The sequence below is a fragment of the Onychostoma macrolepis genome, chromosome 22, assembly GCF_012432095.1.
Source record: "Onychostoma macrolepis isolate SWU-2019 chromosome 22, ASM1243209v1, whole genome shotgun sequence".
Taxonomy (NCBI): Eukaryota; Metazoa; Chordata; class Actinopteri; order Cypriniformes; family Cyprinidae; genus Onychostoma; species Onychostoma macrolepis.
The window spans coordinates 35591965-35736143 of record NC_081176.1 but is presented as its reverse complement, the minus strand read 5'-3'; the positions used below and the strand labels follow the sequence as shown (position 1 = coordinate 35736143).

At 38.1% G+C, this 144179-nt stretch overlaps 3 protein-coding genes, 1 long non-coding RNA gene and 1 pseudogene across 13 annotated transcripts; 2 read left to right on the top strand and 3 right to left on the bottom strand.

The window, feature by feature from the left end:
• Positions 1-47911: 47911 nt before the first annotated feature.
• Positions 47912-49815, bottom strand: LOC131531073 (GTPase IMAP family member 7-like; annotated as a pseudogene).
• Positions 49816-59825: 10010 nt separating this feature from the next.
• LOC131529677 (GTPase IMAP family member 4-like) lies at positions 59826-73163 on the bottom strand. Of its 7 annotated transcripts, none has more exons than XM_058759497.1 (7): positions 71638-72362; positions 70131-71393; positions 69915-70022; positions 69029-69293; positions 66329-66389; positions 62395-62603; positions 62048-62095 (listed from the first exon to the last, which is right to left on the bottom strand). In XM_058759497.1, the coding sequence occupies exons 1-2, from the start codon at positions 72206-72208 to the stop codon at positions 70537-70539; spliced, it is 1428 nt and encodes a 475-aa protein (XP_058615480.1). In that variant the 5' UTR covers positions 72209-72362; the 3' UTR covers positions 62048-62095; positions 62395-62603; positions 66329-66389; positions 69029-69293; positions 69915-70022; positions 70131-70536. The 7 variants fall into 7 exon arrangements, 6 of the variants coding, with proteins under 6 accessions (XP_058615480.1, XP_058615484.1, XP_058615479.1 ...); XM_058759501.1 differs by having other exon boundaries at positions 69915-70017; XR_009268165.1 differs by lacking the exons at positions 69029-69293; positions 69915-70022; positions 70131-71393; positions 71638-72362 and adding exons at positions 59826-60173; positions 61068-61206; positions 61289-61463 and having other exon boundaries at positions 61906-62095; positions 66329-69020.
• A 7307-nt stretch (positions 73164-80470) lies between these two features.
• On the bottom strand, positions 80471-83731 carry LOC131529691 (uncharacterized). 3 transcript variants are annotated; one of them, XR_009268174.1, is made up of 5 exons: positions 83460-83731; positions 82910-83261; positions 82229-82312; positions 81789-81883; positions 80471-80563 (listed from the first exon to the last, which is right to left on the bottom strand). It is a non-coding gene; the product is annotated as an uncharacterized LOC131529691 (long non-coding RNA). The 3 variants fall into 3 exon arrangements; XR_009268173.1 differs by having other exon boundaries at positions 82910-83176; XR_009268172.1 differs by having other exon boundaries at positions 82910-83731.
• Positions 83732-83815: 84 nt separating this feature from the next.
• LOC131529679 (uncharacterized) lies at positions 83816-96174 on the top strand. 2 transcript variants are annotated; one of them, XM_058759502.1, is made up of 10 exons: positions 83816-83941; positions 89514-89704; positions 89839-89959; positions 90114-90250; positions 90363-90428; positions 90715-90798; positions 90928-91065; positions 91231-91451; positions 91843-92002; positions 95919-96174. In XM_058759502.1, the coding sequence occupies exons 2-10, from the start codon at positions 89515-89517 to the stop codon at positions 96053-96055; spliced, it is 1254 nt and encodes a 417-aa protein (XP_058615485.1). In that variant the 5' UTR covers positions 83816-83941; position 89514; the 3' UTR covers positions 96056-96174. The 2 variants fall into 2 exon arrangements, with proteins under 2 accessions (XP_058615485.1, XP_058615486.1); XM_058759503.1 differs by lacking the exon at positions 95919-96174 and adding an exon at positions 94524-94712.
• A 4753-nt stretch (positions 96175-100927) lies between these two features.
• On the top strand, positions 100928-104717 carry LOC131531072 (histidine-rich protein PFHRP-II-like). The gene is made up of 5 exons (XM_058761622.1): positions 100928-100965; positions 102426-102523; positions 103140-103156; positions 103277-104155; positions 104439-104717. Exons 1-5 carry the CDS (start codon positions 100928-100930, stop codon positions 104457-104459), a joined length of 1053 nt encoding a protein of 350 aa, XP_058617605.1. The 3' UTR covers positions 104460-104717.
• The last annotated feature ends 39462 nt before the right edge of the window (positions 104718-144179 follow it).

Sequence of the window (144179 nt, the reverse complement as noted above, 5' to 3'; positions counted from 1 at the left end):
TAAATCATATGAGCAATACAAGCTTTACAATTTGACAGTGTGTTATTTTAAATGTTAAAAGTAAATTTAATTTAAATACATTGGACGGTTTAACCCAGTCGGTGGAATTGTCAGATGGCCCCTTGGGTGCGATAGCGCATCAGTGCTTTCTCCAGTTTACATTTGTAGCAACAATACACCTAGGCAGTTTTGAACTCATTTTTTATGTCGATATAAAGTGGTTGCTTACTGTTAAAACTAATCATGGTATTGATATCTTTGTAGGACTGTCGACTCTATAGGGAAAGCAACGAAAATGCAGCGCGTTGCGTTCTTCTTACCTCATTTGCTTGCCTGTATATAGTTCGCATAATCATCAATAAAGTGTATTCTGAGATCTGAGGTCTTATATCACTGTAGTTCACTGAGGCTAGTTATGGTCGATGGGGAATCCTGGAGTGTGACGTATGAGGGGAACCCCAGTATTACAGCACAGCGTCACACAAGCCATGATACAGAGTTACAGAAACTAAGCAACCGAAAGCAATATATGTCTTCCTCAGATGTAATGTTAGTTCTGTACTTCAGCGTTGGGTAAAAGAGCATTATAATCTCCTTTGTGGTAGAGAAAGCTGCTTGCATGTAGGCCAGGGGAAACAGCGAAGATGTTGAATTAAACATACACACAATCAGCGTTTCCACATGTTTATACTGGCCCCCATAATCAAAACTTCTACTTAGCGCTTGCTCCATTTCTGCAAATCAGTTTTTGTAAATGAATGACTTGATCCACATATGGCCTTCTTCATCAACAGCCGCTTGCATTTCCCTCTTCATAGGGTGCATATGTAACAGAGTTAGGATTTTATTTAGTTTTATTGTGAATTCTTATGAATTCAGCAACGGTTAATTTCATGTTGTACTGGTGCCCTCGTGTGGTTTGTGTGAGAACTGCAGGCAGATAAAATGTTCGGTAAGACAGGAGATAACACTAGATGACAATATTTGATGTTTATGATTTAGTTAGGGTAATATTTTGACCATTTAATTTGACTATGAACATATATTTTATAAGTTATTTGGCCATTTGTGAACTCTCGTTAGCAAGGCCACGATGTTAATTTTATTTTACATTTTATATAGGTCACTTATGCCTGCAGCAAAGCAACCACTAAAAGACTGTTTTATTTCATTTAACAGGTATGTCTTTTATAATGTTTTTGTTTATTATTACTATTGTTATATGTGAAGTGTGGTTACTGTTATGACGCTACACAGCAGTTGCAATGTGTACTGCACGCTGTGGGTCACTTATGCCTGCAGCAAAGCAGCCACTAAAAGGGTGTTTTATTTAATTTAACAGCCTGCAGTAAAGAAAAAAAAAGAGATTTACACCAACCAGCATTGTGTCAGAGCATTTATTGGAAGGGGAGTTCAGACAGAGATTGAGTCCGTCATACAGAGCGGTGTCTTATCGGATGTCGGTGGTGTTCGTCCAAGTCACATCGTAGAGTGGAGGAGAAAGACCACATTCGTCACACATATCATCATATGCTTCTCAAAATGATGATTCGTCCGTTTCTGTTAATCCCACCCGCAATGTTATGTTTACGACCTAATTTACAACGTAAGGATATAATAGTAAAATGCTCGCGTTTGTGAAGTTAATTTGAAAATAGCCTAGTGAAGCAAACATAAATCAGATCAATTATTTTAAAAAGTAAAAGTCTTAGCAATAAATCCGGACCGCCTACAAATGAAACCCAACAGACCGAGGGTGCTGGATTTATTGATCGGAAACTTCTGAACCAAGCGTGTTTGAAACATCATATTAGCATAGGTACAGTTTGATCCGCTAAACAGATGTGTCCTTTGTGGAAAGAAACACATAAACATTGTGCTAGATCCTGGTCGCCACAACAAACTGCATAATTTGCAGCTGCGCACATTTCTGCGGTCCTCGATGTGCGTGAACTGACAGAGACGTTTGATTATGAAATCATCAGCTAAGCCCTGTTGTTTCAGACTGAGGTAATGCTTTTTAATAAACATCCTTTAGTTAACATTAGTTAATGCATTAAATAACATTAGCAATACATTTAATAATTGAATAAATACATGTTTATTCATCTTTGTTAACCAGCTCAGGCAAATGTTAACAATGTTAACTTTTTAAATGTCCTATTAGTAAATTTTGAAATGAACATTAACATAACAAATTACTACTGTTAATGCATGCTTTAGATATACTGTGTAATGAACCTTGGTGCTGTATTTTTTGTTGGCAATTTGACATGCAGTTTTCATATGCTACACACCTGGCCCACCCAGTTTTATGCAGGCCCACCCACTTAAACATTTCTGGCTGCACTAGTGTCCCCAACTGAGCAAGCCAGAGGCGACAGCAGCAAGGAACCAAAACTCCCTCTGTGACAGAATAGAGAAAAAAACCTTTGGAGGAACTAGGCTCAGTCTTGGGGCCAGTTCTCCTCTGGCCAGACAAAACCTGCAGTTTGTGCTTATCTGATTCCCGTGGTCTTGAGTGATACTTTATTACATCCCATCAATCCTAATTTTTGATTTAGTTGAATTCTTTCTCTTTCATATGCATCACATTCTAGAAGAATGTGCTTTACTGTTTCTGGATTCCCACATTTATTGCAGCTGCCAGTTTCATGCTTCCCTATTTTGTGTAAATTGAAATTTAAAGGGCATATTCCAGGTAAGAGACTCCAGTGAGTCGATGTATAGAAAAATAATGTAGGAACTACATTAAATTATACTTTATAATATGGTATTAAGGCTTTTGGAGTCATTTTTGTTAAAAAATTTTACTTCCGCATCTGAAAACTGCCAAAACCGGAAGTGATGTAACGAGAGGGAGAGTGGTCCATGTTAACCATAGGAAAACAATGGATTGCAATGACAGTTCGGACGCTGAGGAAATTTTAAATGTTTATTTACACTCATATGACAGACCACAGATACAATTATGAGCCTGCTATTCGGCCAAGAAAGCAGGGACAGGCCAGGATTAGACAGAACAACGGTCAGAGGAGACAGACTGAGTTGTGAACAGGGCAGGTGTCTTATATGTATTTTTATATCTTAAAAAATGTTACCACTCGTTGTACACTTGAACCATCTTTCATACACTAGAACACTCAAGTGTACTACAAGACTTCAACTTCAACTTTAACTTCAACTTTTATTTATTTGTATAGCACATTTTAACGCAATTTTATTGCCCAAAGTGCTTCACAATTTAAAAGAAAGCATATACAAAGATTAAAACAATGACAACTAACATAATTAGTAAGAATAAACCACTTGATGAACCAACCCACATGTGACAAATACCCTTTATCGGGTGTTGTTCCTCTATGAAAGATCTCTACGAAGGTCTTTTCTCTACAAAAGCTAATGTAAAAAGATGAGTTTTCAACTGAGACTTAAAAACTTCTAAGGATGGAGCCTGCCGAATATGAAGTGGAAGACTATTCCACAATTTGGGAGCCACAACCATAAATGCTCTATCACCTTTAGACTTTTTTTTAGAACGAGGAACTGCCAGTAACAGTTTATCTGCTGATCTCAGTGTCCTCGCTGATGTGTGGTACTCTAAAAGATTAGTGATATAACTTGGGGACATGTTATGAAGTGCTTTAAAAACCATCAGTAAAATCTTAAAATCGATCCTGTACTGAACTGGTAGCCAATGGAGAGAGGATAATATTGGAGTAATATGATCTCTTTTCTTCGTGCTTGTCAAAAGCCTGGCTGCAGCATTCTGTACAATTTGCAGACGAGATAGTTGTCGCTGACAGATCCCAACATAAAGAGAATTGCAATAGTCCAATCTCGAGGTAATAAATGCATGGACAACGGTCTCTAAATCTTTAAAACTAAGAATGGGTTTTAACCTGGAAATCATTCTAAGTTGGTAAAAACTACTTTTTACTACCGATTTTATCTGATTGTCAAAGCTAAGAGTTGAGTCGATTATGACACCCAGGTTTCTTACACTGTTTTTTACAATTATTTCTAAAGGAGCAATACACTCAAAAAAATTATTTGGTCTAAATTGTTCCAGTGTTCATGTGTTTCCACACTACAGAGTGTTCAAGTAGAATTGAAGCAGTGCTGGAGTTAAGGAGATAATTATGTGATGATTGATCATTAATGATGAACACCTGCTGTTATCAAGAAGAATCACCGAAGGAAAGAGAAACACAAGAACTACAACTGACTTCAGCCACAGCTGAAGATGAAATCAACTGAAAAAAAAGAAGACATTAATTATCTCAAGATCTGATTAAACAGCTTCACAAACAGCATCAGATTGACTTTAGTTCTGTCAGACTTCTAGAGAAGCTCTTATTGAGAATTAACAGAGGTTTAGATGCTTTATTGTTTTGTTTGAAATCACCATCAAAGAGACCAGTGTTTCCTTTTGTTGGGCTCTTGACCCTTGACATTTTGGTGTTAATATTACGCTGGTTGCTTTAATTGTGTGATCATTTAAAACACACTTAGCTTAACCGGCAAAGCCAAGTGAAAAAGAGTTGTGGGTAGATCTTGTCACTGACCTCATTTCAAGTCCAATTTCTGATTATATAGACATTATACTGTTTTAGATTTTTTTCGTAGCTTCGTATCTTGCAGTATTGTAAATATCAGATAATTTGAATAATTTACAAATCACCTTGTGCACATAAAGTTTTCTTCTGTAGCAATACAAAGACCACAGACATCAAGAATCAGTGTATGAATCTCAACAATGACAGTCAAGAAAATATTCAGATAAAACTCTGAACATCACAAAACAAGCTACTAAAAGTCACAACTATAACAGCATACGTAAAATAAAATAGTAAGAATAAAAGAAAATAATCAGACAATTCAGCTGCATTGTTTATTCATGCTGCAATGCATGCTGGGATACATGGGAGAGTCTTGTACTATGCTGGTACCCAGCATGCATTGCAACATGAAGCATTTTGTTGACTGTCACCATTGTTGAGATTCATACGCTGATTCTTGATGTCTGTGATCTTTGCATTGTTACAGAAGAAAACTTTTTGAGCACAAAGTGATTTGTAAATTATTTAAATTATCTGATTTTACAAGACTACTCCATCTGAAGCTATATAAAAAATCTAAAGCAGTACTACATCCATACAATCAGATGTTGGACTTGAAATGAGATCGGTGGATCATTTGCCCCCAGGTTTTTTTTTTTTTTTAGCTTTGCTGGCTAAAATAAGTGTGTTTTATATAAACACACAATTAAAGCAATCAGTGTAATATTAACACCAACATGTCAAGGGTCAAGAGCCCAGAGCCCAACAAAAGGAAACACTGGTCTCTTTGATGGTGATTTCAAACAAAACAATAAAGCATCTAAACCTCTGTTAATTCTCAATAAGAGCTTCTCTAGAAGTCTGACAGAAATAAAGTCAATCTGATGCTGTTTGTAAAGCTGTTTAATCAGATCTTGAGAGATTTAATGTCTTCTTTTTTTTTCAGTTGATTTCATCTTCAGCTGTGGCTGAAGTCAGTTGTAGTTCTTGTGTTTCTCTTTCATTCGGTGATTCTTCTTGATAACAGCAGGTGTTCATCATTAATGATCAATCATCACATAATTATCTCCTTAACTCCAGCACTGCTTCAATTCTACTTGAACACTCTGTAGTGTGGAAACACATGAACACTGGAACAATTTAGACCAAATCATTTTTTTGAGTGTAGTACTAGAAATCATCTCTTTAAATTTTGGTTGACCAAAAATAATTATCTCTGATTTCTTTTCATTTAGCTGAAGAAAATTTTTAGACAACCAAATTTTGACCTCTTCCAGACAGAGTATCAGGGACTGTAGTGAGTGCTCGTTCCCAACTTTAAGTGGTAAATATATCTGAGTGTCATCGGCATACATATGATAGGAAATGTCGTAGCGACGACATATAGATCCAAGTGGGCACATGTACAATGAAAATAATGTAGGGCCCAGAATAGAACCTTGAGGAAGACCATATTTTAAAGGAGCCACAGAAGATGAAGTATTTGCGAGGTTAACAAAAAAATGTTCTATCATGCAAATATGAGTGAAACCATTTTAAAGCTGTTCCTTTGATGCCTACATCACACTCCAAACGTTTTAAAAGGATCGAGTGATCAACAGTGTCGAATGCGGCACTGAGATCCAGCATAATTAAAACAACCCCCAACCCAGAGTCAACTGCCATCAGTAAATCATTCACAACTTTTACCAAAGCGGTCTCTGTACTATGACCAGCTCTAAATCCAGATTGGAATTTATCCAGAATATAATTTTCAGTTAAAAAAGGAGTAATTTGAGAAAGAACAACCTTTTCTAAAACTTTAGATAACATGGTAATTTAGAAATTGGGCGGAAATTATTCAGCTCTGTAGGGTCAAGGCCTGATTTTTTAAGTAATGGAGAGACCACTGCTTGCTTAAGACAGGGTGGAACAACACCATTAATTAAAGAGCTATTCACAATAGATAATATACAAGGACCCATAATTTCGAACAGATCCTTTAAAAAGTGAGGAGGAATGGGATCTAAAGGAGTATGTGACAGTTTCATATGTTTAACAATGCCCTCCAGAGCTGGAAGAGAGACAAGATCAAAGCAATCAAATATACAAGAACTTGGCATAGAGGCTGCTAGAACACTGTGAGAGGATACAATATCTTCTCTGATTGATTCAATCTTTCTTATAAAAAAGTGCAAAAAATCCTCACAGGTATGTGAAATAGAGTCAATAGGGGATCCTATAACTGGGTTTAGCACAGTGTTTATTGTGCTAAACAAAGCTCTAGGACAGTGTGCAGTTCTACTAATTAAATCAGAAAAGTATTTTGTTCTAGCAGCTTTAACTGCATACTGATATTTATTAAGAGATTCCTGTAACATTACAAAGGAAATTTGTAATTTGACTAAATATATTTTTTAAATACAGAGATAGTATGTTAAAAGTGCATTTTAGTTCATATTCATGGTGTTCCAAAATAGCGCAGTTTAGATGATCTTCAGTACTAAAGAATGATTTTTAGTGTATTATGTACAAAATTAGTGCACGAAAATAGAGCACTTTAAGTACATTATGGAAGTGCACTTTTTTTCACCTGGGCCCAAGGAGAGATCCCCAGTGAAGGCCTGGGCACATCAACTATACGGCCATTGGCACAAAACCTCAGCAAAGAGCACGATGAAAAACACCATGTTGGTTCATCTGGCCAGAGGAGAACTTTTAGAGCTGTTTTACTGCATAACTGAATTTTGTTTGCATTATTGACACCATTTTCCTGTTTAACAATCTAAAGCTGCTTTGACACCATCTGTATTGTATGAAGTGCTATATATATAAATAAGGGTGAGTTGACTTGCTTTTGACAATTATTCATAGAAATGTTTGTGTGCAGTCTGTTTTGAACAATTTTGTATTTTTGAGAATTGTATTAGTAGCCTTCAATGTGAAAGAAATCAGTAAAATAAGATTACATCAAATCAGTCTAAAGGGAATTGTAATTACACAAATACAATAAGCTGTGGTTGCTTATTTTTTCAAGGCAATGGGTTTCCTCAATTTAATTAAGTAGACAGAACTCAGATTAACTTTTTAGTTTTAAGTTAAAGGTGCAGTAGGAGATCTCGGAAAATGCTAACTTTAGCCTGATAGCACTGAAAGCGAATGTCCCACCCTCCCTGCAATCGCCGTCCACAGCCACGCCCCCTGAACGCACATACGCTTAAAGAGCAGCCAGAGACAACATAAATTACTACAATAGGCTACATCAATGGTTTCCAATTACAGTCCTCGCGCCCTCCCTGCTCTGCACATTTCATATGTATATCTTATCACGTCCAACGGTTGTTCTATTCGACTGTAATAAGTGCCCTGCGAAGTGGACATCACCAGATATTCCGCCATGATTCCAGTTCGAAGCGAGCGTTTATGTTCCATACAAAGGGCATTAAAGTGTGCCAGACCTGAATTTAAATTGTATTTATTTACAGAGGTATATTATGTCACATTTCACACTTTTCTTTCGTCTGTGTGTGAGGAGCAGCGCAAATCCGTAAGTGAATGTTCTGAAGTGAAATAAACGGATTTTCCCTGCTCAGGGAGTAACGTTAGGGAGCAATGAACACTGTGTAGGGAGCATGTCAATCGAAACACAGTTCATGCACGGAGCTCTCTTCTAACGAGCTGGTTATCTGAACCGAGTGTGTTAACTAAGTGAGACATGCAAAATATGCAGAGCGGGGGGCGCGAGGACTGGAATTGGGAACCGCTGGGCTACATCATGTGTCATTCACCCGTGAGAAAACTTTACAGCACAGCATAGTTAAATATGTTATACTACAATACCAGGAAGGAAGATCGGGTTGTTGATGTTTGTCTGCCATTCTGGCTCTGTCTGCACAGCGTGCGTGAACGCGCTGATGACGTATCCTGTCTGCTCGAACAGGGTGCACAGAGGTATGCAAATACATACGCTGACAGGCAGGTAGGAAAGACAATTAAAACGCTCGGACCGAGCGTTTTAATTGGACAAACATTTCTTGGTCCTACACCTTCCACAGAATATATAAATATAGACAAATACATTTAGACCACTTAACTTAATGATTGCTATAGGGATGTGAAGAGACTTTCAACCAGAATAACAAAAAAATGTTTCTGAAGACAATCACCTATGGCACCTTTAAGTAGATTCACACTTTTAATTAATCACAATTTAATGAATTTAAGTTAGTCCAACTTAAAATAGAAAGTGACCACAACACATTTTCTTTTGTTTATTTATTAATGTCACTCAGAATTGTCAAGTTCACTTAACTTTTTTCTTTTAATTATGCATGAATTTCCTTTACTTAAAAAATTGAGGAAACCCGTTGCCTTAAAATTATGAAGTAAAGTCAATTGATCGCTTTTTACAGTGAGAAAAATCGTGAGTGCACAATTATATAAAATCTAAAATTAGTGGGAAAAACATTATTTAGTGGGGAACAAATACAATTGAATAAGTGTAGGACAAAATCTAAAATAATGTAAAATGATATACATTGCTCTTTGTATTGTTGTAAAATACATTCTTGATAAACAAGTAATATACTTATATATAAATATATATACTGTAAAATTAAAAGACATTTCTTTTAAATGTATAGCGCAGTAATGAGGCAGAATCATATGATAGATAAGATGAACAAGAAAGGCTATAAATAATCTTTCATTGTGCAAAAGTATTATGATACGAAAGGCTCCAAATACAGAGTGGCACAAAGCAATTATGCACATCCCGTGCGCAGAATAATGCGCTTGAAGCGACACAGAGTCACAGCGCTCTGCATAGAAAGGTTCAAAGCACAAAGTGAAGAGATATTGATGCGTAGTGTATTAAATCCGTGAGATAGTTTATTGATCCTTTTCTTTTAACAGTTTTAAATTTAATTTACTTTGCTCGTTAAGAACATAGTGCTCTCTAGTCCAGTGTTGTGATCTAACAGACACCAGCATGAAGATAAAATCTTGCAAGATAAAGTCCTTTTATGCAAAACCATTTATCTTTATTTACAGATCGAGTATAATATTAGAAACATTTAATAATCTTGCAGAAAGTTTCATCGTCTTGACTCGAAACCTAACGCGGCACGCAGTTTGAATGCTGAATTGAGGATGACAGACAGCCGCAGCGCATGTGCATCCTTATGGACATTTTTGTCCATTTTAGTTTAGTTTTTTTGATAATTTTGGCTGTGTTAATGCTAACTGCATAAATTTTGGCTCAGTTGTGTATTTTTATTGGAATTTTAATATTCCACCCTCATTTCCTTTAATAAATCTATTTTACACTAGGTACAAAAAAGTGAAACACTCAGGACCTTTTGGACAAAAATGTCCCCATTGAAACCCATTAAAACCGCTATTTTTAATCGCAGTGCCGTTTAACGGTAAAATGATGCAATTTTTGTAAATAGGATTTCATTTTGTTGGCAAGGCTTCAACATTTATTTTTTTAATATTTTACCAGATGGTGCCATTTTTTCAGGTTTGGTCTATAAAGGGTCTATAAAGCAAATACTTGCTTTATTCCTGTTTTCTGCTTCTGCATATTATAGAGCCAATTGGATAAATAATGCAGCTATAATTGTGTGGGTGTGTTGGTATAGATGTCAGAGTGTGGTTTGTATGTGTGTCATAAAAAAAATTGTGTGTGTGTGCTTGTAATATTTGAGAAAGAAAAACTCTACTGTAAATCACAAATCCAACAACTGTGTGCACCAGCAGAGTTTTGCTGGCATCTAATGGGGAAAATTTGGTAATGCACCCAAACAAAATCTTACTAAAAGCTCATTTTTTGAGATATCAACCTCAAATTTGGAACACAACTTGTTCAGATTTATGGCTTTGATTTTATAGCAGGTTTAGAGTTCAACATGTAACATAAAATATATATTTTATATAAAATATTGTTCATAAAGTATTTGCATAAACTTAAACTTCTATAACTTTTTTTGGTTTCATTTTTTAAACTTTTTTTACTTCAATGATAATCTGCCATGGGTCTTCTTTAAAATGAGACCAAACTTAACTCTGTGCTCCCAAGCTTAACATTTTTATGCACTAGGTACACAAAATTGTTCCTCTCAGCGCCTTTTGGACAAAAATGTCCCCATTGAAAACGCTATGTTTCATCGCAGTGCCGTTTAACTGTAAAATGATGCAATTTTTGTTAATAGGCTTTCATTCTGTTTGCAAGACTTCAAAATTAATTTTTTTACCAGATGGTGCCATTTTTTCAGGTTTGGTCTAAAAGGGTCTATAAAGCAAATACTTGCTTTATTCCTGTTTTCTGCTTCTGCGTATTGTAGAACCAATTGGAAAATAATGCAGCTATAATTGTGTGGGTGTGTTGGTATGGATGTCAGAGTGTGGTTTGTATGTGTGTCGTCAAAAAAAAAAAAAATTGTGTGTGTTCTTGTAAAAATTGAGAGAGAGAAACTCTACTGCAAATCACAAATCCAACCACTGTGTGTACCAGTGGAGTTTTGCTGGCATCTAATGGGGGAAATTTGGTACTGTGCCCAAACAAAACTTTACTGAAAGCAAATTTTTTGAGATATCAACCTCAAATTTTGAACACAACTTGTTTAGATTTATGGCTATGATTTTCTAGCAGGTTTAGAGTTCAACATGTTTCATATATAAAATATTCATAAAATAAGATATAAAATATTGTTCATAAACAATTTTCATAAACTTAAACCTGTATAACTTTTTTTTTGGTTTCACTTTTTAAAGTTATTTTACTTCAACAATAATCTGCCATGGGTCTTCTTTAAAATGAGACCAAACTTAAGACTGTTCTCCCAAGCTTCCAATTTTTATAACCGTTTTTTTGACATGGATTTTTGTCCACTATGGACCTAAGTGTAACTTTTTTTTATTGATGCACAAGTATTAAAGGTCCCATGGCATGAAAATTTCACTTTATGAAGTTTTTTAACATTAAGTTGTGTTCCCCTAGCCTGCCTATGGTCCCCGAGTGGCTAGAAATGGCGATAGGTGTAAACCGAGCCCTGGGTATCCTACTTCGCCTTTGAGAAAATGAAAGCTCAGATGCCCAATCTGGAATCTTCCATTTATGTCGTCATAAGGTGGAAATGTTACCTCCCCTTTCTCTGCTTTGCCCGCCCATGAGAAAATGAGCTACTACAGTGCGAGGCGAGCGCAATACTTTTTTTTCCTCGAGAGACATCATGGCTTACAAATGAGCGAAGCATGGCAGTTGCTCAGTGTTTGGAAGTATTTTTTTAGTTCCTTCATCCGAGCCTATGGCTAGCATTAGCTACATGATAATAACTGTAACAGCATACATAAACAAACCAACTAAAGTACCGTATCCAGAAACAATATTTTAAACTAACTATTCGTCCTGCTGTAGCCGCTGAGTTGCAGCTTCTTCATCTGGTGCTTCTCCATCCGGATCAGATTCTGGGTCAAACTGAAAAGCTTGAACGACTGTGTGTCTACGAGCCATTGCGATACATCCACTGTCAACATTAGCGCATGGTAGTGCAAGCTGGTTAAGACCACACCCCCACCCTCCACCTTGCCCCGCCTCTCTCCTCCTCATTAGCATTTAAAGCTACAGACACAGAAATGGCACGTCCTAAGGAAAGCTCATTGTGGGACTGGCTCGTAGTGGCTGAAATTCTGCACCAAGGCTAACTTCGATACAGTACTAGGGACCACTTAGGCCTATATAAAAGCATCCAAAAAGCAGCATGTCATGGGACCTTTAAATATTCATCTGTACTTCACATCAAACTGTGTAACGGCTTCAGAACACTTGAAATATAGTGCACGGAACCTTTCTAGTATTTTATAATGTGTTTGTGGCTTTTATGGGGCTTAACTATAACACAATAGTATACGTACAACATCGGATTTGGATTGGTCTCGTCTGTAGTGATGGGCAGATGAAGCCTCATGGAGCCTCATTAAGCTTTTCAGCTTTTCAGCCAAGTGGTTCACAAAAGGGTTCATTTCTGGAGGCTTCATTTGTTCACAATACAACCTGGTGGCCAAAGAGTGTAAAACAAGAAGATATATTACAGACAGAGGTGTAAAGTCCAGGGGTCAGAAAGTAAAAGTCCTGCCATGTGTTTATTCCACCCATGAATTCAGCAGCTGATTTCACCAGAGGAGGAACCAAGTCATTCCTTTCAAGTCACAAACGAGTCTCGAGTCAAATCTCAAGTCCTCAAAGAGTTAAAGTTAATGAGATAATTAAGTGACTAATTAAATGATGATTGTGCATTAGTGATGATCACCTGCTGTTATTGAGAATTACAGATGATCAGATGTTGATGTTTTATTGGTTAAAATTATGTCACCATCATGGAGATCAGTGTTTGCTTTAGTTGGGCTCTTGACCCTTGACTTCTTGTGTTAGGTCGCTCTCTGTAGTAATGCATGTGCTGTGATAAAGCAGAGAAATCAGTGCTGTGAGCAGCTATTATTATTATTTTTTTTTAATATGATGAGATAGTCATCAGGCGTTTGACCTGTTTACATCCAAAATAACTTTTTTTTTTATTTAAATGTTCAACCAACCCTGTAAAACTACAGCATGCAATGAAAGTGTTGCTCTAATAGCTATATTGAATGAATTTTAAATCTATGTAATCCATATAAATATTTGAACTCCAGTGCTATTTAGACACACACAGACATCAAGAACCAGCATATGAATCTCAACATTGGTGACAATCAACAAAATGCTTCATGCTGCAATGCATGCTGGGTAACACCATAGTAAAAACTCCCATCATGCTCTGCAGCAGGAATAATTATTGTCACCATTGTTGAGGATCGTATGATAAGTGTTCATGTTTAAAAGCCTGAGCAATATAGCTCTTCTTTTTTCCAATATTTAAGCATTATGGTGACATTTGTTTAATAAGACTTTTTTGCAGTTCTGTAATAGTTGAGTGTCAGTCAATAAACCAAAGAGAGACACCTTCATCATGTTCATTCAAGTGACTTAAAAGCAGAAAGTGTAAGCTCATCTGTTTCCTCAAGCTTTTAATTCAGCAATGTGCAAATGCACAAATGTTTGTTGTGAAACAATATTGCAATTGCGTAAAAGTAAACCACTTTAAATTATTAAAAGGGTCAAGAGCCCAACTAAAGCAAACACTGATCTCCATGATGGTGGCATTATTTTACCCAATAAAACATCAACATCTGATCCTCTGTGATTCTCAATAACAGCAGGTGTTCATCACTAATGCACAATCATCATTTAATTAGTCTCTTAATTATCTCATTAACTTTAACTCTTGGTTCCTCCTCTGGTGAAATCAGCTGCTGAGTTCATGGGTGGAATAAACACATGGCAGGACTTTTACTTTCTGACCCCTTGACTTTACACCTCTGTCTGTAATATATCTGCTTGTTTAACACTCTTTGGCCACCAGGTGGTATTGTGAGCAAATGAAGCCTCCAGAAATTAACCCTTTTGTGAACCACTTGGCGGAAAAGCTGAAAAGCTTCATGAGGCTTCATCTGCCCATCACTACTTGTCTGACCGATACCCCAATCCAGCAGAAAATGACGTATCGGAGTGATACCGATCCTGAGTATCGTATCAACGCACCCCTAATCATATGACACTGAAGACTGGAGTAATGATGCTGAAAATTCAGTTTTGTATCACAGAAATAAATTATATTTTAAAGTATATTAAAATAGAAAAACATTATTTTAAACTGTAATAATATTTCACAATATTACAGTTTTTTTTTGTATTTTTGGTCAAATAAATGCAGGCTTGATGAGAATAAGAGACTTTCATAATGCATAATTATCAAAAATGGTAATAGCCTATTATAAAGTCCTTTCAAGTCACCATTTCGCCAGCCTACACTTCACATAATAGGGCTGTAGGTGGCACTTGGGCTTCATTAACTATGAGTTTCATGAAATAGTAAACGGTGTAGAATATCATACATAAATATAAGTGAATTGAATAGCCTACTGATTACCATTATTGCGACTTTTGTTTTGTGCAGTGCTTTTGTAGTCATTCAGCATCTAATTTCTCAGCGATGTAATTTGATTTATAAAATGAGACAAACTGCACTTCATATTATTGTCCAATGAAATTTTAACTTGAGCCAGGTCATGATTAAATATTGCATAGCGTCATAAAATCTCCTCAAAATTCTGAATAATAATAAAAAATATATATTATTGAACAAAAATATATTACATTGAGCCCTTTTTTCTATATTCAGGAAAATCAGAGTTTAATTTGTTTTAATGGAAAAAAATAGCTCATAAAAATTGTATAAATAATGCATAGAATCATAAAATCTCCTCAAAATTCTAAATAATAAATAAAAAATATTATTGAACAAAAATATATTACAATGATTTTCCTGAATATAGAAAAAAAACAAACATGAGGGAAATGTAGGTCACACAGGAAATGAAAACACAACAAAAACATCCATGGGTGTGACACAAAGCTACATGGGCCTCGGATTTACAGCTAATTATCCAAAAGACAAAAGGAAAATATAGTTAATTTGTGCTGCTAACATCCATGAATCAGCTACCATGTAAGTTAGCTAAAGTTTAGCTAAGACTATAGCAGTGGCAGCTGCCGGTCTTTCAAAGAGGGGAAGCTCATTTTCGACCTCTTAAAAAAAAGAAAAATCATAAAAATTGTCCATTTATTTATACGTAAATTCTGCCCTACGTTCCTTTTCAAGAAAATGCTCTGTGACCCTGTCAGACCAACTAGGTGTCTTTTCCAGTGACACTAGCCTAGCCTACGGTATGAATGAATGAATGAATGAATGAACAATCTAAAAAAATTATATATTAAACTCGACGGAAGAAATGTGGGAATTAGGTTAAACTGAAACAAGGAATGTTGTGTATAATAGGGTTGTCACGATACCATAAAAATGTCTTACGATACTATACCAGCTTAATTTATAATTCAATTCTACAAAATGAATCAAAAATTAATAAATAAATAGATGTAAGTGAAAACAGACAATATTATTGAATACTTAATACTCTGAATACTTAATTAATGTGAATGAATGACTGGCTATTGTTATCCGTGAAATGATCTAAACAAAACTCATCTTAGCACTGCACAGAAGCTGCATGAAGTGACATTTAGATGTGGCATTTATTCATTTAGACTGTATTTATAATTGCATAAATAATGTTATGATATTAATGTTTTAAATACTAAATTCTGAATATAAAAATATGTTGGAAAATAATGTAATATGCCTACTTTTAGACGGAAACTTAAAACGGCCAGCAGGTGGCAGAAGTTAGTGATTGAATCACTGAGTCATTCAAATGATTCTTTCAAAACGGCTGAATCCTTCAGGAGTGAATCAAATGACTGTTTTTATGAATGGCTCAGTGAATCAGTGATTCACCCAAGACTACGCGGATTTGGATTCGAACACAAACTAAACAAAAACAGCACTCTAGCTCATGTCTTATTGCCTAAGTGTCAGGAGCATTTTTATTCGCATATCTTGAAATTTCCAAGTTAGCAGCATGTATATTAAAACATAACATTATAAATGAATAAAAAATATATATAATGATTGATAAGAACCAAGTGCAATGTGCAAAGCCGCTATGGGACTGAGCTCGAATAGCTTCAGCGTCAGCGACTTTTTGTAGTACAAAATCGCTGTCAATCAAAAGGAGATGCAGTCTTTCGACAGACCCTCCAATCATCACGCAGAAGTCCGGAGTCCAGCCCACTCCTCCATTCACCCCCAGAGACGGAGAGCGTCCGTGGGCGGGACATAATCGCAGCTTTTATCCAATGACCATCTAGTTTCGAAGCACTGAAAAAAACTGTTTAAAGCAGCCCCATTGAAGTCAATGGACGCTAGGCTTCAGCAGGGAAATGCACTGACGCTACGGGAATGTATGAGAAGGAAATCGAGTCAGCCGACCTGCTATATGTAGCTGATTCTTAACGAACTCGTCTTCTAGATGAACGTGTTCTAACGCATTTTTAGTCAATAAAATGTTAACACAATATTACATATTTGACCATTAATTTTTTGACATTATAGAGGAAGCCGAGCTTCCCTTGCAGTCTTAAAGAAATCCCCACTGGACTATAGACAATGGGAATGTGTCGTCACAGCGCAATGCATTCTGGGAATTTAGGTCACGGGAGCTATAGGATAATATAGTGAATGTAGACGTTTGATATTATTTAATGTTTATATTATTCTACTTAAGATCGTGTTGGAGTAGTTAAGGATCACTTTACATGATTTGCCTTAGCCCTTTGCACGGCCGGTGTGAAAAACGTGCTTTTTTCAGCGTTAACAAGCCCTTATCAATGTCTGCATTAAATATCTCTGCTTTTGATTAACACTATGTTGATACAGTAAACGTTAATCATTCCAACGCGATCTTAAGTTGAATCATATAAACATAAAATAAAATAAAATGTCTAAGAAATTCACTATGGAACTTGGATGAAAGTTAAACTGAAACTCGGTATGGTAAAAAATAAGATGTGGCTTAATAACTGATCTCTGTAGATTTATTATATACAGTGATTTGCATTAAACTAAGCCCTCACACTACAAATAAAAGAAAAGGTCAAAGTCCATTTTGCATATCAATACCACGAGGTTTTATTTTTATTTGCCATACTATACGCATTTTCATGAGACCAGGCTCAATCTGCAGGTGCTTCTCCAGCAAGCGCTTTCTCCTGTCTTCCACAGAAAGCCGTGCCCTCACGGAATTCCAAAAATTAACGGTCATTTCGTTTAACTGGCTGACTGACTCGCTCCTTTATCGATCTCTTTATTGAATGATTACTTACAATTAAAATAGTTATGAGAGTAAATATGATTTCGGAGAGATCTGACACGCCTAACCGAAGATGTTTATCGAGATGTTTTTGTTTATGGACCAAAATAATAATCTCCCACTGTACAAACTGTATACTTCGGTGGTAAGAAATGAATGTACTGGTATCATACTTTAAGTCAAATAAATGTTTATTCGTTTTTTAATGTCTGTGAATAAATTTCAAATTTTAAAAACCATAAATTGTGTTGAAGTCATTGTTATTGTCGAAGAAATGTAATATCGGGTTCCCCGCAAATACCTGCATGTCAATTGGACAAATTTAAACGTTTTATTAATTAAACAATAGATACAAACAAGATTTTTATAATACTGATAGGTGTCCATACAGATCCATTTCCATGCCGCAAAGGTTGTAGTCTGCTGGTTTGCAGGTGTGCTGGGTGATTACTGACGGGGGAGCGGGGTAATCAAATCCAAGTAAAGAAATTAGGGGAATGTTAATAATGTTATTATGACGTTATGCAAACCAAAAACTAAGATTCTATTTCAGTTAAGAAAACTTTCCTGCACCGCAAAATCCCCAGTGTTAAATTAACACTGCTGGGTGTCTATATGGGTCCATCCTACAGAGTGTTAAAAGTAACACTGAAGCAGTGTTAAAGTTAATGAAGTAATTAAGAGAGTCATTGAGTGATGATTGACCATTATTGAAGACACCTGATGTTAACAAGCAGAATCACCAAAGAAGAAAATCACTATTTCTAAGTCACCATTATAGTGGTCAGTGTTTACATTAGTTAGGCTCTTGACTTTTTAATATTAGATTTTATTTGGCTGCTATAACTGAATTATAATAGCCAGATGAACAAAGAACAAAAGTCAGCAGGTTGTGATGATTATGTTTTGACATAATCATCCTGTAGTGACCTGAAGAACTGAGTTAGGTTTTCTTTGCTGGTGATGTCAACACTGTGAACAACATAAGATATGACAATTTAACTACAATCAGACCGATGTTTTTAAAAGTTATTTTGATCAAAAACTTAAAAAAATATATATTTTTTTATTTTAGACACACAGACATCAAGAATCAGCGTGAGAATCACAACGGTGACCATCAAAAAAGCATGTTGTAGCCAATCAAAACTCATTTATGGCTCCCATCATGCATTTTGCATGAATAAATTATGAGCAGAATTGTCTTTGTGATTTCTTTTATTCTTACTATTTTCTTTTATTTTTGCTGTTTTGTGACTTTTTAGTAGCTTGTTTTGTGATGTTCAGAGTTGATCTGTTTATCTGAATATGCTGTTTGTCACCGTTATTGAGATTTATACACTGATTCTTGTCTGAGTCTTCTGCTGTAGAAACACAAGGCTGTTGTAATCAATAAAGGAAATTTAACACAGAAATTTCAGTGATTCAGGTCAAATAATGATTATGTTAGAACATAACCATCACCACCTGATGACTTTTGTTCTTTGCTTGTCTAGCTGTTATAATTCAGTTATAGCAACCAAATGAAATATAATATTAATTAAAGCTGCAAGCAGCGATGAATGGGCCCTCGCACCCGGGCTCACCGCCGACCGGTTGCTTCAGGGAGAGAGGGAACGGTGAGCAATATGCATTTAAAAAGGCAAACATAGAGGAATATGTCAAAGTTATTTATATGTGCCAAACCTGCTGCCAGCTGGTGGCGCTATGTCTATAACTGAATATTGGGATGTAGATGTCTTCAGGGCAGCACTTTTATCAAACATATGAAGTTTGATGCAGATTGAAAGTAGTATGTTTGAGTTATTATAAAGCATGACATTTCCTATTGCCAAAAGGTGGCGCTATGATTATAACTGAATATTGGCCTTTAGGTGTCTTCAGGCCATGACTCTTACCAAACATGTGAAGTTTGGTGCAGATTGGACATTGCATGTTTAGGTTAGTGTAAAAAAAGCCATTTCCTGTAGCCAACAGGTGTCGCTATGATTATAATGGGATTTTGTCCTTTAGATGTGTTCAGGCCCGGACTCTTATCGAACTTGTGAAGTTTGGGACAGATCGAATATTGCATGTTTAAGTTAGTGTGAAACAAGTAATTTCATGCTGCCAGCTGGTGGCGCTATGTATATAACTGGAAATTGGCATGTAGATGTCTTCAGGCCAGCACATTTATCAAACATATGAAGTTTTGTGCAGATTGGACATTGCATGTTTAAGTTAGTGTAAAACAAGTAATTTACTGTTGCCAGAAGGTGGCAGTATGATTATAACTGAATATTGGCCTTCAGATGTGTTAAAGCCAGGACTCTTATCAAATATGTCAAGTTTGGGGCAGATCAGACATTGCGTGTTTAAGTTAGTGTGAAACAAGTCATTTCCTGTCACCAGCAGGTGGCGCTATAATTTTAACTGAATATTGGCCTTTTGATGTGTTTAGGCCAGGACTATTATAAAAGGTGTGAAGTTTGGGGCACATAAGACATTGTATGCATGAGTTACAACAACTTCCTGTGTCATGGTATTAATAACAAGCTTTAGTACTTAGTAAGCGTTGCTAGCATGTTTGACCATTATTCTAGCATGTTTAGCACACAATGGCATAATTTACAGTGTTGCTAAAAGTGCATCACTGTGTAAAACATGTCACTTCCTGTTGTCAGTAGGTGGCGCTATCACTTTAACCGAATGTGAGCATGTAGATGTCTTCAGGCCAGGACTGTAATCAAACATGTGAAGTTGGAGGCAGACTGGACATTGTATGCCTGAGTTACAACAACTTCCTGTTTGATGGAGTTAGTAGCATACTTTAGCACTTAGCTAAGTGTTGCTAACATGTCTGAGCATGTTGATAACATGTTTAGCACACAATGGCATATTTTAATGTGTTGTTAATAGTGCATCACAGTCTAAAACATGTCACTTCCTGTTGCCAGCAGGTGGCGCTATGACTATAACCAAATACGGAATGTATATGTGTTCAGGACAGGCCTCTTATCAAACTTGTAAAATTTGGGGCAGATTGGACACTGCATGCCTGAGTTACAGCAACGTCCGTTTCACTGCATTACTAGCATGCTTTAGCACTTAGCTAAGTTTTGCTAGCATGTTTTAGTATGCTTGTAGCATGCTGCCAGCCTATTTATCACTTGTTGACACTTTTTTAATATGCACCTAGGAGTCCATTACAATGTTAAACATGTCTCTTCCTGTTGCCAGCAGGTGGCGCTATGACTATACCCGAATACGGGAATGTATATGTGTTCAGGACAGGCCTCTTATCAAACTTGTTAAATTTGGGGCAGATTGGACACAGCATGCCTGAGTTACAGCAACTTCCTGTTTCACTGCATTACTAGCATGCTTTAGCACTTAGCTAAGTGTTGCTAGCCTGTTATAGTATGCTTGTAGCATGCTGCCAGCCTATTTATCACTTGTTGACACTTTTTAATATGCACCTAGGAGTCCATTACAGTGTTAAACATGTCACTTCCTGTTGCCAGCAGGTGGTGCTATGACTATATCGGAATATGAGCATGCAGATGTGTTCAGGACTGAACTCCTATGAAACGTGTGAAGTTTGGGGCAGATCGGACATTGCTTGCCTGAGTTACAGCAACTTCCTGGTTCATGGCGAAACATCAAACTTTGTCAGGCCGCCAGGGACACGCCCCTTGACGAAAACTCTAGATCTTCGCAATTTAACATCACAAAGGCCTTATGATTACACTCAGCAAATTTGAAGACGATCCGATTAAAACTGTAGGAGGAGTTCGTCAAAGCACGATGCCTGAAATTGCAAAACTGCACAAAATTGTACAGGAAATTCAAAATAACATACTTCCTGTTGGGTTTTGGATTTTGTACCATGAGACTTTTGTAGGTAATGGTGAGTTACACGTGTACCGATTTTCGTGCATGTACATAAAGCGTAGCTCGAGGCGCACTCTTTTGAAATTTTATAGGTGGCGCTATCGAGCCATTTTGCCACACCCACTTCTGAAACCCATATCAGATGTAAATTTTCGCCAGTTCTGACCCGTGTGCAAAGTTTCATGAGTTTTGGAGCATGTTTAGGCCCTCAAAATGCGATTCACTTTGGAGAAGAAGAAGAAGAAGAATAATTAAAGCTGCAAGCAGCGATGAATGGGCCTCGCACCGGGCTCACCGCCGACCGGTTGCTTCAGGGAGAGAGGAACGGTGAGCAATATGCATTTAAAAGGCAAACATAGAGGAATATGTCAAAGTCATTTATATGTGCCAAACCTGCTGCCAGCTGGTGGCGCTATGTCTATAACTGAATATTGGCATGTAGATGTCTTCAGGGCAGCACTTTTATCAAACATATGAAGTTTGATGCAGATTGAAAGTAGTATGTTTGAGTTATTATAAAGCATGACATTTCCTATTGCCAAAAGGTGGCGCTATGATTATAACTGAATATTGGCCTTTAGGTGTCTTCAGGCCATGTCTCTTACCAAACATGTGAAGTTTGGTGCAGATTGGACATTGCATGTTTAAGTTAGTGTAAAAGAAGCCATTTCCTGTTGCCAGCAGGTGGCGCTATGATTATAATGGGATTTTGGCCTTTAGATGTGTTCAGGCCAGGACTCTTATAAAACGTGTGAAGTTTGGTACAGATCGGACATTGCATGTTTAAGTTAGTGTGAAACAAGTAATTTCATGCTTCCAGCTGGTGGCGCTATGTATATAACTGGAAATTGGCATGTAGATGTCTTCAGGCCAGCACATTTATCAAACATATGAAGTTTGGTGCAGATTGAACATTGCATGTTTAAGTTAGTGTAAAACAATTCATTTCCTGTTTCCAACAGGTGGCACTATCACTATAAATGAATATTGGCCTTAAGATGTGTTCAGGCCAGGACTCTTACCAAACATGTGAAGTTTGGGGCAGACCGGACACTGCATGTTTAAGTTAGTGTAAAACAAGTAATTTACTGTTGCCAGAAGGTGGCAGTATGATTATAACTGAATATTGGCCTTCAGATGTGTTAAGGCCAGGACTCTTATCAAATATGTCAAGTTTGGGGCAGATCAGACATTGCGTGTTTAAGTTAGTGTGAAACAAGTCATTTCCTGTCACCAGCAGGTGGCGTTAAAATTTTAACTGAATATTGGCCTTTTGATGTGTTTAGGCCAGGACTATTATAAAAGGTGTGAAGTTTGGGGCAGATAAGACATTGTATGCATGAGTTACAACAACTTCCTGTGTCATGGTATTAATAACATGCTTTAGTACTTAGTAAGTGTTGCTAGCATGTTTGACCATTATTCTAGCATGTTTAGCACACAATGGCATAATTTACAGTGTTGCTAAAAGTGCATCACTGTGTAAAACATGTCACTTCCTGTTGTCAGTAGGTGGCGCTATCACTATAACCGAATGTGAGCATGTAGATGTCTTCAGGCCAGGACTGTAATCAAACATGTGAAGTTGGAGGCAGATTGGACATTGTATGCCTGAGTTACAACAACTTCCTGTTTGATGGAGTTAGTAGCATACTTTACCACTTAGCTAAGTGTTGCTAACATGTTTGAGCATGTTGATAACATGTTTAGCACACAATGGCATATTTTACTGTGTTGCTAATAGTGCATCACAGTCTAAAACATGTCTCTTCCTGTTGCCAGCAGGTGGCACTATGACTATACCCGAATACGGAAATGTAGATGTGTTCAGGACAGGCCTCTTATCAAACTTGTTTAATTTGGAGCAGATTGAACACAGCATGCCTGAGTTACAGCAACTTCCTGTTTCACTGCATTACTAGCATGCTTTAGCACTTAGCTAAGTGTTGCTAGCATGTTTTAGTATGCTTGTAGCATGCTGCTAGCCTATTTATCACTTGTTGACACTTTTTAATATGCACCTAGGAGTCCATTACAGTGTTAAACATGTCACTTCCTGTTGCCAGCAGGTGGCGCTATGACTATAACCAAATACGGAATGTATGTGTTCAGGACAGGCCTCTTATCAAACTTGTTAAATTTGGGGCAGATTGAACACAGCATGCCTGAGTTACAGCAACTTCCTGTTTCACTGCATTACTAGCATGCTTTAAGACTTAGCTAAGTGTTGCTAGCATGTTTTGGTATGCTTGTAGCATGCTGCCAGCCTATTTATCACTTGTTGACACTTTTAATATGTACCTAGGAGTCCATTACAGTGTTAAACATGTCTCTTCCTGTTGCCAGCAGGTGGCGCTATGACTGTACCCGAATCACGGAATATAGATGTGTTCAGGACAGGCCTCTTATCAAACTTGTTAAATTTGGGGCAGATTGAACACAGCATGCCTGGGTTACAGCAACTTCCTGTTTCACTGCATTACTAGCATGCTTTAGACACTTAGCTAAGTGTTGCTAGCATGTTTTGGTATGCTTGTAGCATGCTGCTAGCCTATTTATCACTTGTTGACACTTTTAATATGCACCTAGGAGTCCATTACAGTGTTAAACATGTCTCTTCCTGTTGCCAGCAGGTGGCGCTATGACTGTACCCGAATACGGGAATGTATATGTGTTCAGGACAGGCCTCTTATCAAACTTGTCAAATTTGGGGCAGATTGAACACAGCATGCCTGAGTTACAGCAACTTCCTGTTTCACTGCATTACTAGCATGCTTTAGCACTTAGCTAAGTATTGCTAGCATGTTTTAGTATGCTTGTAGCATGCTGCCAGCCTATTTATCACTTGTTGACACTTTTTAATATGCACCTAGGAGTCCATTACAGTGTTAAACATGTCACTTCCTGTTGCCAGCAGGTGGCGCTATGACTATATCTGAATATGAGCATGTAGATGTGTTCAGGACTGAACTCCTATGAAACGTGTGAAGTTTGGGGCAGATCGGACATTGCTTGCCTGAGTTACAGCAACTTCCTGTTTCATGGCGAAACATCAAACTTTGTCAGGCCGCCAGGGACACGCCCCTTGACGAAAACTCTAGATCTTCGCAATTTAACGTCGCAAAGGCCTTATGATTACACTCTGCAAATTTGAAGACGATCCGATTAAAACTGTAGGAGGAGTTCGTCAAAGTACGATGCCTGGAAATTGCAAAAACTGCACAAAAATTGTACAGGAAATTCAAAATAACGTACTTCCTGTTGGGTTTTGGATTTTGTACCATGAGACTTTTTTGTAGGTAATGGTGAGTTACACGTGTGTACCGATTTTCGTGCATGTACATAAAACGTAGCTTGAGGCGCACTCTTTTGAAATTTTATAGGTGGCGCTATCGAGCCATTTTGCCACACCCACTTCTGAAACCCATATCAGATGTAAATTTTCGCCAGTTCTGACCCGTGTGCAAAGTTTCATGAGTTTTGGAGCATGTTTAGGCCCTCAAAAATGCGATTCACTTTGGAGAAGAAGAAGAAGAAGAATAATTAAAGCTGCAAGCAGCGATGAATGGGCCCTCGCACCCGGGCTCACCGCCGACCGGTTGCTTCAGGGAGAGAGGGAATGGTGAGCAATATGCATTTAAAAAGGCAAACACAGAGGAATATGTCAAAGTTATTTATATGTGCCAAACCTGCTGCCAGCTGGTGGCGCTATGTCTATAACTGAATATTGGCATGTAGATGTCTTCAGAGCAGCACTTTTATCAAACATATGAAGTTTGATGTAGATTGAAAGTAGTATGTTTGAGTTATTATAAAGCATGACATTTCCTATTGCCAAAAGGTGGCGCTATGATTATAACTGAATATTGGCCTTTAGGTGTCTTCAGACCAGGACTCTTACCAAACATGTGAAGTTTGGTGCAGATTGGACATTGCTTGTTTAAGTTAGTGTAAAACAAGTAATTTCCTATTGCCAGCAGGTGGCGGTATGTTTATAACTGAATATTGGCCTTAAGATGTGTTAAGACCATTACTCTTATAAAACGTGTGAAGTTTGGGACAGATCGGACATTGCATGTTTAAGTTAGTGTGAAACAAGTAATTTCATGCTGCCAGCTGGTGGCGCTATGTATATAACTGGAAATTGGCATGTAGATATCTTCAGGCCAGCACATTTATCAAACATATGAAGTTTGGTGCAGATTGAACATTGCATGTTTAAGTTAGTGTAAAACAAGTAATTTACTGTTGCCAGAAGGTGGCAGTATGATTATAACTGAATATTGGCCTTCAGATGTGTTAAGGCCAGGACTATTATAAAAGGTGTGAAGTTTGGGGCACATAAGACATTGTATGCATGAGTTACAACAACTTCCTGTGTCATGGTATTAATAACATGCTTTAGTACTTAGTAAGCGTTGCTATCATGTTTGACCATTATTCTAGCATGTTTAGCACACAATGGCATAATTTACAGTGTTTCTAAAAGTGCATCACTGTGTAAAACATGTCACTTCCTGTTGTCAGTAGGTGGCGCTATCACTATAACCGAATGTGAGCATGTAGATGTCTTCAGGCCAGGACTGTAATCAAACATGTGAAGTTGGAGGCAGATTGGACATTGTATGCCTGAGTTACAACAACTTCCTGTTTGATGGAGTTAGTAGCATACTTTAGCACTTAGCTAAGTGTTGCTAACATGTCTGAGCATGTTGATAACATGTTTAGCACACAATGGCATATTTTACTGTGTTGTTAATAGTGCATCACAGTCTAAAACATGTCACTTCCTGTTGCCAGCAGGTGGCGCTATGACTATAACCAAATACGGGAATGTATATGTGTTCAGGACAGGCCTCTTATCAAACTTGTAAAATTTGGGGCAGATTGGACACTGCATGCCTGAGTTACAACAACGTCCGTTTCACTGCATTACTAGCATGCTTTAGCACTTAGCTAAGTTTTGCTAGCATGTTTTAGTATGCTTGTAGCATGCTGCCAGCCTATTTATCACTTGTTGACACTTTTAATATGCACCTAGGAGTCCATTACAATGTTAAACATGTCTCTTCCTGTTGCCAGCAGGTGGCACTATGACTATACCCGAATACGGGAATGTAGATGTGTTCAGGACAGGCCTCTTATCAAACTTGTTAAATTTGGGGAAGATTGGACACAGCATGCCTGAGTTACAGCAACTTCCTGTTTCACTGCATTACTAGCATGCTTTAGCACTTAGCTAAGTGTTGCTAGCATGTTTTAGTATGCTTTTAGCATGCTGCCAGCCTATTTATCACTTGTTGACACTTTTAATATGCACCTAGAGTCCATTACAGTGTTAAACATGTCACTTCCTGTTGCCAGCAGGTGGCGCTATGACTATATCTGAATATGAGCATGTAGATGTGTTCAGGACTGAACTCCTATGAAACGTGTGAAGTTTGGGGCAGATTGAACACTGCTTACCTGAGTTACAGCAACTTCCTGTTTCACTGCATTACTAGCATGCTTTAGCACTTAGCTAAGTATTGCTAGCATGTTTTAGTATGCTTGTAGCATGCTGTCAGCCTATTTATCACTTGTTGACACTTTTTAATATGCACCTAGGAGTCCATTACAGTGTTAAACATGTCACTTCCTGTTGCCAGCAGGTGGCGCTATGACTATATCTGAATATGAGCATGCAGATGTGTTCAGGACTGAACTCCTATGAAACGTGTGAAGTTTGGGGCAGATCGGACATTGCTTGCCTGAGTTACAGCAACTTCCTGGTTCATGGCGAAACATCAAACTTTGTCAGGCCGCCAGGGACACGCCCCTTGACGAAAACTCTAGATCTTCGCAATTTAACATCACAAAGGCCTTATGATTACACTCAGCAAATTTGAAGACGATCCGATTAAAACTGTAGGAGGAGTTCGTCAAAGTACGATGCCTGGAAATTGCAAAAACTGCACAAAAATTGTACAGGAAATTCAAAATAACATACTTCCTGTTGGGTTTTGGATTTTGTACCATGAGACTTTTTTGTAGGTAATGGTGAGTTACACGTGTGTACCGATTTTCGTGCATGTACATAAAACGTAGCTCGAGGCGCACTCTTTTGAAATTTTATAGGTGGCGCTATCGAGCCATTTTGCCACACCCACTTCTGAAACCCATATCAGATGTAAATTTTCGCCAGTTCTGACCCGTGTGCAAAGTTTCATGAGTTTTGGAGCATGTTTAGGCCCTCAAAAATGCGATTCACTTTGGAGAAGAAGAAGAAGAAGAATAATTAAAGCTGCAAGCAGCGATGAATGGGCCCTCGCACCCGGGCTCACCGCCGACCGGTTGCTTCAGGGAGAGAGGGAACGGTGAGCAATATGCATTTAAAAAGGCAAACATAGAGGAATATGTCAAAGTCATTTATATGTGCCAAACCTGCTGCCAGCTGGTGGCGCTATGTCTATAACTGAATATTGGCATGTAGATGTCTTCAGGGCAGCACTTTTATCAAACATATGAAGTTTGATGCAGATTGAAAGTAGTATGTTTGAGTTATTATAAAGCATGACATTTCCTATTGCCAAAAGGTGGCGCTATGATTATAACTGAATATTGGCCTTTAGGTGTCTTCAGGCCATGTCTCTTACCAAACATGTGAAGTTTGGTGCAGATTGGACATTGCATGTTTAAGTTAGTGTAAAAGAAGCCATTTCCTGTTGCCAGCAGGTGGCGCTATGATTATAATGGGATTTTGGCCTTTAGATGTGTTCAGGCCAGGACTCTTATAAAACGTGTGAAGTTTGGTACAGATCGGACATTGCATGTTTAAGTTAGTGTGAAACAAGTAATTTCATACTTCCAGCTGGTGGCGCTATGTATATAACTGGAAATTGGCATGTAGATGTCTTCAGGCCAGCACATTTATCAAACATATGAAGTTTGGTGCAGATTGAACATTGCATGTTTAAGTTAGTGTAAAACAAGTAATTTACTGTTGCCAGAAGGTGGCAGTATGATTATAACTGAATATTGGCCTTCAGATGTGTTAAGGCCAGGACTATTATAAAAGGTGTGAAGTTTGGGGCACATAAGACATTGTATGCATGAGTTACAACAACTTCCTGTGTCATGGTATTAATAACATGCTTTAGTACTTAGTAGCGTTGCTATCATGTTTGACCATTATTCTAGCATGTTTAGCACACAATGGCATAATTTACAGTGTTTCTAAAAGTGCATCACTGTGTAAAACATGTCACTTCCTGTTGTCAGTAGGTGGCGCTATCACTATAACCGAATGTGAGCATGTAGATGTCTTCAGGCCAGGACTGTAATCAAACATGTGAAGTTGGAGGCAGATTGGACATTGTATGCCTGAGTTACAACAACTTCCTGTTTGATGGAGTTAGTAGCATACTTTAGCACTTAGCTAAGTGTTGCTAACATGTCTGAGCATGTTGATAACATGTTTAGCACACAATGGCATATTTTACTGTGTTGTTAATAGTGCATCACAGTCTAAAACATGTCACTTCCTGTTGCCAGCAGGTGGCGCTATGACTATAACCAAATACGGGAATGTATATGTGTTCAGGACAGGCCTCTTATCAAACTTGTAAAATTTGGGGCAGATTGGACACTGCATGCCTGAGTTACAGCAACGTCCCGTTTCACTGCATTACTAGCATGCTTTAGCACTTAGCTAAGTTTTGCTAGCATGTTTTAGTATGCTTGTAGCATGCTGCCAGCCTATTTATCACTTGTTGACACTTTTAATATGCACCTAGAGTCCATTACAATGTTAAACATGTCACTTCCTGTTGCCAGCAGGTGGCGCTATGACTATATCTGAATATGAGCATGTAGATGTGTTCAGGACTGAACTCCTATGAAACGTGTGAAGTTTGGGGCAGATTGAACACTGCTTACCTGAGTTACAGCAACTTCCTGTTTCACTGCATTACTAGCATGCTTTAGCACTTAGCTAAGTATTGCTAGCATGTTTTAGTATGCTTGTAGCATGCTGTCAGCCTATTTATCACTTGTTGACACTTTTTAATATGCACCTAGGAGTCCATTACAGTGTTAAACATGTCACTTCCTGTTGCCAGCAGGTGGCGCTATGACTATATCTGAATATGAGCATGCAGATGTGTTCAGGACTGAACTCCTATGAAACGTGTGAAGTTTGGGGCAGATCGGACATTGCTTGCCTGAGTTACAGCAACTTCCTGTTTCATGGCGAAACATCAAACTTTGTCAGGCCCCCAGGGAGACGCCCCTTGACGAAAACTCTAGATCTTCGCAATTTAACATCGCAAAGGCCTTATGATTACACTCAGCAAATTTGAAGACGATCCGATTAAAACTGTAGGAGGAGTTCGTCAAAGTACGAAGCCTGGAAATTGCAAAAACTGCACAAAAATCGAACAGGAAATTCAAAATAACGTACTTCCTGTTGGGGTTTTTGTAGGTAATGGTGTGTTACATGTGTGTACCGATTTTCGTGCATGTACATAAAACGTAGCTCGAGGCGCACTCTTTTGAAATATTATAGGTGGCGCTATCGAGCCATTTTGCCACACCCACTTCTGAAACCCATATCAGATGTAAATTTTCGCCAGTTCTGACCCGTGTGCAAAGTTTCATGAGTTTTGGAGCATGTTTAGGCCCTCAAAAATGCGATTCACTTTGGAGAAGAAGAAGAAGAAGAAGAAGAAGAATAAACGGAGCAATTCCAAGAGGGTCCTCGCACCTCGGTGCTCGGGCCCTAATAATAAACGGAGCAATTCCAAGAGGGTCCTCACACCATCGGTGCTCTGGCCCTAATAATAAACGGAGCAATTCCAAGAGGGTCCTCACACCATCGGTGCTCGGGCCCTAAAAAGTCAAGGGTCAAGAGCCTAACTAAAGTAAACACTGATCACTATAACGGTGACCTAAAACTTGTGATTTTCTTCTTTGTTAATTCTGCTTGTTAACATCAGGTGTGTTCAATAATGGTTAATCAATTCATTACTTTAGACATATGTGCCCTCTAGAAGCTTGCGTTCTGCAAGTGAACATCGCTTTATTGTTCATCCCAAAGAGGCACAAAATCACTTTAACTGACCTTTTCATTAAAGGGATCATATGATGTGATTTCAAGTTTGCCTTTCTCTTTGGAGTGTTACAAGCTGTTTGTGCATAGATAAGATCCCTGAAGTTGCAAAGACTAAAGTCTCAAAACCAAAGAGATATACTTTATAAAACTTAAGACTCTGCCACACCCTCCTAAAATGGCTAGTTCAAACACGCCCCCCACATGTCTACGTCACGATGTGGAGAGATTTTCATAACACCGCCCAAATGTATACGCAAAGAAAGAAGGCGGAACTATTATTATCGCCGTAGTGTTGTTGCTGCCGCCGGGGCCATGTCCTGGAGATGCTGTGTTTCGTTGTGAAAGTGAAAGTACTTTGTTTGGGCTTCCAAAAGAGGACACAACTAGAAATCAGTGGTTAAGTTATATTTACAACACTGTTCTAGAGCAGTACAACGCAAATATTTGAGTGTGTGCAGTGCATTTTACGGAGGACTATTTCCTGAACCTGGGAGTAGCCTGCCAGCTATCAAAGACTGTTTCTATAAAGTGGGGCAATTCCAACTTTGCAAGGACAGTTTGGCGCTTTTGACTCACAGCCTGCAAGTACGTTTCTGCTACTGACGATTCAAACGCAGTGTAGAGTAGTGCTTGTTGTTTGTCGTTTCTCCGATCACAAATGCAGACATGGTAATGTTTAAAAAAAAGGCAGTGTAAGTCATTATAATCAGTGATTATTTCCCCACTGGATGCAACAAATGCCTCGTTTATAATGGGTCTTATTGTTTTAGTCTCATCTTGCCGGGACACGGCATCACAATACGGTGAGGGGCGTAACATTTTCGTCACACGCTTGAGGTATTCGGCCAATCACAACGCACTGGATAGCTGGCCAATTAGAGCACACCTCGCTGTAAAAATCGACGCGTTTCAGAAAGGCGGGGCATAGAAGAGCAACAATAATGTACAGTATGTGGAAAATAATGTGTATTTTGAACCTTAAACCACATGGACACATTGCATTACACCAAATAAACAAAATAATGTTCTTTTTAGCAACATCATGTGACCCCTTTAACTGTTCATTCCTAGTGGAATGACGTGCCCAACTCAATCCCAGCAGCTGAATCCTTAGCCATCTTGAAGAATCAGCTAAAAACACATCTCTTCCTTCTTTATTTGATCCTCTAACTCTAGCACTCTCTATTCTGATCTGTCTTTTTTTTTATAAAAAAAAAAACACACACACATGACCCTCTATCAACTGCATATTTATTCTCTAACTGCTAGTTTTTCTTTAAAAAAAATAACACTAGCTTTCTTTTTTTCTATTCTATCTATTTGTTCGTTTAAATAAATAAATAAATAAATAAATAATAACACTAGGTTTCTTTTCTTTATAGTCTACTTGTTTTCTTTAAAAAAATAAAATAAAATCTTGCTATGTGTACCACGTTAGGCTAACCGAGACTTGTAATAGTGCTTGCATGTTGTTGCTCTTTTGTTGATTTTGATTGCTTCTTGTCCTCATTTATAAGTCTCTTTGGAAGCGTTTGCTAAATGACAATGTAAAGTTAAGGGGAACGTTAGAATAACATATTGGGAACCAAAAACTAGGATCGTTATATTAATGTTAAGGGAAAGTTAGATTACTGTTAGAATAATGTTCTGGAAATGTTAAGAAAGCTTTCCTGGTTAACCAAAAACAAACCATAAAAACAACGTTCTGGGAACCAAAAATTGTTAGCTGGCTCTAGGTAGCCTAATACAGGAAGTGCTCTCTTATGGGAAGATATCAAAAGCCTACAATAACGCTTTGAATAATAAAGCCAAAGATGAAGAGTATTTGAATATGTTCCTTTTTCTAGCAGTGTCAGAAATGAACTTTCCATTTATGGGGAAATATTTGCCATCTCGATTTTTTTATTTTTTCAGTGCTTGCTTGCACACGTCTCCTCTTCTACCAAAACCGTCTGTGTCTTTATTTGTGTCTCTCATCCCATGTGAAACTGCCTTTATGTCGAAATAACAATAATACCGGACTCAGTTTAAAGCGGCCCGCCGGGACTTTACTCGATGGAAACCCCGGGCCTTGTAAAGTCTAGCCTAACGCAAACCTTCATTACATGCGGTCGATGACGCACTTCAGATGTAGGTTGTAAATTAATTTTCATCCTTTTGGACAACATAAAATCATTAATTCAAGATAAAAGCGGATTCAGACCTTTCAGACTTACCTCACGGAATAAAGAGCTCTGATAAGAATGCTTCGATACAAAGACGAGCGTCAAATTTCTGTCCTTCTGCTTCTGAAAGATTGATCTGTTTACTTTCATTTTCAGTGACTGTCGAGAGGCGGAGCACCTACACTAGATAAAGCGCATTTAGTTTGAGACAAGTCCAAACTGTGTTAGGGTTAAGGTCTACGTGTTTGATTAACTTTTTCCCTCCTGCTGTAAATATATGTTTTTGTATAGGTAAAATACTTAAACCTTGTGCTAGTTTTCAAATAAGCCTGAAGGACTAGCTGGATCAGGTGTGTTTACTTCTGCAGTGTAATGGAAATTTTTAATCTTGTTCCATTTTGCATGATTGCATTAATGTAATTTAATTACATATTACATAACATATATTCTTTTTAATATATAGCTGTTGAGTTCAAATAAGAAAAGCTAGGCCACAAGGGCACTGAGTTCTTCTATGTAACATGTGCATTAACAGGCAGGATCCTGCACTCTGGGGATGTACTATGGGGTGATGTGCGCTGAGTAACATGATTGGTGCAAAGTTTTATTTGTCCTTCCTTGTCTTGTTCCTGTCTATTGTGCTGCTGAGAGGTTTGCGATTGTAGCTCCGCGTAGCTTTGCTTTTTATTGAATCTCTACCTTACTTTCACTCTCTGTTAACTTAATTCCCACCATATTTCTGGTGTTATCTTTCAAACTAATCTAACTAATTTGATCGTTCGCTTTTAAAACCGCGAGTGCAGCGCGTTAGCATTCGTTAGCCAGTTAGCTTGTCACTCGCGGTTCCATTCGCGTTTCTATTCGCGCCTATTATTGTTTTCTTTTTCTCTCGCTCCATTTTCATTTCTCTCTCGCTCTGTTTTTCACGAGCTCATCAAACAACAGTGGTAAGTGGTGTTGTTGGTATCATTCATCAATCACGGTGAGTAATGGCTTCTTCTCCTGCTATTGTTGTTTGCACTGTTTGCCACATGTATAGTTTATCTGTCTCTGTCAGCAGCGAGGGATTCACATGTGATAAATGCAGGGAAATAGTTAGGCTGACAGAGAAGGTTTTAGAACTAGAGACACACATCCAAACTTTAGTTGAGGATAGTAAGAATGTGAGGGCTGTAGATACTGCTTTGGATGCGACTAGCTCAGGGAGTCCTGTACATTGTTCGGTTCCGGTTGAGCCCGTGCAGCAGGGCAACTGGGTGACTGTGAGGCGGCCTAGTCGAGGGTCAAAACACCACTCTTCCGTTCCGATCAGAACATCAAACAGGTTCTCCCCACTCAGTGACGCACCCACTGAGAAACCTGATGAAAGTACTCTAGTTATTGGCGATTCTATTTTGCGGAACGTGAAAATAGAGACACCAGCCACCATAGTCCATTGTTTACCGGGAGCCAGAGCGCCTGACATCTTGGCAAATTTAAAAGTGCTGGCTAATGCTAAATGTAAATTCAGTAAGATTGTTATCCACGTTGGTGCTAATGATGTTCGACTTTGCCAGTCGGAGATCACTAAAAATAATGTTAAAGAGGTGTGTGAACTTGCAAATACGATGTCAGACACTGTAATAGGCCTGCACGATTAATCTTTGTAAACCGAAATCGCGATTTGAAAGGGTGCGATTTTCAAATCGCAAAAGGTGCAATTATTTCGATGAAGAACTATCAAATATGGTAACAAGCATCTACGTAGTTTTTGACAGTTTGCTTCATGTGCATTTTAGGTTTGATGCAGAGTTTAACCAATAGGGGGCATTTTAACACTGAACGTGCTGACTGAATGTCAAATAACGCCATTTGGAAAAGATGAGAGTAAGCAGTGGTTCAACTTCCCAACAAAGTGTGTCTGCAGAAGAGCAAAGTCCTGCAGACGACGGTAAAAAGCACCGCATATGTTTGGAAAGATTTTGGATTTCGATGTTCTGATGTACTTCAAAGGCAAGTACTTTGTAACGCCTGTTTCACACATGCTCCGTTTGCAGTGCGTATGCGGTGCAGAAGCAGCACGGACTCATTGTTTTGCGCGTTTGCAGTCCGCTCCTGATCCGCGGCTGTTTACCACAAACACAACATTTATCCATTATTTTGATTTCAAATCCAAACGTAGCCTATACTGAAAGTGTTTTTTTTTTTTTTCAGCATTGTGATCCTCTTTTAAATCACAGTACAGTTACACAATCTTAGACATATTCACGTTTAAACTAAATTAATATAAACAACGTATTCAATGAATTTGGCTTCTAGATTTGTATATTAAGTTGCTCAAGTAAGTGGAAACATTTAAACACAGCATATAGCCTATATTTTACATTAAAACTTACCACTCACAGAAACAGTCGGCTCTTTTTTTTTTTTTTTTTTTTTTTCTTTTTTTTTACCTTTATTTATATAGCGCTTTTACAATACAGATTGTGTCAAAGCACTTAACAGTATCAAATTGGAGGATAGAGTGTCAGTAATGTATAATGATAAGATTAAACACTCAATTTTCAGTTAAAGGCATTTCATTATTGAATTCAGAGATGTCATTGTCTAGCTCAGTTTAGTTTAAATAGTATCTGTGCAATCAAATCGGCGATAATCGCTAGAAATTAAGTGTCCCCAACTGAGCAAGCCAGAGGCGACAGCGGCAAGGAACCAAAACTCCTCTGTGACAGAATGGAGAAAAACCTTGGGAGAAACCAGGCTCAGTCGGGGCCAGTTCTCCTCTGACCAGACGAAACCCGCAGTTCAAAAGTTTATATTTCTATTTTAATTTTGTTGCAATTTCTAACAATAGTAGTATTATGCCTTTTACATTTAAATCTTTATTACAAACAGTCCTGCGGGTCTTAAAGAACTTTGTTTTTCTACCTCCACAGGACAAGTGCATATGTTGCCTTGTTTATCTAAAAGTGCACTTTTATTTGTTTTAAACCTAGCCAAAAAGCCTGTGAAACATAGTAGACTTTGATTATATCGATTTATTGGGAAATTACTTAATTTCCACGTCAATCCATGTTCATTTTTACCGCGAACAAAGCGCTGTCACTTTAATTCGGCGCGTGCTGCAGACGCACCGCTCCTGGAACGCACTGCCGGACCGCAACCGCATGTAGTGAGAACGCTTTAATCCGTTAACATGGGTGCGGAAAAAAATAAGCACTGCAAACGGAGCATGTGTGAAACGGGCGTAAAACCTGCCGAAAGTACAGTGTGTTTGGGTTCTTAAAAGTTTAAGATTTTATATATGATTGTTAATTTAACTTTAATTAAGATACTGTAGTTCTTAATGTCATGACAGATGTTTGCATCCTGGCAACTTTATAAAAAAACAAAATGGACACAATGTTTAAGATGTTTTAAATAAACAGTAGCACAGTGTAGCATAGTTTGTGATTATGCTTGGTTTTTCTTTGGTGCTCTTAAAACCACCACAACAAACCTGTAGCTCTTTTATGAAATAGTAATAAATCGCATTTTAAATCGCAAATCACAATTTTGATCATAAAAATCGCAATTAGATTTTTTCTCCAAATCGTGCAGCCCTACACTGTAATATGCTCTGGTCAGCTCCCTGCTTAGATTCATAGCAGACTGTCGTCACTCAATGGCTGGATGTCTAAGTTATCCAAAGAAACAAGTGTTAATGATAAATCCCCTGTGATGTTTGTACTGGCTACTGTATACAGGCCACCAGGGCACCATACAGACTTTATTAAAGAATTTGCTGATTTTCTATTGGAGTTAGTGCTGACTGCAGATAAAGTCCTAATTGTTGGTGATTTTAATATCCATGTTGATAATGAAAGAGATTCGTTGTGATCAGCATTTATAGACATTCTAAACTCTATTGGTATTAAACAACATGTGTCAGGACCTACTCATTGTCGAAATCATACTCTAGATTTAATACTGTCACATGGAATTGATGTCAGTGGCATTGAAATTTGTCAGCAGAGCGATGATATTTCAGATCATTATCTAGTCTCCTGTATACTCCATATAGCTAAAGCTGTAAAGCCAACTCCTTGTTACAAATATGGTAGAACCATTACCTCTACCACAAAAGACTGCTTTATAAATAATCTTCCTGACTTATCTCAGTTCCTCAGCATATCCAATAGCTCAGAAAAACTTGATGATGTAATAGGAACTATTACAGACTCTCTCTTTTCTAGCACTTTAGATACAGTTGCTCCTTTACGCTAAGGAAGATTAAGGATAAGAGTCCAACACCGTGGTATAATGAGCACATTTGCGCCCTAAAGAGAGAAAATGGAGCGCAGCTGGAGGAAAACTAAACTAGAGGTATTTCATTTAGCTTGGCAGGAAAGTACCCTATCCTACAGAAAAGCATTAAAAACTGCTAGATCTGATCACTTTTCGTCTCTTCTAGAAGAAAATAAACAAACCCCCCGGTATTTATTCAATACAGTGACTAAATTAACAAAAAATAAAGCATCAACAGGTGTTGGCATTTCCCAAGAGCATAGCAGTAATGACTTTATGAACTACTTTACTTCCAAGATCGATACTATCAGAGATAAAATTGTATCCTTGCAGCCGTCAGCTACAGTATCGCATCAGATAGTATATAGCGCACTATAGATCTCCTGAGGAACAATTCCATTCATTCTCTACTGTAGGAGAAGAAGAATTGTATAAACTTGTTAAATCATCTAAACCAACAACATGTATGTTAGACCCTATTCCATCTAAACTACTAAAAGAGCTGCTTCCAGAAGTCATAGATCCTCTTTTGGCTATTATTAATTCATCATTGTTATTAGGAATGTCAGCAGAGACCAGGACACCTAGATGAGCCCCAGAGACAGATCCCCAGTGAGGACCCCGCCACCTAGACATCCATCGGGAAAAGACCACAGGAACCAGATGAGCCCTTACAATCTGACTTTGCTGCAGTTGGAACAAACTGCTGGTTCGTCTGGTCAGAGGAGAACTGGCCCCCGACTGAGCCTGGTTTCTCACAAGGTTTTTTTCTCCATTCTGTCACAGAGGGAGTTTTGGTTCCTTGCCGCTGTCGCCTCTGGCTTGCTCAGTTGGGGACACTTAATTTCTAGAGATATCGCCGACCTGATTCACACTATTTAAACTGAACTGAGCTGGATGATGACATCACTGAATAATGAAATGCCTTTAACTGAAAATTGAGTGTTTAATCTTGTCATTTTACATTATTGACACACTATTTTGATAGTGTGCAGTTGCTTTGACAAAATTTGTATTGTTAAAAGTGCTATATAAATAAAGGTAACTTGACTTGACTTGACTTGAATGTATCCTTTTGAATGATATAAAGTCTGGGCTGTGAGCCTGCCTGTTATCTCTTTTGCTCACAGATGCAAGCTGTGTGTAAACCAGATCATTCTCTGCAGAGAATTAAAGCAAGAAAAATACAAACCTCTGTTTGGTTTTTCATTCTCAGTCTTCACAATTAGTTTATTACTTTGATTAATAAGAAATTCCCACGACAGCAGGAACTGAGTTTGACACCCTGTCATATGAAGTGTCGCCCGCAGTTCGAAGAATGAAACAAAGACTTGGAGTTTTGATTCTAGAAAAATTAGATTTTATTCGTCGATATAAAACCAAGCTCTCTCTTCAGAAAAGCTTCTCGACTGTTCTTTGTCTCTGGTTTATATACAAGCCATTTAAGGCGGATTCTAAGGTTAAGTCATATGCATACATTTCACTTGTGTATGTAACTCTATCTGTCCCAGAGGAGAAGAGACCCTCTAGAATTTGTTATGGGGGAGAAAGCCCCCTCCTCATTTCTTCCAGATGTGCTTTGCCACGCACGCACTTTGACACAAAGGCCTTCAGAATATATTGGAAGATTCAACAGATACCTTATAAGCAAAATTCACCTTGATTATGTCTAAATAATTCTGATTAATATCCATAAAAATCTTCTACATTCCTCCCTTTGAGACTTCATTAAGTCTCACAATTTGTTACATCTACCCAGAGTGCTACTTCATAATTCAGTCCTTTCAGCTAACACTATCTAGTGACTAAGTAAGTCACGCAGGTTTACCATCAACGACTAAATGATGCGGCAGCACTCTGGAAGAAAATCAGAACCAAACATCTCTCCACTTTTAATTAGAAGAGAGTAAAAGATTCTGTCTCCTTTCCCCTTTATAGTAAAATACAATGTTAAAAGAGCGTGCGATTGGTTCAGCGCTTGCCTGTGGTTGTCACAGTTATGTATATCAAAAACATAAAACACATTCAAAACATAATACATCGAATATTCCAAGAAACAATAGTTCAGATCTCCTTCTGGCGCAGTATTACTTGGTATAAAAGTATAGCATTGATCCCCAGCACAACACAGACTCCTCCTTTTCAGCTAACAAATAGTCTAAAGCTATTCTGTTTTGCCATGTCATTCGCTTGTTGCATCCAATTGTTCTCCTAAAAGTGATAAGGCGTTATCAGTGTAATTAATAAATCTCTGCTGGTTGTAATATATATAATTGATCCATTCTGTATTTTTATTTTGCAATCTAAATGAATATTGATTCAAATCCTGATTTAACTTCATCTCTTACCTTAAATTCATGAGGTATCCCTCTTGGTTGACCAATAGCATCTATATAAACTGCAGGGTCTTTTCATAGGCCCTTCTCGATCTAGATTTCTCTTCTTTTGTTTCTCCTTCTTCTAAAGAGATGTGATTCATTTTATGTGTCAACATAACCCTAGTGCATAATCCTGACCATTTTCTGGTACTGTTGTCAAAAGGCCATATTCTAATCCACACATCCACCATGTCTACTAATGGAATATCAATGTCATCAAATATAGGTGTTGGGCCTTCTTTTACCACTAAATAGTCAACTGTGCATCGCGGTATTTGCCATATTTTGCTACACTTTCCTTTAAATCTTCCTACGTCAACATTTCCTTTTTCTCATAACATTCAAATTCCTGATCTGCCATTAATTGTATTCTTCCTTGCGGCTTTTGGATTTTTGTTTCTTGTATAATAGGCCATTTACGGGTACATTCACACTGCAATTCAGTCACTTCTCTGTAGATCATTGTGGATTGGAGAAACTGGCACCAATATGGGCAAAGATGCCATTTTTTGGGTACAGTTTCTAAAGACATTTATCGCTTTACCTCTTTCAATAAAGCATTTACTTCCCATTTTTAATACATCTAACCCCATTGCATTAGACAGTCCTGGACATGTCTTCAACCATTCATCATGAAATATTTTGCAACTAGAACTGTGTATATGTATTGGTACAATATATAAAATTGGTCTCGCTTCAAGGCAAACTATGCAGTTTTCCCATTCTTCTTTTTCGCTGTGTAATTTACCCATTTATACCAACTATTATCTTCTGCCTTTTCCCATAATATATCTGAATTGCTTTTAATAGTGATGTTATGATTGTCATCTGCAATGTGTCTATTTTGTCTAGATATTTTTTCCTCCTCTATTTGTGCTTGTTCATTTTGGATTAAGTTGAAGTCACTGTTAGATTTATTTGAGGGCTGAAAAGTTAATTCTTGGGAAGTCTGGTTGCTGTTGGTTCTCGTTTGCATTTGCAATTGAAAGGAAGTCTGGTTGCCGTTGTCTTCAGCTCGAGCTTGTAGAATGACAATATGCATTAGGCATGTGATGATCATCAGATATCTTTCCACTTCCTCTTTTCCATTTGTTGGCTCCCAAGTATTCTGATCGTCTCGTTAGCTGTCCCATCACTCATTCCATCTTCACCAGGGTGACTCTTTGCGAATCGTTGCAATGGTCTTTCCCTCGTTGGCAAGGGAGGGTCGTTACTAGCACGCCCTTCATCCCTCACTTCATGCTGTGTGGGGTTGTTGAAGCTGGTTGGCGTATTTTTAAGGTGAGAGATGTGGACCCAGGTGTCACTTTGCAACTATTTTGCTGATCAATGCAAGATTCTTCCTTGAGGCCATAACTGCACACTCACTGGTTCTTAATGGTGGAGCAAACCATTCCTGGGCCTTGATATAACTGCTGTCACCTGTAAATGGAAACTTTCAGAGTTTTTGTTAGTGATATCAAACATGCTCATTTGCTCATCGGATAGTTATCCTTCTTGGTGTGACCTGTGGAAGTGTCATGTGGGTTGAGGGCTGTCCTGGCCCCATTTTTGAGCTCTCAGAACTCCATTGCTGTTAATAAAATGAGTATACTATTTTCTATAATATGATAAAGAATTTGGTTTTACTCAGTTATCTGCATCCTTACAATTTTTCAATTCATTTCAAATTTATTCTTAACAATTTACTAATTCAGTTATCTCTTTGTTTTATAAACTTAGTTCCACTAAATCACTAGATAATTTCCTAGGCCTATCTTGTTCAGTAGCGTTGGCCTTTTGACCTGGAAAACACTCAACCCACTTTATGTTAACAGTTAGAAAGGCAATATTTTATCCTTTTGAGACAGAATCAGCTCCATCATGTTATGCTGAAAAGAAAGTTAGATGTGGGTGGACAGAGCAAGCTTGCTTGCTTTGTCTTCCCATGTAATGCGCTGCAAGTGTGGCACTGTTTTTCTTTCTGCCACAACAATAACCTAGGTACTGACCAGGAAACTTAACCGAATTCATCCATGGTCTTTATTTTACTGGGCGTTATTTGCCCTGTGGGCCCACATACTGTATTCAAATCTGCATACAGCTATTTGGCAAAATAATTGATTTATTTCAGTGTCTCGTCAGACACCTTCTTTCACTCCATACCACACTATCATTCATACTTTTTCACACCCTTTCACACCCCCCTTTTTGGCCAAAAACATATTTTGTCTTGAGATTTCAGCTGATTGTGAACTGAATGGTTTTAGTTGTGGAATGCTACGGATTCCGAATATAACATGAAGTTTTTTGTTACACTCTACTGAGCGTATACCTGGTAGCATTCAACATAGTGTCTAAATGTCATTATGCAACTGGACAACGTCAGTCACTATAAGGTTTGCTTTAACACTGCAGTATAAACCTCCTTTTTCTTTTTCTCAAACAAAATCTAATAGATTAATTGGTTTAGATTATTTGTTTTAGGCATTGTGCAGTTGAGAGAGTCAATTGTAATTTCTCAAATGCCACTTGTTTGTCTAATTTAAAGTTTAGTCATAATTTTTTGTTATTGCTCATGAGCTACTTTTGAGATGATGCTTAGAGATCTCTGCATAATTTAGGATCCATGGCCATCAATATTTCTATCTTGTTATCCTCAGTTACGGCAGCATATGTGATTTTGGATCTTTGGCGTAAGTTTTTTATGCTTTTAGGCAATCCAGCCCCAGAAAATTACCATTAAACGAAATGGAGTGACCAATATTTTTATTTTATCAGCCATATATATTTTCCTATTAGACATCTTGTCTACTTTTTTTTCTTTCCCAAAGAGTTCAGCATTGTTGTCAATAATTCAGTTGTGCATTTTTCCCTCGTTGGTTAATGAAATAGCCCTCACTATGCCAAATCCAGCTCGATTTTTTTCCTAAATTGTTGAGTCAAGCACCCACTTCTGTCTGTCAAAATTTCTTATTTCTTAAGACATAAGGCTGGACTGGTACCTATTGAAAAGCAGATTCAGAATGTTAGTCAAAACACAGAATTCAAAAACTGCTGTGAGACCAGTGAATAATCAAGATTAATAAAATTAATAAAATGATTAACAAATTTTGAAACAGTCTCTAAAGTGATCAAATAAATGTGCTTCACCTGTGCACACAATGGGAAGGGATGGAAGTGCTTCTGGTTAGATCATCAGTTTGTTGAAGCTGTTTAGCTGTTGCACTGGGTTGTCAGTCTGTGATGGCACTCAAAGGCCCGATGTTGTGGTGTATGATTTCCGTTGTTTCTCTGCCTTTCCTCAGTCTGGCTTTTGATTGTTCTTGCCAGAGTTTTGCATTTCAGGATGTTCTCTTCACACTCAGGAAAAGTCTCAAGTGAAAGATTCACCTTTTCCTGCTTTAAGTCAGCTCTTCTCCATGCAGAAGTGTGCACTCCTATTTTCGGCGGGTAGCTGAAAATCCATCAGCCCCTCCCCCTTCTTCTCTCTACAGCTGTCTTTGCTTCTTCGCCACTTTGTTAGACAGACTCCATTGCTTTGTCAAGGCACTGATCCAGAAGCCATCTGAAATCTTAACACTCAGAGACTGCATTATTCAAATTGCACCTTTGTAAACTGTGAGCAAATTGTCTCTGAGCAATCAGCTCTTTATCTAATTTTCACTTTTCAACCATCTCTTTCTATGGCCCCTTAATAAAAAGGTAAAAATAAGTAAATAAAATAAAATAAATAAAAAGGTAATCTGGTTAAAAACAGCAGTTCCTTATTCTTTTTAGTAAAGCAAGTTCTTCATTGCAGGAAAATAGCAAGCAGTTTTTTCTTTGCAAAATGCAGAAAGCAGCAGTAATCTACCTTTATTATGTATTATAATCAAAAAAAAAATCCTTTCTGTTACAACAGTATGTATGGCAAACTAAAGACATCGATCATAATTTTTCTTCTATATTTGCATGGTTTAAAATAATCCAGTAATGGTGAATGAATTTTCCCAACCAACATAAAATAATTCCTTTTATTTAATTTAATTATTTAATCAACAAATTCCATTATTATTTTTAAATATCCTAAAGCTTTTGATTCAAAATTTCTATGAACTTGGTCACCCAATCTTGCTCTCATTCAACATTGCACTACACAAGTTATATTTGGTTAGCTCAAACCCAAATCTCTAATTCTGTAATGGATTAACCTTCATACTGTCTCCCAGGGACAACAAGATACAAATTTTGGAAGTCTTCAGTTATAAGCACGTGTAATATTTTTATTCATCTATTAATTTTTATAATAATGTTGCCACTATTTTTCAATTAATTTTTATTCTTCATTTTATGACCTTTTATTATATCTGATGCATGTACACTTTCTATATGCTTTTTCTTTATTTTATGATCACATAGTATTCATAATATCTTTAATAATGATTTTTATTTATTCATTTCTTAATTATCTCTCGCCTCTATCGTTTTATTTAGTGCGCACTTATTATTTTTAATGTTCTTTATTGAACTTCCTCACTTAATATCTCTTCTGCACAGCGCTGCTCTCAGAAATGTTTTCTCTCCCTCTTGCTTTTTTCTCACACAGACACCCAACATAGGATCTTGTTACACATCTGGATTCAATCTCTATTGACCCTATTTCCCTAGCAACATGCACACCTCTAAGTCCCTCTTGAGTGTGACACGAGCTGCAGCCGTTCTCCATTTAGAAAAAGGCACACTTCTCTCCCCAAACCCAATTGGAACTTATGTGTTTTCTCTTAACTCTCAGTCTTTCACACACACATGCATTCAGACACGGACACAGTTTCAAACATTCTCCAAAACAAAACAACAAAACAAAGCTTTTTTCTCTCGAGTTTCCACCTGCTCCAAAATACTGGTTCTGGTACTGTAACCTCTCTGTATTCTCTTTTCGCAGTAAAAGAACAAGATTCTGTCAGGAATTTTAACCTACCCAAGCAGTCCCCTGTGACCTTACAATATTTTTTGTCTTTTTTAATTTAATCAGGGCGGTATCGTAGGTCTTGCGCGCTCTCTATACTATATCTACTTCACGTCTATCTCCGTCTCTTCAGGCCCAGCCCAAATAAACACAGACCATTGCTAGCAATGTATTTTTGCCTGCATCATCTCAGTTCAGTTTAAGTTACTCATCAAGACCTCAAACAATAAACCAGATAATGCATGCAGTTATTTTTCTGGAATAAAAACTCCTCTTTTTTAAATCTTCTCATCTTTAAATTTAGTATTTTGGAAGAGCAAAATTTAAGTGACCTTACCACCAAGAACAGATTTTGCAAACAACACAATATTATATAAGCAAAAATGCTTACCTGATTAAAAAAGGTGGCCACCTTTACGTGTTGTTTGAAATCTGCTCCAAGCGGTGGTACACTTTGTGGCTCTTTTCCAGATCCTGTTCGTGACGCCAAATGAAGTGTCGCGCCCCGCAGTTCGAAGAATGAAACAAAGACTTGGAGTTTTGATTCTAGAAAAATTAGATTTTATTCGGCCGATATAAAACCGAAGCTCTCTCTTCAGAAAAGCTTCTCGACTGTTCTTTGTCTCTGGTTTATATACAAGCCATTTAAGGCGGATTCTAAGGTTAAGTCATATGCATACATTTCACTTGTGTATGTAACTCTATCTGTCCCAGAGGAGAAGAGACCCTCTAGAATTTGTTATGGGGGAGAAAGCCCCCTCCTCATTTCTTCCAGATGTGCTTTGCCACGTACGCACTTTGACACAAAGGCCTTCAGAATATATTGGAAGATTCAACAGATACCTTATAAGCAAAATTCACCTTGATTATGTCTAAATAATTCTGATTAATATCAATAAAAATCTTCTACACATACAGTGTCATGCTTTGTTATATATGTAAAGGTTTGACTTTGCAAAGGGAAACATTTCTGTTTAGCCAACAAGAACATTACAGTGGCACATAACTTCAAATGAAGCCCATCAATGCTTTCAGGATATTGCTGGACAGCGAGAAGATATGCTCCATTTACAAGAGACAAGCGCACAGGACTTAACTATGTACACAATTGATTTTTTGTCTTTTGTTTCATAACACATTTGATTTATATGACTCTTTTGTTGATTTATAAAGTGTTGCATAAATAGGAAAGATAACAGGTATAAAAACCTTCGGCAGTAGCCAAACAGTTGTTTTGTCATATTTAAATTAAGCACAACAAAACACATACATTTATTATTATTATACATTTTATCTCTAAAGCAGTGTTTTTGCTCAGTGGAAGATCAATTTAAAACAGCATGAGCTTCACTTATGCAGCAATGAAGAGAGGCTCGTTTCACCTAAAAATGATCATTGTGTGATTACACAGACTCTCCATCATGTGTCAGCGAAACACTAACGGAGAGATTTTTAAAAAATGGTTAAGTACATAAACGGAAGCACTTTGTTTATGCATGTTTACTGTAATATGTATTTTTCATTTCAATCTAGTTTTATTTTATCAGTACTTATAATTGTATTTTCACTATTAATGTTAGTGTTAATGCAATGCATGACCTCTTGTTGTTAATTATCTGTAGTTATTTGTTGTCAACATTTGTTTGTCTGAATGTGCCCTCTAATTGTCTGGTGTATTTTGTTTGTCAGTTGCTTGTATTATTTTGTGAAGTGTCCTTAGGTTTTTGGAAGGTGCTATAAAAATAAAACATTATTATTAAATTAGAGAGCAATACAATAGATTTACTACTAGATCTACAACCATTTCAATTATAGAACTCTATTTGCATTTTAGTAGTAAAAGCTCAAGCTGAGCCTCGGGTTCGAGCCTCCATTGGGGACAGCAAGCCAAGTTTGTTTACCATTAACCATCAGGACTGGATGGGCAGGCGAACTCGTGAAATGATTAACAAATCTCACATAACAGAAATAAGATTGCACAAGCACTTAAAAAGAGGCAAAACAGACAGTCAATTTAATGAGAAAAAACACACTATGCAAATATTTATGTGATTAAGTGATGATATTGCAGTCATTGTAAAACATTGCTTAATTCTGTATGCACAGCATAGGCCTTATACTTTGTACTGTGCTATTTGTAAATCATGTTTTTTTTAATTTACTTATTTGTGAATATTTTTATTGTTAAATGTATTTTAATGGCATACAGTCTGGAAAGCAAAGTACAGGGTTTGTTTAAGCTCAAATTTAAGACTTTTTATGACCTGCACAAATAAAATGAATACCATATGAGCGGGGTAGGGCAATGTCTATAGTACCATATTAAACTGTAAAAAGCATAATTTACAATTCAGATAAAAGTTTTCACAAAAACTTTTATAAAATGATCAATTTTACATTTCAGACTTTAAACCATTTTTTAAAAAATGTCAAATAAGTCAAAAGTATTAATTATTATATTGATTTAAACAATTATTATCAAAATTATTATATAAATTCAATAACATGAATTAGGGGTGTGCGATATTAACAAAAAATGATATCTTGATTTTTTCTGGGATTTTATCGATAATGACACGATATTTTGCTGAGTGTGTTATTGTGCTGGTATTTTAAAGATTACTGTGGACAGCTGACTCCTGAATTTTTTTTTTTTTGATATTCTTCATGTTCTGTGTGGTCAGTTCACAGCAGTGATAGAAATGAATCGTTTCCAATAAGTTTTATGGGTATTTTTTACCTTTAAGCCATTTTTTCTAGAAGTGTGAATCATCTTTGATTCAAATTCTTGCATTTGGGCTGTTGCCAAGCAAATTAAATCAGTATCAACAAAATATATCTTTGCAATGCATCTATGGCATTTAGATGCATTTACTGTTTAATGCAGTTACAAATGCATAAATAATGTTTTGATATTTGAAACATAAAACGTTGAAAACTAATGTTTGAAATCATTTAAAAAAAATGAAGATACTTTAAACTACTGATGGCAGCAATTCACTGTTAATAAGTGAGTCACTGCATTTGAACAATCATTTAAACAATTGATTCATTCAGGAACGAAACACCGTCATGTTGCTCAGAGACGCAAAAACAGTGCTGTGGCTGTGTTTGGAATGGTTTTTGTTGGCGAAATAGAGCAAAAGCAGGAAATATGGTGTCTCAACGTAAGTCTCTTAACATTAACTTCTTGTTTATTGAACTGTTGCATAAAATCAATATATCACATTTGTAATCATGCTGACTTTTGGACAAAAAACAGCTCTCTTCGTGTGATATTAACTATATGAAATGATATGAATATAGGCTATGCATTTTCTGCCCCCATATTTTAAATTATGTGATCATTCTAAATGCATTTTAATAGAATCGTGCAGTGAAAGAAGGCACTCGTACGCGCGCTAGTATATGTTAACTGATTCATTCTCTGCCAGCAGCTGTCGCGTTTGGCACAAATATAACTGTTTTCATGGTAAAGGCAGTAAGCAGTGCAGCACCGGACTTTGAACTTGCAGCGCTCATGTTCATTTCATGAAATTGTAGCCTTTTGAAGTTTAATCGTCACATTCAGCCATATCGCAATTCTTTCCCCAAATTTAAGACCTCTTGAAATCATAATTAAGACTTTCATGTAACAAATTTAAGGCCTTAAAAAGTCTTAAATTGTACAACTAAATTTAAGACTTTTTAAGACCCCGCGGAAACCCTGAAAGTAAGAACTGAATTGTGCATATCATAATAAAGGTTGTGACCTTGAACTTATACACATGAACCAGTCGGTTCACATTAAAATCAGCTGATGATTAGACCTGGAGGCTCTGAATCCTGGCAAAGATCTCCATCAGTTTTCTCTCATTAATATGAATGAGTTCTGCCTCCTGTCTGGCTTCTCTGAGCTGTTCTTCATAATAACGCTTGTACTCAATCATTTCAATATTTTTCATCTGATTTAGTCTTTCTAACTCTTTGATCTTCTTTTCTTTCTCTTGCTCAGATGCTCTTAGTGTCTCTATTCTCTCTTCTAGTTTCTTCTTCTCTTCAGTAAATCTGGATTCCAGTTCTCTTTCTTCGTCTTGTAGTTTCTTCTCATATTCTCGTCTCAGTTCTTCTTCTTCAGTTTTCAGCATGTTCTCCACATCCTGGTAAGAGTCGCTGGTGTAAAATCCGCCTTCATTAGCAATGATCATGGCATCTACTTTCTGCAGGAACTTCAGAACTTGACTCCGATCCTCCATGTCTTTATTCTTGAAGATGTGATTTCTTCCTCCGCATCGACTCAGGATTTCTTTGAGGTTTTCACTGGCGTCACTCACATATTCTTCAACAGATCCGGTCAGTTCATCCCCGTGAGTGAAGAGGACGATTGTGTGTTTATCTGCTTCTTCTCCAAATATGGCTCTGATCTTCTCCACCGAGAGTCTCTCTTCTTCAGTGAATGGATCCACTTTAATGACCAGGATGATGGCATGAGGTCCAGGTGCTGTCATGTTTATACACTTACTGATCTCCTGCTTAAGATATTCCTCAGATACATCTGTGTCAAACTGTGATTTCTCTTCCAGCCACTTCTCCGCTCTCTTTCCAGCACTCTTTGGTCACAGATGAACCACTTTTTGCGGCTCTGAAGGCTTTTCTGCCCAGGATGGTGTTTCCAGAAGAGCTTTTACCTGCTCCAGTCTTTCCCACCAGCACCATCCTTCTCACAGACACTGAAAATAGAGAAAAGCTCATTTGTTTGCTAAAACAGCTTAACTGATTTTGAAGTCAATCCATAAAGCAATATTGTGAACATGTGCACTGAATGTGTATACTTACTATTTGGTTGATCTAAATCAAGGCTTCCCCTTCTACCTACAAAAGAAGACACAACAATATATTGTATTATTATTTTGCTAACTTAGTTAAATAGTCAAAAGCTTTTTGATTGAAGACAAAGACAAAATTAATGTAGACAATCTAAATAACCTAAAAATCATTTGTATAGGTAGTAATGCACAGCAAAAAACAGGTTATTTTTTTAACCCAACAGATGGGTTACACATATTGTGTCACTATGTTGGGATATTTTTTTTAAACATCGTTGGGTTTTTAGTAATAACCCAGCATAGGGTTAAATTGGTTCCCGCCGTGACGGTTCAAATTTTAACGGACGACATGTCAGTCAACAGAAGAAGCTGCTGCGGCTGCGTCAGTATGAGGTAAGTAATATCAGTTTTTGATATAACTCTTATAACATTATACTTATTATGGAAAGGAACGTTAAATGCACTCTAAAACTGAATTAATATATTTTTAAACAAAGTTTAGTCAGTGTATTGTACTACAGAAAATTTGCTCGATTGTAAATGAATAGCTTTAGCCCGCTAGCGAAACTGTTTAGAGATGCATTACAGTAACCTAACGTCAATAATGTGTGGTGAAATATATTTAGGCCTACTTAAGTATGTTAGGCAAGGCAAGGCAAGGCAAGTTTATTTATATAGCACATTTCATACACAGTGGTAATTCAAAGTGCTTTACATAAAAGGAAGTGAAATAGTCATTAAAAATAATAATAATAACAAGGAATTAAAAATAATAATAATCACAACAATAAAAACAAAGTGATTTAAAAAGAATTTAAAACATTTAAGAATAGAAAGAGATGTGCGGACTCTTTCCCGGCGCCGGTGATCATTGAACGGGCACACAGGTTACCCAGCGGCATTCAAGCTGGGAACACATCATCAAGGCCAAAGACAATGATACTGAAATTTCTTAACTATGCCGACAAAGTCAGAGTGCTGAGAGCAGATCGGGAAAGAGGTACAGTGATGTTCCAGAATCACCACATTATGTTCTTTCCGGATCTATCGCCTGAGGTGTTGAAACAACGAAGGCGATTTGACGACGTGAAACGAGAACTTCAGAGGAGGAAGATTAAATACGGGATGATTTTCCCCGCCAAGCTTCTGGTCATCAACGGAGACCGTCGTCTTTTCTTCAATTCCCCCGAAGAGGCCAACAAATTCATCGCGGGCTTGCAAAAGGATGCTGGGGAAGCAGAACACCACGCCATGGAGTAGTCTGAGGACGCTAAAGTTATTCGGCTTTTTAGGTTTTCAAAGTACTCTTTAAACTTACTATATAAGCCGGTAAGGTTGGTCATTTTGTATTTCACAGTCCACGAAGGGCTGGCTTTGATTTAGATAAAGAATGTTAAAACGGAGCTCTTAGGCTTTTATGTAAACTTATTTTCATATGGTTAAACGGGCATAACATTTCAGTAATATTAGAGCATGTGCTTGTTTTGATGTTTTGGATACGGTTTTTATTTTGTTTCTTAATACAGCAACCTCATAGCGTTCCTATTAAAGGACCGTTAGAGTACTTAACCAGAGTTCTAGTCATTGAAGCGATGTTCGCCATGCACTTTTTCAGTGTTAGTGCGTGTGCTTGGGGGTTATTTTGTATTATAATGGTTCTGATATGTTTTTTTTTTTTCCTGTTTGTTTTTTTTTTTTCTGTTTGTTTTTCCTCCTCCTTACCCTACTGTATTATATATACGTATACTTGCACATTTCAATTTACTGGTACCTTTTCGCCGACCCAAAACTACTTTAATTTTGTCGTAAATGACGGTGGATTCTAGTTTTACACTAACGTCGTGGAATGTTCGGGGGCTTTGCAATCTAGTTAAATTGAAACAAGTGATGAATAGAGTTAACTATCTTCATTCTAAAATATTGTTCCTGCAAGAAACTCATTTACTGCGGGAGGAAGTCATTAAACTACGTAGAAGATGGCCAGGCCAGGTTATAGCAGCATCATATGGTTCTCATTCAAGAAGGGTAGCTGTGCTGATACATAAATCAGTACCATTTCATGTATTAAAAATTATTCGTGACCCATCTGGTAGATATGTTATTATTTCTGGTAGGATGGTCAACGAATATTGTAATCTTGTGAATGTTTATGGTCCGAATACAGATGAGCCATCATTTTTTCATAATCTCTTCTTAATTTTGTCCTCTCTTCAGGGTAATTTAATAGTTGGGGGTGATTTTAATTGTACCCTAGATCCTAATTTAGACCGTTCCACAGGTATTGACACTTCACACTCACAGACTAGGAATATAATTAATCAATACATAAAGGATCTTAATTTAGCTGATATCTGGAGGTTTCAAAATCCAACAAAGAAAGAATTTTCTTGCTACTCTTCATCTTTTCATACTTACTCCAGAATAGACTATTTTCTAATTTCAAAAGATCTGATTGATTGTATATCTAATTGTAAATATAGTAGCATTGTTTTATCTGATCATGCATCATTATCACTGAAATACACTCTCAGAAATATAAGTAAAAGCCCATCTAGATGGCGTCTAAACATAAAATGGTTACATAATCCTGAATTTCTTGATTTTGTAGGAAACCAAATTGATTTATTTTTTGAGTGTAATACAAATCAGACCTCCGCCTCAATAAGATGGGAGGCATTTAAGGCTTATATTAGGGGGCAAATGATCAGCTTTACTAGTTCTAAGACAAACAGATCCATCCTTAAAATGATAGAACTGGAACAAAATATTAAAGACTTAGAAGAAGAAACCCTCAGAAAAGATACTCCTGAACTGAACTGACTTTTGTTACTTAAAGCAGAATTGAATGATATTTCTACTAATAAAGCTGTGGCTAATATAACTAAACTTAAACAAACATATTATGATCAAGGAGAAAAGGCCGGAAGGCAAAATGTAAATGTGATTAACGAAATAGAAATTATAGATGGTTCAAAGACAGTGATCCCCACTGAAATTAATAAGGCTTTTAGAAACTATTATGAATATCTTTATAAATCATCACTCCCACTGAATACCCATCTCTATAAAACATTTTTGGAAGAGATTCAGTTACCCTCCCTATCCGAGGAAGACTCTAAAGCACTGGATCAACCAATTGAAGAAGCAGACTTGACTGCAGCCATTAATTGTATGAGTAGTGGGAAAGCGCCAGGCCCTGATGGTCTACCCATAGACATCTATAAGATTTTTCACAACAAATTGATAACCCCAATGATTGATATGTTAAATGAATCATTCAATAATGAAGAACTACCTTTCTCCATGCGTTCTGCCCTCATAACTTTAATTCTTAAGCCAGGAAAAGACCCTACAAAATGTGGTTCTTACAGACCCATTAGTCTTTTAAATTCAGACACTAAGATTATTGCTAAAGTTTTAGCTAGTAGACTTGATAAATATTTACCATCATTGATTGATCCTGATCAAAACGGCTTTGTAAAAGGTAGACAAGCTTTTCGTAATATACGCACCATGTTAAATGTCATACACTTCAAAAAAGAAGCCCCTGATACTGCTTTACTCTCCCTAGATGCCGAAAAGGCTTTCGATAGGGTGGAGTGGGGTTATCTTTTTGATATCCTTTTCTGCTTTGGTTTCGGTCCTCGTTTTAGAAAATGGATCAAAATTTTATATTCAAGTCCCATGGCAGAAATATTGACTAATAATATAATCTCTAAATCATTTCAGCTTTCACGAGGCACACGCCAGGGATGCCCCCGTCACCGCTCCTTTTTACATTAGCTATTGAACCTTTGGCTAGTGCAGTACGAAGAAATAAAGATATATCAGGGATTACAATTGATGGTCTTGAAAATAAATTAGCTTTATATGCTGATGACATTATATTATTCCTATCCAATGTAAGTACATCTATACCATGTTTATTGAGCCTAATTAAAACATTTGGGTCTTTTTCAGGCTATAAAATAAATGAGTCCAAATCTATGATTTTATTTCTTAAAGAATCGGAACGTCTTACACCTCCCATCCAAACCCCATTTAAAAATGCTCATGAAGGTTTTAAATATCTTGGCATTAATATCTCCCCAGACCTAAATAATATGGCCTCCAGCAATTATAACTACATAACTAAGTTAGTCACGGAGTCAATTAACAAATGGTCACTTTTACCTATATCTCAGATTGGACGTATCAATATATTAAAAATGAATGTACTCCCCAAGTTCTTGTATTTATTTCAATCAATTCCCCTGCCTCCTCCACATAATTTTTTCTGTAATATGAGGAAGCTTTTCTCCAATTTCATTTGGGCAAATCGGCGTCCCAGATTGAGGCTCTCTCTTTTATATTTACCATATGAACGGGGAGGGTTGCAGTTGCCTAATCTTAAATGGTACTACTGGGCAGCTCAACTAAGAGCAGCAATGTTTTGGTTCACGAATGAAAATGTTATCCCTTGGGTATGGATTGAGGCCTGCACATCTGGGCAGGTGCCGTTGAATCTGTATTTGTACTCAGCACCCCTGTCCAAATTGAAAAAAGCCACTTCCAATCCCTTTGTTAAAAATACTATTGTGGCATGGTATGAAGTCTTGAAACATCTGGGAGAGGTTCCACAGTTATCACAATTTACCCCTATTTCGGGAAACACTAACTTTACACCTGGGACACATGATGCTGGATTTAAAATTTGGGCATTAAAAGGTTTGAGTAAGGTGAGAGATTTATTTAATAATGAAATTATGCTCAGTTTTCAGGAATTAAGACAAAAGTTTGATTTACCTAAAACACATTTTTTTAAATATCTTCAAATTAGGAATTTTATTAATAAGACACAGCATCATTCTCCTCTCTTGCCAGATCTGTCCCCTTTAGAAAAAATTACTGTAAACCATTTTAATGGGGGTAGACAAATTTCTTTATTTTATAGACTAATCTATACTAATTGCAAGGAAAATACAGAAAATAAACGTTTGGCATGGTGTCAAGATATAAGTGAGGATATAACAGAAGATGAATGGCAGAATATCTGTCTAAAGACCCATACCCAAACAATTAATACGAGGTTCAAACTTCTGCAATATAAATGGATTATGAGAGTATACATAACTCCAGAATTACTACATAAATTTAATCCCAACATTCCAGATCAATGCATAAAATGCAATCAAGAGATAGGAACTTTATATCATTGTTTATGGACGTGTCCCCAAGTTGAACATTTTTGGGAAAAAGGTTTAAACTTTTTATCCATGGTATTGAAACAAAATATTCCCAAATGTCCTAAAGTATGTATACTAAATATTTTCCCTGTAACGTGCACTTTTACTAGCTCTGATAAGAAACTGTTGATATTCTGTTTATTACAAGCAAAAATTACAGTGGCTCGTCACTGGAAAAACACAGAAAGCCCTCATTTTAAACAATGGTTACAAGAATTATCTCATTGCTTGGCTTTGGAAAAACTCACATATATTGTTAAGGGAAAACCTGAAAAATTTTTCAAAGTATGGAATGCCTTTATAGGATTCTTGAAGGAAGCTGATCCAAATAAATTTTCTGTGTAACTTAGCATATCATGCATCATCTGATATTAATGTACCATTGTTTTGACACCTTTAAATTGTAAGTGTATGTGCATGTATTTATATTCATTTGTGTAATTTTTTTTCTTTTGCTTTGTTTTGGGGGTTGTATTATTATTATTATTATTATACTATTTTTTATTTATTTTTTTATTTAAATTATTATTATTTTTTTTTTTTTCTTAAAACGTTAAAGTTTCTAAAATCAATAAAGACAGTGTTGAAAAAAAAAGAATAGAAAGTGATACATAGTGCAATCAGTTGGGACGTAGCACAGTGCTCATTCAACAAATGCACAGCTAAACAGATGAGTTTTGAGTCTGGATTTAAATGTGGCTAATGTTTTAGCACATCTGATCTCTTCTGGAAGCTGGTTCCAACTGCAGGCGGCATAATAGCTCAAAGTGGACTCCCCTTGTTTTGCGTGAACCCTTGGTATTTCTAACTGACTCGATCCTAATGATCTGAGTGGTCTGTTAGGTTTATATTCAGTGAGCATATCTCCAGTGTATTTAGGTCCTAGGCCATTGAGAGATTTATAAACGAGTAAAAGTACTTTAAAATCAATCCTAAATGTAATTGGAAGCGAGTGTAAGGACCTGAGAACTGGTGTGATATGCTCAAATTGTCTGGTTCTAGTCAGAATCCTGGCAGCAGTGTTCTGGATGAGCTACAGCTGTCTAATGGTCTTCTTTGGAAGGAGACCATTACAATAATCCACCCTGCTGGTGATAAAGGCATGAATAAGTTTCTCCAAGTCTTGACTGGACACAAAACATCTAATTCTTGCAATGTTTTTGAGATGATAGTATGCTGATTTAGTTACTGCTTTGACGTGACTACTAAAACTAAGGTATGTCTCCAGAAACACCTCAAGATTTTTGACTTGGTTTTTAGTTGATTGACCCCTAGAGTCAAGGTATGCATTCACCATGAGAACTTCATCTTTGTTTCCAAATGCAATGACTTCAGTTTTCTCCTTGTTTAACTGAAGAAAGTTCTGGCACATCCAACAGTTAATTTTGTCAATGCATTGGCAGAGGGAGTCAATGGGGCTATAGTCATTTGGGGATAAGGCTAGGTAAATCTGGGTATCATCAGCATAGCTGTGATAGGCAATTTGGTTCTTTCTCATTATTTGACTCAGTGGGAGCATATACAGGCTAAACAAGAGCGGTGCAAGAATTGAGCCTTGTGGGACTCCGCATGTCATGGACGTCCACTTAAACTTATGCTCTCCTATACTCACATAATAACCTCTCCCTTATGACCTGAACCATTTGAGTACCATCCCAGAAAGCCCGACCCAGTCTCTCTAGAAGTATGTTATGATCAACAGTGTCAAACGCAGCACTAAGATCTAGTAGTACCAACACTGATATTTTGCCAGAATCAGAATTGAAGCGAATATCATTTATTTCCTTAATAAGCGCTGTCTCTGTGCTGTGATGCACTCGGAAACCAGATTGAAAATTGTCCAGGTATCCATTTGAGTTTAAGTATTTGTTCAGCTGATTAAAAACTACCTTTTCAATAATCTTACCTATGAAAGGAAGATTTGATATTGTTGTTCAACATGGTGTTATCAAGATTGCGCTTTTTCAGAAGGGGCTTAACAACTGCAGTTTTCAGGGAGTTTGGAAAAGTCCCAGAAAGAAGTGAGGCTTTCACCACTTCTAAGAGATCTGCTTCTAAACAATTAAGCACACTTTTGAAAAAAGATGTGGGAAGTGTGTCAAGATAGCAGGTTGACGATTTAAGGTGCTGTACTATTTCTTTAAAAATGTTGCTATCAATTGCTTCAAAATCAGACATAGTCACTTATTTTTGAAATTGTGGTCGAATCTGTGTGACCTCTGCAAAACTAGATATGCCAATCTCCTTTCAGATATTATTGATCTTCTCAGAAAAGAAGGAAGCAAACTCATTGCATTTACTGTCGGAGAGCATTTCACTGGGAATCTGACTTGGGGGGTTTGTTAGTCTCTCAACAGTAGCAAAAAGAGTGCGAGAGTTGTTTAAGTTACTGTTTATTAGGTTTGAGAAGAAGGTCTGTCTAGCTGTGGCTAGTTCCACATTGGAAGCATGAAGGCTGTCTTTGTAGATGCTATAGTGAATTTCAAGTTTTGTCTTCTGCCACATCCGCTTTTCAATGCATAGTTTTTCTGCATTGTCTTTTCATACTCTGAACTGCTGTTGATTTTCTCCATGGTGATTTTTGTCTGCCATTCTTCTTGCTGACTTTTTCAGGAGCAATGTCATCAATAACATTCTTAACTTTTGAGTTAAATGAATCCAGGAGAAGACCAACAGAGTCTGCAGAAATGCTTGGTGTTAAAGATATAGCCTTCATAAATAGCGCACTAGTGTTCTCGTTAATGCATCTCTTTCTGACAGAGACAGATCTAGATTCAGTGGTAACAGAGATCAATATATCAAAGAAAATACAGAAGTGATCAGATAGTGCTACATCCTTAATAACAATGGATGAAATGTTTAGACCTCTACTGATGAGTAAATCTAGAGTGTGTCCACGATTGTGTGTGGGTCCATGCACATGCTGGGTCAGATCAAAAGTGTTTAAAACAGTTATAATTTATTTTGCAGTTTTGATTTCTGCATTATTTATGTGAATATTAAAATCCCCAGCAATAGTAAAACAGTCAAACTCTGAGGAAATAATTGATAACAGTTCTGTGAACTCTTCAACAAAGGCTGGAAAGTATTTTGGAGGCCTGTAAATAATGAAAAACAGAATGCGTGGAGCACCTTTCAGCACAATACCTAGATATTCAAAAAACAAATACTGACCAAATGACGCTTGCATTGATAAACATCTTTAAATAGAGCAGCTACACCTCCACCTCTCCTAACAGTCCTGCAGACACTTGTAAAATTAAAGTTAGGAGGGGCTGTTTCATTGAGGACTGTTGCACTGCAGTTGTCTTCAAGCCATGCTTCATTTAGAAACATAAAATCCAGGTTGTTTGTGGTTATTAAATCATTGATCAGAAATGATTCATTTTTAGTGAGCAAATGTTTAAAAATGCTAACTTGATGGAATTACATTTTGTCTCTACAGCAATCTTAGATTGACGCATTATAGGCCGCAGATTAGATGGGTCAGCCGTCCGGCCTGAGAAGGCCTTAGACTTTCTATCACGTGATAAAACAGAAATATAGAAGGCTACAGGCACACTGGGTTCCCGCTTGTTCTGTGAACATTTGTGAATGTTGCTGCTAATATAGCGGGGACCCGACACATATCACTGAGTGCTGTTATCAGTTGTTTTTGGTTCACCTACAGCCGATGGAGGAGGGTTTGGGCCCTGGCGTTGTGGCAGCGGTCGGAGAGCTCTCACAGGAGGAGGAGGGAGAGCTGGGCCTGCTGTCTTTGGTGGTTGTGGGGCCCGCCGTTTTTTAGTTGATATCTGGGGCTTGCAGCGAACGAGTGGGACAGTTTGGTCCCAGCATACACCAGTTCCTCCATTTTCTGTGAGAAGCTTAGGAGTGGAGATTCTGGAGAGAGGGATAGTGTGTCTGGTGAGATGGGCTCTGGCTCTGGTGTTTCCGGTGGCTGTGAAATGTTGTCCTGGCTTCCCTGGCTGTTTTCCAGAAAGTCGTCCTTGGGTGCTGAGTCTTGGAGCTGTTGTAGTACGTCACAGTCTGTCTGTGAAGAGCTCGTTGGGCAGGGCTCAGCCGGGATAGTTTTCATGAGGAGAGCTTGTTTTGGCTGCGTGGTGTTATCATTGTCCATGTAGGATGTGTCAACCACAAGATGACTCTGAGGCTGACATGAAGTCCTGTGGTCACTCATATTCTGTCCAGGTGTGTGTGTGCCATTGAGGCTGAGTGGAGTGGAACACACCACTGAAGGATGACGGAGGGAGAAACAGATATTGTCCTTTAGCACTCTCGCACCAAGTTTGTTTGGGTGGAAGCCATCCAGTTTAAACAGTTGTCTATGGCCCCAGAAAATATTGAAGTTGTCGATGAAGTTGACTCCTTTTGTACCGCAGGTTCTTTGTAGCCATGTATTCAGCCCAAGCAGCCGTGAAAACATGTTAGTTCCTCTTGCTGGGAGTGGTCCACTGATGAACGACTGAACTTCAAGTCTTTGAAGTGTTTCAAAGAGTTCACTGAAATCCTTCTTAAGCAGTTCTGACTGCTCTTTCCGAATATCGTTCTTCCCCGCGTGGATGATGATTCGATTTGCAGTCTTGTGCTTCATCAGAATGTTCTGAAGTTCCTTGTTCACATCAGAGACGGTTGCTTGAGGAAAGCAGCATGTAGTTGTAGTCCTGCTACTGATGTTTCTGATAATAGAGTCACCCACTATCAGAGTCCTGGGCTCGGCTGCGCTCTGAGCTGAGTGCCGCTGTCTGCTTGACCTCGAGCACCTGTTAGTAGCGATGTTAGCTGATGGCTGATATGATCTATGTTCAATCACATTTGGGGGTTCCTCACCCACATTCATTAATGCTTTAAATCGGCTCTCAAGATGTATATGGGGTGGTAGAATGCCAGTGTTTACAAGCCTTGTCACAGCCGTATCTGGGGTAGAGGATGCTACGGCAGCAATACGAGATATTCGTGACAATCTGATGTCTCGAGTGCCTTTGGGTCTCGCTCCGTTTTTTGCCATCGATTAGTCTGTCGATGTTACTGAAATCACTAACATTATATACCATTACACCAGGTTTAAATTTTTGCCGATATTATTTTACAGTAAGTTAAATTCTCTTTGAAAAGTATTTTTAAAAAAGACTCCAGTTCTCCCATAAGAAAGTTGTGATGGGAGAAACGAAGCTTTTCAAAGCTTTGAATAAATTAAACCAATTGCTTCGCAAAATGATTCACAGCTTACAAGCGTTTGTGACACAGCGCTGATGCCAGCTGGTCAAAACAGTGTTTGGAAATGTCAGTGTTTTGAAAGCAACCAGCACTAATAACACTAAAAGTGTTTTTATGGTTTACTCCAGTGGGGTTCCGTCCATATAAGCTGAGAATGCACCGCATACCCAGGCCATCAGAGAGAATGAGTTCACGGGCTAATTAATATAAACATGGGGGTCTTAATCTTACACTGTAAAAATTTTTCCTGTAAATTAACAGTAAAATACTGGCAGCAGGGTTTCCAGCTTCGTACTCCTTTGTAATCCTGCAGTTTCATTACTGTATTCGAAGTTACGTATTCTTTAACTTTAATATCTATATATGTACTTGTACAAATAAACTGGTATTGCAATATTTAATGTATAATATTTTCCCAAGGAAAAAAATAAATAAATAAAAAACAGGATCAAGAGGGTACTACTTACAGCACAAAATTTATTGACAAAATAATCTGAATACTTTAACAAAAAAGCAAATCATAACTGAACAAATAGAATAATCAGTCTTTTTGTGTTTCCCTAAAAACAGCCTTTAGTAAACAATGTGAAAACCTTTGAAGTTGATCTTAGTCAAAAGTCAATAGAAGTCAAAACCTGAATTTGGTACAGGAACAGGCCAAGAACATGCTTGGGGTGTACATTCCCCTAAAAACAGCCTTTAAGGAAAAGTATTGAAGATTTTAGTTTAATAGTCAATCCAAGTCAAAATCTGGCAAGTAACTGGAACAGGAACAGGCCAAAAATATTCCAGAATCTTCAAACTGATGCAGGTATAGTCTGAAAGAAAAAAAAAAAAAATGGGGGACGGGTTTTGTAAATAAAGTTTTAAAAAAGCAACATACATGTAATGCTACACTAGCAAAAATAATGATCATGAAAAATCTAGATTAAGATTGGGTTAGTTCATCCAAAAATGAAAATTCTGCCATTAATTACTCACCCTCATGTTGTTCCAAACCCACAAGACCTTCTTTATCCTTAGAACACAAAAGAAGAACTTTTTTGATGACAGAATGCTGTCAGATTTCTTTCTATAGACTGCCTTTGCAACTACAACTTTGACGCTTCAAAAACTTCATTAAGAGATCGGAAATGAATCCATATGAAGAGTGGTTTAGTCCAGATTTTCAGAGGAGAATTGATCGCTTCTTATGAAAACATTTAATTTAGGCTTTTACTGGCATGTAAACATTGATCAGCGAATATAAGCAGAAGAACCTCTTCCGGAATCTCAAACGTGCTGCATAACCAATGAGGTTCATTCTTGTGTGTTACGCAGCACGTTTTATCTTCCAGAAGAGGTTTGTTCTTGTGTGTTATTCAGGTTCGGTTGAGCTTCTGTTTATGTTCGCTGTTCAATGTTTACATGCGAGTAAAAGCCTAAATTAAATGTTTTCATCATTACAAGCGATCGATTCTCTTCAGAAAATTTGGACTAAACAGCTTAAATTCATATGGATTAATTTTCTGGTCACTTTATGAAGTTTTTGAAAAGCGTCAATGTGGTAGTTGCAAAGGAAGGAAATCTGACAACCTTCTGTCATCAAAAAGATCTCCATTTTTCTTCCGAAGATGAACGAAAGTCTTACGGGTTTGGAACGACCTGAGGGTGAGTAATTAATGACAATTTTCATTTTACAGAAATAAGTGTGTATGTGCAAATTTACTTACCTAGATGAAATCCCATTCGAAATCCACAAGATTTTTCAGGAGAGAGGCAACCTTTGGATTAACTGTTGCAGACTTTTTATTCACCACCTTGCCTCTGCCGGTCTTTGAGCCTCTTTCTGGGTTTATTCCAACAAAGCGTCTAAAGACAGTTATATAACAAATTACCATAGTATGCAAAAATCATGTGTCAAAATTCTTAAGAAGAAGATTGTGTGTCACACTTCTGAAGAAACTCCAATGTGCAAGAAGCCTCCTCTTGATACTGCAGGTTGAATACGTAGTACACAGCAAACAGCGTAGCAAGTGCAGTGACAAATGGTGACTGGACACAATCACAAATGACATGGCCCTCTAGGCTTATCATCCATCTTACAGCATTTGTCTCCTCTGCCATACCTAGAATAAAAACAGCAAAAAAAACAAAATATATAACAATAACGAAAATATTGGCACAACTCATTTCAAGATTTACCTTTGAGAAGACTACATTGTAAAGGGATAGTTCACCCAAAATTAAATTCTGTCATAGTTTACTGCTGAACACAAAGGAATATATCTGGAAGAATGTTTGTAACCCAACAGTTGTGGGTCAGCATTGACTTCCATAGTAGAAAAAAAAAAATACAACAGTGCAGAGAATTCAGCAGTGCAAAGAAATGTATACAGGTTTGAAACAACATTAGGGTGAGTAAATGACAGCATTTTCATTTTTGGGTGAATTATTCCTTAACAACTGTATACAATAGAAATGTTTTTATTGCATCTTCCCCATATGTCAATGTTTCTTCTTAAAAAATTAGTTCACTTTCAAATGAAAATTAGCACAAGTTTTACTCACCCTCAAGCCATCCTAGGTATATATGACTTTCTTCTTTCTGATCAACACAATCAGAAATACTTTAATAAATATCATGATGCATCCGAGCTTTATAATGGCAGAGTTCATGAGTATGAGCTGAAGAAAGTGCTTCCATACACACCCATCCATCGTAAACGTAGTCCACACGGCTCCGGGGGTTAATAAAGACCTGAAGCGAAGCGATGCATTTGTGTAAAAAAAAAAAAATCCATATTTAACAAGTTATGAAGTAAAATATTATAGTAAAATATTTAGCTTCCGCCATATATATACATATATATAGGTTATATTTGTGCTTCAAAATATGCTCAAAGTACAACAAGAAATGTATACATGACAAATTCCATTAAAAGAATTCAAGGCCTCGAAGTATGGACAATAATTTAGTTGATGTGTTTTGTTGGAAAAATGTTATACACTAAAACAGATACTTATTTAGATTAGATTGAGATTAAAATGTCATCATACCTGATTTAAAAATTTGAAGAAGCTTTCTGATTTGAATTACAGGTAAAATATCCTTAAGGTCTTCTTGCTGAACATATTTGAGGTCTTCTTTGCATTGGAGTCCTGAGCTTTGAAGACTGGAAACGATCTGTTGCAGAATGTCAGAAGACAGGCTGGGCAATGCCTGAAGAATTATACGTTCAACCTCCTCAAACCAGCTAGACATTGGTCTATATAGAAAAGAGAAAAGAGTGGTGCAGAATTAGTACAGGCATGCCACACACAGTGTACTCAAGGAATGGGTAGTAATCCAATATATTCCTTAGATCTACACAGCATGTTCTTTCTGCTGGTGTAATTCTGTAAACACCCATATTTGGAAGGCGAACAGCCTTATATTCCTGAGTAACAAAATGTAAAGACACATGCTGATGAATGAGAAGTAGCTTAATCTTTCCAACTACAAGCCCTTCATCAGAGTCACTGATCGATACAAACATGTTCTTTTTGTATTTTGTGCCTCTCACGGTAACATCACTGGCTACCTCAGTGTTCATAGGCTCAAAGTTCATATTTGAAACTGAGCATCTGATGTCTTCGCTGTAATCACCAGGGTAAAACTCTGTACTTTTCTCTACTTCAATGTCTTGTGGGAAGTAGCATACATATATGCCTGAAGAAGCTGATGCTTCTCAGCGAGTGTTCGACATAGATTCTTAAAGTTATGCGATTTGCGAGCACACTGTTTGAAATAAGAGTGTTTGCTTTCAAATCGCATTGTCCACAAACGAATTAGAGGGCCAAAGTGAAAAATCAGGTCAGGGTAATGACTGATGTAATGGTGTTTTGGTTTGAGAGGATGATTGGGAAAAGACTGCCATCGAGTATACAAATACTCATCAATTAGAACCTGCAAGTAAGCTATCTGACCAGCAGACACAGCAGGTGCACATACAAGTTCTAATATTTCTCCAGCTGCCATGTCTCATTTTCAGATAGATTTACAATCTTGTCTCCAATCAATCCTGGCAACATGCACAGTCAGCATCAGAAAACACGAATACATCAACAACATTTGGCTGATGAGGAAACTGACGACTGGGATGATTTAGCAGAGGAAGATATCACATACTGAGTGGCATGCTTTCTTGCAAAGCTTAAAGCACAATCAAATCAAACCTATTCTGCAATTAATTACATGGTGAAGCACACATCTACTTTGATCACTGATATTGTACGAAACTTGCAGACGAAGACAATGGCTCTGTAGGATCGACTTGGCCACTCAGATCAGCCTGATGTTAGTACCCTTACATGGATTAACGCAAAAAAAAAAAAAAAAATCTTCTGACTGAAATTTTTTCCTCGGCCAAACCCCATTCCACAGCCATACCTGTCACACACCCAGTGTAAGAGCCGTGTTTTTCATCTTGTAATTAGGATAAATTGCCTTCTTAATACGAGGTGACATTTCACTCAAAGTGATTTACAGGGGCATTTTCTTTTTACCTTTGTAAATGGGTCAGTGACAAAAAGGGGTTGGCAAGATGAGAAATTCAAGAACCTTTTAAAAACTTGTTTTAAAAGAATTCATCAGGTATTTTAAAATGCACACAGCGTATTTATGTTGATTTTATGTAGTTAAAAATGACATATGTACCATTTTTTACAAAAGTTAAGACTGAATGTAAATGAAAATGTCAAATGGTGTAACCGCCAAAGAATGAGAAATATTAAATATTTTATCCACCTAGATGGCATGTAAGCTTTCTCATAGAAATAAATACTTCATTTTAAAATATCACACGAAAATAGATTTTAGAGTTCTCTAAATGTACATTTTAATGCGTATTCGCAATATTTGGCAGAACATATGCTGAAAACACAAATTATTTTCTAAATAATCTTTGACAAATTATGTAAAAAATGTTTAAAAAAACCATATCATTGTACTAAACTAGAGGATTACATTTTATTCCACATTAATTTTCCTGTATATAATTGTAATTTTATGAAAAATACTGGTTACGCCAATTGACAAACCAGTTACACCACCTGACCATGTTGCTTCTACAGCCAAAGGCCATTGTTTGTTGAAGAAATTGACACTGAAAATCAAGCATGACTTGCAGAAGCTCAAAATAAGTTCAGCTGAATTGTTTTTTTTTTCTTTCAGTGCTAAAAAATAAATAAATCTGGCAACAGGAAATTATCATAGTGATGGACAGTGTACTCATGTCTCGTATTGTAATTTTAACTTTCATATTGTATTGTATTGAGGCATCTATTGGGGAAAAAGGGGCTCTTATATCATTAATTATAAAATGTCAGAAATTTAATGAATTGTATTTTACAGATGTAAATTCTAATCTTTGGTTAACATTTTTATCACAGAATTTGTTCAAATGTACTCACCCACTTCCTTCTGCTACATTATTAAATAATTTATGTATATTACATTATATTATATGATACCATAGATTGCTTAAAGGGATAGTTCACCCAAAAAAAAATTCTCCATGATTCCCTTCCCCACCTTTAAGCCATCCTAGGTGTACAGTATATGACTTTCTTCTTTCAAATGAATACAATTGAGTGACATTAAAAGTGAATGGGTGACATTCAATAGTCCAATAAACTGCATCCATCCTTCATAAAAAAGTGCTCCAGACAGCTCCAGGGGGTTAATAAAGGCCTCCTGAAGCGAATCAATGCGCTTTTGAAGAAAAATGTCCATATTCAAAACTTTATAAACCGTAATAGCTTCTGCTATCGGTCGTACTTATGCTCACGAGAGAGTGACATTCCAACGGATGATGTAGGATGTAGCGTAAGCACTGGTGAGAATATGCTAGTCTCACGAGAACCAAGTTTTGTTTACAGCAAAGGAAAACTAATCTCCTCTTGGCTTATATTGAAATCCTTCGACATTTTTCTTTACAAATCCTAATTTTGTACTTCTAATTTGTGACCAGTGCTTTGTTTTGCTCTCCCTCTCGATCCCATGTTCGTCACTTCTCACCAGAGCTTATGCTACACCTACGTCATCCGCTGGAACGCCACTCGTGGATGCATGTATGGCAGTTAGCAGAAGATACAGATTATTGTTTATAAAGTTTTAAATATGGATATTTTGCTTACAAAAGCACATTGATTCGCTTCATGAGGCCTTTATTAACCCCCAGAGCCTTCTGGAGCAGTTTTTGATGATGGATAAATGCAGTTTATTGGACTTCTATTGGACTGCTGAATATCACCCATTCACTGCCATTATAATGCTTGGAAGAGCCAGGAATTTTTTTGGTATAATGCTGATTATATTCGTCTGAAAGAAGAAAGCCATATGCACCTTGGATGGCTTGAAGGCGAGTAAATCAGATGGTAATTTTCATTCTTGGGTGAACTGTTCCTTTAAAATGTTAAGTGAATGGAATAGAAATATGCATTAAAGCTAGCCCAAACATTTCAAAAACACTAATGTTGTGCAACATAATTATTTTATCCTAGACTTACAGAGCTTTAATAATAAAATTGTAGATAAAGAACCACTTTCTCAAAAAAATATAACATTTAACACTTGAAAATAGTTTCAAATGGTTGGTTAGTTTATATTACATATTTAATCAGCAACATAAACTAGTGATATTTGACTAAAATGGCCAATAACAAAAAGGCTTGTAATAGGAGTCAAATGGTGTAACCTGTTGCACCACTTGACATTTCAATCAAATTTGACATGCATTTTCATGGACACCAATGCAAGTACATGGCCTTGGTGGGAATATTTCAAATGTAATTTTTAAAGCTAATACTCATTTTCATAATAATGATGAATTATCAATGTATTTCTGAGGTCATACCATACCATACACAAAAAAAAGTAGCGTCACATCATTGACCCAAATGCATTTTTCTAATTTTATTAAGAGTATGCAGTGTTTCCTATAGGACTTACTCCAGCTGTGGTGGCAGGACTATTTCCCATGGACCACACCCCCTCACCAGCCAACAATCACCTGCACTCAAAATTGAATTTATCATAACTAAAAAAAGACAAGTAAATAGTAAATAATAAGAACATATAAATGAATTACAACCAATAGCACAAACAAAAACAAGAACAAGATAAGTTAAATTATTAGTACTCACATTTTTTTTCAGTTAGGTCTAACTATAATCTATTCAACTGTAAAATAACACTGGATAGTCTTCACTGCATAATGAAAGGCAGCAGCAGGTTTATTTAGGCTGCTGTCTCTTTAAGACCTCATGCACAGATCTAATAATGTTACACATGGTTCTATGCTGTCTTTTCTTTTTAGGAGCGCTTGTCCTCCTAATTTAAAAAAAATTAGGTGCACCTTCAGATCAATACTCAAATTCTGATACAAAATTATCCTTCCTAATACGAGGTGACATTTGACTCCTTGAAGTGACTTACAGGGGTATTTTTCTTTTACCTTTGCAATGGCATCATTTTCATCTTTGTCAAATTAAAAAAATATGGTCATAAGCTTTTTAAAATTTCTATTTAAAACCATAATAAGAAGTAGAATGAGACAAATAAGTTACCAATGAAACATTGAAATTAGTATTAATAAAACATTAATTCATACTACAGAGGTGGCACAGAAGAACACAAAAGTGGTTTGTACATTTTCAGAGGCTCAGATGTGGCATGAATTCAATTAAATTCATAGATTCATGTGGAGATTAGAGTTTTAAATATAAAATTTTGAATACAGAAATATTAAATGATTTAAATAACTGAAATTAAATTAAATAAAAATGAAACTGAAACCACCAGCAGGTGGCGGCAAGTCACTGATTTTATCACTGAATCATTCATTCAATTGATTCATTCGAACGGCTGATTCATTCAGGAATGAAGCAAGAAGTGACAGTCTTTATGAAGGAGTAATCATGAATCACTGACTCACTAGATTCGTTCAAAAACACACTTTTAGAGATGTGCAGCGGCTCAGCTGTCACTTTATTTAGAACTATTCTCGTCGATGATATAGAGCAAAATCAAACATTACTTGTTTATTGATCTGGGGGCGTATTACAAAGTTTCTTATCTTAGGTCTTAATTTAAGATATGATGTGTTAAATTAGGATTTTTCGCAAACTCGTATTACAGAAACAAATCTTAACTTGATTTGGGATTCGTATCCTATCTTTGAAAAATATATCTTATCTCTAGTTATGAAATCTTAAATTACACTATCAAGTTCGACAATCCACTCTCAGGTCTGTTACCAAGCAACCAACACTGCGCGAGCTGCTGATGAAGTAAACAAAAAACCGTAAGGCATTAGTCACTGACAGATGAATATTTAAGTCAAGTTCACGTAAACTCTTCTCTCCACTGTGGTTGTCTGTAATCCTCCATTCAGTGCATATGACACTTTTTCCTCACTGTGCATATGACAATAAACGTTTTGAATCTTGAATCTTTGAATCTTCAGTACTCAAACTGCGTGCCGCGTTCGGTTACAAGTCAAGACGATGAAAATCTATGCAAGATTATTAGATGTTTCTAATATTATACTTGATCTGTAAATAAAGATAAATGGTTTTGCATAAAATAACTTTATCTTGCAGGACTTTATCTTCGTGCTGTTTTCAAAGTCGTGTTGTGTCTGTTAGATCACAACACTGGACTAGAGAGCACTATGTTCTTAACGAGCACAGTAACTGAAAATTAAAACTGGCACACAAAGTAATGATCAGGTCAACACACATTGAAGTATAAAAATTCAACACTGATTTAAAAAAAAAAACTACTCGGGTATCGGATCGATGTCGCTATCGGCAGATACTCAGAATTTTTGGTATCGGATCGGTATCGGTTCTGAAAAAGTGGTATCGAGCCACCCCTAGTCTGAAGTAATGAATTTAAGTAAAGGGGTGCAGAGCCAGAGGTGATTTTGTAGGCAAACATTAATGCCTTGAATTTTATGTGAGCAGCTATTGGTAGCCAGTGCAAATTGATGAACAGAGGTGTGACGTGCGTTCTTTTCGGCTCTTTAAAAATTAATCTTGCTGCCGCGTTCTGGATTAATTGTACAGGTTTAATAGAACTGGCTGGAGGACCTGCCAAGAAAGCATTGCAATAGTCCAGCCTGGACAGAACAAGAGCTCGAGCAAGGAGTTGTGAAGCATGTTCCGAAAGAAAGGGAACATGCTTCCCTTGATGTTGATGTTGAATAAAGCAAATCTGCAGGACCAGGCAGTTTTAGCAATGTGGTCTGAGAAAGTCAGCTGATCAACAATCATAACTCCAAGGTTTCTGGCTGTTTTTGAAGGAGTGATGGTTGATGTGTCTAACTGGATGGTGAAATTGTGATGAAGTGATCGGTTTGATGGAACCACAAGCTGTTCTGTCTTAGCCAGGTTGAGTTGAAGGTGATGGTCCTTCATCCAGCAAGAAATGTCTGTTAGACAAGCTGAGATGCAAGCAGCTATCATCAGATCATCAGGATGGAATGAGAGATAGAGTTGAGTGTCGTCAGCATAGCAGTGATATGAAAAGCCATGTTTCTGAATGACAGAACCTAGTGATGCCATGTAGACAAAGAGAAGAGAAGTGGTCCAAGAACTGAGCCCTGAGGCACCCCAGTAGCTAGATGTTGCAACTTGGACACCTCACCTCTCCAAGATACCTCGAAGGACCTGTCTGAGAGGTAATTGTCAAACCACTGGAGTGCGGTTCCTGAGATGCCCTTTACCAATAGGGTTGACAGGAGGATCTGGTGGTTAACCCTGTCAAAATCAGCGGACAGATCCAGCTAGTTAAGTAATGGAGATTTGGAAACCGCTCTTGCCAGTCTTAGGGCTTCAACAACTGAGAGCAAGGCAGTCTCGGTTTAATGTCCACTTCTGAAACCAGACTGGTTGCTGTCGAGGAGGTTGTTCTGTGTGAGAAAGGCAGAGACTTGGTTGAACACAAATCATTCAAGAGTTTTAGCAATGAAAGGAAGAAGGGAATCCAGTCTGTGGTTCTCTAAAAGAGATGGGTTAAGAGTGGGTTTCTTAAGTAGTGGGGTTATACGAGCCTATCTAAATGCTGAGGGAAAAACACCAGTGTGAAGGGATGTGTTAATGGTTATTAATATATTATAATATATTATGCATTATATGTTCAGATGAAAGGTTTCTCTGAATATCGCCGATATAAGTGTACTGTATGTACAGTTGGCTCATCTACAAACAATGACAGGTTTGAACGGCTGTAAGGAAAGCGCATGCAGAAAGCCCTTATATGGAGATGTTTTGGGTGTGTTTTATGCAAATGACTAACATTGTGCACCCGACCGCTCATTTAGAATTCTCCAGATTCACTAACATGAGAACAAGGTTAAGAACAAATCCGTAACTATACGCGTTGTGAATTAGGTGGAGATTTTTCATGAGAAATTCTTCTGTGCATACAAACATAAAATAATCCACAAAATATTTAGTGAATGAGACCCAATGTTAATGCCTTAACAAGAGTAAAAAAAAATAAGAGAAAAAGCAAAACAGTGATAACTCACCTTGTCTGCATCATGCATCCTGAAACACTGAAAATCACCAGTGTTCAGATGTGCTGAGATGCTGAATAGCTCTGACAGAAATGGGTTAAAAGATGTGCAGCTTCTGCTCTGTGTAGATATAAGTGACAGTGAATGATGACTCAACAACTGACTTTATGCAACAAAACATCAAAAGTATTAATCACAGTTCACTATAAACACAACACATTTATATACCTGACTGCTGCAAATCCAGTGCATTGGATCCAGTTCATTTCTAGTTCTTCTGCTGTATGACAGCATTTTACTCTCTACTGCTCTTCAGCTGGAGCACATGATGATGATGAGCTGATATCAGTCGTTTAATAAAATGTGTAGCAGCTCTCTTACTGCTCTGTTGATATTTCTTCAGTATCTGAATCCTCTCTTTTTGCTCGTCACTGTTTATATTCTTTTCTCATGTTCTTCCTTCTCACTCTCGCCTGGTCTTAGATTTGTTTTCTTTATTCTTCATCTCTCGGTCTCCAGTGTGTCAACTGCATCATCAGCTCCAGAGCTCCAGATGCAGAACTACACTTTTTCTACCCCGTTATGGTTTTCTCTTCTGTCTCCTTTCACGAGAAAATATTACACATCAAGATTATCAACTACAGACACAGGTGTCTTTTTGTTTCTCCTCTTTTTGTTTTATCTTCTCTTCTTCTCTCTGCTTCTCCGCTCCAAGTCTTTCTCGTTGAGATCTAACTTCATACTCTGCTCTGAGTCTCTTCTCTGTCTCTTTCTTCACTCTCTCAATCTTCTCTTGTATTTGTCTCTCCTCTTGTTGTTTTCTCTGCTCTTCATCTCTCTGTCTCTGCTCTTCTTCCTCTCGTCTGATTCTCTGAGCATCTTTGTACATCTGGTTACTGTAGTGTCCTCCTCCATTCTGCTCTATCATTGAGTCAATCTTCTGCAGGAGATCATTCACCTGCTCTCTGTTATTCAGATCTTTATTGTTGAAGACGTGATATCTGCCTCCACACTTCTGAACTAGATCTCTTAATCTGCAGTTCTGCTCAATGAGTTTCTCTACTGACTCTTCTTCCAGCAGATCTCCATGAGTGAAGAGAATGAAGGAGTATTTTAACACTCCCTCACCAAACATCATCTCAATCATCTGAGGAATCTCCAGCTCATGTTCAGTGAACCACATAATCACAGGAAACACAATGAGGAAAGCGTGCGGTCCAGGACTGGATATATAAACACTTCTGGCTATCTCTGTCAATGAGTCGTCAGGATTCATCTGTGTGTCAAAGAATCCAGGAGTATCCACTACAGACACAGATCTGCATGAAACAGTGGCGTGAACAACTGAGGATTTATGCGTCACTGAATTTGTACTTATCACAGATCTGAACTCTTTCTGTCCCAGGATTGTGTTTCCAGCTGCACTCTTCCCAACTCCAGTTTTACCCAGAAGAACAATCCGTCTGGATAAACGTCTGTCAGCAGGAGCGTCTGGTTCAGGACAAAACCAGGGAGAAAAAAAGTGAATAAACTTGAGTCTAAAGATCAATAATTCACTCACTATATACCAACACATGATGTTCAACAGATTTAATTTAAGTGCAAGTTTGGCTTGTGTAGCTGTCTAGTTATATATGAAACTCAAGAGTCATTCAGTGAAGAAAAAAAATGCAGTTCATAATAAATGTAATCCAGTTTCTGGAACATTTTAATATATGATTTTAATAACACTCACCTTTCAAGCTCTGAGTAATTTTTACAAGTAGCAGTCTAGCTTGTTCACTCGGTCCTCTCGTCTTGTTGTTGAACACGTGGTATCTCTGATCATATTTCTGAACGACTTTCTTCAGTGGCTCAGACAGATTAATATATTCTTCTATAGTCGTGTTTTCTTCCTCCAGTTCGTCTCCTCTGGTGAAGAGAATCCAGGTTTTCTTCAGGCGCTCGTCTCCCAGCAGCTGCTCAATCTTCTCCACACTTTTCCTCTCTTTCCCAGTGAATCTGTCAGCTTTGATCACCAGCAGAAACACACAGAGACCTGATTCACATCTCTGAAGAACCTCTTTGTATTTCTGCTGAATCTCATCATCACTCATCTCTGTGTTAAACAGTCCTGGTGTGTCATAAACAGTGAGCCGTCGTCCACAGACAGTCCCAGACTCCACAGCTACGTCTCGTGTGACTGACGTAGAGCTCTTCTTTGATTTGAAAGCTTCTCGTCCCAGTATTGTGTTTCCTGAAGCACTTTTCCCAATTCCTGTTCTTCCCAGTAACACCAGGTTCAAACCTCCGATCATTTCTGCCATTATCGATGTGTGCCCTAAAGCTGAAAAGTGCTGCAAGACAGAAATGTACACACACAGTTGTGTTGGTCAGCAGATGGTGTGGTCTTGCACCTGACACAGCAGATGAATCCCACTGCTTACCTGTTAATCACACAGTCAATGACTCACAAACTGTTAACGCCACGTCTTTGACTTGGGTGGGTTGGTTTTATATTCGCACATTCACAACATTCACACATTTCTGCGTTACTTTCTAATTAAATGTGCAATAAAGTTATTTTTGCAAATTCTAATCAGCAATCACAATTTTTTTCACAATCGATCAAAATAGGCAAGTATTGTTTTAATGTCATATTTACTTGTGAATGTCCGCTGAATGTCCAATGATCACAATGTTTGTGATTAACAAAGTAATTGAATGCAATAGTGTGCGAATATAAAACCAACTTTACCCAAGTGTTGTACATTCAGCGGACATTCACAAGTAAATATGACATTAAAACAATACTTGCACATTTTGATCGATTGTGAAAAAAAATGTAGTAGGTTGACAATGATGTCGCTGATTAGAATTTGCAAAAAAATAACTTTATTGCACATATAATTAGAAAGTTATTGAACGCAGAAATGTGTGAATGTGTGAATATAAAACCAACTTTACCCAAGTAAACTGGATCTGAGCAACAGTGTGGCCTAACAACAATTTTACATTAATGCCAATCGCATACACAAATAATCGGATTTGGACTGACAATGTGAAAATAGCGCTCATGCTCGTTTAGCCTATATATTCAATATCACGACTTTACCCTTATTTACACAAGTCAAAATAGGAGCTAGTGGAAAAACATTATTTTAAACTTACCTTACAGGGAAATATCGTCTGAGGTAATGTTTGTTTGAACTATTTCAATTTCGTTTCGAGACCTAGCATGGGAAGCACAACTGGCCAGACAACAGTCAGCGCAGCGTCTTCTTCTTCAGATTTGATCTGCGCGCGGCACCCGGCTGAGACGCGCACTACCGCCCCCTACCTGCCTGGAGACAGAAAACACCAACTGAAGTCACTAGGTGTGTTCGACTGGAGACGGCGCCGCGCAGAATGATCAGCGTATGACATCAAAGTACCGCGAGAGCAATTCGAAAGCTTAGGATGTATCTGCTCTCTTATCGCTCTCGCGGTACTTTGATGTCATACGCTGATCATTCTGCGCGGCGCCGCTTCAAGTCAAACACACCTACCGTTAACCCAAGTAGCTCCAGAGTGCACCCTGGATGATGGTGCGACACATTAAGGTGGGGAGTAATAATACAGCAGAGTTATAGACCCTTTAGGTGTGTTGGACTTCATGCGGCGCCGCAGACCTATCGGCGAGAGCAGAAAGCGGAGACGTCAAGTCGGACGTGTTTTTTTTATTATTATTAAATGTGACTCAATATAACATTGTGACTACAGTAAAAAAAAAAAAAAAAAGCTGTTCTAAAAACAGATTTGTGGGCAGTATTTTTTTATTATTATTATGCAAAAATTATACAAAGGTTTGTACAAGCATATACAACTCACAACAAGTACAAAAACAAATAAACATTCATGAGAATGTGTAAAGTGAAACAATTCATGCCAGGGGTAAAATTACAACAATTTAAAGTAACAAAAAGCTTAATAGGTCTTTCTTGCTTTTTTGTTCTTAATTTTATCTAATGTAGTAGTACCATTTTTTAATTTATTTTTATAAAATGTTCAATGTTTGGCCTAGCTTCCATTTTTTCACACGATTGTGATATTTTCCTAGTAAAATAAGATTTGTGAGCTGTATTGGAATTTAAGATGATAGAAACACACGTCATTGTTGTCATGTGGTGAATTTGGCCAATGGTGAAACAGCTGTGTCGTCATCAGCGCTCCCGCAGTCGCTCTGGAGAAACTGCGCGAGCGGAGTCAGCCGGCTGCTCTCGAAACGCTCTCACGGTACTTTGATGCCACACTTGACAGTGACTTAGGCCGTTTCTCAGGCTGCATCCTCCGGAGGTCACATTTGTAGGCTGCATACGTCATCAAGCCTGGTTTATTTCAGTTAACTGAGCATTATATTCACGAGTCAAAAGCATGCTACAACAATTTACACTTAACTAAGAATAATGGTCAAATTTATAACTGTTAATATTCTAAAATAAGATCTTCTTTATGACGTATGCGGCCTACAAATGCGACCTCCGGAGGATGCAGCCTTCCATTTGAGAAACGGCCGTCGGCGCCGGGTCAAGTCGGACAAATTTTCTAACCGGCATGCACTTCTTCAAGTCAGCCGCCGATCGGTTTTTATGGCGCCGCATGAAGTCGAACACACCTTTTTTCTGTTAGTAAACACTGTGATGTTTTTCTGTGGGCGGGGCTTGGAGGCAGAAAGATTCCGCTTCACTAACGCTAGCTATGAAGTTTGTTTACCTTGTTTTTTTAACAATGGCTGGAGAAAATCCGATTTTACCTGCATATGTAAGGTCACTCACTGTGCACGACCATGATTGTTATTTAAATAAGTTAACTTTAAGGGACAAAGTCAGATTGGCCGACATTATGCTCATGGATGGACGATCTGACAGGATTAACATTAGGCTTGTTTGAGATGAGCAAAATCTGCGCAGAACCGATCGCCGGTGATCACCGCGAGATGCATGCCGGTTAGAAAAGTGTCTAAGTTACGTCCGACTTGCTCTGATGTCACGCTGACTTGTGCCAAAAACTCTCGCGACAGCGAGGCGGCTGTGTCGGATTGAGCAGTCGTGCGCAGTTGCTCTCCACCGACTGCGCTGATCAAAAGCATGATGGGAAACGACTGACTGACGACACAGCTGAATGCTCATTGGTTCAGACAACCGTGACTCTGCGTTCTCTTCTAAAATGTTTTATTTTTTTAATCTGATTTCATGGATTATGTATCTAAATTATGCATGAATATTTCCAAACACTATGACAGTGCAATCTCTGTGTGAGATATGTGATTGTTGCCATATTTCAATAAAAATCTAAAATACACGTTTGTATTGAAGTAGAAATGGATGACAAATACGTTTCAGACGAGGCGAGGCGCATCTCAAACAAGCCTATTACCTCCGATTGAGTGACTAGTTAGAGGAACCTAACCAGTAGTAAAGAGAAACTCACCTGTGTCTATCTAGTCATGAAGATGCACATATATTTAAACTTCAGCGGGCTATTTTTACAGCTAACGTTACGTGAGAGTGAACTGGGCCAAAATACAAAAAGTTAAACATTCAATGTGATGGATATTATTTGAAGATGTATGAATAATGGCCAAATAGTTAAAGTATATACATCCTGTAAATTATGTAAATTAAAATTACAATACTTTACATACAGTACATTTAAAGGAAGATGTGAATAATTTCTGGAAATAAAAAAAATCCAGAAATTAATTTTGAACTTTCTGTATTTGATTATTATTTCTTACCAAGTTCTTAGAAAGTCCAGCCACTATCAATCAAAACAATTACAGATGATTAAGCATACACTGTAAAAAATGTACTGTAGAATTTACAGGATGTTACTGACAAAAAAGTTGCCAATAAAATCTTGTAAAAATGATGTTAATTGCTGTAAAATGGATTACAGTATAATACTGCAAAGCAAATCACAGTTAATTGCTGTATGTGAAATACAGTAATTTGTAGTATTTTTTACAGTAACTTTGAATTAAACTTGTAATTTATATTACAGCAATATTTTGTAATCTCACGAAAGTACAGTATTTACCTGGCAACAAAAGTTGCCAATAAAATCCTGTAAATATATTTTACAGCAATATTTTGTAATCTCACTAAAGTACAGTATTTACCTGGCAACAAAAGTTGCCAATAAAATCCTGTAAATACACCTAAATCCAAGATGATGTTGTAATAATTTAACAATGAAAATGCTGCAAAGAATAATTTTAACAGTAAACGGTAAAATACTGATTTAAATGAATTATCATGAGAACTATCTTAATACATTTACAAATGAATAAAAACCAAGTCAAAGATGTTGCAAATAAATATTTATTAAAACTGGCAGAAAGACATTGCAAGGCTTTTACTGGTAAAAATAAAAATGTCAGTCTTTCAACAGTTAAAATCTTATCATAAAAATAACATAGCATCACAAAATAACTACAAATAACTGTTATATCACAAAAAATTCTGAAAAAAGCCAATCAACAGAATTTGTATAATTTTGGTTAAAGGATTAAAATAAAATGCTGGAAGCAACATTATACCACAAATTCTGTTGTTTGAGCTTATGTTATATTAAATTTAGAATATTCCTGCAAAAGACAATTTAATAAATACATACTGAAAGTCCATCAACTTTCTGAGATGAGCACACACATGAGGGTTATCCCTCTTCTCTGAGACCTTTCCACTTGTTTTGCCTCGGTGTATTCGTCTTGTATCCAGTGAGTGTTGTGATTCCAACAAAACATCTGCACATAAAAACAAGCAGAAGCTTTAGAATAAAGTTCAGTATTGAATGAAACTAGCTCAATAAAATAAATGTAAAAATGCCACTTATACAATACTTAAACTAAATAAGTAACCTTTTTCACAAATGAAATTACTCAAGTAAAACATGTTACCTTTGAAATTAATTAAAGTGTGCAAAAGACGCCTGCTCCCGGGACGCCAGACTGAAGTTGTAATAAGACTGAAAATCCAGCCGCAGTTGAGGTATGAATTCACAACCATGTGACCCTCGAATAGGCCTAGTCAAAAGCCACTGGGTGCACCTGAAATAAATAAATAGAAGCAATAATGTAACTTACAATACAGTATTTCAATATAAAATGTAATCTAAAATACAAGTTTATCAAATGATTTACAAGAGAATTAATACATTACCTAATATAATCAGCTTCAGAGAGTCTTGAAGCATCAAACATTTCTCCACATCAGCTGCTATTCTTTGCACCTACAAGAAATAATGAAAATTATCTTGTGATTTAAAAAAAAAAATGCATTTACATAAATGAGACCAAAATGAACACCCAAAAAGGCATATATTTTAAAATAAACTTTTACATTTGATTAATAAATTCAATTATAGCAATACATTGTAGAACTGTACCACCAATCAAATTAAATAATTTATAATGCAAAATTACAACTGTTATGACATTAATGTTTTACATTACAAATAAGAAATGTTGGAAAAATGCAATGATACTTTTTAAACGTGAAACTAAACCGCCATTAGGTGGCAGCAAATAATTTAATGAGTGAGTCAATTGAGTCATTCATTGAACCGATTCGTTCAGAATGCTGAATCATTCAGTAAAAACACAGCTGAGTTTTGCTTTGATCTTTGTTTGTAACGATTTTCGTTGGTGAAATAAAACAACAGTCAATATTGTGTCTAAAAAGTAAGTAACTTCATGTTAACTAATTGTTTATTGAACTACGTAACATTTGCAATCGTGATAATCAGCAACAGATCACTTGTTATGCTACTTAACAATATCATGTGTTATAAATAAACTCAACAGTTTGAACATTTACCTCATGTTTCTTCCGTGAGTTTGTGTGCGCCGTTAAGGTTATTTGTTTGTTGAATGTAACATTAGCAAAATCAGAATCAGTCTTGCGATTCGATGCTGCCCTAGTTATTTTTTTTCACTCGAGTTTTAATCAGGCTAACTTGTCTAATCAGGCATGTAAAGATGTATTTCACAAAAAAATTGCCCCGGACAAGCTTTAATGTCGAGTACAACTACAGTGGATAGACACAATTTCTCATTTACATGTAGTTTCTAATTATAGTAAGATGTCACGTCAATATGGTACAGTTGAACACATATAAACAAATGAAATTTCACATATTTTGCTGTTCGTCAGTTATTTCGACAGATAGTAGTTAACGTTACTATGATAATCGTTCACACTGGGCATTACGTTAAAAGTTGGGAATACGGATCCGGGAATATAATGTTGTCATTTCGGAGTCGCCAAACCCGCGTGACTGTCACATTCCCAGACAGCACACGTACGTCTGGCCGACGTCGGCCCGATGTACAAAATTTCGTCGGCACGATGTCGCTCAGGGATCGTTTGCTAATCGGCAATACGTCGCCGCGACGTCGGCCTCTGATGGGATATGCCCTCCGGCCGATGTTGGGATGACGCAGCTGTAAATCCCGGCCGCTCTGCGTGGACGCGGTTCACCGGCGTTTTGCTCATCGTTACGGACCACCTGCAGCTGCCGCCGCTGGTTTATAATAAAACAATACACACCACTCTCAAGAACAGCTGCAACTTTATTAATATTTTCATTTAACACATTACACATACAAATACATTTACATTTACCAGATGTTTTGATCAAAAGCGGATAATTCACGATTATTTGTAGTCTTTTGAAAATTAACCATGATTTTACCACAGCATTTGCAGTAAAACCATAGTTACAACATTTGCCATAATTTCAAAAACTATGGTCACTATAGTCATAGTTACCAGTTTTACTGAAGTATTACTACAATGTTACTATAGAATATGACATCGAAGCATGGTTTCAAAAATAAAAAAACACATGGTTACTATAATCATGCTTGCTACAGTTTTACTATAGTAAAACCATGGTTAAATATTGTATAAGTATAGCACTTTTCACAATACTTATCATTTCAAAGTAGGTTTACAGAATATGCATATTTCAAGGTTACAATTTAAAACATCCTTTAATCAGCCAGAGGTGACTGAGACTCACTGGGAAGACCATCTTCTGGCAACAAAATAATGTCCATATGACAGTAGTTCATAAAACAAGTCAAACAGCACACTGTCAGCATCGAAGGCTATCTTCATGGCAAAAACTGAGTTACAATAATACAACAGTTGCATAAACACAAATTAAAAACCAGGCAAACAATAAATAAGCAGTTAAAAATTTTAAATAGCATGATAAAAATTCTAAAATATTTTTATTTAAAGTCTCTATTTTTGTGTTCAGTTAAACATTATCCTTCAACATTATTAAAGGGTAAGTTCAACAATTTTCAGTCCATTTTGTATTGTTACAATGTTGGTAACATATGTAAAGAACAATGTTTATTCTTTCTCCAAGATACCCAGTGTATTTGTCAGCAAAACTGATGCAAAACAGCATTTTTTCATTTAGATGCTGCAAAAGTGTTTGTGTCATTTTGTCAAAACTCATTTCATTTTGCATCATCTTGCGAAGTGCTGCTTACAAATAAAAGGGGACAAATAGGGTCTATATAACTCAGAGAAAGAGTAAATATTGTTCATTTACAGATATTACAGAAGTTGCAATAATACAATAGCGGTTGAAAATCGTCAAACTTACCCTTATAGGCAATATAAGGATAATATTTGTTTTGTGTGTCCAGTGTTTTGTGTGTCCATGTACAGTTGCCATCATCTGTAGTCTTTGTGAGTGTTGGCATCTTCACAAGTGAGTTTGGATCCAAACTGGAGCTGGCTTCATCTCTAGTAACCTCGGATGGGCATCCTAAGATAGAAACAGGAAATCAAAAGAAGAAAGTTTAGCATAGCTGCTGTTCATATTATTCAGACATATAACTGGAGTGCAAGGTTATCAGATGTGTTGTGTGAATACTTGGCTAAAACTACACATGCCACAGTATATTTAAGTGGGTGGAACATCATATTTGTAATTTACACTACTGTTAAATGTTTGGGGTCAGTAAGATTTTTACGTCTTTGAGAGAAGTCTCTTCTGCTCACAAAGGCTGCATTTATTTGATCAAAATGAAGTAAAACTATTTAACAACAGTTTTCTGCATATTATGCAATGTAATTTATTTCTGTGATCAAAGCAGAACATTCATTACTCCAGTCTTCAGTGTCACATGATCCTTCAGAAATCATTCTGATACGCTGATTTGCTGCTCAAGAAACATTTCTGATTATTATCAATGTCAAATGCTGTACTGTTTTAAAACTTTATTCACCAAAGAATCCTGGAAAAATGAAGCAGCACAGCTGTTTTCAACGCTGATAAGAATCAGAAAATTAAAATGATTTCTGAAGGATCATGTGACACAAAATTCAGCTTTATCATCACAGGAATAAATTATCTCTCCAAATATATTCAAATAGAAAACAGTTATTTTAAATTGTAGTAAATTGTAATAATTTCATACATTAAACTGTGGTTGGCATAAGAGACTTTCAAAACATAAAAAAACAAAATAATCATACCAACCCAAACTTATGAAACAGTGTGTATGTTCGAGACTTTACTTACTAATCCTGCGGTTTATAGCATCTTGGTGATGTTGTCTTACAGGAGTTCACACTGACTCTGCTGGGTGCAGCAGGCCATCAGCACTGAAGAATCTAGGAACAAAACAAGCAATTTGACACAGAGCAAACAATATTTAGTTTGCAACTCCAGATTTATTAGAAGGAAACGAGCTAGAGCAGCAGTAAAATGCAGATAAAAGAAAGAATAATATATATAGCAATATAATAACATATACATATATAACTAATACTACTAATAATATAATCTTAAGATAACAGAATCTATGTTTTTAGTTTTAGGTCGAGTGTCACTTATGTTCAGATAAAATCTTACTAAACAAGTCTCTAGTTTTGTGTTCAGTTAAACATTATCCTTCAACATTATTAAAGGGTAAGCTAAAACATTTTCAGTCCATTTTGTATTGTTACAATGTTGGTAATATATGTAAAAGAACAATGCTTATTCTTTCTCCGAGATACCCAGTTACAAGCATTAGTGACAGAATCATCAGCCAATCAAATTTTGAAGTTCAATGACAGCCCGCCCTCTGGGTCTAGTGATGTGCCCAGTGCTACCCCCAGCATTATACTGCCCTTTTAGTCAGGGATTTCCAAGGTACGAAAGTGAAATTCAATGAAAAGAAAATGACAGCTGCAGTCATCGGCGCCTACACCAGATCTTGTTGCCTAGCTACTAAAAACACCTTTTCAAGGCGCTCTTTTGCAGACAAACGAGAATAACTGAGAAAGGAAGACCTACACCCAAACTGAATTCACTAACAAAGGCCAGCAAAGTTTTTATGCGCCATTTCAAAGATTGCAACTATGAGTGGCTAACAGCTAGCACCGAGCACAAGTTATTTTGTTGACGTGTTTACTTTTTAATCCAAGTAAAGAGGCATGGAATGATAGACTCAGGGACTTTATTTACACGTGACAGGCGAGTGCTTTATTATTTGATGAGTATTGTATCATGCACATTGTTATGGAGGTGTACATGGTGCGTTGATAATACTGTGGTGTGGCGTGTGGATGTCCAGCATTTGTACAGTTTTGCTGCTTTGGGCACGTTGTCATTTTAGAGTGACGTGAATGTGCATAGTGACTTGTGTATTGGCAGATTACTTTTACTGATCATGATGTAGGAAAATTTACTCTGCATTTAACCCACCCTAATCTAGCCTACTGTTGAAATTGTTGATCAGCAGTCACTGTTGTTGAGAGCCTGTGTGCGGCATAATATGTGCATTACGCATATGGCTACATTAGCTGTAACAGAGATGTGTAAAATGTGTACATGTAGTTTACAGTTGCTTACTGAAGGCCCTGACTGAAACCCCACGGTACGCCGCTGTCTGACAGTAGGTTCACTCCAACTCTGCTGGGTGCAGCAGGCCATCACCACTGAAGAATCTAGGAAAGAAACAAGCAATCTGTCACAGAGCCAACAATATTTAGTTTGCAACTCCAGGTTTATTAGAAGGAAACGAGCTAGAGCAGCAGTAAAATGCAAATAAAAGAAAGAATAATATATAACAATTATTAACAAATATATATACACACATACACACACACAACAAATTCTACTACTATACTACTAATAACAACATAATCTTAATATAACAGAATCTATGTTTTTAGTTTTAGGTTGAGTGTCACTTACGTTTTGATGTCAAGGCCTTCTTAAAATTGGCTAAATATATTTTGAAAAATGCACATTAATATTTCATGATCTATATTTCAGCTTCTTCAGTTCACCTGTATTTTTCTAAATCAGTAGCTCCCTTCAGAAATGTTGAAATCTTGGAGCTTCCCTTCTGTTATGTAGAGTTTCTTTCTGTCCTGAAATCACAGAACAATTTTTATTAATATTTGTTTACCATGAAATATCAAAACTTGTTTTCAGTCGATTACACTCTCCATGTAAGTGATGTCATCGATTCAGTAAAGTCTTTTCCAACAACCCATTGACAAATCGCCAGCAAAACCTTTACAGAGCTAACAAAATCTCTCATATGGGTAGCTGACATATCAATGTGTCCTATGGTGTGACAGCCAAAAAAATTTAAAAAAATTAAATTAAAATAAACTAACATTGAAGATAAACCTCTCTCATGCTAAGAATGAAGATACATTTTTCTCAAGTTATTTGTAGTTTTTTTTTCTTCTACATTTTTGCTGTCACACCGTAGGACACAGTCCAATTTTTATTTTATTCGAATATTTGATTAAAAGCCCAGGGTTTCATAAACACGAGCTCAATCTAGAGTTAGCCTACCTGAAAACTGCTAAGATGCTAACAGACTTTTTCGAAGACACTAAACCATTTCTATAAAATAAATATTTAATTGAAACATGTCAATAACAAGTAAGAAACGTGTCAGGGACGTTTGTATGTAATATTTGTGTGATTAAGTTTAGGGACTATACAGTACTTACCTGAAATCAGTGAAAACCGCAGCGCGAGACGGAGATTACTGTTCGCCAGTAGTTGTGTCAAAGCCCCGTTTCCATGGCAACTCTGCTCCCCGCTCGCGCAGAGCTCAACGCGCACACAGCATTTACACAAATAAACATATAGGATTAAAATATTACATTAATAAATTACAGTCTCGTTCAATTAATATTCAATAATGAACTTAAAACTCAATTTGTAGTTCAAAAAGCAACAGCAACAATAGCTCACCGTATAGAGACGGATTCTGCCTGTAAAAGAGTGAAAAACACGGCGAAAAAGCAGTTAGGACTTCTCTTTAATAATCCGCTTTAACATTTCCCCTCAGAGAAATGGCTGGAAACGCATTAAGGCATAAATATTAATTTTAAAAATCGCTAGCGTGACCGTTAGCTAAACAAGTTAGTTGGAAATTAGCCACAGTCTCTTCACCTGTGCTGTAGCACACCAAATGTGCCTAACTAGTACCTTTTAAGTGTCACAGAGTTAACAAAGTAGTATTTTTTTTGTAATTTAGCTGAAGTGAAATCTTACCTGAAAGCACAGATGTCACCGGGATGAGTGTCTTCTCTCTGTGGGTTGCTAAGAGACGAATAACTGGGCTCGAGCACAAACAGAAAAGCGCGGCATCGGCCTGCGGTCGTGAACCGACTCAGAGCCGACGACTGATGAGCTGGAGAACAGAGCACTGACCGAATTATATCGACCTACGCCTGGCCGATGTTTATTAGATGTTTCAGGTAGTGAGGCCGACGTTTCGATATTGGGCCGACGTCGGCCAGACGTACGTGTGCTGTCTGGGTCGTTTTGGCGCCGCCCAGAGGATCAGCTCCGCCTCCGGGCGGCGCCGTAAATTCTACTGTCAATCAGCGGATCCTGAGCGGACCCATGTCGGATCCGCGGACGCGGACGCGCCTTTACTGTAACGGTTGAACCACAGTCCACCAAGAGCAGAGCAGAGCAGAGCAGAGACGAGACGAGTTGGACTGGGACACGGTTGCGCTGAACCCTCTCGAGTAAGTTTATTGATGTATCGATATCATCATGTATATTAATGACTGTAGACGTTGTTTGATATTAGGACAACTTTAGCATGTTCACTCGTGGATAATGGTTTAGCGCTAGCTTCTAGCTAACGTTAGCTGTGCATTGTTAAGTTTGCATTTTGGCAATTTTGGTCTCATGTGTAGTGTCTTCTGCCATCCTCTTTATAATGAAAATTAAGCTTCGGCATTTTAATCACCGTTTGAGTCGGTTCAGACAACTAATGGGTTTTGGCGCCTGTTTGAACGTCAAAAAGTACTGGCTTAGCTTACGGGCTAATGTTAGCTACCGACTATTAATTAACGTTACCTTGAAACCATCCAGCAAATAGACGGTCCGTGATTTAACGATCACCGCTCATTTTACACACAGTTTAACAAGAAAACAAAACGCTGAGTGAATATTATAGCTACGTTTTTATGAAGGTACTGACGTCAAAAAGATTCGCATGTGCAGGGTAAGATTTGTGAAATACATACGATAGCAAGCGTAAATTAATTTTGCATGCGCAAGAAAAGATTTGTTAGTGTAAATCGCGTTTCAAGCGTAAAAAAAAAAAGTGTAATTCATGTATTGTGAAACTGCAACTTCATGCTAAGCAGTGGTGGGCCGTCAGGGGCAGCAGGGCCTTCTCTGCTGGCCCTATAAAAAATTAAATTGTGTGAAAAATGTTTTTATTGATTATTGAGGTATCATTTTCATTTGTGTAATGTCCACAAAATTGCCTATGATTAGTTTAGTTGAGGTTGAACTGGAATATCCTACATAAAAAAAGTCTGAGGCCAGCACTAGTGCTACCCTTTTGTTGAAAGACGTCACATCTGATTTGTTACGAGCATTAGTGACAGAATCATCAGCCAATCAAATTCTGACGTTCAGTGACAGCCCGCCCTCTGGGTCTAGTGACGTGCAACGGTCTGGGTCCAGTGCTACCCCCAGCGTTAGACCGCCCCTTCAGGGATGTCCAAGGAAAGAAAGAAAATGACAGCTGCAGTCATCGGCGCCTACACCAGATGTTGTTGCCTAGCTACTAAAAACACCTTTTGCAGACAAAAGAGAATAACTGAGAAAGGAAGACCTAAACTAAATTCGCTAACAAAGGCCAGCAAAGGTTGTATGCGCCATTTCAAAGACTGCAGCTATGAGTGCTATGAGTGGCTAACAGCTAGCACCGAGCACAAGTTATTTTGTTGACATGTTTACTTTTTAATACGAGTAAAGGGACGGAATGACAAACCCATGGACTTTATTTACAAGTGACAGGTGAGTGCTTTATTATTTGATGAGTATTGTATCATGCACATTGTTATGGAGGTGTACATGGTGCGTTGATAATACTGTGGTGTGTGTGTGGATGTCCAGCATTTGTACAGTTTTGCTGCTTTGGGGCGCGTCGTTATTTTAGCGTGACATGAATGTGCATAGTGACCCCTACTGATGAAATTGTTGATCAGCCGTTATTGTTGTTGAGAGCCTGTGTGCGGCATAATATGTGCATTATATGCATATGGCTGCATTAGCTGTAACAGAGATGTGTAAGATGTGTACATGTAGTTTACAGCTGCTTACTGAAGGCCCTGACTGAAACCCCACGGTACGCCACTGATGCTAAGGCAAAATAAATATGATCTGTATTCTTCTGACTTTCATATTTCCGCGCTTACACTTTTGGCACTGTTGTTTCGCCCAAATACAGCCAAAAGTATTGCAAACCTTTGCCCAGTGTTTTGCAAGCGAAAACAACCGTATCAAGAACTGCAAATCAGATTGACAGCCTAAAACCAATATATGTGTGTGTAGAAAAAAATCGTTGCAACTGTCTAAATGACTTCTTGCGTGCATAGAGCAAAATGTTCCCCAAATAACCCGCTATATATGTCTGCGTCTTTGCGCTTGCAGTTTTGGCACGATTCTCTCACTGATTTCAGATTTGCAAGCGCGTGTGGAAGGCGGGACCTTCTTTCAGGCAATCAAATGAGGCTCTCGCTGACTCTCGATTTACTCTTATCTGATTGGTTCAATAAACACTCCAGACGTGAGAACACATCTTTATCTTAATTTGACTCAGCGTCATTCTTATTGTGGGGATGGTATTTTTAATGCACAGATACACATATATATATATATATATATATATATATATATATATATATATATATATATATATATATATATATATAAAATTAATCATTAATAATAAAATAAAATAATAAAACAAAACAAGAATGATCCTTTATAAGCTGTTTTTTTTTATATGTAAATAAAAATGTCTGCAGCTCTTAACCCCTATGGTCTATATTCATAAATCTGGTCTTATTTTAAACTAGACACTTAATTTTGTTACCCAAGAGTCATAATAACTCAAAGTAGTATAGGAACAGAGTAAAACAAAGTAAAATGTACATGTGACTCACGTTTTTTTTTAAATTGAAATTCACTTAGGGAAAAATTCATGAGACTTAAATCTTTCACCGCCAGCATTTTTGATGATTTTCACCTCCGTTTATGCCGATCGTCTTCTATTTGCACCCTAAAGACCCGGAAGTCCCGTAACTCATTCAGGACATGCGCTAAGGCCTTCCTTACCGTAATACACCTAGAACACGGATTGCCGTAAAAACTCGTCAATGGCGGGGAAGCGTTGTCTCTTAATTGACGAGATATCTCGTCAATGGCGTTGAAAGAGTTAATGTTAAGGGCCTAAAATAACCTAAATATAAAACTGAATGTCTGATCATGTTTTGATTCAAATTTGAGGATGATTCTCTCAAAAATGTAGCTTCTGTAAGCTTTTATGTCAAGAAAAGTCTAGGCGTCCTTTCAAAAAGCCCTTTATTTCAAAACATTTGTAATTGTAAAGAGTAGTTTTTCATTCATGCTCTATTTCTCTGTTCTTGTCTAGTTTGTAGCAATGAAACGGGCAACACCACCATTCAACAATGTATTTATTTAAATACAACATTAGAAACAATGATCAATTTTACACATCTGATTTCAACCTGTCTTCCTGAAATGTCTCTTAGAAGAAAGATGAATAGAAAGACTGGGCCTATCTCCTTATCATCCATAAGACGAAGGACACGTGTAGACGTTCAAAAAAAAATTCATCAAATTAGGACAGACATGACTGATATGGACGTGACAGGAATAGGGGCAGATGACAGAGTTCTTTCTGAGAACACTGTCCCACCCTCTTCAGCTGCACATGCAATGCCGGAGGTGCAAGTTGTTACTGAAGAGGACATGGAATTGGAGGCAGATTTTGATGATGTGTATAGTGATTGGTGTGATGGGGATGGGACATCAGGTTCAGATTCTGAAAATGATGATGACCTAACATCACTTTCCGATAACATTGCCAACTGGGCAGTGAGTTTTGGCATTTCCATCGTTGCCCTGACTGCACTGTTGAGTATACTCCATGTAACCCATCCCAATCTGCCAAAGGATGGTAGGACACTTCTCAAGACGAAAACGCATTATGCTATTCAGGAGAAGGCTGGGGGGAACTACCATCACTTTGGCATCCTTTCCTCCTTAAAGACCACTATGAGCAAATATGCCAAAACACTGGCAGAGGGCATGACATTGGGGCTGCAGATTAATATAGATGGTCTACCTTTATTTAAAAGTTCCACTGTACAGCTGTGGCCCATCCTTGGCTTACTGGTTACCATCCCCATGAAGGAACCTGTGGTCATTGGGGCGTACTGTGGACCAAAAAAACCTAGTTCTGCCACAGAGTTCCTATCTGATTTTGTCAATGAACTACAGGAGCTAGAGGCTGGGTTTTGCTTTGGAGATAAGAACCTCAAAATTGAGCTTCACACGGTAGTCTGTGATGCCCCTGCACGGGCCTTTGTGAAAAAAACAAAGGCCCATAATGCTTACCATGGGTGCGATAAGTGCCTACACCCAGGGCAATACCAGAACCGGCGTATGACGTTCCCTGGACCAGAGCGCCCCCAGAGAACTGACATCTCATTCAACCTGATGGTTGATGAACTACACCACCACGAGGGGCCACATCCATTTAAAAACCTCAAGGTTGGTATGGTATCGCAGTTTCCCTTGGATTATATGCATCTAGTGTGTTTGGGCGTCGTAAGGAAACTGCTCCTGACCTGGCTTCGGGGTCCGTTACCAGTAAGACTGCCGGCATTAATAGTAGACAGGATGTCAGGCAAACTCCAGTCAATGAGGCCCTACGTGCCAATTGAGTTTGCCCGGAGACCACGGTCGCTTAGGGAGTTGGACCGTTGGAAGGCGACTGAATTCCGACAGTTCTTACTGTACACTGGCCCTGTGGTGCTGGCGGGATTCCTGGACCAGAACATGTACTACAATTTCATGCTCCTGTCAACTGCTATATCCATGTTGGTAAGCCCTGAACATCTCAACCTTGCTGACTATGCTGGACAAATGCTAAAATCCTTTGTAAACCATTTTGGTGAGCTGTATGGGACAGACCAGATTGTGTACAATGTCCACTGTCTGGTCCACCTGGCAGACGAGGTGAAGAGGCATGGCTGTCTGGACTCTTTTTCAGCGTTCCCATATGAGAACCACCTCGGGAAAATAAAAAAACTCATTAGAAAACCTGAGTTCCCTCTAGCTCAGCTCATTCGGCGCCTTTCTGAGGTTACAGCTACCAAATTGGTTGCTGATGCAGACATTACACTGAAAAGGGAGCATTTTGTGGGCCCAGTTGTCATTGGCATGGGAGTTAATGCGCAATATGGGGAAATGCGATGTGAAAGGTGGACCGTCAAATTAACAACAGGGGACAACATGTTTCTGGTGGGGGATAAAGTCTGCCTTATCAAAAACATTATCCAAAATGATAATGGTGTGTATGCTATTTACAATGAATTTTCCCGGCAGTCTCCATTCTATACCTACCCTTTCAGCTCAGACAGAATGAACATATTTGTTGTAAATGATGCATCTGATGAGCTGAAGTCGGTTGAGGTGTCAGCGCTGCGACAGAAATGTGTAGCCTTGCCGTACAGGGATGGTTTCGTGGCCATACCCCTCCTCCACTAAATGAAGAAAAAAAATAAATAAAAAAATCAGTTCAATCAATCAATCAGTTTAAACAATCAGTTCAAGTTAAAAACTCTAATAATATAGTTGACTACTGACTTCTGACTATGACTTCTATTACTCTGGATGAAAATTTGCTGTAAGTATTTCACAAAAGTTGGTATTTTTCCATACACTACACCCATGTTTTCAAAATATGAGATGACACATTATCCCTCAAAATGCCTGGGGAAATGATATTTTATGCTGAATTTAACATGCATTGATACATGTCCTACTTTTCTCAATACCATGAACTGTATATAGTCCACTATATTATTAGCATTATACAATGATTTTTGTGAGATTATGAAACAACACCCCAACATATTCTGCCAAAAAAATTGCAATAGTACCCTACTTTACGTTTAAGCAAACTGTACACTTGTGCATGTTTTAGTCCATGTTATTCCTTTTTGATGAGGAATAAATACCCTTTTCTTTCTTTCTACATTTAAGGATGCCTTTTCATCTAATTGAATTTCAAGCAAGCGAGGACATTGCTGTTGTGCCAATTGACTGGTATGATGACGGGATGGTGTACTGGCTCAACTTTAAGAGCACTGAACGTGTGAAAAGGGCAGCTGCTAACGAGGAGAAGCATGAGCCAAACTGGCCAAGATATGACGTAAAGGTCATCAGAACTTGTGGTATGCCAATTCATAAAATTCTTGTTTAAAAATAATTTCATGATTGCTTCTCTTTCTGCTTGGAATAACCTATTCATTCTATGTTCTGAAAATGCACATGAAATTGAGCAATGAAACTCGTGTTAATTTTTTAGACACCTACAAAGACGCCGTTAGGCTTATGAATCAATATCAGACCGGCTGCAACACCTCTGAGCTACAGTCTGATGCAGAGCAGGAGGGTGAGCTGCCAGAGAAAAGAGTCAGGAAGCCAGTGTAAGTGTGTTCTATCTTGTTTTTGTTATGTTTCTACAGTAATATGAAGGTTATTTCCCGTAGCATTCAAAAATAGACCAGAGATGCTGGCACTATATGCATATTTGGCAATTTTGCGATTGCAATAACCATAATGATTATGGTTACTTAACAGCCATCGTTTCGGGGACTCCGATGAGAGTGAAGAAGAGCCAGAAAATGGTGACTTTGCATCTCTGAGGTCGTCACGACCTTTCAATTTGCCTGGTGTATCAGCTGAAGCCTCAAGCTCAAGCCAATTGCACTGGCAGAGTAAGAAATAATCTCTTAACATCAAAATAACAAATCTTAATATTATTTTAGAGATATGGTTAACATTCTTAGTGCTAAAGATATTCCCCTCTCCTTGTATCCATTCCTCCAGCTCCACCATCTCACCGAGTGCCAGGCAGCAGAGTAACTACTCCTCAACCTGGAGAAAACTGTCTAGGTAAAGACTGATCTCCGAAATAATATTGAATACAGTGGCCCCATCGATATTAACACAGCAAGGGTCACTGTTTCAAATCAATAGATTGCATCTGCATTACCATCTCAGATTTTCAATGTCAATCCATTCATGGGGTTGAAATAGGTAGTGTACCAAAATGTTGAAACATACAAATTAATGTTCAGCATGACCAGAGATTTTTTGTTTGCCATTGTTTGGCCCTGTAGCTCGCAGCCTACCATGGTAAACAGATCACAACCATTTAATACCAATTTCTCTCCCTTAGCACCTGACCATGGGGCAGGACAGCAACACCCTTCACCACCTCAACTACCTGCACCCGCATTTAACATGCGGAGAGTTACTCAAGGTAGGGACTGATTTCTGAAATATTAGTGAATAGAAAGGCCCCATGTGTATTATCAGTCATGGTTAACAGATGACTACCATTTAATAAAATTTCACCCTCTTGCACACCGCCCACCTCACTATGGGCCAGGAACGGCAGGCCCTCCACAACTCCCTCCACCCCCCGCACCAGCCCTCAACATGCGGCGAACAGAGGAGCCCTGTTCAAGCCTGACCTACAGACCAACATGGCGAGGGGGAAGAATGACCGATGCCATTCCCTGCTCTGGTGAGCAATAACTGACAAATACTGGAGGGTCATTCTGTGCCACAACAAAACTGTCAATAACTTTTGTCAATAACTAATGTCAGTATTATGAGTAATGAGGATAAACACTGTAACGTGATATATTTTATACACTACATTTTAGCTATATTTCATGTTTGTCAACAGTGGCTGAGGTCCACATCCTTAGCCTGCTGGAAACCATTAAACAGCAACAAGACCAGCTTGTGGCAAGGGTGAACTACCTCAGCAGCAGGCTGAACAGCACCCCGGGGCCAGATGTTGAGATGCCCGACAATATCCATTTTCCCCTGGAACATTTGGAGGCAGTGGAGGCATTTGAAATGTTTTTAAAGGAACCGTCAAATGGCCCAGCTCGACAGAGAGTGGTGAGTTTCTTACTTAATATGAATGGTGCCATTAGGTTTATTGATTGTCCATGATTATTGCAAATATTCTATTGAAGCAGCCCTGAACAGGCCTGTTCTGAAATGCCTTTTCCCAGTGGCAAGATTCTGTCAGTGAGCAACAATCTCCCTGGTTTGACAGGTCCATGAGGGTGTGAGCCAAGTACATGTTTAGAAAAAATAATAATCCAAGAGAACAGGATTTTTTTTTCTTCACAGAAAAAGAAGAAACATAGAAGTTTTCTATCTTTTTCTACATTTCTGGACGCTTTCAACAGGAACAAAAACATTTTGAATGCACCTTTAAATGCAACTTAAGCTTAGAAATGTTTACCTTGCTGTCCATTTTAAAAAAGATGTCTTTGTCTTTTAGATTTCTTCTTTAGCCACCATTGGAGGCCAGGATGTGAAGAGGGTGACCTGGAACATCCTGGGCAGGCTCTTCACAGATGAGGTGTCTCCTCAAATAAACTGGAAGGGTGTTAATAACAAAAAGCCCTTCAGTAGGATGGCAACGAAGACCTTGCTTTTCAGTAAGTGTATATAATTCAAAGTAATATTAAATACGTTCAAAGTCAATAGTTTGTGGAGGGCATCAATGTTCATCTTCTGGATCATTGCCAAGTCAGCATTCTTCTCCATTATTGTGGTTTCAAAGAACAAGAGATACCCAGAATTTATACTGTAGGGATGGTCATTTATTCAAACTCAAATGTAAATATTCTAATATTTTGAGATACTGATTTTTGACTTTCATGAGCTGTAAGCTCTAATCATCAAAATTAAAACAAAAAAACTTTTGAAATGTTTTACTTTACATGCAATTAATCTAAAATGTATGAAAGTTTCACTTTTTGAAATAACTTACAAGAAAAAATGAACTACTTCACGACATTCTAATTAATTGAGATGCACCTGTATTTAGTAGGGAAAATACACTCAAAAAAATGATTCGGTCTAAATTTACATTTTATGTAATTCAATTGCATAACAATTTTCCATCCATTTAGATTACATAGTTTTAACATAAACAAATCAATAAACTTAATGTGATTCATATGCATCAGTCATACGTGAATGAAACCGGTAAGATTTATGTAATAATTCACAGTAAAGTCCCCACACTGCTCAGTGTTCATGTGTTTCCACACTACAGAGTGTTCAAGTAGAATTGAAGCAGTGCTGGAGTTAAGGAGATAATTATGTGATGATTGATCATTAATGATGAACACCTGCTGTTATCAAGAAGAATCACCGAAGGAAAGAGAAACACAAGAACTACAACTGACTTCAGCCACAGACGAAGATCAAATCAACAAATAAAAGAAGACATTAAATCCTTTAACATCTGATTAAACAGCTTCACAAACAGCATCAGAGTGACCAGATTGACTTTATTTCTGTCAGACTTCTAGAGAGGCTCTTATTGAGAATTTACAGAGGTTTAGATGCTTTATTGTTTTGTTTGAAATCACCATCAAAGAGACCAGTGTTTCCTTTTGCTGGGCTCTTGACCCTTGACATGTTGGTGTTAATATTACACTGGTTGTTTTAACTGTCTGTTCATGTAAAACACACTTAGCTTAGCCAGCAAAGCCAAGGAAAAAAAAAAAAAAAGAAGAGTTGTGGGCAGATGATCCACTGACCTCATTTCAAGACAAATATCTGATTATATAGATGTTGTATCGCTTCAGATCTAGCAGTATTATAAATACCAGATAATTTAAATAATTTACAAATCACTTTGTGCACAAAGTTTTCATCTCTAGCAACACAAAGACCACAGACATCAAGAATCAGTGTATGCGTCTCAACAATTGTGACAGTCAACAAAATATACAAATATACAACTAAAACAGCAAACGTAGAATAAAATAGTAAGAATAAAAGAAAATAATCAGACAATTCAGCTGCATTGTTTATTCATGCTGCAATGCATGCTGGGATACATGGGAGAGTCTTGCACTATGCTGGTACGCAGCATGCATTGCAATATGAAGCATTTTGTTGGCTATCACCATTGTTGAGATTCATACACTGATTCTTGATGTCTGTGGTCTTTATAATGCTGCAGGTGAAAACTTTCTGTGCACAAAGTGATTTGTAAATTATTTAAATTATCTGAATTTTTTTTTCAATACTACTACATCTGAAGCTGGATGTTACATTACAGCAATACAACATCCATATAATCAGATATTGGTCTTGAAATGAAGTCAGTCATAACTTTTTTTTTTTTTTTTTCTCTCTCTTTTCTCCTCCACTTGGTTTCGCTGGCTAAGCAAAGTGCGTTTAATATGAACAGACAGTTAAAACAACCAGTGTAATATTAACACCAACATGTCAAGGGTCAAGAGCTCAACAAAAGGAAACACTGGTCTCTTTGATGGTGATTTCAAACAAAACAATAAAGCATCTAAACCTCTGTTAATTCTCAATAAGAGCTTCTCTAGAAGTCTGACAGAAATAAAGTCAATCTGGTCAATTTGATGCTGATTTAGGAGTCGTTTAATCAGATGTTAAAAGATTTAATGTCGTCTTTTATTTCAGTTGATTTGATCTTCGTCTGTGGCTGAAGTCAGTTGTAGTTCTTGTGTTTCTCTTTCCTTCGGTGATTCTTCTTGATAACAGCAGGTGTTCATCATTAATGATCAATCATCACATAATTATCTTCTTAACTCCAGCACTGCTTCAATTCTACTTGAACACTCTGTAGTGTGGAAACACATGAACACTGAGCAGTGTAGGGACTTTGCTGTGAATTATTACATAAATCTTACCTGTTTCATTCACGTATGACTGATGCATATGAATCACATTAAGTTTATTGATTTGTTTGTTAAAACTATGTAATCTAAATTGATGGAAAATTGTTATGCAATTGAATTACATAAAATGTAAATTTAGACTGAATCATTTTTTTTGAGTGTAGGCTACTAAAAATATTCCTGTTCACTATCAGGCAGTGCAATAATGATAATAAAAAGCCTACCTTTCTGACATGCAGTAAATCTTCGAAATTGCTGTGAGACTCCCGCCTTTTGATTCCTTCAGATTGTTGCTGGCACTGTAAACGGCGTTGACCATGGGTGCGCTTCTAGAAAGTGGAGATGCCAACTTCTGGCACAATAAACAGTGGCGTACCTGCACTTGTGCGTAAGAGCAACTATGGTCGAAGTTTGGGGATTGGAATCACAGCGGATTGTCATGTCAAGAGAAACGCACCCCAGGTGTGGGTAACAGACCCATCATGTTATCAAAGTAAACGCACAAAAACGTATTGGCTGCCTGGTGGTTGCGATAGCTTCGCTCATGTACATTTGTCTTAATAAATAAATAATAATAATAATAATACACACTGATGGAATGCAGTTTTGTGTGGGTTGTAAATTACCATGTGAGTTGTATTTTAATTTAGTGTTGGTTTTGGAATGGTTAACCTAACACTAAGGTCTCTGCTGCAACATGTAGCTTGAGAATGTTAAGTCGCTTTGGATAAAAGCATCTGCTAAATGACTTAATGTAATGTTAACCAGGGCTTTAGTGGAGACTAAAGGCAAGTAAATGGAGTTTACTAGGGCTGTGACGGTCGTCATGACAACCGCATCACCACGATGGTCGGTTGTCACCGCGGTTATCTATTGCCACCGGCGGTAGTGCACGTGACGTCACACACTCTATAACAAGCATAATACAAAGTTTTCTATACAAGTGTAATAATATACAGTTGCAGATTGTTTTATTTAGACTATAAATCTATGCTAATTCACTAATTACCTCAAACGCCATGCACTGCATTTCCTTTAGATTGGCAGGTTTGAGCGCAGGAATATACAGTTTATTCTGCATTTAGCAAATTTATTTTGTGATGAGTGATGGACCTTTTTGGGAGATCTGGAATCATTTCCATTCATGTCACCCATCCGCGTTTGTACAAGCGTCTTCAAGTTCACTTAATCGCAAACGCCCACAACACTTAATACACAACACCGCGTAAAATCTGCCACCGTCACAGCCCTAGAGTTTACCCACCGCTCAATGTCAGAAATAGTTTATCCACCTGTTAAGAGTTTATGTAATGTTAAGAGTTTACCTCCAAATAGATGTAGGACCCTGACAAACTTAAAACATTACAAAACCACACTGATTTATCCACATACAATATGTGCTCTGATCAAGGAACCATTTAATACCACTGATGTTGTTTGAACATTTTGGATGTCTTTTTTAAACAGCCGATAGCGAAAGGCGCAGCACACCTTACCCTGATCACAAATTCATAGTTTACCCACCTCTTATTTTAACCACCGCAACCCTGTTTATAACTTTGCAAGTCATGTTTCTTTTTTAATTTAATCTCCTTAATGCCCATCTCATATACTGTATTGTGTAAGCATACTTGGCTTTGGATGCTACATACCATAAACATATCTGTCTGTTTGATTACAGGTGCTGTGAGGAAAAACACGGTGACACGGTCAGCCACGGATGCGGAGGTCACCAAGCACGCAATCAGGTGGTTCAACCTGGCGGGGGATCGGGCAACGAGGAGACGTGTCCCGCCTCCATCCACACAAACGGAGTAATAGGAAAAATAAGCAATAAACAACCTTTTTATTGAACTTCTTGTCGTTCACCAGTTATTCATTTTCTGATATTTTAGCTGTGCATAGCGCAGCATTTCATTGAAGTTGTAGCCTAATAGATAAAATATTTTATGTTTGCACTGACCTAGGCCTATAAAGCACTAAATTAGGTTTTGACCACAAAATGAATGTAGAGTAGCCTCTCCAACGTAGGCTACTTGAAAACAGAATAGGCTATAACCTATAACTTTCCATAAATTTAAACATCAATTTTATATTTCTATTGAGTAGTGATTACTTTTGTACAGTAAACTGATGTCTTGACTTGAACCTTTTCTGTTAGGCCTATTTACAATATTGTTAGGTTAAAAATACAAGGCAATGCAGATTTAAGCTTAGGCCTATATTGCTGTAGTAGCCTAGGCCTAGTGATGGTTTTAGTTTTATCCTATAGCAAGAACAAAAGGGATTTTGAAAATGAGATAAACGGGTCCAAAACGGATCCGGGCCAGATGAGCCAGGATTTTTTTTTATGAGTCCGTTGCGGGTCCGCGGCGGATGTATGTATTAATTGGCAAGCGGAGGTAAGGTTTTAATCGCGGATGCGGAGCGGATGCAGCGCGGAGCCACGGCGGATACACGATCCGCCTTCGTTGCGGATCCGTCACTGCGCGCAAGTGGACGCCGATACGAGTCCGTTTCGCGGATACGTTCCGGAAGCCGCGATACCTCCGCGGCGGATCCACCGCGGAGTCCTTTTGCTGTGTGGGGACGTACCAATATACGTACCAACGCACTTGGTCTTACGTCATTCTCTTTCCGGATATGTCAGCACTATCTATAGTCACATGATAATGACGTTGTATTACAACCTAGAAAGAGGCGGCATTTCAAAATACATGCAGTAGAGTTATGGCGTTGAGGAATTTTGTAAACAACTGTAAACGCGTTTTTCAAGAATGTCTTTCAGATAATGTGGACTACTTTCATTTCTCAAACTTCCAGTGGCATTATCTGCAGCAACGTTAAATCTTTGTATTAAATTAAAGATACGATCCCCTCTGGAGCTCATCGTCGTTACAACCTGCTGTAACTGTACGGACGGAGTAGCACAGAGCGGACTTTTTGAACCATTTGTCTGCGATTGGTCCACAGGCTATATATTTTCCACTTACTCATATACATAGACTGTAAAAAAAACGCTTAATTTGATTATGATGTTTTTCGTATGAGACACATCGGGGTAAAGCGTTAATGATGTATTTATACCTTTCTGGACCTTGAAAGTGGTATCATTAGAGGGACAGAAAGCACCCAGATTTCATTAAAAATACTCTTCATTTGTGTTCTGAAGATGAATGAAAGATTTATGGGTTTGGAATGGTATGAGGGTCCTGTTTTTTTTACTAAGGGCAGACAATTAACAGACAATTGTATTTTGTTTTTTATTTATTTATTTATAATTACAGAACAAAGCCCGGGTAATGAGCTGCAAGTACTTTTTCTGTTTTTTTTACATATTTTTTTTCCCCCCACTGTAGCGTAGTATTTTCTTTTAGGTCTATATTTCATGAGTGAGAAAGTGTGTTTGTTGGGTGAAAATTGTAATACCAAAAGTGTCCCACTTTCACTGACTTCACCCAGTACAGTATTTCTATGGTGGTAACACTATTGGCTTATGCTTGGGGGACCAATGTCAAAAATATTTCCAGGTAGTCGTGTGCATGTGTGTGTGTGTGTGTGTACTTGGATGGGTTAAATGCAGAGCACCATTTCACCATACTTGACAATACGTCACAACTTAAACTTAAATAGTACTCTTGCTGTCACTAACACTATTTACATAAGTACATCATGATTTCAGTGTCTCTACTGCAAACACCACAAAAACATCAAACAATATTTCACCACAACTTCAAACTCCGGTTTAAAGTTATTTATTGAACAGAATATGTGAAATAATCAAACAAAGGCGTCAGGAGGGGAAAAGGCCAAAACAATAAAAGTATGCATACTATAGGTTTAAGGAATAACTTACCAACCAAAAGGCAAGAAAATAAATTACAGAGATCCTTCCCTGACTCTCTCTTCAACTTAAACACATGAGAAAACTGCATTATTCAAAAGAAAAGGCATCCACTTCCCTCTTAAATGAGTAAGAAAAAATAAGAATAAAATAAACACTGAAGCACTCTGCACCACTCGACAGCTTACAACACTAACCAGCTGAGGAACACCAGAGGTAACTGGGGCACTTTGGCAGCTCAAATTGTGTGAAAACACAAATTAGCTGAAGCACAAATCACAGATTTACCTCAACACTCAGCAAAGCAAAATTGAACACTATAGATCACTGCACACTGCATGTCTCCTTTGTCTGACACACCCATTTCAGGTCTTGGAGTTACTAATGAGCTGAATCAGGTGTGATCGATAAAGGAGACATGCAAAATGTGCAGTGTTGGGGAGGCTCCAGGAACGAGTTTGGGAACCCCTGCTATAGAGTGACAACAGCGCTGGGACTAGAGGATGGTAGTGTCTCTGAACACGGAAAGCCTCAGCCTCTCTCCCTGGACTGCACTTCTCTGGGTTCCTTTGTACTCCACTTAACGAGCTTGAACAGGAGTCAGGTGGTACTCATGAGCCTGTCAAGCAGACATCAGGAGGAGCAAGAGTAACAAAGAAAAACACAGAGCACACACATAGTAAATACAATTGTACACAAATCATGAAAGTAACAATATTCAGTTATTTTAGTTCTTGAAAATCTGAAAAATTTCCCACTAAATCCCAGAGGGAATCTATGTCTTAATTTTTCACTTGTATTTGTATGGCTTTCTGTAATGCTGTAAATGGGGCCTAGGGCTGCGCTTCCCAAAAGCTTCGTGAGCCTAAGTTGGTGGCAATGCGTTAGGCTTATGATGCTTTTGGGAAACGGCCATCTGCTAGCCGCCTCACGTCACAGAAGTCAGTTAATTCTCAGCACAGAGACTCTTTCACCTAGATATCACACTATAGAGACTGTGTCTGTTCCCCGAACTAGAAAGAGCAAACTAACTTAAGAGTAACTATTTAATTGATGTTCAACAAATAAAAAAGTTATTCAATACAGAGAAACAAATGATAAGCTTGACTTATTAAATATTAGGTCCCTTTCTACAAAAGCATTTTTACTAAATGGTACAATTACTGATCATAACCCATGTTCTCTGTATGACAGAGACCTGGCTAAAACCAGAGGATTACATTAATTTAAATGAGTCTACCCCCCAAGATTACTGTTATAAACGGAGCATTTTCCTCGGGTCAGCTTCCTCGCTCGAGCTAGGTGCTTCTTCGAGGCCTTCATTGGGGTGGTGACGGTGGTTGCGGGAGCAAGTTGTAGTTCCGGTGGTCTAAATGGTTGGCTGAATTGGCGATGTCCAGCAATGCCTGTCTGTTGTATGTTAGCAATGCATTGTATTTGTGCACTGAAGAGAAAACAAGAAACAAACAAACAAAAATTAAGAAAAAAAAAAAAAAAACGGCATTCGAGCGGGGAGCGAGCAAACAAGTTTGCCTCGGGAGCGCCATGATTAAAAAAAGGAATGTATTAATTATAAATGTATTAATTTTTATTTTTTTATTAATATAATTATTGTATTTATTAATCCAAAAGTGATGTTATGCTACACAATTAAGTATTTAGATTATTTAGATTAAAGATTAGAAAAAAGTGTAGGGTTTGCAGTGCTAGTGGACTTTTATTTTGACACCGGAAATCTTGTGTTTACGCGGCTATGCGTGATTGCGCGTCTACACGTCAGAACGTCTGTACACGAAATAACGCGTGTAGACGCAATAACGTGTACAGGCGTTATTTCGTCTGTACACGTTACGTGTAAAGACAAATTTAATAATACGGCCTTCCATCCCTGCTGGAAAAACCAGCATACACCAGCATAATTCCCATGCTGGTTTATGCTGGTCTATGCTGGTATATGCTGGTTTGGTGCTGGTCTATGCTGGTATATGCTGGTTTGGTGCTGGTTTGGTGCTGGTTTAGCTGGTGGACCAGCAAGACCATGCTGGTCTACCAGCATGGTCTTGCTGGTGATGCTGGTCAACCAGCATGGTCTTGCTGGTGATGCTGGTCTACTGGTTTTGCTGGTGATGCTGGTCAACCAGCATGGTCTTGCTGGTGGTACTGGTCAACCAGCATGGTCTTGCTGGTGGTGCTGGTCAACCAGCATGGTCTTGCTGGTGATGCTGGTCTACTGGTTTTGCTGGTGATGCTGGTCAACCAGCATGGTCTTGCTGGTGATGCTGGTCAACCAGCATGGTCTTGCTGGTGGTGCTGGTCAACCAGCATGGTCTTGCTGGTGATGCTGGTCTACTGGTCTTGCTGGTGATGCTGGTCAACCAGCATGGTCTTGCTGGTGATGCTGGTCAACCAGCATGGTCTTGCTGGTGATGCTGGTCAACCAGTCTGGTCTTGCTGGTGATTCTGGTCTACTGGTCTTGCTGGTGATGCTGGTCAACCAGCATGGTCTTGCTGGTGGTGCTGGTCAACCAGCATGGTCTTGCTGGTGGTCCTGGTCTACTGGTCTTGCTGGTGATGCTGGTCAACCAGTCTGGTCTTGCTGGTGATGCTGGTCTACTGGTCTTGCTGGTGATGCTGGTCAACCAGTCTGGTCTTGCTGGTGGTCCTGGTCTACTGGTCTTGCTGGTGATGCTGGTCAACCAGCATGGTCTTGTTGGTGATGCTGGTCTACTGGTCTTGCTGGTGATGCTGGTCAACCAGCCTGGTCTTGCTGGTGATGCTGGTCTACCAGCCTGGTCTTGCTGGTGATGCTGGTCTACTGGTCTTGCTGGTGATGCTGGTCAACCACCATGGTCTTGCTGGTGGTGCTGGTCAACTGGTCTTGCTGGTGATGCTGGTCAACCAGCATGGTCTTGCTGGTGATGCTGGTCTACCAGCCTGGTCTTGCTGGTGATGCTGGTCTACCAGCCTGGTCTTGCTGGTGATGCTGGACACCAGCATCTCACCAGCATCCCATGCTGGTCACCAGCATCCCAGGTAGCCAGCGGAATCAGGCCGAATGCGGCTGAGTGTCGGCTCACTCAGCTGTGTGCTGGCAGAGGCTTGCCAGAATTGAGCCAGGTCCGGCCTGGCCCAGTAATGGTTGCCAGATTTGGCTTGGTTTTGGATCTGTGGATCTGGCCCGATTCTGGTTGAGAAACGGCAAATTTAGCCACATTCAGCTCGACTGTGGGCCAGAAGTCTCAGTCTTAAAATGTCAAAAATTCAGGTTTTACTCCTTATTTGCTCCTTATCTGAATATTTGGTCCCCACAATTAAAAAATTAAAAAATTAAACCTGTACACACACAATCAATCAATTAGGCTGAATTATAAAATTACAAAAATATATATTTTAAACAAAATGCTTTAGAGTTGTAAACCTTTTGCCTGTCAAAGTTATTTATTCAATTTTATTATTATTTTAATATTTCTATTAATTTTTAGGCTGACCTCAAATGGACTTTGCTTATAATTTAAAAATGTTCCTTAATCTAAATTGACACTTTCTGACTGTGTGTGATTGCAAAAACTGATACCTCAGTAAGAAGTGGTAAACTTTACAAAATATGATTTCAGATGTTATAATAGTGATTTTATTATGTCCAAATAAAAGTACCACAGCAAAACTTAGGCTAGTGGGTAGAATGAACCAATAAGTGATTATCTGCTGCCATCTTCTGAAATCAGTGAGTGAAACTTTATTATTAATAACTGTAACAATATATATATATATATATGTGTGTGTGTGTGTGTGTGTGTGTGTGTGTGTGTGCGTGCATGTGCCTTTGTTCTGCAGTGAGGGGCTACTGCATTTTTGTGACAAATCAGGACATAGATTTGTATAATGACAAGGGTATGACAGGTATTACAAGGAGAAGGTGACTTTTCAGGACATTACCCCATGTCCCCACTTTTCAAAACTCTTATAAATCACACAGAATGGAGTGTATTGAAAATCTGAAATAGCAGAAAGTTTCCTGTAAGGGGTAGGGTTGGTGTAGGGCAATAGCACATACAGTTTGTACAGTATAAAAACCATTACGCCAATGGGATGTCCCCACTTTTCACAAAAACGAACATATGTGTGAGAGAGTGTGTGTGTGTGTGTGTGCGTGCGTGCATGTGTGTGTGTGTGTGTAATTTATTTTATTTTATTTAATTTCTTTTTTTTCTTTTGCCAGGAAAAATATAAAATGAGGTAATGATTTAAATGTAGCCTACATCTTAGATTATTAAATAAAAAAATAAAAAAATCAATCAATAGATATAAATGTAACTTTAACTATTTTACACCTCACGTGCAAAGCCCGCGAAAGAACCGGAGGTTATATAAGCTGCGGTCGTCACATCGCGTGCACAGCCGGACTCTGAGTGGACATCGCCTGACGGGAGAGCTTTCACGAGGTAAAGTATTTTTTGTGTACATAAGTATAAAATCGACGGCCTGTCATTTAAATGTACCATAAGCCTACTGCTCACATAAACGAGCCTTTCCGTCTTTATTTTGTACGGCCCGCTCTTCAGCACCGTTAATTACCGTTAATGCCGTTCTGTGTGACGTCATTTGCGCAGATCTGCTAGAATTGAGAAAACCTCCTTTCGTTTCACATTCATGTCGGTCAAGGTAACGTTAGTTTAAAAAAATGTAGCCTATATATTCATTTTACAATTAATATTTTCACATTTAAGCAGTGTTGTCTCACAGATTTGTGTCTGATTGAGAGCGAGCGACACTGACGCACACTGAACGCTCTCTCTCTCTCTCTCTCTCTCTCTCTCAGCGTGTGTGGTAGAGCGAGCGAGAGACAGAAGACTCACACAAGCCAATGTAGCCTATCCTTATGAGATAATAATAGTAAAAATAATAATATTTCTGCTTTTTAATAACAAATAATTACAATAAAAGTAAAACATGTATGCATGTGTATACACCAGGGAAGAAATAAAAGTCATATTCAAGTACAATTATAATTATTTTCAATAATGAAAATATTTATTATTTTTTTCTTTCTTTTTTCAGATTGTCATCCGATTGTTGTAAGTGATCAGTCTAGCAGTCATCCTGCATCTTGGATTTGCCATGTTCAGTTTGTACAAACATTATCTGATATTGAGTGAGGCTTTTTCTTTTTCTCCCCTTTGTTTGTGTGTCAGTAGCTGCTGCACCCCAAAGCCTCCACACCACAGCACACCACACCACACCACACCACACCACACCACAGCACAGCACAGCACAGCACACCACACCACAGCACACCACAGCGCAGCACAGCACAGCACAGCACAGCACACCACAGCACACCACACCACACCACAGCACACCACACCACAGCACAGCACAGCACCACAGCACAGCACAGCACACCACAGCACACCACACCACAGCACAGCACAGCACAGCACAGCACACCACACCACAGCACACCACACCACAGCACAGCACAGCACACCACAGCACAGCGCAGCACAGCACACCACAGCACAGCACACCACAGCACAGCACAGCACAGCACAGCACAGCTCAGCACACCACAGCACAGCACAGCTCAGCACACCACAGCACAGCTCAGCACACCACAGCACAGCACACCACAGCACAGCACAGCACAGCACAGCACAGCTCAGCACAGCACAGCACACCACAGCACAGCACAGCACACCACAGCACAGCACAGCACAGCTCAGCACAGCACAGCACAGCTCAGCACACCACAGCACAGCACAGCACAGCACAGCACACCACAGCACAGCACAGCACAGCACAGCACAGCTCAGCACAGCACAGCACAGCACACCACAGCTCAGCACAGCACACCACAGCACAGCACAGCACACCACAGCACAGCACAGCTCAGCACAGCACAGCACAGCACAGCACAGCTCAGCACACCACAGCACAGCTCAGCACACCACAGCACAGCACAGCACACCACAGCACAGCACAGCTCAGCACAGCACAGCACACCACAGCACAGCACAGCACAGCACACCACAGCTCAGCACACCACAGCACAGCACAGCACAGTCTTTGGCTTTGTAAGTATATATTTTTTAAGCTGACTGTCAAACATTTTCTCAATTTTTTTATTTAGGTTCATTAAATATATGTCATGCAGCAGTTATTTATTTATTTATTTATTTAACAGGCTTGCATTATCTGATCTGTTTTAAAAGTTATGTATTTTGTAGTTTGTTAGTGAATTTTAATTATTTAATTACACAACATATTATGTGAATAGTGTAATAATGTTCCTGCTACATTTCTTCTAATATTTTTGTGATTACTTTTTCTTCCTACCTGGTCTTTATGCTAAGTTAGGAAAACCAGCTTCATGTTTAAATAGGCAAACTTGTGCCACATATACCAGGCTGACACACACACACACACACACACACACACTCACACTCACACTCACACACACACACACACACACACATACACACACATACATATATATACCAGGACAACCAGGCACAAGAACAGTTTCTTTCCCCAGGCAATCTACAGAACAGTTAAATGCCTTTTATTCTCATGTTGTTGTCTCTGTGAACTGGAAGCTTTTGACACTAAAAGAAATTCATGTATATGCAAGCATACTTGGCAATAAAAGCTCTTTCTGATTCTGATTCTGATATATATTTTTTATAAATATTATATATATATATATATATTTATTTATTTATTTTTCTGCAAATACTGCAGTGTGCTGGATGGAGAAACTGAGAAGTTTATAAACAGAAGGCATGGAAGAAGAGAGCAGGTCCTACAACAAAGAAATTCTTCTTAAGGTATATGCTCCAAATGTACCATTTACCATTGAGTTCACTGAGATCTGACTAACTATGTGTCTATATGTGTCCCCTCTTTATCTCTCTCTCCTTTTTTCTGTCCTCTTTTAGGATAAACTTGAGGTCCTGGGAGTTCTTAGATGTTCTAAAGTGTTTTTTATGCATTTGTTGATGTCAAATTTTCAATAATAAATTCAAATAAATTCCCATAGTTTTTACATTTATATGGTGTCATTCCAACTGGGGGGTATTGAAGGGGGAACTGCACGTGTGTGTGTGTGTGTGTGTGTGTGTGTGTGATACTTGTGGAAACAACATTGTTAAAAAAATACTGGCTTTAATAATACATTTTTTGTAGTTTTTAGAGAACCAATTAATTACATGAACAGTTTTTTTCCATGTAGGCTATATATATATTGTTTTGGTAAATTTTGTTGTTGTTATTAATTAAATTAATATTGGTTTGTATTTCATATACATTTCCATTTGGTATCCAGACTCGGGCCAGTACCGGCTAATTGTATAATCTATGCTGGCGTGATTGTGGCCCAATGCCGGCAGTGTCGGCTCAGTTTCGGCAACCGGACTCGGACCAGCGTCCGATTCTAGCGCGTCATTAATTCACAAGAGTCCGGCAACTGCATCCGGGCTGAGCTATTTTTTCCGGCTTGCCGGGTTTGGGCTGTTATCGGGCCGGATCATTTTGGCTACCTGGGATACCACCAGCATCCCATGCTGGCCACCAGCATACCAGCAGCATCTCATGCTGGTCACCAGCATCCCATGCTGGTCACCAGCATACCACCAGCATCCCATGCTGGTCACCAGCATACCAGCAGCATCCCATGCTGGTCACCAGCGTACCACCAGCATACCACCAGCATCCCATGCTGGTCACAGCATACCATCAGCATCCCATGCTGGTCACCAGCGTACCACCAGCATCCCATGCTGGTCACCAGCGTACCACCAGCATACCACCAGCATCCCATGCTGGTCACCAGCATACCAGCAGTATCTCATGCAGGTCACCAGCATACCAGCAGCATCTCATGCTGGTCACCAGCATCCCATGCTGGTCACCAGCATACCACCAGCATCCCACCAGCATCTCATGCTGGTCACCAGCATACCAGCACCAAAACACAACATATGCTGGTCTTGCTGGTATGACCAGCTATGCTGGTCTATGCTGGTTTTTCCAGCAGGGATAACATTGTGCGTGTAGACACGGTTGAATTTCAAGCATTCCGTTTGAAGACTTTTGGTCCCAACGGCCTTCCATACAAAGTGACGTATGGTATGTCTATGAAACGCATGCACAGTAGCGCGGTGACGTCACGTACCTACGTTACCTATGTATTTACCGTAAATACGCAGGTTCAATAATGGTTCATTCACTTCCGGAACATTTACTTACTTTTGTTTTCTTAAAAATGTGCGTTTGTGTTGGCTTTTAATTCGCTTTGGTCATAATCATAGAGAGTGTCATAATCACAGAGATGTGTGTGTGTGTGTGTGTGTGTGTGTGCGTGCGTGTGTGTGTGTGTATGTATGTTTCTCATATTTGTCATCTTTTCATTAACATTATCAAAAATTAATAGATACTGTAACAAATGTATTGTTCATTGTTAGTTCATGTTAATTAATGCATTAACTAGTATTAACCAATGACACCTTATTGTAAAGTGATACCTCTTAAATTTACCTTCATGTTCATATGACTTTTAGGGACATTATCAGTGAGACGAAATTCAGAGAAGAGGCCCACTTCATATGTCTAGACAGATAGTTCTTTAACTCTAACATGTAGTGAATACTGTAAAAAGTATTTGAGTGTCTGTCCCCACCGATAGACTGTATTGCCCTCAACTGTAAAAGTTTCAAATTGTTTCAGGCTATGCTTTCTCAAGCCAAGCCAACCTAAATTTTGAATTGACAAAATTTTTTAATTTAGTTGGTTAATGCTGATTATAAATTAAATATCTTAGGTACTTTACAGACAAAGCAAACAACACTCTTTTCTAACACCATCCTATATTTAAAACACATTTAAAATATTTTGGGCAGATTAAAATAAGAAAGGCAGCAGCTATTTTCACTAAGTGATAGTAGGATTTTCTGCTATTTAAACTACTTATTGCAAACAGTGGTAATTACCTGTACCTCAGTATTGTAGTACATTATAAAACAGTATGCAATAATAACTTATTGAGTTTAAATTATAATTTTAATTCAAACTAGTAAATGGATATCACCTTATTGGGACAATAAAGCCCTCCCTCACAACTTTTTGATTATTTCCTTAATTTTTATTGAAAATAAATGATTTTTTGATGTGATTTGAAATTTGAAAAGGGAGAAAAAACTTTGCTAAAAGGCGGATTCGAACCTGGGTCGATCGCGTCAAAATGTAAAAAAAAATCACGTTTTACCATCTGCGCCACTAGAGCAAAGGTCTGAAGTTATCTCTTGTAATGTTGACTAGCCTAATAAGAAATATATAAGGCGCCGTTAAAGGGTAATATTACAATATACACAGTGAAGTAAAGTGCAACAGAATGTTAATAAATTGTAAATAAAATACTACACAGATATTACAGAATAAACTCTGTAATTCCGTATTATTTTACCTGAGATGAGACATGGTTAAAATCAATGAATTTGTGCTGTATTACATTTTATTGTTTTATTTATTTATTTATTTATTTTTTGATAAATCGCTCAGAGGGGTTTGACCAAACGATTAGACAAACTTAGTTTTTTTTTTTTTTTTTAAATATATAAATCATCCAAGCACCCGATTCCTATCTATTTCTAATATTCATTTGATTAATATGAATAAATATGATTAAATTGTAAAGAAATTCCAGGATCAGTTCCCTCTTCTCCTAGGCGTAGTATTTTCATGGGGTCAGTCGTAGAAAAACCTCATTGGTTGGTAACTTTTGATGTTTAATCCAGGTGTGAAAAGAATTAATATCTAGCGCAAGAGCACGGAGATTTGCGAGTGTACAGGACAAAGTTTGAGCGCGCACATGCACACTTTGAGCGAGAGGAGAGACCATAGACACGAGCAGCACGCAGCTAAAGTTACTGCCAGAAGAATACTGGACTGATTTAATTTTATTTTTAATATTATTTTGTTATTTTTTCATTATATTTATTGTGATTAACCTCCTGTTCTTGTGGTGACATTCAATTGATCAAACTTATTTTTCATTATCGTCTATGGGCTGAAATATTTCTTTATTTAAATCATAAAGTCAGCGCATGAAAATGTAAGCATTATATTTAATACAACAAGTTTGCCCTAAACCTTTAATTTAATCCTTTTTTACAGCCTTCAGTCGTAAACAGACCCTTGTGAAAAAGAAGTGCACTTAAATATACTTTTATAAAGTGTACTTATTGCAGAAATAATATACTTTAAAAGAACACACATAAGTGCAAATTAAATATGTTATTTTCGACGCTTAAATACATTGTAATTGTAATTAACTTCAAATATATCACATTGTAAGGTGATATTAAATGCAATAAGTTGAACTTTTGAGTGATTTTTTTAAACCACTTAAGTGGTACTTTTTAGTACATCTTTATATGTACTGTCAAAATTGTTTCTAGTGTCTTTAACATATGGTGAGCAATTAATGTTCACTAAAATATACTTTAATGTCAGTTAACAATACACTTAAGCATGAATTAAATGTAATATTTTCGACCACCTAAATGCATGTTATAAATTGATTGCAAATATATTACAGTTTAAAATTACATTAAATGCAATTAGTTGAACTTTTGAGTGATATTTACCATATTTCAAAGTCCCACTTAAGTGGTTCAAAAATATGTACTTCTCAATAAGCAATTAATGAGAACTAAAATATACTTAAATGTAATTTCAATGTACTTCAATGTTATATATCTCTGGTAATGAAGTTAAAATTTAGTATAGGCCAATTAAAATTTATTTTAAAAAACTCTTAATTACCTAGTTACAATCAACACAAACACAAAATGAAAACCCATACATTTATTGACAGAACAATCTCTAAAACAAATACACAAAAATGCTTTTTGCTTATGCACAAGAAAAACCCAACACTATACACAGCTGCAACACTTTAACTCACTTATTAGAAAGAGTCTGGAGAACAATGCAAATTTTTTACAATGCTGCTGTAAACATGTGTTTTAAACACACATTTGTGATGGCAAAAAATAACCAAAGCAAAATCTGTAATATTGTAAGTTGTGTTTTGCTAATGACATAACCATCATTAAACACCATATTCACTGATTTTGTCTCTTTGGTTACTAAAGTGATGATGTAATAACAGCCTGCTCATTCTTTGGCTCTAGTTTATGTTTTTTTGTTTGTTTGTTTGTTTGTTTGTTTTTCCCCCTTTTAAAAACATTTATTTATCATTCAATTCAATACATGGTTATAATATCACACAAAAAAGGGGACTCTCTTCCCATACATATCATTCACAATGTTCAAAAATTGGGGAAGAAGTTGAACATTTCCATTTCTTAAAAGTTTCCATCAAAGATAAAGAGTTTCTATCTCTTAACACATAGTCTCTGATTGAAACAAGACTTGAGGTAATCACTGTTCCCGCTGGTATATCATATCCTTTTTTTCCTTATTCAGCAAGGAAAAGGTTGGTGCAGGGTTCATTCTTAACAGTTTTGGATTACGGTGATTTAATTTATATGCACTCTACCTTATTTTTATTAAAAAATTAGATGTATTATATCACTCTGCCTTACGTTTCATTACAGATGCAACAGCTAGGACTCACCACTGCACTCTGTATGAAACTGTAAAATGGCCCTCCCTCTCTCTCAGAAGGAAACTTCATTTATTGATTTTTATTGCCAAAGCACTAATGGGTAAATTACCCATTTACATTTCAAATTTACTTACTTACCAAAACAGTGTTTACAGAACAAGGTTGTCAAAAATTATTATTAATTATTCCATCAACAAAAACAGAATTTGGAAAAAGCTTTTCATCATATGCACCAAATGTTTGGAATGAACTCCAAAACACCTTAAAACTAGAATCACTTCCATCTATTCATATTTTAAAACCTTTTAAAGTCAACTCTGACTGAACGTTGTAATTGTTTTTAAACTAGGTACCCTTTAAATTATATGCTTGTATTTACTTAAGTTAAACATAATGTTTTGTTTGTATATGTATAGTCTATGTATAGCGATTTGTTGTGTAGTATGAACATTTTATTTTTTTTTTGTCCTGTCTTTTTAATGTTTTCTTTCTTTGAAACTTTGTGCCGCCTATCTTGGCCAGGACTCCCTGGGAGAAGAGTTATTGTAACTCAATGGGACTTTTCCTGGTTAAATAAAGGTTAAATAAAAATAAAAAAAAAATCTTTTAAAACAATAAATATTTCTTGCTTTCCATATCCCTTCTTTAATTACATTAATAACCGTCCACCATCTAATCCATTCCTCAGGGTCTATGTTATTCAGCTCTCCATACAGAACATCCATTTCACTTGGAAATCTATACAAGTCAGTTAGCCATTCTCGTACAGAAAACCATACCTCCTTAGCATATTTACAAGACCAAAATAAATGGCTGATGGACTCGTCTTCTCCACATTTAAATTTTGTACATTGTGAACTCTTTGAGCAGTTCCTTTTTTTCAAAAACACTTGAGTAGGTAGACTTTGATGCACTACTTGCCAAGCAATGTCTTTATGTGAATTAAATAAAAATACATTGCTTACATTCTTCTATACTTGAATACAATCAGGCTCAATGAGCTTTCCCACCGGAGATATCCTCTGTAATTCTGGGTATAACATATTTTGCACATTCACTCGATTTACTTTCTCGATAGGGATGTCTGACACTTTAACTTTTCTTAAGAAAAGTAACACCTTTTCGTATATATTTGGTCTAAAATCAGTATGAGGTTTAGTTTGTGGATGTCTAATCTTCCAAGCATTGGCTACCTGTTGGCCCACCCAAAGCTTAGCAAAACAATGCCACAAAGTTTCTTCATTCTTACTTAGACAAGCTCACATAATCTATGTAAATAGCAATGATCTATACTGTCAAAGGCTTTTTCCAGATCTAGTCCTAAAATCGCCAAAGGCAGTTTACGGTCTTGTGCCAACAAATAATCAAATAAATCTCTGGCCAATGCCAAATTGTCTTTTAAGGAGCACCCCTTAATGCCACATGTTTGATCGCTACCAATAAACTTGGGCATAATAAGCTGAATCTTTAAAAAAAAGAGCTTTAGACAATATTTTAGCATCTACCCCTAACAAAGTCAAGGGGCGCCAATTTTTTAAATCTTGTTTGTCTCCTTTTTTAAACATCAATGAGATGACTCCTTCTCTTAAAGAATATGGGAGTTTTCCTATACGTAGACTCTCCATGAACAGCATTAGCAAATGATATTTTAAATCTTCCCAAAAGGTTATATAAAATGCTTTAGGTAAACCATCCGCTCCTGGGCATTTATTATTACACTGCAAAAAATTGCTGTAAAATTTACAGTAACTTACTGGCAATTTTGGTTGCCAGTAAGACTGTAAATTTACAAGAGTACTGTAAATCAATAATTACAATTGTACTGTAAAAATACAGCAAACTCTTGCATGCTGTAAAATTGTTATGATGGTGTGTAAGCATTTGGTAAACTTATTTCATTTGAGTCCACTGAGAAGGAACATTTCTTAATATAAAACTGCAAGCACTTAATTTGTAATAGTAAAGTTATTAAAAACATGACTTTAACTCAAATTGTTGCAGTTTATCATCAGCTACAGCAAACATGAACGTGGCAAAACACTTAACAAAGAGATCATCACTGTATCAGCAACTCTACAGTTACTGTCTTTAAATAAAGCAGCAGAACATCAGTGTTTGTGGCTCATCATTGACTGAAGCACAGGCTCTACTCTCCACCGCAATGGTGACCCACAAAACTAAATTAAACCAACAGATCTCTCTTATGCAAAATAATACAGTTCAGTTAAATATTTACTCTCCTTATAGATAACACCTGCTGTTAACAAGCGGAATCACTGAATGAAAGAGAAACAAGAACTACAACTGACTTCAGCCACAGCCTTAGATGAACTCAACTGAAATACAAGACATCATTAAATCTCTCAAGATCTGATTAAACAACTGCACAAACAGCATTACCAGCTTCACACATTACAATCTGACTTTATTTCTGTCATATGTCTATAAAAATAATTTGAGAATTAACAGAAGTTTATTTGTTTTATTGAAAACGTTTAGTTTGACCTCACCATTGTGGCGATCAGGGTTTGCTTTAGTTGGGCTCTTGACCATCAAATTTTAATCTTAGTTTTTTTCTGGCTGCTGTAGCTGTGTTTGTAAAGCACATTCGTTATAGCATAAAAAACCAGGAAAATGTGTGATTACGTACTTTTGATTGACTATTGATAATGATGTAATCATTATCTAATGGCTTGATTCACTGATCTCATTCAGAGGCTGATCTTTAAAGACGTGTTGTGGATATCTTTTTTTTTTGTGTGTGTGTTTACAATCGCTATATGACCCTGAGTAAGTGACAAACTGCTACTGAAAAATTTAAAAAATGTCTTATGTACAAAACGTTTAGTACTACGGCAGCAGTTAGACACACACATACATCAAGAATGAGCATATGAATCTCAACAATGGTGACAATCAAAAGCGTAATGCTGCAATTCATGCTGGGTACCAGCACAGTACAAAACTCACCCATGAATCCCAGCATGCATTGCGGCATGAATAAATTATGCCGCTGAATTGTCCACTTACTGTCTTTAATTCTTACTATGTGCTTTTATTTTATTTTTATTTTTTTGTATTGAGTTTTAGTAGCATGTTTTGTGATGTTCAGAGTTGATCTGTTTATTTATTTTGTTGATTGTCACCGTTGTTGAGATTCATACGCTGATTCTTGATGTCTGTGTGTGTCTAATTGCTGCCATGGTACTAAAAGTTTTGTGCATAAGACATTTTGAAAATTTTTTAGTAGCAGTTTGTCGTCTCATAGTGATTGTAAACACACACACACAAAAAAAGATATCCACACCATGTCTTTAAAGATCAGCCTCTGAATGAGATCAGTGAATCAGGCCACTAGATAATGATTACATCATTATCAATAATCAGTCAAAAGCACGTAATCACAATTTTTTCTGGCTTTTCATGCTGCAACAAATGTGCTCTACAAACACAGCTACAGCAGCCAAAAAAAAGCTAAGATTAAAATTTGATGGTCAAGAGCCCAAGTAAAGCAAACCCTGATCGCCACAATGGTGAGGTCAAGCGAAACGTTTTCAATAAAACAAATAAACTTCTGTTAATTCTCAAAATATTTTTATAGACACATGACAGAAATAAAGTCAGATTGTAATGTGTGAAGCTGGTAATGCTGTTTGTGGAGTTGTTTAATCAGATCTTGAGAGATTTAATGATGTCTTGTATTTCAGTTGAGTTCATCTAAGGCTGTGGCTGAAGTCAGTTGTAGTTCTTGTTTCTCTTTCATTCAGTGATTCCGCTTGTTAACAGCAGGTGTTATCTATAAGGAGAGTAAATATTTAACTGAACTGTATTATTATGCACAAGAGAGATCTGTTGGTTTAATTTAGTTTTGTGGGTCACCATTGCGGTGGAGAGTAGAGCCTGTGCTTCAGTCAATGATGAGCCACAAACACTGATGTTTTGTTCCTTTATTTAAAGACAGTAACTGTAGAGTTGCTGATGCAGTGATGATCTCTTTGTTAAGTGCTTTACCACATTCATGTTTGCTATAACTGATGACAAACTGCGACAATTTGAGTTAAAGTCATGTTTTTAATAACTTTACTATTATAAATTAAGTGTTTGCAGTTTTATATTAAGAAATGTTCCTTTTTAGTAGAATCAAATGAAATAAGTTTACCAAATGTTTACACACCATCATAACAATTTTACAGCATGCAAGAGTTTGCTGTATTTTTACAGTACAATTGTAATTATTGATTTACAGTATTCTTGTAAATTTACAGTCTTACTGGCAACCAAAATTGCCAGTAAGTTACTGTAAATTTTACAGCAATTTTTTACAGTGTACTCATGCTCTTTACTGCTTTAGTTAAGTCATCTACGCAGAGGTTAATCTCCTCCATTCTATAATCTCCTTGAATATTATTATAAGTTCTCGTAAAACAAATGAACATGGGATACTATATTATGGGTTCCTGTTATTATTTGGTCGTCTTGGATTTTTAAAGAATCTAAACTTGAGGAACCAAGAAGTTTCCTAAAGAAATATCTAGTGCATTTTTCATTAGATTCCATATACTGAACTCTGCTCCTTATAATATAGCTCTTACTCTTATAAGCCATTATTTTAGCCATTTTTTTCTTAAGTTTTGCAATATCTTCAACTACATCAAATCCAAAATGGACATAGAATATAAGATTTGCAAATCTCTCTGACACTTTTTAAAATGGAAATTACTTTTCGACGTAGCTTTCTTACTTTCCTGTATAAAAAACCTCCTTATTCTAGTTTAAAGATCTTCCCACCAATCTCCTACAGAACTATACAATTCTTGCAGAGATTTCCACCGATTAAGTTTTTCTCTTAATCTTGATACCACTTTAGGATCTTTTAACAAATTTATATTCAGTTTCCATAATCCAGATCCCCTCGTACTACTTCCGTTTATCTTTACCACACAATCTACTTTGGCATGATCGGAAAAGAACACCGGTTTCAAGGAAGATTCCATTACCTCAAATGTAGGTGAGGAGAATACGAAATCAATACGAGAGAAAGAGGAACCATTAGACCAAGTAAAACCTGGAATATTGGGGTTCTGCGATCTAAAAATATCTGTAAGTTTAAAGTCCTTAATAATATTCATAAGGTCTATTGAACTAGAATCAAGTTTTATTGTTGTTATTGATTTCCGATCTTCTTTAGCTATTATACAATTAAAATCGCCTCCTATAATTACTTCCTGCCCACAAATTAATATTGAAGCTATTTCTTTCAAAATTTCCTTCCGCTCTTGTAAATCTGGAGGGCAATATACGTTCATTATACAAAAAGCTATACCATTTAATGGGTCTATAAGGGTCTATAATTAGACTTATGAGGAATATTACATTCTTGAAGGAGGGCGATGTCATGACCCTCACTATGTAAAAAAGAAAACACAGAAGAACATTTCACTAAATCAACTAAACCTCTAGTATTAATAGATGTAACAGATATATAAGCAGAGCAATGATATCTCAGATCATTATCTAGTCTCCTGTATATTCCATATAGCTAAAGCTGTAAAGCCAACTCCTTGTTACAAATATGGTAGAACCATTACCTCTACCACAAAAGACTACTTTATAAATCGTCTTCCTGAATTATCTCAGTTCCTCAGCATATCCAATAGCTCAGAACAACTTGCTGATGTAACAGGAACTATGGACTCTCTCTTTTCTAGCACTTTAGATATGGTTACTCCTTTACGCTTAAGGAAGATTAAAGATTAAAATGAACACATTTGCGCCCTAAAGAGAGCAGCCCGGAAAATGGAGCACAGCTGGAGGAAAACTAAACTAGAGGTATTTCGTTTAGCTTGGCGGGAAAGTACCCTATCCTACAGAAAAGCATTAAAAACTGCTAGATCTGATTACTTTTCGTCTCTTCTAGAAGAAAACAAACATAACCCTCGGTATTTATTCAATACAGTGACTAACTTAATGAAAAATAAAGCATCAACAGGTGTTGGCATTTCCCAAGAGCATAGCAGTAATGACTTTATGAACTACTTTACTTCCAAGATCGATACTATCAGAAATAAAATTGTATCCTCGCAGCCTTCAGCTACAGTATCGCATCAGATAGCGCACTATAGATCCTCTGAGGAACAATTCCATTCATTCTCTACTGTAGGAGAGGAAGAATTGTATAAACTTGTTAAATCATCTAAACCAACAACATGTATGTTAGACCCTATTCCATCTAAACTACTAAAAGAGCTGCTTCCAGAAGTCATAGATCCTCTTTTGGCTATTATTAATTCATCATTGTCATTAGGATATGTCCCCAAAACCTTCAAATTGGCTGTTATTAAGCCTCTCATTCAAAAAACACAACTTAACCCCAAAGATCTAGTTAATTACAGACCGATCTCAAATCTCCCTTTTCTGTTAAAGATACTAGAAAAGGTAGTATCCTCACAATTATATTCCTTCTTAGAGAAAAATGATATCTGTGAGGAATTCCAGTCAGGATTTAGATCGTATCATAGTATTGAGACTGCTCTCATTAGAGTTACAAATGACCTGCTTCTATCATCTGATCGTGGTTGTATCTCTTTATTAGTTCTACTGGATCTTAGCGCTGCGTTCGACACTATCAACCACAACATTCTTTTGAATAGACTAGAAAACTTTGTTGGCATTAGTGGAAGTGCCTTAGCATGGTTCAAATACGTACTTATCTGACCGCCATCAGTTCGTAGCAGTGAATGAAGAGGTATCATATCGATCACAAGTGCAGTATGGAATATTGCAAGGCTCAGTACTAAGGCAATTACTTTTCACGCTTTACATGTTATCCTTGGGAGATATTGTCAAGAGACATGGTGTTAGCTTTCACTGTTATGCTGATGATACTCAAGTCTATATTTTTTTGCAGGCTGGTGAAACACACTAAATTGAGAAACTAACGGAATGCGTAGTTGATGAAAAAAACTGGATGACAAGTAACTTTTTACTGCTAAATTCTGAAAGAAACAGAGGTGTTAATTATCGGATCTAAAAACCCCACATGTAATAATCTAGAACATTATCTAACACTTGATGGCTGCTCTATCAATTCTTCTTCATCAGTCAGGAACCTAGGTGTGCTGTTTGATAGCAATCTTTCATTTGAAAGACATGTTTCTAGCATCTGTAAAACAGTTTTTTTTTATTTCAAAAACGTATCGAAATTGCGACCTATGCTCTCAACGTCAAATGCAGAAATGTTAGTTCATGCGTTTATGACCTTAAGGTTAGACTATTGTAATGCTTTATTGGGTGGTTCTGCACGCTTGATCAACAAACTACAGTTGGTCCAAAATGCAGCAGCTAGAGTCCTTACTAGAACCAGGAAATATGACCATATTAGCCCGGTTCTGTCAACACTGCACTGGCTTCCTATCAAACATCGGATAGATTTTAAAATCCTGTTAATTACTTATAAAGCCCTGCATGGCTTAGCTGCTCAGTACTTGAGCGAGCTCTTATCACACTATAGTCCTCCACGTCCACAAAACTCCGTTTGATAATACCTGAACACCTGATGAACACCTGCTGTTATTGATAATTACAGAGGATCTGATGTTGATGTTTTATTGGTTAAAATGATGCCACCATCATGAAGATCAGTGTTTGATTTAGTTGGGCTCTTGACCCTTGACTCCTGTATTAGATCTGTCTCTGTAACAATGCATGTGCTGTTGGTCAGATAGTCATCATGAGCTGGTTTGATTTATGTTCTAAATACATTTTGATTCCTTGTTTTTTTTATGTGTTTAGGTTTTGCATAATAAATTCTGTAACACTACAGTATTCAAGTAAAGTGTTTCTTTAACAGTTACAGTGAATTAATTTTAAATCCATGTAACGCATACAAACATTTGAACTCCAGTACTTCTTAGACACACACAAACATCAAGAACAATGTCAACAAGGGTGACAATCAACAAACTGCTTCATGCTGCAATGCATGAAAAAATCCCATTATGCACTACAGTATGAATAATTATTGTCACCACTGTTGAGGATCATATGACACGTTCATGTCTAAAAGCCTAATCTAAAACAGGGTTTTTTTTTTCTTAATATTGAAGCATTATGGTGGCATTTGCTTAATAGTTTTTTTTTTTTGTTTTTTTTTGTAGTCAAATGTAGTTAATAAACCAAAAAGAAAAGCACTAAAACCAGAGAGATTTAAACCAAAAACATTAATTCACCAAAAGTCAAGTCACCTTTATTTATATAGCGCTTTTAACAATACAGATTGTGTCAAAGCACTTAACAGTATCAAATTCAAAGACAGAGTGTCAGTAATGTATAATGATAAGATTAAACACTCAATTTTCAGTTAAAAGGCATTTCATTATTGAATTCAGAGATGTCATTGTCTAGCTCAGTTTAGTTTAAATAGTATCTGTGCAATCAAATCGGCGATAATCGCTAGAAATTAAGTGTCCCCAACTGAGCAAGCCAGAGGCGACAGCGGCAAGGAACCAAAACTCCCTCTGTGACAGAATGGAGAAAAAAACCTTGGGAGAAACCAGGCTCAGTCGGGGGGCCAGTTCTCCTCTGGCCAGACGAAACCCGCAGTTCAAAAGTTTACATTTCTATTTTATTTTGTTGCAATTTCTAACAATAATAGTATTATGTAGTTAGGTATTTTATTAAATTTGTAGTTATACGTTATATTTTAATTTTATTGTATTTTAATCGAGGTCTTCACTGGGGATCTGTCTCTGGGGCTCATCTGGGTGTCCTGGTCTCCGCCGTCGTTCAGGGCTGTAGACATCATCTCTTGGTGCTGATCCACCATCTGATCGGATATGGACTGAGAAACAGAATAGGAAAGAAACTAATAACTAGCAAATATTAGCGTAGATGCCATTCTACTTACGATGTAACGAGTACATCGTGTGTTACGGGGAGTGTTCCCGGTTTCGGTTGATCTAACTAATGCAGCCTAACAATCCTTTAACGGATTTGAAAAATAGAAGTGTATTAGTGTGTTATGTGTACGCCAGGATAAAGAGATGGGTCTTTAATCTAGATTTAAACTGACAGAGTGTGTCTGCCTCCCGAACAGTGTTAGGTAGATTGTTCCAGAGTTTGGGTGCTAAATAGGAAAAGGATCTGCCACCTGCAGTCGATTTTGATATTCTAGGTATTATCAAACGGCCAGAGTTTTGAGAACGCAGTGGACGTGGAGGACTATAATGTGATAAGAGCTCGCTCAAGTACTGAGGAGCTAAGCCATTCAGGGCTTTATAAGTAATTAACAAGATTTTAAAATCTATCCGATGTTTGATAGGAAGCCAGTGCAGTGTTGACAGAACCGGGCTAATATGGTCATATTTCTTGGTTCTAGTAAGGACTCTAGCTGCAGCATTTTGGACCAACTGTAGTTTGTTGATCAAGCGTGCAGAACAACCACCCAATAAAGCATTACAGTAGTCTAACCTTGAGGTCATAAACGCATGAATTAGTATTTCTGCATTTGACGTTGAGAGCATAGATCGCAGTTTAGATATGTTTTTGAGATGAAAAAACGCAGTTTTACAGATGCTAGAAACATGGCTTTCAAATGAAAGATTGCTATCAAACAGCACACCTAGGTTCCTAACTGATGAAGAAGAATTAACAGAGCATCCATCAAGTGTTAGATAATGTTCTAGGTTATTACATGTGGGGTTTTAGGTCCGATAATTAACACCTCTGTTTTTCAGAATTTAGCAGTAAAAATTACTCGTCATCCAATTTTTATATCGACTATGCATTCCGTTAGTTTCTCAATTTGGTGTGTTTCACCGGCCGCGAAGAAATATAGAGCTGAGTATCATCAGCATAACAGTGAAAGCTAACACCATGTCTCCTGATAATATCTCCCAAGGGTAACATGTAAAGCGTGAAAAGTAACGGCCCTAGTACTGAGCCTTGAGGTACTCCGTACTGCACTTGTGATCGATATGATACCTCTTCACTCACCGCTACGAACTGATGGCGGTCAGATAAGTACGATTTGAACCACGCTAAGGCACTTCCACTAATGCCAACAAAGTTTTCTAGTCTATTCAAAAGAATGTTGTGATCGATAGTGTCGAACGCAGCACTAAGATCCAGTAGAACTAATAAAGAGATACAACCACGATCAGATGATAGAAGCAGGTCATTTGTAACTCGAATGAGAGCAGTCTCAGTACTATGATACGATCTAAATCCTGACTGGAATTCCTCACAGATATCATTTTTCTCTAGGAAGGAATATAATTGTGAGGATACTACCTTTCTAGTATCTTTGACAGAAAAGGAGATTTGAGATCGGTCTGTAATTAACTAGATCTTTGGGGTCAAGTTGTGGTTTTTAATGAGAGGCTTAATAACAGCCAATTTGAAGGTTTTGGGGACATATCCTAATGACAATGATGAATTAATAATAGCCAAGAGGATCTATGACTTCTGGAAGCAGCTCTTTTAGTAGTTTAGATGGAATCGGGTCTAACATACATGTTGTTGGTTTAGATGATTTAACAAGTTTATACAATTCTTCCTCTCCACAGTAGAGAATGAATGGAATTGTTCCTCAGGGGATCTATAGTGCGCTATCTGATGCGATACTGTAGCTGACGGCTGCAAGGATACAATTTTATCTCTGATAGTATCGATCTTGGAAGTGAAGTAGTTCATAAAGTCATTACTGCTATGCTCTTGGGAAATGCCAACACCTGTTGATGCTTTATTTTTCGTTAATTTAGTTACTGTATTGAATAAATACCGAGGGTTATGTTTGTTTTCTTCTAGAAGAGACGAAAAGTAATCAGATCTAGCAGTTTTAATGCTTTTCTGTAGGATAGGGTACTTTCCGCCAAGCTAAACGAAATACCTCTAATTTAGTTTTCCTCCAGCTGCGCTCCATTTTCCGGGCTGCTCTCTTTAGGGTGCAAATGTGCTCATTATACCACGGTGTTGGACTCTTATCCTTAATCTTCCTTAAGCATAAAGGAGCAATCATATCTAAAGTGCTAGAAAAGAGAGAGTCCATAGTTCCTATTACATCATCAAGTTTTTCTGAGCTATTGGATATGCTGAGGAACTGAGATAAGTCAGGAAGATTATTTATAAAGCAGTCTTTTGTGGTAGAGGTAATGGTTCTACCAAGGAGTTGGCTTTACAGCTTTAGCTATATGGAGTATACAGGAGACTAGATAATGATCTGAAATATCATCGCTCTGCTGACAAATTTCAATGCCACTGACATCAATTCCATGTGACAGTATTAAATCTAGAGTATGATTTCGACAATGAGTAGGTCCTACTCAAAAGCATAAGCAAACCTGTTACTTCAAGATTTGGTTCAGCATTGCACAAATGTTTGCTGTGAAACAACATTGTAATTGCTTAGAAGCAAATTTCGTTGAATTACTAAAAGGCTCAAGAGCCCAACTAAAGCAAACACTGACCACATCAAAACATCAAACTGACGATTTATATGCTTAATCGTATGTAATTGTATTTACACTGTTGTGATTAATTGTGGCTTGGAAAAATAATGTAGCTGTAAAAATAGTTGCCTGCTGAAATTGAAATATATATTACACAGTGGTTTTTCAAACTCTGCTGCTCTGTTTCACGTAAACCTGGCTGAACGACGCCATACCGGACAGCGTGCTACATCTGCCTAATTTCCAGCTGATCAGAGCAGATCGCGACGCAGAATCAACGGGAAATCGCATGGCGGCAGGATGTGCTTTTACATCAATGAGAGGTGGTATACAGATCCCAGCCAACATTGATATGTGGGCCCCATATGGGTTATACCCGGGCAGCATGGGTTCCATGTGGGCATGGGCTGAAAAGTGATGTTTTATTAACAAATTTCGGGAGGAGCTCGCACAGATAATTAACACGGCCGATTCCTCATCAGTAATCACACCACCTATCCAATCAGCACGAGAGAGAACCCCTATAAATAATCAAGCAGTCTTGCCTTCATTATCTCTCATCTTCCAGCATGTCAGAGATAGAGCTTTTCGCAAACGAAAACTCCTTTGATGCCACGGATATTCCTGCGTCTCCAGCCGCTGTGCAAAGCACCAGCGCTCCGCAGGACACCTCAATCGAGCCCACGGCTGCAACACGGGGCCGCCGGCCTTCACGCGCCGCACCCGCTCGTGCCTCCAGACGCCGAGGCACGCCATCACCTTCGCCTTCAAGACATCAGCCATCTTCTCCAGCATCCTCCTACACGTCTGCCGTTTCCTACGCACCAGCCGCGGAAAACTGGACCGTGGCAGGACTACGCCAGGTGCTCACCAGCTCTGGTGTCATCATCCCGAGTCGCTCAACCAAGCCGGACCTCCTCGCCCCCTACGCTTCCCTCCAATCCGGGGAACCTCCAAACTCTTCTCCTCCGTCTAAAGCGGTGAAAAAAGCAAGCCAGGGCCGCAGTGGTCCTTACTCGCGGCCCGTTCAAATCACCTCTCCCTCGGGCACGAGCCTCCGGCCACTAGGTCGCAGCAGAAGGCCTTCGGCAAGCCTGGGCCGCGACCCGGATGCCGCAGCAACCAGCCCCCACCCTCCTCCTCGAGCCGCCGAGCATCAGCTCGCAACGCATCTCGGCGAAGTGCCGGCCTACGCCTCCACAAGCCGCAATGTTAGCGCGAGCACACCTCCGCTAGTGGCGAAGAGACACTTTCAGTCTCAGCCCCACCCCACTCCCAATCCCCTTCCCTACCCATGGCCAGCAGCCCCACGGTGCAAGCCCGGCGCCCGCCATTCCCCTCTCTTCCCCCATTTCCTCCGCTCCCAAGCTTTCCCAAGCGAACACGCTACCGCCATCAGCGCAAGCCCCAGCGCCCGCCATTCCCCTCTCTTCCCTCCCTTACCTCCGCTCACCGAGCTTTCCCAGCGAACACGCTACCGCCATCAGCGCAAGCCCCAGCGCCCGCCATTCCCCTCTCTTCCCTCCCTTACCTCCGCTCACCGAGCTTTCCCAGCGAACACGCTACGCCATCAGCGCAAGCCCCAACACCCGCCATTCCCCCTCTCTTCCCCTCCCTTACCTCCGCTCACCGAGCTTTCCCAAGCGCGAACACGCTACCGCCATCAGCGCAAGCCCCAACACCCGCCATTCCCCCTCTCTTCCCCTCCCTTACCTCCGCTTACCGAGATAGCCCAAGCATGCCCCAGCTAGCGGCTCCAGTGGCTACCCTTCCCCCTCCCTCTGCTCGAGGTTCATTCTCGCTTTCTTCCGCCACACTCCTGCCCATTCCCCCGAATGCGCTCGCACTGGAACCAGTTCCCGTAGCCAACTCCATCAGATCACAGATCTTGTCAGGTATGGATATAGATCTTTTTTCCCTGTTATCACCAATTTCACCCCCGTCTGCAGATCGGCAAATTGACTGCGGCGAATTTTCCGTCACCTTAAAAAACACAGCCAACAACCCGTCACGTATCTTATCATTTACAGAATTCACGATCGCTTTTAACCGTTACACAGAAGTTATCTGTACTGCTTTTCCTCACAGGAGGCGAGCTCTGCGACTATCTCGCGATAATCGCTGAGCTCGCATTATCATCTGAGGCTCCCACTTCTACGTACCACAAATTATTCGCCGCCAAATCGCCATCCGAGTGGCCCAATGGAATCAGTGTCCTTACTGGGGAGCCCTGGATACTGAACTCCATAATAGAGTATTTTTAGGCTGCCGTAATATTGCATGTGCGGTTTGCCGATCAATTTCCCACTCCACCATCATATGCCCCTTCATCAATCCATCCATCCCCCTGCCCAGAGCCATCCCAGCCCAAATCCACCAGTTCGTGCCACGCATTCCAAATGTCTCACCCAACCCACCCCCTACCTCATTTCGCCACCGGCCATCTTCCTCCGACGGCCAGGTCTGCATCAGTTTCAATTCTGGCAGATGCTCAAGACAACGCTGCCGGTTCATGCATGTCTGTAATTTTTGCGGCGGTGCTCACGCCCGCATGATATGTCCAGTACGGAAAGCTGCAAATAAAAATGATAAAAAATATTTATCGACTCCTGTAAATATTTCTCGTTTGTCTGCAGAACTGTTTCATCACCCTGACCCCCATTTCATCAATTACGTAATAACAGGTCTCTCACACGGTTTCCACCCCGGCGTCGGAAAACTCCCCACCCAAAGCCTCATCTGCCCCAATCTCCAGTCCGCTCTCGCCGAACCTGAAACAGTCGATACCCTAATCAAAAAAGAAATAGACGCAAACTTCATGATCGGCCCCTTTTCCGTTCCTCCCTTTAACGTTTTCCGAGTTAGCCCCATCGGCGTAGCTACCAGAAAATTTTCTGGTAAAAAACGCCTCATAATCGATCTTTCCTCACCACATAATTCCCCATTCCCAAGCATTAACAGCCTCATCGCGCTCGAAGAATTTTCTCTCCACTACCATGACATTGACCAAGCCATTACCCTGATAAAAATCGCGGGCCGTGGCGCTTGGCTGGCCAAAGTCGATATCACTTCAGCCTTTAAAGTAATGCCCATCCATCCAGACTTCTGGCATTTATTCGGCATCCGCTGGCAGAAAAATTTTTACTTTTCCGTCCGCCTCACCTTCGGCTGCAGAAGCAGTCCTAAAATTTTGACATGCTGTCAGAGGCTATCTGTTGGATCCTCTCCAACAATTACGATATACCTTATCTGGTCCATCTTCTAGACGATTTTCTAATCATCTCGCCCCCCGACTCCATCCCAGCCGCACACCTTTTGACAATTCAAAAGGTTTTCGCAGAGCTCGGGATTCCGCGGGCCCTAGCACTTCCATTGAATTTTTGGGTATCAACTTGGATTCACAAAATTCCAGGCCTCCTACCCAAAGAAAAAATCGACAGGACAATTCTAGTAGCATCCACTCTCCTAGCAAACCCAAGCTGTTCCAAAGCGAGAACTGCTATCCATACTCGGCCACTTAAATTTTGCGATGCGCATCATTCCAAGGCCGCCCATTCATCTCCATCTCCTATCCCTCGCATCATCCGCCCACGCACTCGAGGATCGAATAGCTCTAACAGATTCATGCTGCAATGAGCTAAGCTTATGGATATCCTTTCTCAAACAGTGGAGCGGCTTATCCTTCTTTACAACAACTTGATTTCTTGCCCAGTCGACATTCAATTGTTTACCGACGCCGCCCCTCCGTCGGTTTCGGAGGTTTTATCAAGGCCGCTGGTTCGCATCTCGTGGCCCCCAGCTGTCAGATCTACCTCAGCCGCTAATATCCTCAGCATTATTTGAGCTATATCCCTTAGTCGTCGCAGCCCTTCTGTGGGGTAAAGAGTGGTCTGCCACCAGCATCATTATCCATTGCGATAACGGCGACCGTGCACTGCATTAACAAAGGCCGTTCACACTCACCCGCGCTAATGCCTTTGTTAAGGCGCCTGATTTGGATTTCAGCTTGCGACCAATTCATTATAACTGCAAAACATATTCCCGGGTCCAAAACCAAATAGCTGACTCTCTGTCTCGTTTTGCCTTCCAGAAATTCAGAGCGTTGGCTCCAGAGGCGGATCCGCTCCCAACCCCAGTACCTCCTTATTCAGAGCTGATATTTCCGTAAGTCATCCTCTGAGACCTCTCCTTGAAGCTTCCTCAATTCAATTCTTCAAGCGGTCTCCCCAGGACCCTTCAGTCCTATCTAACAGCCTGGAAATGTTTTAAAACATTTCACTCCGCTTACAATCTGCTGTTTCCGACTTTTCCTGCTCTCCATCACCTCCTTCATCTCCCACCTTAACATTAACAAAACCTCCAAATTGGCTCCATTAAAGGTTATCTAAGTGGAGTTCAATTTTTCCACAAACTTGGTTCCCCTTCTCCCCAAATAGCCAATCCACAGACCTCCCTACTCATCAAAGGCATCCAAAAAACTCATCCCACTCGCCCGGACACCAGGCAACCTATAACCTTAAGGATTTTAACCGAATGTATCTCCACCCTCCGCAGAGGTTACCATTCCATCCACACCGCCCGCACACTCGACGCCATGTTTATCCTAGCTTTCTTCGGTTTTCTCAGATGCTCCGAGCTCGCCATTACATCTAGCTTTAACCCAATCATTCACCCCACCATTTCTGATCTAGCGGTGCTGGATGATGAAACCATCTCTTACTTCATTAAACAGAGCAAGACAGACCAGTCAAAGAAAGGCCACTTCATTTACATTTTCAACCTCCAATCACCCATACTACCATACCAAGCCCTCCTAGCCTTCCTCCAGCTCAGGAAATCACAGTCCAAACTCCCTTCCGACCCCCTTTTTACAGACGACTCCAACCGCCCGTCACTCGTTTCTGGTTCCAAAAACACCTTAAATCAGTTCTGCTCCTATCCGGTACCCCAGCCACAAACTTTTCCAGCCATTCGTTCCGAATAGGTGCAGCAACCACAGCAGCCCATAAAGGCCTCTCCCAGCAGCAGATACAAGCTCTCGGTCGCTGGTCGTCAGAAGCTTTCAAGAGCTACATTCGATCGGACCGCTCCCATATCAAGGAAGCCCACGAACCCTAATCGGTCAACCCCTTAATGAATGTATCCCCAGTAACCCAACTTAGACCCCCATAGCCAACCCCTCCTAACATCACCCAATCCACCCACAACGCCCCATCCCCACTCCATCTATCCCAGCAGCACCCCGCTCCCATAGGAGCCTTTTTCTCTATTCCTCCACTGCCGCAGCAGTGTCTGCTCCCGCAGGAGCTCTATCTGTATGTCTCCACTGCCGCAGCAGTGTCTGCTCCCAGGAGCTCTGTCTGTATGTCTCACTGCCGCAGCAGTGTCTGCTCCCGCAGGAGCTTTATCTGTATGTCTCCACTGCCGCAGCAGTGTCTGCTCCCGCAGGAGCTCTATCTGTATGTCTCCACTGCCGCAGCAGTGTCTGCTCCCGCAGGGGCTCTATCTGTATGTCTCCACCGCCACAGCAGTGTCTGCTCCGCAGGAGCTCTATCTGTATGTCTCCACTGCCGCAGCAGTGTCTGCTCCCAGGAGCTCTATCTGTATGTCTCCACTGCACGCAGCAGTGTCTGCTCCCGCAGGAGCTCTGTATTTTCCCACTGCGCTCTATCTGTATGTCTCCACTGCCGCAGCAGTGTCTGCTCCGCAGGAGCTCTATCTGTATGTCTCCACTGCGCAGCAGTGTCTGCTCCCGCAGGAGCTCTATCTGTATGTCTCCACTGCCGCAGCAGTGTCTGCTCCCGCAGGAGCTCTATCTGTATGTCTCCACTGCCGCAGCAGTTCTGCTCCCGCAGGAGCTCTATCTGTATGTCTCCACTGCCGCAGCAGTGTCTGCTCCCGCAGGAGCTCTATCTGTATGTCCCCACTGCCGCAGCAGTGTCTGCTCCCGCAGGAGCTCTATCTGTATGTCTCCACTGCCGCAGCAGTGTCTGCTCGCAGGAGCTCTATCTGTATGTCCCCACTGCCGCGGCAGTGTCTGCTCCCGCAGGAGCTCTATCTGTATGTCTCCACTGCCGCAGCAGTGTCTGCTCCCGCAGGAGCTCTATCTGTATGTCTCCACTGCCGCAGCAGTGTCCGCTCCCGCAGAAGCTCTCTGTGTTTTTTCCCACGGCCGCAGTCCTATCTGTATTTCCCTCTTATCTCTACTTTTCAGATGCCGCAGCAGTTCCCTGCAGAAGCCATTATATCTTTTCAGGTGCTGCCGCAGCTTCAGAAACCACTTTTTCTTTTCAGATGCCGCAGCAGCGTCTGCTCCCGCAGGAGCCAAACTCTCTTCTCAAAGGCCACAGCAGTGCCGTTACTCCAAGCGACGTCCAGCACCCCACCAACCTTAAGCTCTGCAAATTTTGGGGGGTTATCAACGTACCTCTCTGGCTGCTGTCCCACGCTTATTGCATCTTTGGGGGGAACGCTCTGGGTCCGGGCTAAATGCCGAGCTCGGACCCCTCTCCCCAGACAGGGGGAGTACCCTGGGCTCGGAAGTGATTACCGAGCTCGAGCCCTCCCCTGGACAGCACGCCAAATCGCATAATCTTTACTCAGTTCATTATAGGTAAGAGTGAACTCGTGAAGTGATGTTTTATTAACAAATTTCGGGAGGAGCTCGCACAGATAATTAACACGGCCAATTCCTCATCAGTAATCACACCACCTATCCAATCAGCACGAGAGAGAACCCCTATAAATAATCAAGCAGTCTTGCCTTCATTATCTCTCGTCTTCCAGCATCCCTCCACCACCCCGACTCCTCACCTTCAGCCCGTTCCTACCCCAGCACCGGGAGGAGCACTCGGGGGGGAACGCTCTGGGTCCGGGCTAAATGCCGAGCTCGGACCCCTCTCCCCAGACAGGGGGAGTACCCTGGGCTCGGAAGTGATTACCGAGCTCGGAGCCCTCCCCCTGGACAGCACGCCAAATACGCATAATCTTTACTCAGTTCATTATAGGTAAGAGTGAACTCGTGAATGGGCAATTTATGTGGGTCCCATGTGTGTTTCACAATGTGGGTCCCATATAGGTTTGAACATATGGGACCTTCATGGGATCTATGTGGGCAAAATTATTTCACACTTAAAATACATCCTTATACCATAAATTTTTTTGGTTAATAGTAACTTTTAAACAAAGATGTTATGGATCTGATCAGGTCGGATCTGATCGGATCACTTTTTAAATGAAAATGCATTATTTTCTATTGTGATGTTTCATTCTGTTTGAATTATCAATATTACAATGTTAGCCTGCTTATGCATTTATCAAAATGTATTTGTTTTCTTTTACTGTAGCCTACACATTTTAGCAGGGACGATCACAAATTCCAGAATTTAAATGGGTCTCACATACACGCTCAACATTATCTCGTCTCTGACAACACCTTCCGCTTGACAAAGTAGTCCTGATGAATTCAGCGTTTCGTTTGAATTTATCCACATAATTTAATATCATAATATCATCGATCTTTGTTGAAAATAAGCGGACATTTAAAATGTAAAAGATTTAAAATGTTCAAAGTAGAGGAATTCCCGCCGCGGCGCGAGGATACAGTTTCCTCCAAGAGCAGTGGAGCGGCGGCGCCGTCGAAGCGGGAGACGGGAATCACCTCGTTTCAGCAAATCAAGGATGTGGATGCGGAGCGAAAATGTGCAGGTACATGCAGATTTTCTAAACATGTCTTTGTTAATATATGTTTTCAAGCATCGGAAACTTTGTTTTTACAGTTTAAATGACCTTTAAACTATCTGTTTTTGGGGCGTAACAGTTAATAACGTAAATGTCTCTGAGGTTTAAAATTGAGGTCATTTTTGTTGACTCTGACATGTTTTTGCCTTACATTTATCAAGTCGTATAGCCAAATTTTGTTTATTTTAGGCTTTCCTGCTGTATTTTGTGGCTGTAGCCGCCATATTTTTTCCCCTGAGGGAAAAATAAATTTCCAGCTGATATAGCACTAATTTTGAATGACATAATTCTGAATTTGCTTTCTGACATAAGTTAAGTTCTGAAATATGGGCTTTCAGGCTGTGTACCTCCAAATTATTATGGCTGTCGACGATTAAAGTTAAAAATGAGTGATGTTGATTGCGGCGTTACATAATCTGCTTATGTTGCTAAGCCATAAAACCAATCACACATGTTCATGTTGAGTTTATGAATGTAGTGGCCAATCAGCGTTTAGATTAGTCATCGCGCCAGAGTTTTGAATTTCGCGCTCAGAATTCTGCATTTTCATAATAAACAACAATGCAGCATGCAAGAGATTCATTTTACAGTTTGCACAGCTTCAATGATTATAACGAGAGGTTTTACCAAGGTGCATAAAACCTAACAAAAATTATTTGTGGTATTAATTAATGTGACATTGTGAAATTTTGTGATATAATAAATGCTGTTGATTGAGGTTAACCTTTTTTGAACCTAGAATATTTTTAACTGGTTTCCCATAATCATTAATCATGAAACATCTGTAAATGTCTTAATATATAAATATATAAAACACCCAAACCAGTAAAAATAAATAAATAAAATAAAAACTAAAATCGTATAGGAAGTATGTGATGCTAATAAATATGCAACCTGGTCTCATAGAAATTCGTACCTCTGCGCACTTTTTGTGCGACACCGTTTTACGTACCTTGCTGCACGTTTCGCTGCAGTTTCAAACAGAAATGTCCACTGAGTGGCGCTAAAACACAGGTTCAATATGTGAACCTTGGCACGTTTTTATTACGTAGATATTGGTATGTATTGCTGTTTTTTTATTATGTTGCTTCAGATACGTATTGTGGCGGTTCAGAATTCAAATATCTGGGGACTATCGGGTAGGTTTAGGGCTGGATTTGGTGTAGGGCGTGTTGAAAATACGCCCTACACCAAATCCAACCCTAAACCTACCCGATAGTGTTAACAAATGCAAAACTGATATAAAAACATATTAACTGATGCTACTGTGCCATTTGAACTTCCTTTTACGCAGATTTTAACTGCTTTGTAGTACCATAGTTTCACGGGATTCGAACCGGTGCTTCTCGTTGCCTGAGTCCGTCTCCATACTCCGTGAGCTACCGAACAAACTTATCAGCGATGAAAACCCATAGATATGAAGCTGGATGTGCGATGCTAACCCAGGTACGTAAATGCCATGAGACCAGGTTGTAAATATGAGCCTACTCAGTACTTAAATTTAAAGTTGCACTGCAACAAGGACACTGTAAAATAAAGTGTAACCCAAATATGCAGCTGGACATTTATATCTAAACTTATGCTTTTACAGGTGGACTGAGGACGAATACTACGATTAATGATGTGAAGCAGGAGGCAGAAAAGGCTCCAAGTGCTGTACTGGGACCAGAGACAAGTGGAAAGAGACTTAGAGAACAGCACGAGAAAGACCGTCTCCTGGAGTGTTATGAGTTTGTGTTGTTTTTTTGTTTGTTTCTAAATTGTGTAGTTTCTGAGACAGAATATGTGACCCTGGACCACAAAACCAGTCTTAAGTCGCTGGGGTATATTTGTAGCAATAGCCAAAAATACATTGTATGGGTCAAAATTACTGATTTTTCTTTTATGCCAAAAATCATTAGGATATTAAGTAAAGATCATGTTCCATGAAGATATTTTTAAATTTCCTACCGTACATATATCAAAACTTCAATTTTGATATGTAATATGCATTGCTAAGAACTTCATTTTGACAACTTTAAAGGCAATTTTCTCAATATTTTGATTTTGTTTTTTTGCACTCTCAGATTCCAGATATTCAAATAGTTGTATCTCAGCCAAATATTGTCCGACCCTAACAAACCATACATCAATGGAAAGCTTATTTACTTATTTATTCAGCTTTCAGGTGATATATAAATCTCAATTTCGAACAATTTACTCTTATATGGTTTTGTGGTCCAGGGTCACATATATTTTATTATTATACTGTAAGTTCAGGTGAGTTTGTTGTTTTTGTGTTTCTTCATTGTGTCAGTGTGTCAAATTTAGAAGAGCACTGATGTTTTTTAAAGGGATAGTTCACCCAAATGTGAATATTCTGTCATCATTTACTCTCCCTCATTTACTTGCTCCAAACCCATAAGACATTCATTCATCTCTGGAACACAAATGAAGATATTTTTAGAGATTTCTTGCCCTCCATTAAAAGTCTAATCCCAAAACTGACACTTTTAAATGTTCTTAAAAAGATCATACAAAAAATCCATTTGAATTGAGCTGTTTAATCTAAGTCTTCTGAAGAATCACTTTAAATTAACAGATATAATGTATGCTTTTGTGCACATATAAACACTGATCAGCAGACAATGACGTTTTAATAAACGGAAAGTCAAGCGTGCTTGCTTGAAGCGTGATAACCAATGAAGTTTGTTCTCATGCAAGTACCGTTGAACTTCTTTATATTCACTGATCAATGTTTATGTAAATAAAAGCTGAATATAAATCTGTTTACCATGTAATGCGATCATGTCTCTTCAGAAGACTTGTATTAAACCCCTCGATTCATATGGATTTATTTTACAATCTCTTTATGAATGTTTTGAAGCATCAGAGTTTTGGGGAAACTCTACTAGAGCAACTTTCACTAGAGCAACAGAAATCGCTCAGATAAAAAAAAAAAGATCTTCATTTGTGTTCTGAAAATTAATTAATTTCTTATGTGTTTGGAGTGACATGACGAAAGAATTTTCATTTTTGGGTGAATTAAGCTTTTAACTGTTAACTGTCAATTTTTATGTTATGTAAGATTAGTTACATAAGACCAGTTGTTGAGATGGTATGACCCTGTTGGCTTATCAAAATGTTAATGTTAAAGTATAACAAATGTGTCAGAAAATGATAATAAAGTATTATATTGAACCTGTACAACTTTCATGTTTTGCGAGTTTGTAGATTAATAAAGAGTGGAATGTTCATGCATAAAACTGACATTTACCTAACTGAAATACTGATGTTGCTTTTATCAATATAGTAAATAATTATTTATAATTATACTGTCCAGGTGAGATGCCTCAAAAAAACCTAATCAAAACACTCATATACACTATGTGGGGCCAATCCAGTACCCATAATGGACCCTAGTATATCCCACAAGTGCTTCATAAGTGGGACCAATATGGGTCTTGTATGTGTTACCCATTTGGGCCCCACATTAGCCCCAGTCAGGCCCCATATGAGATTCATATGGGCTAATTCAGATGGGGCCCACATTAGGGTGCATCAAATTTGAATGGGAAATTTTAATTTCAAAATATCAATTTGGCTGGCATTGCATTTTGTTCCAATTAACATAAAAATGACTTTTGCAAAGTTTTGAGGAATTCCACTGAGATTTAGGGGTGCCACCTAACACATGAACTTTGGCGAAATTTCGAAAAATGTGCAATTTTTTGTCTAATTGCCAAAAGGTTGACCTGGAAATGTTGAGTACAGTGAACTTTTATACAGTAACATGTTCTATAGGGTTATCAAAGTAAAAGTTGTTTGTTTGCCCTTTGTGCAACTTGGGAATTTCTCAGAATTCAACTTTCAAGATTCTCCATTCATTTGTCCTATAGACAAAATGAATGGAGGTCAATGGGACATGTTCACGTGGTCTTACCCTGAATTTTGTGCAGCAGTGATGGATGTCGGACACACATATAAAGTTTAATTGACTTTATTGTTAAACACAAGGGGCGATACTGACACACTTAAAAGAACAAACCCTCTCTAGTGGCTAACTCACTGGCAACTAACAGGGCCTAAATGGTAAGAGCTGACACTAACTAAACTTAAAACTTAATTGCTCAGTCTGTGCCAGAGTCTGCTCCAATGAGCAACATCATGTTAATTTACTGTAACAAATACAATGCTACTCTCAATAAACATGAGACATCTACAGTGGGTACGGAAAGTATTCAGACCCTCTTAAATTTTTCACTCTTTGTTATATTGCAGCCATTTGCTAAAATCATTTAAGTTCATTTTTTTTCCTCATTAATGTACACACAGCACCCCATATTGACAGAAAAACACAGAATTGTTGACATTTTTGCAGATTTATTAAAAAAGAAAAACTGTAATATCACATGGTCCTAAGTATTCAGACCCTTTGCTCAGTATTTAGGTATTTGGATGGTAAACGTTGGTGGACAGCCATTTTAGGTCTCCAGAGATGCTCAGTTGGGTTTAAGTCAGGGCTCTGGCTGGGCCATTCAAGAACAGTCACGGAGTTGTTGTGAAGCCACTCCTTCGTTATTTTAGCTGTGTGCTTAGGGTCATTGTCTTGTTGGAAGGTAAACCTTCGGCCCAGTCTGAGGTCCTGAGCACTCTGGAGAAGGTTTTCGTCCAGGATATCCCTGTACTTGGCCGCATTCATCTTTCCCTCGATTGCAACCAGTCGTCCTGTCCCTGCAGCTGAAAAACACCCCACAGCATGATGCTGCCACCACCATGCTTCACTGTTGGGACTGTATTGGACAGGTGATGAGCAGTGCCTGGTTTTCTCCACACATACCGCTTAGAATTAAGGCCAAAAAGTTCTATCTTGGTCTCATCAGACCAGAGAATCTTATTCAGGTGTTTTTTAGCAAACTCCATGCGGGCTTTCATGTGTCTTGCACTGAGGAGAGGCTTCCGTCGGGCCACTCTGCCATAAAGCCCCGACTGGTGGAGGGCTGCAGTGATGGTTGACTTTCTACAACTTTCTCCCATCTCCCAACTGCATCTCTGGAGTTCAGCCACAGTGATCTTTGGGCTCTTCTCCCCCGATAGCTCAGTTTGGCGGACGGCCAGCTCTAGGAAGGGTTCTGGTCGTCCCAAACGTCTTCCATTTAAGGATTATGGAGGCCACTGTGCTCTTAGGAACCTTAAGTGCAGCAGAATTTTTTTTGTAACCTTGGCCAGATCTGTGCCTTGCCACAATTCTGTCTCTGAGCTCTTCAGGCAGTTCCTTTGACCTCATGATTCTCATTTGCTCTGACATGCACTGTGAGCTGTAAGGTCTTATATAGACAGGTGTGTGGCTTTCCTAATCAAGTCCAATCAGTATAATCAAACACAGCTGGACTCAAATGAAGGTGTAGAACCATCTCAAGGATGATCAGAAGAAATGGACAGCACCTGAGTTAAATATATGAGTGTCACAGCAAAGGGTCTGAATACTTAGGACCATGTGATATTTCAGTTTTCTTTTTAATAAATCTGCAAAATGTCAACAATTCTGTGTTTTTCTGTCAATATGGGGTGCTGTGTGTACATTAATGAGGGAAAAATGAACTTAAATGATTTTAGCAAATGGCTGCAATATAACAAAGAGTGAAAAATTTAAGGGGTCTGAATACTTTCCGTACCCACTGTATACACTGAATATGACATTGTCCACGCTAGAATACTGTTGATGTTAAGCTATTAAGCTTAGCTAACATAGATAGCTAACTGTGGTTGGCAAACTAACGTTAGCTAGATGTAATGAGCACCAAATACCTATAAATATGACTTAAATGACTTATGATAAATAAGTATACAAAGACACAACTACAGATATGATAGTAATATGTAATAATACATACCCAACACAGAAAGATCACCTCAAACAGAAAGATCACCTCAGTTTTCTTGAGCTGTAGTATTGTTTACCTCAGATCTCAATGGCGACCATTGAGCACTGTTAACCACTTTATCCAACAAAACAGATGTGCGGTGGCACCCCTAAATCATCATGTACTGGAAAAATATTTTGCACGTGTTGTTTCTACATATATTGGAACACTTTTAGCACCCAGCCATATCAAAATTCAAGAATTGTGTTTTTTGATGCACCCTAGCCCACATGGAACCCATGGACAAACCCATGTAGGGCCCATATTTACAGCCTGTATGGTATACAGCCCCATATACAGCCCCATGATAGAATGTTGGCTGGGATGTAACCGTGTTAAAGATGTTCTGTTCTGATCTAGAAACGCTCTTCATTAACTACAAGCCATTCTGTTCGCGGAGATCTTTTCGTTCATTCTCATGAGTGTCTACATTCCACCGCAAGCGATCAGCTTTACAGAAACTCGCTGATCAGATCACAGACACAGAACAAAAACACCCGGACTCTGTTTTAATCATTCTCGGGGACTTTAATAAAGCAAATCCCTCCCGCGAACTGCCAAAATAATAATAATAATAATAATTCCTTACATTTATATAGCGCTTTTCAAGGCACTCAAAGCGCTTTACATTGTGGTGGGGGTCTCCTCATCCACCACCAGTGTGCAGCATCCACCTGGATGATGCGACGGCAGCCATAGCGCGCTGGAACGCCCACCACACACCATCTTATTGGTGGAGAGGAGACAGTGATGAAGCCAATCAGCAGATATGGGGATACAGACAGCACATCATATGCCCCACCAGAGACAGTAATATATTGGATCACTGTTACACAGTAATAAAGAACGCGTATCACTCTGTCCCACGAGCAGCTTTAGGACTCTCTGCTCACTGTTTGGTTCATCTTATGCCGTCCTACAGGCAGAAACTAAAAAAATCAGCTAAACCTGTACTAAGAACTGTTAAAAGATGGACTAATGAAACAGAGCGGGTTTTACAAGCCTGTTTCAACCTTACTTACTACATCAGGCCAAAGAAGATGCTTACAGAAAGGGGAATAAAGTCTTGTATAAACAGGCCAAATACACACTAGTAGTAGATATGGCAATGATTTATGACCCTTGATTTATGGCTTTTCCCCTCCCCCTCATGGCCCACCCACATCACGACGACCCACGTCGTGTTGACCCCGTGACCTGATAATGAAATTCAGATGTTGCAATAGGCATGCGTGAAATTCCGACGTCATCTGGGGATGAGATATGTTGTTTGTACAAGTGTTTGTACGTGTCCGTCTTGTGGTAAAACCATAAATGAGCTGCCAAGTAATGTTTTTGAAGATTTTATGGGGCATTTTGAATCTTTCTCATGGGAACATCCAGGGGGTTTGCCCATCTGCGGACCACATGGCCGGTTGCATTCCAAGGCATGGTGTGTTATGGGCTCTCTCTCTCTTTCTCTCTCTGTATGGGTGATGTATGGAAAAGATATTGGGTTTAGTAAGGGCAATAACAGAATAAATAAACAATTTTAACAGATTAGAGTGTATCACAATATGTGTGTGATTACCCACAATATATTCTGATTACTGTATAAAAAGGATTTAAATAACACTCCTAATAATGAAATGGGAATAAAACAATAAAGGAATAAATAAAATCCCCTTACATTTTTCTTCAAGAGAAAAAGATTTCCTCCTCTTGCAAGGATGACCATTCTTTGAATGAGAGGTTTACAAAAAATTGTGTTTAGTTTAAACTGGAAAAGGTTCTCTCTCTCTCTCTCTCTCTCTCTCTCTCAGACACACATGCAGGCGTGTGCATTCAATCGTCCCGGGTCTTATTTTCTTCTATTAAATGAAAATAAATTAATTATGCGATTACACACAATATAAAACAATGCAAAACATTTACACTAGTTTTAGTCATCACTAAAAATATAAAAACGTTGTACATTTTACCAGGAGCGGGAAAAAAAAGAGTTTGTCATGTTAGAAAAAGTTATCAAAAGGAAAAAAAAAAAAAAAAATTGACATATTGTGGACATGTCAAATTTCTATGTTTTATTCACATTTCTTTGTATATTTGTATCACAGAAAATTAAGGTTTCTACATTATATTTAGAACCTTTAATATTTATATTTACATTATATTAATTAATTTTATACTGTATCATCCCCTAAACCTACCCATCACAGTAAACTTTCCTCATTTTTAAAAATATTTTCATAAACATCATTTAGTATAATTTACAGTGTGTGCAGAGTTTTTTTCCAAGAACATTTTACCAATTCCAAACCACATCAATCTTAATAACTACTATTGATTTTGTATTTAATAATTTATAAGTGATATATATAATTGTCCATGAAGGCTGATAGTCAGAAACTTCTTATTTCAGGTGTGCAGAATTATTAGGCAGGTTTTCCTTTACAGATAAAATGAGCCAAAAAAGAGATTGAACTCAAGAATAAAAGTTTAAAAAACTATTAAATGCCCATGAGAAGGATGCAATACTAATGCAATAATAGAATTAGCAAATAATTCATTTAATAATTGTTTTTCTTTTATTCTTGAGTTCAATCTCATTTTGGCTCATTTTATCTGTAAAAGAAAACCTGCCTAATAATTCTGCACACCTGAAATAAGGAGTTTTTAACTTTCAGCCTTCATGGACAATTATATATCAATTATAAATGATTAAATACAAAATTGATAGTCGTTAACTAAGATTGATGTGGTTTGGAATTGGTAAAATGTTCTTGGAAAAAAAATATGACCAGAATATCAACTTGCCTAATAATTCTGCACACACTGTAATTTAAAAAAGCTAATTTATTTAAATTGTTTAATTCAATTAAAAAAAGTTATGCTCATGGGTACAATCATTTGGAGTATTACTACACTCCATAGACAAAATAATTTTTTACTGTACGCCTACCAAAATTCTGCATACAACCATTTTTAATAAAATATTGTTTTTAATTGATCTGAATTATGAGGACTCAAGAATCGCAAAACACAAACATGTACATTCATTATGCTAACATATTTCTGTAACTCAGTTTGTACTGAATATACTATAATCAGACGTTAACCATTAATATATATTTTAAGATACTGAAAAACACAAATTTCAAAACTTCTTCAGTGCTCCAGCGATTATATGTAACACACTGTATAAAATAAACATTTCAAGCTAAAAGAGACTCAAGTAACAAACTTGTTTTATTTTTATTAAGTAACAAACATGTTACAGAAAAGCAAACCATTTATCACACATTTTAAACAAGTATTTTAGTTTTACACTAACCACACATAAATGCTGTTTTCTTAAAAACACAAACATGTACCTTCATGCTGCTGGCATATTATTGTAGCCCAGTTTGTGCTGTTTCTGTTTATTTCACTTTTAAAGCAAACATTAATACAACTATTGTTGCCCAAGGTGCTGTACAAACAAAGTAAAACAAATAAAACCAAGAAATTTACAGAAAATAAATTCAAAATAAACACTAAAAATTCAATGACACCCCTCAGTACCCAGTAGAATCAAAAGCCTGAGATAATAAATGCATTTTTAACCAAGTTTTAAATGTAAATATAGTTGGAGCTGCTCTAACATACAGAGGTAATGAATTCCACAGTCTAGGTGTAATTACCGAAAAGGTCCGATCAACCATAAATTTTAATCTAGACCTAGGCATAGTTAGAAGCAGCTGATCAGAAGACCTAAGGGATCTAGTAGGTGTGTGTCGTTTAAGGTAAGGAGGTGCCAAACAATTTAATGATTTAAAAACAAACAATAAAAGCTTAAATTCTATTTGGAAACGTACTGGCAGCCAATGAAGGGAAAATAGAACTGGTGTGATATGCTCTCGTTTTCGAGTACCTGTCAGCATCCTAGCTGCTGCATTTTGGACTGCCTGCAAACGCGACAACGCTTTCTGGCTGACTCCTATATAAAGGGAATTACAATATTCTAGCCTTGAAAAAATAAAAGCATGGATGACTTTCTCAAGGTCTTTAAAAGAAAGAAATACCTTTACCTCAGCCAAAAGTCTCAAGTGGAAAAAGCTGGATTTAACGACAGCATGTATTTGTATGTCAAATTTAAAAGCTTTATCAAACAAAACACCCAGATTTTTCAACACCATCTTATTATACGAGGCCAGAGGGCCAAGGTTAACAGTTTCACTCGGCCCAAAAATAATAATCTCTGTTTTGTTTTCATTTAGTTTTAAAAAGTTTAAGGACATCCAATCTTTTATATAATTTAAACATTCTAAAATAGGAGTTAGGGCATTCTTGTTATTTTGTTGTAATGGTAGATATATCTGTGTATCGTCTGCATAACAGTGAAATAAAACATTATGCTTCTTAAAAATAGATCCCAAAGGGAGCATATATAGAGAAAAAAGTAATGGGGCAAGAATGGACCCTTGAGGGACGCCACAGGTGAGAGGAACTGAGGTAGATAAAAATTCACCAACATTTACTGCAAAGCTTCTATTTGACAGATACGACTTAAACCACTGAAGAGCCACTCCTTGAATTCTTACATATTGCTCAAGATGAGAAACCAAGATAGTGTGGTCAACAGTATCAAACGCCGCACTAAGATCTAATAAAACTAGGATTGCAGAGGGTCCAGAGTCAACGGTTAATAAAATATCATTGTAGACTTTTAAGAGAGCCAATTCTGTGCTATGTTTTGCTCTAAAACCTGATTGGAAAACTTTGAGTACTGAATTTTTCTCTAAAAAGGACTGCAATTGAGTGAAAACTACTTTCTCCAACAGTTTTGAAAAAAAGGGTAGTTTCGAAATCGGTATAAAATTTGAACAAACTGTAGTATCCAAATTTGCTTTTTTAATAAGAGGCTGCACTATTGCATGTTTAAAATAGACAGGAACAGAGCCTGAGGCCAAGCAACAATCAATTATTTCCATGACACTCGGACCAATAACACTAAAAGCATGTTTAAAAATGCGAGTAGGGATAATATCTTTATGACAGACTGTGGGCTTCAAGTGATCAACGATCTCCCCCAAGATTGCAAAAGATACAGGCTCAAACTGATTAAAAACAGCAGAGCATGTAAATGGAGCGTAATCTGGTAATTGAATAGATAATCTAGTATCTTCAATCTTCTCAATTAAATATTTAAGAACATTTTCACAAGTTTGTAGAGAAGCATCAAGACAATCAGGAGCAGGAGGATTTATAACAGAATGTAACGTGTTAAACAAAACTCTAGGTTTGTACCGATTTTTTTCAATAACATCAGAGAAATAATTTGCCCTCGCTCTATTTAAAAACTTCTGATAATTGGCTAGTGAATCCCTAAAAATCTCATAAGAAATTTGAATCTTGTCCTTCTTCCATTTGCGCTCTGCTCGTCTACAAATCAGTCGGAGGGCACGAGTAGATTCATTATGCCAAGGCTTTGATTTATGTTTTGCACGCTTAACCTTCAATGGTGCAATAGAATCTAAGATACTGGTACATGTAGAATTAAACAGAGAGAGTAACTCCTCAGCACATAATTGCGAGGAGAAGTTTACACAATCCAAAAAAAATAATTGTAAGCAGTGCAAAAATCATTGATAGTTTCAGAATTCACTGTATGAAGACAGCGGGCAGCCACACGTGGTTTGACAACAGAACAGGGTAGAGAAATTTACCCTGATTTTTCTGACTTGTGGTCTGAAAAACCAGTATCAGAGATATCAATATCACATTGTAACATGGCTGACGAGACATGAGGCGTGCGGATCCAAGTGCAAGCTTTTATTTAAAGGCATGGTCATATATACAGGCAGGGTCGAAACAATGGCAAACAGGTATGGCAGGGACAAGACAGAGTAATCCTAGGTCAAGCAAAGGTCGACGATGGGCGAACAGCATCCAAAAGGGCAAGGCAGAGATATAATCCAGGTACACGGGCTATAATCCAGGCAAGGGAATAAACAGAGTCCGAACAGTGAGACAGGGGTAAATACTGGGAACACAGACTAGAAAACAACAAACGTTATGTAAAGCAGCTAACACTAGGGGAGTGTTAAAACGCAGGACAATACAGGAACTGAACAGAAACACGGAATGGCACGGAAAGGGTTAATCCAGGAAACACAGGCTAGAATAAAACACAGGAAAACAGGCAAGGCAAGGCAAGGCAAGATTAAGAAAACTACATGGGCTCCATAGAGTAGCTATCGCTAGGAGAGGGATAAGTGCATACAATACTTGGCAGCAAGGGAGAGAAAGTCCATGGCTTAAGTAGTGTGTGTGATTGGTGATAGCTGTGTGATCAGTGCCTTCAGCTGTGTATGTGCAATCAGTGTAATCAGCTGTGTATGTGTCATCAGTGCAATGGATGATGGGTAATGTAGTCCGTGGGTGCCGCGCAACAGTAGTGTAGTGCAACAGTCAATGTGGTGAGCAAGTGACCTCTGGTGGTGGGTGAACGGAAGTTCATAGGCCGGATTCGTGACACACATACAGTAAAACCATGGGATAGAACAAGATATAAAGTATGACCATGTTCGTGCGTTGACCCAGTCACAGACTGAACAAGATTAAAAGAGTCAATAAGGTTTAAGAATTATTTAGGCAGAGAGTTTGAAGGACAACAAACATGAATATTGAAATCCCCAAGAATTAAGTCTGCCATACTTTGTCATGATTCCTCCTAAAAATTCAGTAAACTCAGAAAAAAAATCCTTATGTAATTTGGGAGGTCGGCAAACCATCGCACATAGTACTGGATTGGTTACATCAATTTGCAACAATTGCAGTTCAAAACTGGAGTATACATCAGCCAGCAGTTTACGACAGCCGAAATGTCTTTTAAAAACTGATGCAAGTCCTCCACCTCGACCAGTAGTCCGAGGAGAATTCAAAAACATACACTCCGGTGGCACAAGTTCCGAAAAGGGGCTGAGATCCCCGACATTTAGCCAAGTCTCAGTCACAAATAGAAAGTCCAGACCGCATGAAGTAAAAAAGTCGTTCAATATAGAGGACTTATTTACTAATGATCTTGAGTTAACCAGAGCCATCCTGACCACAATCAGGTCAACAACCGACCGTGATGCATAACATAGTGGCCGAAGATTCATCAGATCCACACCACCTCTACGCAAGTGAGACAAACGTACCTTAGAGGGAATTGAGTGGAAAACAGGTACAACAGGCCGAGTCCAACAGTACAACGGCTCCAGGCAACTCCAAGAAAAGTAACGATCCCAGACCAACTCATATCGGCGGGCAGAGGAGTAGGAATGGGGCACAGCAAAAGACGCCAGGTACGATTTCGATCTGATAAGTACACCACCTCGCTTTCCAAGTCTCTGACGTCGCTTTCTCCCAGGAAAAGCACAGGGTAACTGGCGTAGGCTTTCCGGAATAGTAGAAAAAGGCGGAGAAAAACTGCCATTTGATTCCCTTAGATCCTTGTTAATCAATATTTCAACTGCATTTCGAATATCAAAAGTGTTTGCTTGTCATAGACAAGTATAGTTGAAACATGATGAAAAATCAGAGATAAAAACAGAACAATAACAAATACAGTATGCAGTACTGCTGAATACAGTATAATCTGACTTTAGCCATTAATATGCTTTTAAGATTCTGAAAAAAAACCCCCCCACAAATGTCAGGGACATAACAACATTTATACAGGGCTACACATAATTCTCTTATTTTAAGGAAGGTGGTAAAAAAACTGTGATTATATATAACATACTGTATGAAAATAAATGCTTTACATTATTCTGGTGGCAATGATGTTCATACCGCGAATGAAATGTTTACAAAATGTACCTAAGTTGGGAAATTAAGTCCTGCTTTGAGCTCTTCTAACTCACAAGTGTAAAATGTCAGTCTGAGTTGGGCGAGCTGACACACACACACACACACATTGGTTTTTATGTTTTCTGGGGACATCGTAATGATTTTGTACTGTACAAAACGTACACTTGTATCATGCAAAAATTCTGCATACATCCCCTTTTTTAATAAAATATTGTTTGCAAGAGATCTTAATTATGAGGACTCAGGTAATTTCATCATAAACCACGTTTACATTGTTATATCAGCGTAATACCCATGTCATTATACAAATTTGTGTTCTGATGAATCATATGAACAAGAACGCACATAAACATTTCAAGCTAAAGAGAGACTTGAAATAGATCATAGTAACAAACATGTTTCAGCAAAGCAAACCATTTATCACACATTTTAAACAAGTGTTTTATTTTTTCACTAATCACGCATAAATGCTGTTTTCTCAAAACACAAACATGTACGTTCATGCTGTTGGCATATTATTGTAACACAGTTTATGCTGAATACAGTATGATCAGACATTAATATGCTTTTAAGATTCTGAAATCTTTGTCAGCGACATGACAAAATTTCTACAGCGGACCCCAAAACCCCTCAGACCCAGAGGGTTAAAGAAAGTGGTAATATATATAAAATTATATATGACAGCATGTAACAAAGGAAAATCATTCATTATACATTTTAAACACACATTCAGCATTTATTTAAGTTTATTGAAACTTATAAAACACATAATTCTCTTCTTTTAAAGATGTTAATAAATAAGTTTGATTATATGTAACATACTATATAAAAATAAACATTTACAAATCTTAGGCGATAATAAAATGTCTTAAATTTTTTCGGTGAACAATTATGTCCATTCTGTGAATTAAAGATTTCCAAAATAAAATAAAAATGTTTAAGTTATAAACAATATTAAATATAAACAAAACTCACAGCTCCTCTTTTGATGGTAATCTCCAATGTGAAACTGAGGGTCTGCTTCAGACCCTGAGAGACGAGGGAGGGTGAGGGTTGAGTTTCAGACCAGCTGATCTGAGATGTTATTGTTAACCTTTTTTCTCAGAGTGAACGAAGACATCTTAAAAATGTATAAAAAGTATAATCTTAAGAGTGTAAATAAGACCTTTCAAAACTTAAAAGATTGTTTAGACAAAAAAAATATATTTTACTTATCTGTTTGCAAATTTAACCTTAATTATGATTTTTAATTCAACAGTACCTGTTCAAATTTTAGTTTATCATTTTAAAATAAAATTGTACTTAGTTTATTTTATTTCAAAGCATTTTCCGCTTAAAAGGCTAAATAAAAGTTTCCATATCTTAGACTATTACTAGGGTGAGCCTGTGATCTAGTTTTACACTTATATATTTGTAAATCAGACTTTTCTGAACCGACATTTATCGACCTATACTATCAATATACTATTAGTTATCTACTGAAAAATATATGTAGAAATATACAAAATGTCATGTATCCATTTTGTATGCCGGTCTTTGAAGAGAGATTTTATGACTTTTG

Coding starts and splice junctions, on each gene's coding strand:
- LOC131529677 (XM_058759496.1), bottom strand. CDS start 72,208: ATGGCAGAAATGATCGGAGGTTTGAACCTGGTGTTACTGGGAAGAACA. Junction 71,394..71,637: donor AATTACTCAGAGCTTGAAAG/GTGAGTGTTATT, acceptor GTCCTGAACCAG/ACGCTCCTGCTGACAGACGT.
- LOC131531072 (XM_058761622.1), top strand. CDS start 100,928: ATGGTCTTGCTGGTGGTGCTGGTCAACTGGTCTTGCTG. Junction 100,966..102,425: donor CTGGTCAACTGGTCTTGCTG/GTGATGCTGGTC, acceptor TCACGTGCAAAG/CCCGCGAAAGAACCGGAGGT. Junction 104,156..104,438: donor ACAGCACAGTCTTTGGCTTT/GTAAGTATATAT, acceptor ATGCTAAGTTAG/GAAAACCAGCTTCATGTTTA.
- LOC131529679 (XM_058759502.1), top strand. CDS start 89,515: ATGCCTTTTCATCTAATTGAATTTCAAGCAAGCGAGGACATTGCTGTT. Junction 90,429..90,714: donor ACCTGGAGAAAACTGTCTAG/GTAAAGACTGAT, acceptor TCTCTCCCTTAG/CACCTGACCATGGGGCAGGA. Junction 92,003..95,918: donor AACGAAGACCTTGCTTTTCA/GTAAGTGTATAT, acceptor GTTTGATTACAG/GTGCTGTGAGGAAAAACACG.